The following is a 122,447-nucleotide window of genomic DNA, read 5'->3' on the forward strand; positions in this document are numbered from 1 at the left end:
AATCCTGCCATTGACAATATACTCCAATTTCAAGTTTGATCTTCCAAGGTGCTTATAGCTAGGGGATCCAGAGATGATGAGCCACAGAATGAGGTTATATCAAGGTCCAAGAGCTACTGCTGCTGATGAACCCCCACTCTCTAAAACAATTCAGGTTCAAGTTCAGTTGGTCAATCAACCGTACACAGTCATGCTGTGAAACAAACCAACGTTCCTCCAGGCTTAGGTGCACAAACCAGTACATATAACTCATACACGCAACACATAAAGTAATATTACCACAAATAAATTAACAAAGAATAAGGCTTATTCACGACACAAGTTAAAAAATAAACAGTGTAATGCTATTGGCACTTCATATGTCATACAACTCAAAATCCTTGATTGTTAGAAATTCTTTGCATGTTCTCAGAAGTGAACAATCAGTGGATCCATCAAGAACTGCTGGTTTGTGGTAGATGCATGACTGCTCTTTGTGAATGTCTACTTTAACTCCTGAGGTGCACTGGTAGTTGATGAGTCTTTTCATAATTGCTTAACACTAGCCATTGTTGGTGCATCTGTGCAGCCCTTTCACTGGGTTTGCCAGCTTTCATTGAAAATATTTTTGTTTAATATATTTACAATAGTTTCATGTGTTTTTAAATAAACTTATGTTTTTTTTCATTTTTAAGAATTGTTTTTTTCAGATACTTCCCAGTTTTTGATCACCAGAGAAATTTGCAATGAAAAGGTTTTCTGATAATGCTAGCTATCAGTCTCAAAACGCTCCATTGGTGAAGCCTTAATTCCCACTCAGAACTTGCTCAGAGATGCAGTGGCAAAGTTAGCAGTACCTTAGGGCTGGAATCATCACAGCCACAAAATCATAGCACAGTCACAGGGCCAGCACAAGTACACCCGCAACGTGCAGGCTGGAATCTATCCAATCGTACCTGATGTAATTATTCAAAGTTTCAAAGGTACATTTAATGTCAGAGAAATATATACAATATACATCCTGAAATGTGTTTCTCTTCGCAACCATCCATGAAAACAGAGGTGCCCCAAAGAATGAATGACAGTTAAATGTTAGAATCCCAAAGTCCCGCCTCCAGCTTCCCTCCCTCCCGCGTGTAAGCGGCAGTGAGCAAGGATACCCCTCACCCCACTGGCAAAAAAAAGCATCAGCACCCGCCACCAAGCACTCAAGCATGAGCAAAGCAACAGCAAAGACACAGACTTGCAGTACTTCAAAGAATACTTGTTCACCCGGTATTCGACATACCACAAGCTCTCTCCCTCCCTAATAATGGTGAAAGAGGTGTCTCCATTTCACAGCAAGAGGGGAGACACAACAAACAACTCATCGGTTTACAATGTTAAATGTCTGTTGCGTCACTTTTTCCAAGATCTGTGCACGAAGATCTCGGGTCTCTGAGCACACAGCCTTAGATCTTCCATCTCCCACGACACACTGGTCTTCTGCCCGAAACCGACCTCTGATCCTCCCGACTCCAGAGCCACGAAATCTCGGTCCTCCGAAGATGAGCGAAGCTCTTAGGCCAAGCCCTTGGCGTGCCGAATAATGGCCATTTGTGAAACCCCGAAAGTGGGTCCCATTCCCACAAAGAACTGTAGTCAGCGTGTAACTTCAGGGTCAGGGTCTTCAAAAGAACCCTGAAAGGGAAAAATAGAGATATTAAAGATAGAAATAGAGCTGTTTCCGAAGATGCAAGCAAAGGAGTTACTGTTAGGCTCTATTAATCCTCCCAAGCTCCTCCATTCATTCAGACATCTTGCCAAAGTCAACTGAGTGATCCACCATACACTCAGTGTACAGGGTAAGGTGCATCAACTCTAGAACGTCATGTTATTTATCATTATGTATGTACCTTGATTTTCCCTTTTGCACCAATTCCAGTAGTTCTGTCATTTTTCTTCAACTTAGTGTAAAGTTTAGGATTAATCTTTGACTCTACCTTGTGTAAAACTCCATTCTTGTTCACAATATTTCAACACTGAAATCTAAGTTTCTTCCATTGTTCCTTTCAACTGAGTTCTCCACCTCTAGCCTCATAGCTCTTAACTAGTTCACAGAAGCATCTAGTGGGTTTAAACTACTTGGTATCAGAAACAGACTGAAACCCATCAATGAAACTGGCAAAATATAAACATTTCTTCTTTAAAAAAACAAATCACAGATAACGAACTGTTGGCTAGCATTGCGTAACGTCAAAGCATAAAAGTTACATCATAGGTCACACTTTATCCAAGATTTTATTTCCCAATTTGAATTCCAAAATGTCATTTTTGTCTTTTAGTTTATTCTGTATCTGAGAAAAGTGCACACTCACATTTATTTCCAACATTTTACAGAGAAAGATTAATCATGCCTACCAAAAAAGTTGGCGATCTAAGGAGCATGTCGATTCATTTTATATCCTTTGATGCAGCGTCCAACATCCCAATGCATCAATCCAAATATCGGATCCATGTATTTCCTTTGTAATGGAAAATAAATGGAAAAATGCGTAACTGTAGTCTTGAATTTGGCTTAGTGTAACCCAAGGTTTAAGATTAAAAAAGTAAACTCAGTTTTTGAAACAAATTGTCATTCTCTGGTGTAACGGATAAATGCTGCACACATTGGAAATCTGCATTAAAGATAGGATGGTACACAGGTGCAGTGCTCAGCAGGACTGGCAAAATCTGTGGAGGGAGAACATTTAAAATCTCAGATCAAGATATCAGAAATTTTAAGCAATACAGGTGAAGAGCAGTAAGGAATTCAACGATAGGGTTGAAGGCAAGAACAACTAAATTGCAGAAGTGTTGAGTGTGCAGCAAACAGTAAAGGGACATTAGAAATACAAAAGCTGCCAAGAGGAATTGTAACTTCTGGTCATGATCCAGCGCGAGGACACCTTCCAACAGATAAGAGCTCTGATCTTGAATTCACAACTGAAATATCATTTGATTGGCCATTCTCCATGGTTTCAACATCTATTTACATCACTAGCTTTCAGATGAGCCCCTTTAAGCAAATGCAACCCAATTATAAGCTCCAGAGTCTGCTGAGCAGCATTTTAAAGAGTGGAGATGGGAACCCATTGTTTAGCATCCTGTGACTCTATCAAGGCCCGTGCCTTCCAACCTGAAAAGTAATTGGTTCAAAGTTCAAGTTCAAAGTAAATTTATTAACAAAGTACCCGTACGTCACCATATACTACCTTGAGATTAAATTCCTTTTGGGCATTCACAGCAAATACAAAGAAACACAATAGAACCAATGAAAATCTGCACAAAACAAAGACAGACAAACAACCAATGTGCAAAAAACAACAAACTGCACAAATATAAAAAGAGAGAAAAAACAAAATAATAAAAATGAATAAATACGCAATAAATATAAAGAACATGACTTGTAGAGTCCTTGAATGCGAGTCCATGGGTTGTGGAATCAGTCCAGTGTTGGGGTAAGTGAAGTTATCCCCTCTGCTTCAAGAGCCTGATGGTTGATGGGAAATAACTGTTCCTGAACCTAGTAATGGGAGATGTAAGGCTCCAGTGCCTCCTTCCTGATGGCAAGAAAAGAGCATGGCCTGGATGGTGGGGTTCCTTGATGATGGATGCTGCTTTCCTGCAACAGTGCTCCTTGCAGATGTGCTTAATGGTGGCGAGGGCTCCAGCTGTGGTGCTCTGAGCTGTATCCATTACTTTTAGTAGGCTATTAAATTCAAGTGTGTTGGTGTTCCCATACCAGTATGTGATGGAAGCACTCATAGGTAGGCACCAATCAGCATGAGAGGCCATGCTTTGGTGATGCAATGCAAGGTTTAAAAAAAGTTTGGGTACTTTTTGGCTTTTTCTCAGCAGGTGACAAATCAGCGCAAGGCCAATGAGAAGAAAGGTGTGGTAGAGCAGCCATTGTTGGAGTGGGGCACTGATAGAGTGGCCCAGCTTTGGGTCAGCATACTGAGATGGGAACAGGCTCGGGCAAGCACAGGTGGAGGTTCAAAATAAGAAAGAAGTTACAAGTAAGTTTTTTTTTCTGTTAGTTCATAACTTGTGCACTAAGGATGGATCTGAATTTAGTGGTATGTTCATTGTTTGAAATGTGGGAAATTTGGGAGACTTCCATCTGCACAAAATGCATCAAGCTGAAGGTCCTTAGGAACTGGAACTTCAGCTCAATGATTTTTGGCTCATACAGGAGAATGAGGAGGTGATAGGAGTTAGAGCGAGATGGTCACTCCCTACGTTGCAGGAGGCAGGTCCTTGCATGACTGAGGAAAGGGAAAGAGAACAGGTAGCCGGTGCAGAGGACCCCTGTGGCCATTCCCCTCAATAATAATTATACTGCTTTGGATAACATTGGGGGGGGGGTGGGAATGACCTACCAGGAAGAAGCTGCAGCGACTGGGTCTCTGGCACTGAGTTTGGCTCTGGGCTCAAAAGGGAAGTGGGGAGAAGAGGAGTGCAGAGGATTCCATAATTAGAGGAGCAGATTCTGTGAACGTGAAAGAGACACCCAAATGGTTTGTTGCCTCCCAGGTGCCAGGGTCAGGGATGTCTCCGATCAGGTCCACAGATTCTTAAGGGGAAGAGTGAACGTGTGAGTCATGGTACTTATTGGTACTAACGAGATACAGTAGGTAGGAAAAGGGAGGAGGTCCTGAAAAGAAAATATAGGGAGTGAGGCAGAAAGCAGAAAAGCAGGACATCTGGGATAGTCATTTCTAGATTGCTGCCTGTGCCACGTGCCAGTGAGGATAAGAAGAGGATGATTTGACAGATAAAGGCATGACTGAAGACTCAGTGCAGGGGGCAGGAATTCAGATTCCTGGATTATAAGAATCTATTCCAGGGAAAATATGGTCTGTATAAAAAGGGTGAGTTACACCTGAAGCCGAGAAGAACCAATATACTTGTGGGCAGGTTTGTTCAGGCTGTTGTGGAGGGTTTAAAATATTTTGGCAGAGGGACGGGAATCAGAGTGATAGGGCTGAATGGGGCAGTTGATATAGAAGTAGAAGCAGTGTGTAGTGAGATTGTGGGAAAGGACAGGCAGATTATAGGGCAAAACTGCAGTCACCAAGATGAGTTAAAGTGTGATCAAAAAGGGTGATGAATACACCACTGCAGATCTTATGTTTGAATGCACGGAAGGCAGAAGGGTTGCGGTGGCTTTATTTGTAAAAAAAAATTAAACCAAATTATGAGAAAATCACATCAAAGTTGCTGGTGAACGCAGCAGGCCAGGCAGCATCTCTATGAAGAGGTGCAGTCGACATTTCAGGCCGAGACCCTTCGTCAGGACTAACTGAAGGAAGAGTGAGTAAGGGATTTGAAAGTTGGAGGGGGAGGGGGAGATCCAAAATGATAGGAGAAGACAGGAGGGGGAGGGATGGAGCCAAGAGCTGGACAGGTGATAGGCAAAAGGGATACGAGAGGATCATGGGACAGGAGGTCCAGGAAGAAAGACAAGGGGGGGGAACCAGAGGATGGGCAAGGGGTATATTCAGAGGGACAGAGGGAGAAAAAGGAGAGTGAGAGAAAGAATGTGTGTATAAAAATAAATAACAGATGGGGTACGAGGGGGAGGTGGGGCATCAGCGGAAGTTAGAGAAGTCGATGTTCATGCCATCAGGTTGGAGGCTACCCAGACGGAATATAAGGTGTTGTTCCTCCAACCTGAGTGTGGCTTCATCTTTACAGTAGAGGAGGCTGTGGATAGACATGTCAGAATGGGAATGGGATGTGGAATTAAAGACGCTGCCTGGCCTGCTGCGTTCACCAGCAACTTTGATGTGTGTTGCTTGAATTTCCAGTATCTGCAGAATTCCTGTTGTTTTTATTAGAAAGTCGTTGCTTAGGATTGGAAAATGTGTCATCCTTGTGGGTAGAGTTAAGAAACTGCAAGGGTAAAAAGACACAGATGGGGGTCATATACAGGCCTCTGAACAGTAGCGGGATGTGGGCTACAAAATAGAATGGGAGATAGAAAATGCATGTAAAAATGGCAATATTATACTTTATACTTCATTGTCACCAAACAATTGATACTAGAGCGTACAATCATCACAGTGATATTTGATTCTGCGCTTTGCGCTCCCTTGAGTACAAATCAATAGTAAATATTAAAAATTTAAATTATAAATCATAAATAGAAAATAGAAAAGGGAAAGTAAGGTAGCTCAAAAAAAAACGAGAGGCAGGTCCGGATATTTGGAGGGTATGGCCCAGATCTGGGTCAGGATCCGTTCAGCAGTCTTATCACAGTTGGAAAGAAGCTGTTCCCAAACCTGGCCGTATGAGTCTTCAAGCTCCTGAACCTTCTCCCGGAGGGAAGAGGGCCGAAAAGTGTGTTGGCTGGGTGGGTCGTGTCCTTGATTATCCTGGCAGCACTGCTCCAACAGCGTGCAGGGTAAAGTGAGTCGAAGGACAGAAGATTGATTTGTGTGATGTGCTGCGCTGTGTTCATGATCTTCTGCAGTTTCTTCCGATCTTGGACAGGACAACTTCCATACCAGGTTGTGATGCACCCTAGAAGAATGCTTTCTACGGTGCATCTATAAAAATTAGTGAGGGTTTTAGGGGACAGGCCAGATTTCTTTAGTTTTCTCAGGAAGTAAAGGCACTGGTTAGCCTTCTTGGCAGTGGACTCTGCTTGGTTGGACCAAGTCAGGCCATTTGTGATATTGACCCTGAGGAACCTAAAGCTTTTGACCTGTTCCACTTGCACACCACCGATGTAAATGGGGTCGTGCGGTCCGCTACTCCTTCTGAAGTCAACAACCAATTCCTTCGTCTTGCTGACGTTGAGGGATAGGTTATTGTCTTCACACCATGCCACCAGGTTCTTAATTTCTCCTCTGTACTCAAACTCATCATTACACGAGATACGGCCTACAATTGTGGTGTCATCAGCAAACTTTGCATCAGCAAATGTTGCAATAATCATGGGAGATTTCAATATGCAGATAGATTGGGAAAATCCGATTTGAGTTAGATACCAAGAGAGGAAATTTGTTGAATGCGAGGTGGCTTTTAGAGCAGCTTGTGGTTGAGCCCACTAGGGGAAAGGCAATTCCTGGATTGGGTGTTATGTAACAACCCAGATTTGATTAGGAATCTTAAAGTAAAAGAATCCTTAGAAACAGTGGTCATTTTTGGGTATTTAATATTTCAGTTATAATTGAGTAATATTGCAAATATATTACTTGATTGACCATTTTTGTTGATTTAAATAGTCCACTATGGGTTATGTGAATGTCATATGTCAACACACCACCACGTCGTATGTACATGCTTCGTTAGAAGTAAAATGAAACTAAGACACTTGTCTCTCAGGCTCCCTTGATTTCCTTTCAATTAGATTTATGTTTTGGAGTTACAAAACTTAACAGCAATGATGAGGATGTTTTAAATGAACCTCAGACGCCTACCAACCTGTTGAAGCACAGTGAGATGATTGAGTTTAAAAAAAGGCAGAAACTGACAAATTCACGGGTTCGTAAACAGTGCGTACTAGGTGATAATAATTACAAATAACAACTAACAAAAATGGCTGGCAAAATCAGAACAAAAAGTAACTGGAATATGCATACTGATCGAATTTACAGTATTTTAAAGTGAATGGAATAGCCAACGAGAAGCTGGTGCTAGTTTTACTGAGTGCTGGTTTTATTGGGTTTAAAGGCATAAAGTTTGCTTAGAAGTTTGACTGTTCCAATCAAGTCAGCTGAAATTAGCTTTGCTAATATCGTGAAAGTAATGCAGGAACATTTAGAACTGATGCAGAATGCATTTAATTTCATAAGCAGAATCAAAAGGAAGGGGTGTCCATTTCAACATATGTGGTTGATTTGAAAACATTGTCTGAGCACTGTCAGTTCAGTGATAGGCTTAATGATGCACTAAGCGATTGTTTAGTTTGCGAAATCTTACAAGAAAGCATTCAAAAATGCTCCCTAAGTGAAGCACAACATAATTTAAAGGAACAGTTGAAATAGCTGTATAAATGGAAACAGCAGAAAGAGATGCAACTAGTTGTAGCCAAGATGGAAAGTGAATGTGAATGAAATTGCATCGTTTTAATGGAAACTGGGCTGACTGAACAAATTGTGTTACCATTTTGATAGGGGGTCACATACATCAGACCAATGCAGATTCAAAGGAGAAACTTGCATAAAATGCAACAATATAGGACACAGACAAAAATAAATGGATTGCACAGGGAAGAAAAAAAGATAGATAGTCAAGTTGCAGTTTCAAAAAGAGCACTAATCTGCATGCTGTTGATAAAAAAATATGATGGGGTAAGAATGACACAGTATGAGGTAACTTTGAGATTTACAGTGTGAAAACTAACAAGAGACAAGCAATATGGCTTACACTAGAAGCAATGGCAAATTAATTAAAATGGACATCCACTGCAGTAAAGTCAACCGAAAGGGAATAAAGAAAAGTACTGGATGATGGCACAGCAGTGTTCAAGGATGGCACTGGAAAACTCAAACATATCAAAGGTAAAAGAGTGTTAAAAGAAAATGCCACATGCAAGTTTTAAAAAGTCTTTCTGGTTCCTTATACCATCTGTGATAATGTAGCCAGTAAGCACATGGAAGCTGAAGGAATTCTTTCCAAAGTTAAGTGGAGCCAATGGGCAACACCAGTGGTCCCAGAAGAATGAGTCTGTCGGGATCTGTGGTGATTTGAAGGTCACCATTAACCCAGTACTGAAAGTGGATCAATACCCTCTGCCCAGGAGAGAGGACATCTTTGCAAACCTTTCTGGAGGGAAATGCTTCAGCAAAGTGGACATAGCTGCAGCCTACCTACAGATGGAGGTGGAAGAAGAGTCCAAAGTGTTTCTCACCATAAACACTCAGAAAGGGTTTTATCATTATAATAAGCTTATTTCTGGAGTAGCATCTGCGATTGCACTCTGGCAGAAAGCTATGGACCAGGTCATGCAAGGCTGCCCAGGCACTCAGTGTTACCTGGATGACATCATTATACTGGCAAGGATGACAAGGAACATCTCCAAAAGCTCAGGACACTACTAAAAAGATTAGAAGATTATGGGCTCAGAGCCTGAAGTAACAAGTGTGAATTATTTAAACCAAACATCACTTACTGTGGTCACACTATTGATGCACAAAGATTACTTAAGTGTGTTGAGAAAATTCAAGCAGTGGTGGATGCCCCAAGGTCAAAAGATTTGTCACTGTTGTGGTCCTTTTTAGGATTTGTCAATTACTAAAACAGGTTCCTGCCAAACCTGACTACTGTGCTCCACCCTTTGAACTCATTACCACAGATCAGGAAGAAATGGCAATGGGCAAAGCAGTGTGAGGCGGCTTTCAAGAAGGTAAAGAAATGATGACGTCAGACATTGTACTCAAACATTATGATCCATATTGTCCAATGAAGCTCACCGTGCACTGTTTGGGATGTCAACGTGTCCAAACGAAAGGTGTCCAGAGCTGTCAGAACAACTTAAGACCATAAGATATAGAAGCAGAATTAAGCCATTTGGCCTATCAAGTCTACTTCACCATTTTATCATGGCCGATCCATTTTCTCTCTCAGCCCCAACCTCCTGCCTTCTCCCCATATCCTTTCCTGCCCTGACAGATCAAGAATCTATCAACCGCTGCCTTAAAAATACCCAACGACTTAGTTTCCACAGCTTCCTGTGGCAACAGATTCCACAGATCCGCCACTGTCTCGTTCATTTAAATAATTTATCATGGTTTATATATATAAAAGTGTGTCAATGTCATATGTCATCATGCCAACATGTCAAACATGCATGCCTCGCTTGAATTGAGATGAAACTAAGACATGCATTTCTCAGGCTCCCTTGATGTCTTTTCAATTCTTTTTATATTTGAGTTACAAATCATAACAATCATATCATCATCATGAATTGCCATGTCATATGATGTAAGCAATCCTGGTCTCATGATCTTTACAAGATGGGTGACCACAGCCATTATCAATACTCTTCAAAGATTGTCTGCCTAGCATCAGTGGTCACATAACCAGGACTTGTGATATGCACCAGCTGCTCATACGACCATCCATTACCTGTTCCCATGGTTTCCTGTGATCCCGATCGGAGATGGCGGGGGGGGGGGGCTAAGCAGGTGCTACACTTTGCCCAAGGGTGACCTGCACGCTGGCGGCAGGAAGGAGCGCCTTATGCCTCCTTTGGTAGAGACGTATCTCCACCCCGTCACCCATAACAATCATAATGTGACAGAATTCAGCCTGCAGTTTGAGAAGAAAAACAAAAATTGGATGTATCAGTATTAGATTATTCTTTAGATTATGAAGACACGTAGTCCTCTTTTATTGTTAATTTAGTAATGCATGCATTAAGAAATGATACATTATTTCCTCTGGTGTGATATCACAAAACACAGGACAGACCAAGACTGAAAAAACTGACAAAAACACATAATTATAACATATAGTTATAAACAGTGCAACAATACCATAACTTGAGGAAGAAGTCCATGAGCACAGTGAAGTTCAAAGTTTCTCAAATGTCCCACATCTCACGCAGACGGGAGAGGGAAGAAAAACTCTCCCTGCCATGCCGACCACAATCCGACTCTGAGTCATCCGAAAACTTAGCTCTGATCAGCTCTCCAACACCAAGTACTGAGCGCCATCTCTGTCCGAACGATTTGACCTCCTTCTCGGTCACCAAAAGCAGGCAAGGCCAGGGATTTTGAGACCTACCCTCTGAAAGATTCCTGACCACACAGTAACGACAGCAGTGAACGGACGTTTCAGAAATTTCTCCAGATGTTCCTCTGTGCTTTCACGTCCATTCTCCATCAAATCAGAATTGTCCACGGCCCCTATTTAACAGATACGACATCATTTTTCACCGGAGGGCTGCGCACACACAGGCACGCCACCATCTTCTCCTCCCGCTTCATTATAGTGGAGTAAAGGGAATTACAGAGGCATGAAAGAGGAGTTGGTCAAAGTTAATTGGAAGGGGACACTAGATAGGATGATAGCTGAACAGCAGTGGCTGGTGTTTCTGGGGGCAATTTTGAAGGCACGAGAAAGATGCATCCCGAAGATGAAGTAGCATTCGAAATGGAGAATGAAGTAATCATGGCTGACAAGGGAAGTCAAAGATAGCGGAAAAGCAAAAAGAGAGAGAGAGCATATAATAAAACAAAAACTAGTGGGAAGGTAGAGGTTTGGGAAGCTTTCAAAAACCAACAGAAAGAAAGGTAAAAAGCCATAAGGAGAAAGAAGATGAACCATGAAGGTAAGCTAGCCAATAATATAAAAGAGGATACAAGAAGTATTTTCAGATATATAAGGAGTAAAAGAGAGATGAGAGTGGATATTGGATTGCTGGAAAATGATGCTTGAGCGTTAGTTATGGGGAAAAGAGAAGTGGTGGACAAACTTATAAAGTGCTTTGCATCAGTCTTCACTGTGGAAGACACTAAAAATATGCCAGAAATGTGAGGCCTCTGGGGGCAGAAGTGTGTGCTGTTGCTATCACTAAGAAGAAGGCTCTTGGGAAGCTGAAAAGTCTGAAGGTAGATAAGTCACCTGGAGCAGGTTTCTCAAAGAGGTAGCTGAAGAGATTGTAGAGGTATTAGTGATGATCTGTCAAGAATCACTAGATTCTAGAATGGTTACTGAGGACTGGAAAATTGCAAATGTTACTCACTCTTTGAGAAGGGAGGTAGGCAGAAGAAAGGAAATGATATGCCAGTCAGCCTGACTTCAGCGGCTGGAAAGATGTTGAAGTCTATTATTAAGGATGAGGTTTCGTGGTATTTGGAGGCACGTGATAAAGTAGGCCAAAGCCAGCATACTTTTCTAAATGGGAAATCTTGCCTCACAAATCTGTTGAAATTCCTTGAGGAAATAACAGGCAGGATAGACAAAGGTGAGTCAGTGGATGTTGCTTATTTGGATTTTCAGAAGGCCTTTGACAAGGGCCACACATGAGGCTGCTTAACAAATCAAGAGCCCACAGTATTATGGGAAAGGTACTAGAATGGATAGAAGATTAGCTGTCTGGCAGGAGGCAAAGAGTGGGAATAAAGGGGGCCTTTTCTGGTTGGGTGCCAGTGACCATTGGTGTGCTGCTGGGGCCTTTGTTGGGATCACTTCTTTTTAAGTTGTATTTCAATGATTTGGATGATGGAACTGATGGCTTTGTGGCTAAGTTTGTGGACAATACGAAAATAGGTGGAAGGGCAATTAATGTTGAGGAAGCACGGTGACTGCAGAAGAACTTAGAGAGGGGAATGGGCAAAGAAGTGGCAGAGGAATATGATATAGGGAAGTGCATGATCATCCACTTTGGCAGAGGGAATAAAGGAGTGGAATATTTTTCTGAATGGAAAGAAAATTCAAAAATCAGCGATGCAGAGGGACTACAGAGTCTTCATGCTGGATTCCCTAAAGCTTAACCTTCAGGTTGAGCTGGTGGTAAGGAGGGCTAACGCAATTTTAACATGCAGTTCAAGAGGACTAGTATACAAAGGCTAGGATGTAATGCTGAGGCTTTAAAAGGCATTCGTCAGACCACACTTGGTGTATTATGAGGAGTTTTGGACCCCTTATCCGAGAAAGATGTGCTGCATTGGAGAGAGTTCATAGAAAGTTCATAAGAATAATTCCAGGAATGAAAGGTTCATATGAGGCCAGTGATGTTGTGGGGATGGAACTGGACTCTCTGACGGTGGTGTCTGAAAAGAGGATGCTGTCCAAGTTGCATGCCATCTTGGACAAATGTCTCCCATCCACTACATAATGTATTGGTTGGGCACAGGAGTACATTCAGCCAGAGACTCATTCCACCGAGATGCAGCACAAAGCGTCATAGGAAGTCATTCCTGCCTGTGACCATCAAACTTTACAACTCCTCCCTTGGAGGGTCAGACACCCTGAGCCAATAGGCTGGTCCTGGACTTATTTCCTGGCATAATTTACATATTACTATTCAACTATTTATGGTTTTATTACTATTTAATTATTTATGATGCAACTGTAAGGAAAACCAGTTTCCCCCGGGATCAATAAAGTATGACTATGACTATGACTATTGATTGCTCTGTGTCTGTACTCACTGGAGTGTAGAAGTATGAGAGGGGATCACATTGAAATCTATCAAATATTGAAAGGTTTAGATAATGTGGATATGAAGAGGATGTTTCATAGAGTGTGGGGAGTGGTCTGTGACCACAGTACATAGCCTCATAATGGAGGGGCGTCTGTTCAGAACAGAGATGAGGAGAAATTTCTTTGGCCAGAAGTTGGTGAATCTGTGGAATTTGTTGCCACAGATGGTAGTGCCGGCCAGGTCACCGGGTGCATTTAAGGCAGAGGTTGATAGGTACTTGATTAGTCAGGGTGAGAAAGGTTATGGGGAGGATGCAGGAGAATGGGATTGAGAGAAATGGAACAGACATGATGGAATGGCAGGGCAGACTCAATGGGCTGAATAGCCTAATTCTGCTCCTAAGTCTTATGGTCTAACATTTTCTGGTTTTGATTAAAACCTATGTTTACATTATATTACCTTAACATTTTACAGCAACTTAATCTTGCACTGTAGATCCTGATCAACAATTAGATCTAAAAGGGGTTGGCCAAGATTTTTCAGGAATCAACCCAGACAGAGACAGATCTGTACAGTACAGAAATGGGCTCCTCGGCCCAACTCATCCATGCCTAGCAAAGTGCCTGCTTGAGTTCAAAGTTCAAAATTCAAAATAAATTTATTATCAAAGTACATACGCATATGTCACATACACAACCCTGAGATTCATTTTCTTACAGGCATATTCCACAAGTCTATAGAATAATAACCATAACAAAATCAATGAAAGATCACACCAACTTGGGCATTCAAGCAATGTGCAAAAGACAACAAACTCTGGAAATACAAAAGAAAGAAATCATAATAATAAATAAGCAATAAATATCGAGAACATGAGACGAAGGGTCCTTGAATGTGAGTCCATTGGTTGTGGGAACACTTCAATGGTGGGCCAAGTGAAGTTGTGTGAAGTTTTCCCCTTTAGTTTAAGAGCCTGATGGTCGATGGGTAATAACTGCTCCTGAACCTGGTGGTGTGAGTTCTGAGACTCCTGTACTTACTTCCTGATGGCAGCAGTGAGATTAGAGCTGGGGGGTGGGGGTGGTGGATGCTGCTTTCCTGCAACAACATTTCATGTAGATGTGCTCAATGCTGGGGAGGGCTTTCGACATAATGCACTGGGCCATTATGCTCTGGTGAGGACTTGCTCATGGACCTCTGATTTCCTTTTCAAGAAGTCAATAATCAGCTCATTGGTCTTGTTGACATTGAGTAAGAGATTGTTGTTCTGGCAACACTCAGCCAGATTTTCAATCTCCCTCCTATATGCTGACTCATCACCACCTTTGATTCAACCTCTGCCTGCAAACTTGAATGTAGCAATAGAACTGTGCTTAGCCATACAGTCATAAGTGTAAAGTGGGTAGAGCAGTGAGCTAAGCACACAGCCTATGGTGCACCTGTGCTGATGGAAATTGTGGAGGTAATGTTATTGCCAATCCGATCTCACTGGGGTCAGCAAGTGAGGAAATTGAGGATCCAATTGCACAAAGAGGTATTGAGGTCAAGGTATAGGAGCTTATTGATTTGTTTTAAGGGGATGACGGTATTGAATGCTAAGCTGTAGTTGATAAAGAGCATCCTGATGTTTGCATCTTTGCTGTCCAGGTGTTCCAGGGTTGAATGAAGAGCCAATGAGATGGCATCTGATGTGGACCCGTTGCTCCGGTAGGCAAACTGGAGTGGATCTAAGTCGTTTCCTAGACTGGAGTTGATAAGAACATAAGAAATAGGAGCAGGGGTTGGCCATCTGGCCCGTTGAGCCTGCTCCACCATTCAATAAGATCATGGCTGACCTGGCCATGGACTCATCTTGATATGTTTCATCATGATCCTCTCAAAACACTTCATCACTGTGGCTGTAAATGTTACTGGACCATAGGTCTCCATGTTGTTCTTGGGCACTGGTATAATTGAAGACTGCTTAAAGCGGGTAGGTACCTCAGGGTGCCAAAGTGAGAGGTTAAAGATCTGTGAACACTCCAGCCGGTTGATCAGTACAGGTCTGTAGTACTTTGACGGGTAGATCATCTGAGTTGGATGCTTTTCATGGGTTCACCCTCCTGAAGGCTGCTCAAACATCGGCCTCAGGGACTGAAACCATAGGGTTATTGGAGGCTGTGGGAGATCATGGTGGTTCCTCCAAGTTTTGATTGTCAAAGTGAGCAAAGGCAGCATTGAGCTCACCTGGAAGTGAAGCCATGTAGTCACCTATGTCACTAGATTTAACTTTATAAGAGGTGACAGTATTCAAGCCCTACCATAACTGTCGACCATTCTTCATTGAATTGCCACTTAGCCCATGAGATGGCTTTTCAGACATCATACTTGGACCTCGTGTAACGTTCTTAATCAGCAGACTTGAATGCCTCTGATCTGGCTCTCAGAAGATTGCAGATCTCATGGTTCATCCAGAGCTTCTGATTGGGGAATATTCTGAGTGATTTAGTGGAGACACATTTATCTACAGCTGATTTAGTAAGGTCCATTTTAACCATGCTGTATTAATTCAGATCCCTAGATGAGTGCTTGAACACAGCCTAGTCCACTGACTCGGAGCAATCCCAAAGCTGCTTCTCTGCCTCCCCCATGACCACCTCTTTGTTGTCCTAATCCGGAGTTCTGCTCTTTAGCCTCTGCCTGTATGGAGGTAGGGGGACAGGCTCGTGATCCGATTTACCGAAATGCGGTCTGGGCATGAAACGGTAGACATTCCTTATCTCTATATAACAGTTGTCTAGTGTGTTAGGACCTCTGGTGCTACAAGTATATGCTAATGGTAATTGGCCAGGATTTTCTTCAAACTAGCCTGACTGAAGTCACTGACTGTTATTTGAAATGTGTCAGGATGGACTGTTTCTTGTTTGGAGATGGCATCATGCAGAATCTCAAGCTCTTGATTATAGTCGGCCATTGGCAGTACATAAACAGTGGTCAGAATTATGGAGGTAAACTCCCCTGGTAAATAGAATGGATGACATTTGACCATTAAGTGTTCAAGGTTGGGGAAACACAAATTTGACAAAACTACCACATCGGAGAACCACCAAGAGTTCATCATGAGACATGCACCTCCACCTTTTGCCCTTCCCAAATTAGCAGCTCAGTCCATACAAAAAATTGAGAAGCCTTCCAGTTTGACAACTATATCGGGCATGCTAGGAGACAGCAAAGTCTTGCTCAGTCATAGCATACAACAGTCCCTCAGTTCCTCCTGATACAGCAGTCTTGCCATCAGGTCCTCAATTTTGCTCTCCAGCAACTGCACATTTGCTAACAAGATTCTGAGTGGAGAGGGGCCTCATCCCTCTGCATTTCAGCCTGGCTTGGAGTAAGAGGGCCCCCCCGACTTCCTGCCATGGCAATGAACCTTCGTCTGCTTAAAGGTGCAGTACCTGCCCGGTCCACCAAGCCTTTCACACAATTGTGAAACCTGTGGATCATTAAGCTGATTTAAAAGTACTTTGCTTATAGAGAAATTATATGCTGCAGATTGCAGTGAGAGTAATTTGAAAGATGTATATTTAAAACTATATTTAGAAGTATCTTCGACAGCCCACAAAATAACACCGTGGATCACCGGTGCCATTGTGACGTCATCATAAGCTGGTCTCATTTGCCAGCATTTGGACTATGTCTATACATCTTTTAAAAGTAATTATTTCCCTCCTATCACTTCCTCTGGAAGCTCATTCCATATTCACATTAGCCTCCTGTGTGAACTATTTGTCCCTCAGATCCAATTTAAATCTTTCCCCCCTCTCCTTACACCTACGCCCTTTAGTTTTAAACTCCCCTATGCTGGGGAGAAAAAAACTATAACCATTCGTCTTATCTGAGCTCCTGATCATATTATATACCTCTATAATTCACCCCTTAGTCTCCTACACTCCAAGGAAAAGAGCCCTAGCCTATCCACTCTCTCCGTATACTTGAAGTCATCCAGTCTGGGTAACTTCTTTATGACTCTTTCCTGCATCCTTTCCAGCTTCATGACATCCTTCCTACAAGTGGTGATCAGAATTGCACAGAGGTGCAGTCTCTCCAAGGTCTCGCCCAGCTGTAACATGACATCCCTCTTGTACTCTTGCCTTGGCCATTGAGGGCAAGCACCTTCTTCACCACTATTTATCTGAGTCACTACTTTTATGGAGCCAAGTAATTCTATCCCTAGATTTCTCTGCTCTGTAACACTCTCCTTTTATTCTGTAGGTCGTGCCCCGGTCACACCAGTCCATGTTAAATTCCAGCTGCCATCCTTGGCCAGTTTTAGGTAATATTAACATCGCCTCAACATCCTTGGAATGCATACTTTACCTAGTGGATAAAATGAACTTGTGGCAATAACAAAGCAAGTCACAGTCATGAACAATTGTTTATTAATCATATACAGCAGCACACACAGTATAAAGCTATTGGAGAAAATAAAATGGTCAGTAAAATAAAAGCAGTTATTTCTTTCCAAAGCAACATAATGACTTACAAATTTACAGTGAAAATCCTACTCTGTAATTAATGGAATTAGCTTCTCAGCCTTTTCAGTGTATTACAATACTCTGTTTGTTCAATGAAAAGTTTTGAGCAGAAATGAGGGTCACAAATTGCAAGAGGTGTGCATAGGCGCAGTGAGTGAATTTTATTGTCTCCCAAATGTTTGGTTCCATTGTTGTCAACATGGCACAACACACTAAAACCACAAACCATTTCCGTGGCTTCCACTGTTGGATATAGGGGGTGATTGATAAGTTCATGGCCTAAGATAGAAGGAGTCAATTTTATAAAACTTAGCACATTTATTTTTCAACATAGTCCCCTCCTACATTTACACACTTAGTTTAGCGGTCGTGGAGCATATGGCTCTTGCACCTCCAGAAAGCGTCCACAGCAGGGGTGATTGATAAGTTTGTGGCCTGGGGTAGAAGGAGATGAGTTATACGGCTCTCGTTACATGCACATGCAGTTCAGCTCTTTGAGTGATTATGCAGAAATTTTGAAGTTAATAACTCACCTCCTTCTACCTTAGGCCACAAACTTGTCAATCAGCCCTGATGAGTTATTAACTGATGAGTTTAAAAAAGGAGGGAGAGAGAAACCAGGGAATTATAGACCGGTTAGCCTAACATCGGTGGTGGGGAAACTGCTGGAGTCAGTTATCAAAGATGTGATAACAGCACATTTGGAAAGCGGTGAAATGATCGGACAAAGTCAGCATGGATTTGTGAAAGGAAAATCATGTCTGACGAATCTCATAGAATTTTTTGAGGATGTAACCAGTAGAGTGGATAGGGGAGAACCAGTGGATGTGGTATATTTGGATTTTCAAAAGGCTTTTGACAAGGTCCCACACAGGAGATTAGTGTGCAAACTTAAAGCACACGGTATTGGGGGTAAGCTATTGATGTGGATGGAGAATTGGTTAGCAGACAGGAAGCAAAGAGTGGGAATAAACGGGACCTTTTCAGAATGGGGCGGTGACTAGTGGGGTACCGCAAGGCTCAGTGCTGGGACCCCAGTTGTTTACAATATATATTAATGACTTGGATGAGGGAATTAAATGCAGCATCTCCAAGTTTGCGGATGACACGAAGCTGGGTGGCAGTGTTAGCTGTGAGGAGGATACTAAGAGGATGCAGAGTGACTTGGATAGGTTGGGTGAGTGGGCAAATTCATGGCAGATGCAATTTAATGTGGATAAATGTGAAGTTATCCACTTTGGTGGCAAAAATAGGAAAACAGATTATTATCTGAATGGTGGCCGATTAGGAAAAGGGGAGGTGCAACGAGACCTGGGTGTCATTGTACACCAGTCATTGAAAGTGGGCATGCAGGTACAGCAGGCGGTGAAAAAGGCGAATGGTATGCTGGCATTTATAGCGAGAGAATTCGAGTACAGGAGCAGGGAGGTACTACTGCAGTTGTACAAGGCCTTGGTGAGACCACACCTGGAGTATTGTGTGCAGTTTTGGTCCCCTAATCTGAGGAAAGACATCCTTGCCATAGAGGGAGTACAAAGAAGGTTCACCAGATTGATTCCTGGGATGGCAGGACTTTCATATGAAGAAAGACTGGATGAACTGGGCTTGTACTCGTTGGAATTTAGAAGATTGAGGGGGGATCTGATTGAAACGTATAAAATCCTAAAGGGATTGGACAGGCTAGATGCAGGAAGATTGTTCCCGATGTTGGGGAAGTCCAGAACAAGGGGTCACAGTTTGAGGATAAAGGGAAAGCCTTTTAGGAACGAGATTAGGAAAAACTTCTTCACACAGAGAGTGGTGAATCTGTGGAATTCTCTGCCACAGGAAACAGTTGAGGCCAGTTCATTGGCTATATTTAAGAGGGAGTTAGATATGGCCCTTGTGGCTACGGGGATCAGGGGGTATGGAGGGAAGGCTGGGGCGGAGTTCTGAGTTGGATGATCAGCCATGATCATAATAAATGGCGGTGCAGGCTCGAAGGGCCGAATGGCCTACTCCTGCACCTATTCTCTATGTTTCTATGTTTCTATATCCTACTTAATGCCTGTATTGGCAGTTTTCCAGAACACTCATCATTTTATCCAGCCCAAATGGAATTGCTTGTTTTACCTTCCTTGGGAGGATCAATTTGAGGCATAAACACAAAATAATCTGCAGACGCTGGGGTCAAAGCAACACTCACAACACGCTGGAGGAACTCAGCAGGTCAGGCAGCATCCGTGGAAAAGATCGGTCGACGTTTCGGTCCTGACGAAGGGTTCCGGCCTGAAACGTCGACCGATCTTTTCCACGGATGCTGCCCAACTTGCTGAGTTCCTCCAGCGTGTTGTGAGTATCAATTTGAGGCAGACTTATGAACCTCAGGAGACACCAGTTCAGGTCCACCTGCATCCACTTCTACACTGGTAGCTTTACCTTAAATCTGACATTCCAGAATCTGGTTCAGATACACAGTATATGCCAAATATTAGGGTTGCTTAGACAAACATTGTTTTGTTACCTTTCTCTCTGGTTATCAAGTTTTGTATTTCAGTGATAATTTTGAAATACAAAATACTAACAGCACAATGTAAATTATAAAAAGAATCTAACATAAACCAGTAAAAGCCTTTTGTACCTCAAAAACTGGCGTTTTGCCATTAATTTCAAAAATATCTATTGACCAATTCCAAATTAACTGTGCATTGGAAACCAATAAGCTTGCCCAGCCATATCCCTGAGAACTCAATAAACTATCTGCACTTCTTGACCATCCTTTATCTCTTCATAACGTTACCAACAAAGGACCACAAATAAGGACATCTAATATCACAATTAACAAAGTGTAAAGTCTGTGATCTTAATTTCTTGTTGTGTATCCCTGGTGAGGATTTTTTTTACATTAAACTGCGATTTAGTTAGAATCAAGTCTTTCCTATCTGACATTCAATCTGATTACACGTTAAAGAATCAGTAAAGGCAATTTTTAAGAAATCCTGTTTCTAACTATTATTCACAGCTTATTTCAGAATTCAATGGTCAGCACTTGTGTGTTTGCAATTTGTTACATCCTTGTAAGGAAAAACATCTTTTGTCATCCCTCGAGCAGGAAAAAAATTGACACATTTATATTCAAGTTGAAATTAAATAAGTCAGAAAGATGTGAATACAAAAATGTGTTTCATCAGCTGAGGCAGTTACCTGTATTTTTGTTTCAGAACAAAAAGAAAGTATATTAAACAGATTCATGTTTATGAGATACCATGCTGATACCATGTGGTGTGAAATGAATTGGTTTTGCCAGTTTCACATTTTAAGGTATTAACAAACTTGCAATTACAAAGCAGGGATTGCCCTAATTTATGATAAAATAATGCGCAAATGTACTACCTGTCGCCATGGTAGAAATAATTAATTGCACTGACCATTGAGAAAGCATCCTTTGCTTTTTGGTATCTTTGGCAGTCCCTGAAATTGGCACAGGAACTTCCTAACATATTATACCCAGGCAACCGGAATGAAGGATAACAAAATAATTCTACAAAGATTTAGTTTAAACACCACTGGAAATATTTCTTCAAAATCCAAATCTTTTTCCTGCTTTGAAAACAATTGGGCATTAACTCACATACTGTGGTGTTGGTATTGTGGTGTGTTTTCGACCTATTAACTTATTTGCAGATTACAATCAGCTTGGTCTGGAAAAAAAATCTTAATTGAGTATCAAGTAGCAGATTTTTTTGGGGGTTTTAAACTCTCTTTGGGAATGTTCTAAACAAATAAAAATCTATCTAGCTTTCAACAAACCTGCAGTTATCAGGTTATTTTAAGTTTCCTTTGAAAATATCTGTGGCAGTCAAAATATTCTTCAAAGCTAAAACACACAACTTCACCACCTACTGCTACTGAGTCAAAGAACATCCATAAGCTGCAGATATCATTTACATGACGACAATTCCTATTTCAGCAATCCCAAACTTTCCTCTCATACAAGATCAATCACTTAAACAAACAGACGTGAACACAATCCAGAGGTTAACGAGAAAGCCACTTAATATATGAACTAGAATAAGAATTGTTTTCTAATCCTTTTCATTTTGTCTTCTTTTTCTCCAAATGGTATTAGCTTCTTAAAAACTTAGCTTCTGATCAAAAAGCCAAGGCCTGCACCGGAACAGGCAAAGTTGCACAGTCTTGGTCTCCAGCTTCTTTTGCTGCTCACTAAAGGAGCTGGCAGTAGGGTAATGTCATGGCTTCGCACCAAGATGAATATTCGCACCAAGATTTGCCATCAAATTGCAGTTATTAAACCCCTGGGCATTGCTTTAAAGAACAAGATGCATTGATACTGATCGTCCAGCTGCATTTTTCATAAGTTGTCACTCATACCCAGCTGAATCTTTAACATTTATAGATACTCTTCTATTTAGGATTTTGCGTATAAATTTGCTCATATTACAAAAATAGAATGAAGACATTCAATCAACCCAAGTGACGTGAAGATGTAAACCATGACCCTGAGAAGGGATGTCTGGACAAGCATTTCATTTCTCTTCACTGCTTTTTTTCCGAACAATTGTCTTGCTGTAGTATTTCTGTTGCTGTTCTTTAAAACTGGCTTTAACTTTCGCTCTTTTCAGGCCTCCGTCCCTAGACAAAAGAACAAATTTAATAGACTGAGTCTTTGACCACTTTTCACACCTGCCTTCATTCCCTCCTCCGGGACAGGACAAGAACAGAGTTTCCTCCTGGGTCCTTACCTTCCATGCCACCAGCCTCAACTTTCAGAGGCCATCCTTCATCAGCACCAGACATAGACCCTTCACCTTTCAGGGATCATTACTCCCTGGAGCACTCATTCATCTCCAGCTACCTCTCCCCATCTCATGACATTTTTCCATGCAACTACAGGAACTTCTGCACCCATTTGTTCACTTCTTCCTTTCCACCATCCTGAGACTCATAGTCATAGTCATACTTTATTGATCCCGGGGGAAATTGCTTTTCATTACAGTTGCACCATAAATAATTTAATAGTAATAAAACCATAAATAATTAAATAGTAATATGTAAATTATGCCAGGAAATAAGTCCAGGATCACCCTATTGGCACAGGGTGTCTGACCCTCCAAGGGAGGAGTTGTAAAGTTTGATGGCCACAGGCAGGAATGACTTCCTATGACGCTCTGTGTTGCATCTCGGTGGAATAAGTCTCTGGCTAAATGTACTCCTATGCCCAACCAGTACATTATGTAGCCAAACAGTACTACCAGGTGAAAAAACAATTCATGTGCAGTCCTTCCAATCGGAGTGTATTGCATTCAGTGTTGACTCTTCTACATTACAGAAACCAAATACTCTGTAGATTGGGTAATTGCTTTACAGGTAACCTATATTCAGTGCAAAAGAATGAATAATTCCAGTAGCATGTCATTTCAGTTCACTATTACAGTGTGAATTTCTGCTTGCAACTTCTAGCAGTGTTACAACAAGACACAACACAAGCTTGACAAGCAAAGCTCCATTTTCCTTCAGGACCTCTTGCAGCTTTCCCTGCTCAATATTGAATTCCCCATCTTCAATCTTTCTTCCTGCCATAGAGTCGCGCAGCATAAAAGCAGACCTTTCATCCAAACTTGTCATTGCTGACCAAGGCACCTACCAAGCAAGTCCATTTTGCCTCTGCCTGGTCCACATCCCACTTCCCATCTATGTACCTGTTCAAATTTCTTTTAAATGCTGTAATTGCACCTGCCTCTACCGCTCCTTCTAGCAGCTTGCTCCATACACACTCCCCCCTTCTTATGAAAAGCTTATCCCTCAGGTCCCCTTTAAATCATTCTGCTCTCACCTTAAGCCTATTCCTACTAGTTTGAGACTTCCTTGCATTGGGTAAACTATTGCAACCATTTGCATTACCTATGCCCCTTGTAATTTATAAATTTCTACCTATAAAGTTACCCCTCAGCCTCTTTTGCTCCAAGAAAAACAGTCTGGTCTATCCAGTAACTCCTTATAACTCAAGCCCTCCAGTCCCAGCAACATTGTTACAAGCAACACACATTAAAGTTGCTGGTGAACGCAGCAGGCCACGCAGCATCTCTAGGAAGAGGTGCAGTCGACGTTTCAGGCCGAGACCCTTCCTCTAGTCCTGACGAAGTGTCTCGGCCTGAAACATCGACTGCACCTCTTCCTAGAGATGCTGCCTGGCCTGCTGCGTTCACCAGCAACTTTGATGTGTGTTGCTTGAATTTCCAGCATCTGCAGAATTCCTGTTGTTAACATTGTTACAAATCTCTTTTGCATCTTCTTAAGATTAATCACATCCTTGCTTTAGTATAGGGACCAGTTCAGTACACATTATTCCAGGCGCAGTCACACCAACATCTTGTACAGCTGTAACATGACATCCCAAGTCTTGCACTTAATGCCCAGTTGATAAAAGCAAGCATGCCATGGACTGCCTCTACCCTGTCTATCAATGTCGAGCTTGTGCCCATAGGTCTCTCTGCTCTACAACATTTTCCAAGACCCTATAATTCACAGTGTATGCACTGCCTTGGTTTAAGTTCCTTTTGCATTTTTTTCTCTCACACTGCCCATTAATTATCTCCAATTTTCCCATCAGCCACCCACACTAGAGAAGATTTGCAAAAGCCATTTGCTGGTCCAGCAGCAAGGTCCAACCAATGACTAAAGGGATTTGCTGCCCTTCTCCTCTATTATTCAATTGGGCAGATTAAATAAAATTTGAACATTATAAAAGAGAAATCTTCAAAATAACTTAGTTCTTTTTTCTTTTTTTAATCACCCTCCATATGATTAGGTTTAAATACCAGGAAAGATCCACGAGGCCTCCTTGCTGTGCTATGGCTGCTTTTACTCGATTGGCAAACTGCACGGCATCTTCCCCTTCCTGTAGGGTGACAATAGAGAAAACCATTACAGAGGAACCAATTAAAACTTAATGGAACAAATTAAAATCTCACCTTTTAATAAAAGAAGAATGTCAACAAATAACAGCCTCTGAGAGGATTTTTATCCAGTGAAATCAATGGTAATTTTGGAATAGCACATGGGTACACCTTGCTCACATAAAGTGAACCATGGTACACACATACTTGTGTTTTGAAATTATCTGTATGGACGGCATGCAAAAGGTGTTGCAATGCATCTCGGTATATGCGACTATAGTAAGTAAATTGGCATTCTGACAATGCAATAACTACATCCATTTTTGATACATGATTTCCAACCACATTAACTTAGGCATTAACTTGCCAAACTCTTTGACTTACATCACAAAATTTACACAATGGAAGCGAGATCTTTGGTCCCAAAAGGTTTATGTTTAATGTGATAAAACAGAAAATGCTGGAGGAACTCACTGTGGAAGTACCTCTGAAAAGAAAAGCCAGTCAAAGTTTTAGGTCATTAAGGGAGAGGGTGGAGGGTCTACAGTGTTCAAAGCAGACCAGGGCAGTTAGTGAGGTGTAGGACAAAGGACCATGTAAAAATAAGTTAAGACAGATCAGTCAAGGTCAATAAACCAAGTCAAATTTGTTGTCATATCAATATGTGCAATGGAAAACTTATTTACAGCAGTACCACAGGCACATAGCATTACTGTATCTGTATGAAAACAGCATTCACAAGAAAAGGACAAATGCATCCAGACGGTATCTGGCCTCCCAGGTGCCAAGTTTGTCTCGGATTGGGTCGATAGCATTCTAAAGGGGGAGGGTGAACAGCTGGAAGTCATTATACATATTAATACCAATGGCATAGGTAGGAAAAGGGATGAGGTCCTGAAGACAGAATATAGGGAGTTCGGCAGAAAGCTGGAAAGCAGGACCTCCAGGGTAGTAATCTCTGGATTTCTGCCCGTGCCACATGCCAGTGAAGGTAAGAATAGGATGTCTTGGCAGGTGAATGTGTGCCTGAAGAATTGGTGTAGGGGGCCAGGTTTCAGATTTCTGGGGAAGGTATGACCTTTACAAAAAGGACAGGTTACACCTGAAGCTGAGGGGGATCAATATCCTTGCAGGCAGGTTTGCTATGGCTGTTGGAGAGGGTTTAAGTTTACTTGGCAGGGGTATGGGAACCGGAGTGATAAGACAGAAGATGGGGCATTTGGTGCACAACTAGATGCAATGTGTAATTGTGTAATGAGACTCTGAGAAAGGACAAGCAGATAATAGAGCAAAATTGCAATCAGTGGGATGAGTTAAAGTGTAACATAGGGCCAACATCCAAAAGGGTGATGAATACAGGACTGAAGGTGTTATATTCCAATGCACACAGTTTATAGAATAAGGTAGATGATCTTGTGGTGCAGTTAGAGATTGGCAGGTATGATGTTGTGGGCATCTCTTGAGTCATGGCTGAAAGAAGCTCAAAGTCGGGAGCTTATCATCTAGATACATATTGCATCGAAAGAACAGGCAGGTAGGCAGAGGTGGCATCTCTTGGTAAAAAAATGAAACCAAATCCTTGGAAAGAGTTGATATAGGATCGGAAGATTTAAAATCCTTGTAGGTAGAGTTAAGAAACTGCAAGGGTAAGGAGATCCTGATGGGAGTTATATACCAGCCTCTGAACAGTAGCCAGGATGTGGGCTAAAAATTACAACAGGAGATAGAAAAGGCGTGTCAAAAGGGCAATGTAGTGATAATCATGAGGGATTTCAATATGCAGGTAGGTTGGGAAAATCTGTTTGGATCCCAAGAGAGAGAATTTGTAGAATACCTATGAGATGATTCAAGCCTGAGGCACTTGCTTCAAGCACAGTTACACCGGTGCCCAAGAAGAAAGCAGTAATCTGCCTCAACGACTATCGTCCAGTAATACTTAGATCCACCGTTATAAATTGTTTTGAGAGGTGGGTGATGAGACATATCAACCCCTGCCCAAGAAGCAACTTGGATCCGCTCTAATTTGCCTACTGGTAAAATAGGTCCACAGCAAATGCCATTTCCTTGCCTCTTCACTCAACTCTGGAACATCTGGACAGCAAATATGTATACATCAGGATGCTCTTTATTAACTACAGCGTGGCATTCAATACTATCATCCCCTCAAAACTGATTAGTTTAATAAACTTCAAGACTTTGGCCTCAGTACCTCCCTGTGCAATTCGATTCTTGATTTGCAGACCCCAGTCAATTCAGATTAGCAACAACATCTCTTCTAGAATCTCCATCAGCACTGGTGCACCACAAGGCTGTGAGCTTAGCTCCCTGCTCTATTCACTTTACACTTGTGACTGTGCGGCTAAGCACAGCTCCAATGTTGTATTTAGCTGTATTGAGTCCTGACGAAGGGTCTCGGCCTGAAACGTCGACTGCACCTCTTCCTAGAGATGCTGCCTGGCCTGCTGTGTTCACCAGCAACTTTTATGTGTGTTGCTTGAATTTCCAGCATCTGCAGAATTCCTGTTGTCTGTATTTAGGTTTGTTGACAACGCTGCTGTTGTAGGCTGAATCAACAATGGTGGTGATAAATCAGAATTTAGGAGGCAGATGGAATATCTGGCTGAGTGGTGCCACAGCAACCTCTCACTCAGTGTCAACAAGACTAAGGAGCTGATTATTGAGCTCAGAAGGAGAAAACTGAAGGTCCATTTGCCAGTCCTCGTCGGGAAATCAGAGGTGGAGCGGGTCAGCATATTTAAATTCCTAGCAGTAATCATTTCAGAGGATCCATCACCACCCAATATACAAGTACAATTACAAAGAAAGTACAGCTGTGCCGCTACTTTTTTTTTAGGAGTTTGTGAAAATTTGGCATGACATCTAAAACTTTGACAAACTTCTATGGATGTGCGGTGGAGAGTATATTGACTGGCTCCATCACAGCCTGGTATGGGAACACCAATGCCCATGAACAGTAAATCCTACAAAAAGTGGTGAATATGGCCCAGTCCATCACGTCTTTGGCAAGGTGCTGCATTTGTGGCTGCTTAACAAAATAAGAGCCCATGGTATTACAAGAAAGGTACTAGCATGGATAGAAGACAGGACAGGCTAAATGTCAGGAAGCAAAGAGTGGGAATAAAGGTTCCTTTTCCGGTTGGCTGCAGGGGTCAGTGTTGGGACCAGACTGCTTCTTTTCACGTTGTATGTCAATGATCTGGATGAAGGAACTGATGGCTTTGTTATCAAGATTGTGGATGATATGAAGAAAGGTGGAGGGGCAAGTAGTGTTGAGGAAGCAGGGTGTCTGCAGAAGGATTTAGACAGATTAAGGGAATGTGCGAAGAAATGGCAAGTGGAATATAATGTAGGGAAGTGCATGGTCATGCACTTTGGCAAAAGGAATAAAAGAGTGACTTATTCCCTAAATAGGAAAAAGTTTAAAATTAGGAGATGCAGAGGTACTTTGGAGTCCTGCAAGATTCCCTGAAGCTTAACTTGCAGGTTGAGTCGGTGGTAAGAAAAACAACTGCAATGTTAGAATTCATTTTGAGTGGACTAGGAAGCAAAAGCAAGGATGTAATGCTGAGGCTTTATAAGGCATTGGTCAGATCACACATGAGAGTATTGTAAGCTTTTTTGGGCCCTTATCTAGGAAAAGATGTGCCGGCATTGGAGAGAGTCTAGAGGAGGTTCACAAGAATGACCCGGTAACAAAAAGGTTATGAGGAGTATTGGAAGGCTCTGGGCCTCTACTCACTGGAGTTTAGAAGGAAGATGATGATTTATTGAAACCTATTTAATATTGAAAAGTACGATTAAAGTGGACATGGAGAGTACGTTTCCTATAGTAGGGGGTCTGGGACCAGATTGCACAGCCTCAGAATTGAGAGACGTCCATTTAGAACAGAGATGAGGAAAAATTTCCTTAGCCAGAGGATGGTGAATCTGTGGAATTCATTGCCAAGACAGTTGTGCGGGCCAAGTCATTGGGTATATTTGATGCAGAGTTGATAGCTTCTTGATTAATCAGGAATTCAAAGGTTACGGTGAGAAGGCAGCAGAATGGGGTCGAGAGGGATAATAAATCAGCAATGATGGAATGGTGGAGCAGACTTGATGGGCTGAATAGCCTAATTCTGCTCCTATGTCTTATGGTCTAATAGTCTGTAAATTAGATACACCTTTTAACAAGGAAGAACACCTTTAGAAAGAAAACAAAGTCCATTTTAACACAATTGATCAAGGTGTCCACAGTGCCATGAAACTGTAGTGATTAGGATTGTGCTGGACATTCGCAAACTGAACTGGTAGAGTTGTACACGGATGGACAGTTCAGAAATGGAGTTGGACAGAGAATTAAAATAGCTTGCAAAATGAAGCTCAGGATCGCACTTGGAGACTGAGTGCAGATGTTTACTCCAATCTAGAGGGGACCACACTGTGAACATTAAATGCAATACACCAGAATGAATAAGATGCAATGAATCATTGCTACATCTGGAATAATTAGTTCGGTCCCGAGGTGATTGGAAAGGAAGAAGTGAATTGATGAGGGCCAAGAGAACACTATCCTTGAACTATACCAGGATCAGTGAGCGAGAGGAGATGAGCAGGAAAATGGGGAAATATGAATGATGTCCAGTATGACTGAGGGGAAGCCATGTTTCAGTAAGGAGGGGGAAACTGAGAAGCTGCAGAGCAAGAGCCTGACTATTGGGACAAATACAATGCAGACAAAGACATTGGGAAAATGGAACGGTGTCCTCACAGGAGGTAGGGTGAGAGGCTACTTGACTGAGCAAGTTCTTCCTGCATTTCTGTTCTTGTTTCAGATTCCAGCACCAGAAGTTTGATTTGTTTTCCTCTGCTTCAAACAAGTCCCTTCTCACCCAATGCATCAAACCACAGAGAAAATCCTCCCATTCTGTTCTCCTTCATGGATATATCTAGCATGGCATCTGTCTCAAATAAGCATTCACATTCTGCCCCAACTAAGCATTCACATTCTGCCCATTTTCATTATAACAAAGTTCCTCTTGAATCTCCTGTTTGATTTATTACATAATATCAATTAAAATCCACAGCAATGTACCTCAATGTTTACCCCATCAAACTTCATAATTCTGGATATTTCTATTGGATTCCCTTCAGTACTCTCTTTTACAAAAGAGAAGTATCATGCCCAATAATTACAGACTTTTTGTGATATTCTTCACAATCTCCAAGCCTTGTTGCTTTTCATGTTTTCTTGGGTTTAGTACAAGTTTGTGCATGAGCAATCCTAGAAGGTTCTTACCTCTGCAGTCCGGAACCAGACATTCTCTTCTCCTCATGAACAAGCTTTATGTGGCCACCCCAACATACAGAGTGAAGGATTTCACCTATCAAATTGTGACACTGGCTTACCTCACACATGGCAAATACCAAACAAGTTAGTTGTATTTCCTTCCCTCTCCTCTCAATTAGATAATGAAAACTACTAGCTCTGGGAAAGCCACACTGGAGCAAAGTCTGGATTTGGTAATTATTTAAGAGTAATGAGTTTTTTTATTATCCTGGTTAGATATTTAAATGCGAAATGTATTGAGCAATGGGTCAAAAAAGTAACTCAGCCGAATTCATGAGGGATTTGTTTTGATTAAACTGCTTTCCAGTAGTTAATGCTTTTAGATTGGTAGAACTTTGACAACTGGCTGGTTTAATGTGAGCAAATAATTTAATTACTGCTACTTGATTGAAGACAGTATCTCCATCTTCTTGACACCGTGCTTTTGAGAGCTGTTTAGATGTTTATGAGCCTTTCATTGCCTGACCACGAAGAACATTTTTTTTTAAATCAACAATGCTCATCAGATACCAAAAGCATCACACATATCTTTATAGCTTCTGGACCTGTGTATTCCACCATCTCAGACCAGCCTTTTACTCTGCGAGCTTGAAGTCAAGTAAAACTACTGCGTGTCCCAATTCTCATCCAGTCTCATTCGTCTATCACCTAAATTAATGGTGGTCTGGTTAATTAAAGACCCAGTTTTAAATTTCTTTATAAACATTTAATTCTTTTTTCCAGCTCTCCTATTCCTAGCTCTGTAGTCTCATCTTGCCCTCAGAGACATCTGCTTCTTCCAAGGCTCTCCTCAGTTTTATTCGCTCCTCCATCAGAGGCTATGCCTGAGCTGCCAAAGTCAAAAATCCTAACACATTTTCCCCAAATGCTCCTCTCTCTTAAAACAGTCCATAAAATCTCTCTCTTTGATCAAGCTTTTAGGCATATGTCCTAATATCTCTTGTATGAGGCTCAGAGTTAAGTTTTATTTGATAAAACCATGCGTAAAGTCCCAAGGACACTTTAGCACATGGAAGGAGCACATATAGATCTTAGTCACTGGTGCCATTTTAGCATTAGCACCAAGGTGTTTAATAAATTCCACAATGGGCAGGGTACAGCAGAAAACAGTGGAGATTCCACATTTGTGGAAAACAAATGCCAGCAAGACTCACTCACTGATCAGTGGCAGAACCCATACCAGATTCAAATCACTGCAGCTTCAACTTCTATTTGGAAAACTTAATACAGAAGCGATGGTGACTTTTCAGTGTGAAGTGAAGGAGTTCTGCTCTACTGCAGGTCCATCTTTTCAGATGAGATCTTAATCCAAGGTCCCAGCTACTCTCTTGAGGTGAAGATAAAGAAATCCAGTGGTATTATTTGAAGAGAGATGTACAGAGTTATCCTGTCAGTATTTATTCCCTCAATCAGCATCTACTAAACAACTATCTGATGATTATTGCAAAGTAATTAATGGAAATTTCTGCACAGTAATTGGCTGTCATGGTTCGCATACTACAAAAATAAATAGAAAAACCTGCATTACAGGTGTCCCCCGCTTCTCGAACGTTCGCTTTACGAAACCTCACTGTTACAAAAGACCTACATTTGTTCCCTGTTTTCGCTAACAGAAGGTGGTTTCACTGTTACGAAGAAAGGCAGCGCGCGATAAAATATAGCGCGCAAAATAAAATCAGCACGCACCCCGAGCAGCCGCTCTCCCCCGATTCGGAACGACATTCTAGCCGGCATTGCTTAAACATGTGCCTGTGAGCAGCCGTTAGAAAGATGAGTTCTAAGATACTGGAAAAGCCTGAAAGAGCTCGTAAGGGTGGTACACTTAGCGTAAAACTAGACATAATTAAGCGTTTTGATCGTGGTGAACGAAGTAAGGACAATGTGAGTTTGGCTTGTGGAAGTTGACGAAGATGATGTTGAAGAGGTTTTGGCATCCCATAACCAAGAGCTGATAGATGAAGAGCTGATGTAATTGGAAGAGGAAAGGATAACAATCGAAACCGAGTGAGTAATGATAAAGTACAACTTTAATTTTGAAAGGGTACGTAGCTTTAGGGCATATTTGCAGGATGGTTTGAGTGCTTACAAAGAACTGTATGATAGAAAAATGCGCGAGGCTCAGCAGTCAAGCAAGCCTTCCACATCAGCCACAGCAGATGACAAACCTCGACCTTCGACATCAAGGCAGGCAGAGGTACGAGGAGATGAGCTGCCTGCCCTGATCGATGAGATGACACCCCAGTGTCCTACCACCCCAACCCCCAGGCCGCCGACAGATAGTGATTCGCGGAGAATGCTGCGGTAGCCAGGAGGCCCTCAGCACATCTTTAATAAAAAGCCGAAATAAACATGCTAATTAATTAGGTGCCGCCCGGCACGTAATTGTTGGCCCAGATCAGAGGCGATGCAATCGGCAATTGCCTCTGAGCTGGGCCGACAATTACATGCCGGGCGGCACCTAATTAATTAGCTTGTTTATTTCGGCTTTTTTCTTAAAGATGAGCTGGGTGCCTCCCGGCTACCGCTGTACCCCTGCATGCTTCGCAGATCGGTATCGGTTCGCTGCCTGGAGGGTGGGGGCCACTGCACCACCCAAACTCCGACGACCCTGCCTAACACACCATCATCAGTGTGCTCTGTGCTGTCCCAATTCCGGTAAGTGATACTACACTGTACATACATTATTTCTACTTTATATCGGCTGTGTATTTTTACGTGTTATTTGGTATGATTTGGCAGCTTCATAGCTTAAAGATTACTGGAGAGCGCTTGCGCCGTGTTTTTGACGACGGCGCTTGAGTGCTTGCGTGAGATTTTCACTACGAACAGTACAGTAATGATTGTGGATAAGTATTTCTACTTTATATAGGCAGTGTATTTATCATATCATTCTTGCTTTTACTATACGTTACTGTTATTTTAGGTTTTATGTGTTATTTGGCATGATTTGGTAGGTTATTTTTGGGTCTGTGAACGCTCACAAAATTTTCCCATATAAATAAATGGTAATTGTTTCTTCGCTTTATGACATTCCGGCTTACAAACCATTTCATAGGAACGCTCTACCTTCGGATGGCGGAGAAAGCCTGCATTATAAGTTTGCTAAGACTGCTTCCCAGTGAACACAAGAAGCGGAAGTGGTATTAAACTATTCTGCCCTTCTGGCAGGCTCTACTATCCAATAAGATCATGGTTAATATCTGTACTATTTTCCTGTACCAGCCCCTATGCCTCAATCCTCAGTGACTAAGACTCCAGAGCAATCACAGAGAGAGAATTTCAAAGATTCACCATCCTCTGCCCCAAGTGGCCTTCCTCGGATTTTGAAAATTATCCCCCTGGTTTTAGACACCCCAGCCAGGAGAAACATCTAAGCCTGTCAAGTCTTAATATTTTTGTACACCTCAATGAGATTATCTCTCAATCTTGCAAACTCAGGAGTCTACAAATAAACAAGCAGTAACTCCAGATGAATCACTCACCTTCAAACAACCACATTCAATTTAAACCTGTACACATCTATGTCTGTTTAAAAAAAAAACTATGGGATCTGAAACCAAGGCAATACTCCTACATTCTTAACCTCATCAGCCTCTTGGATCACAACTGAAGTGTCAAAATGTCCTCTGAGAAATTTCAATTCCTCTTTTGCACCGAATATATCTCACAAAGTATTTCTTAATTCTGGTTCAAGACTCGGTCATCCTTAAACAAATCCACCATCTCCTTACCTGGGCAGTCACAACAATACAAAACAATGACACGTTTATCTGTTCCATTTTCCTCAACCTGTCTAAAGCATGGAATCCCTCAAATAAACTATTGTTTAATGTCATTTCCCATGCACAAGTGTAAAGCAGAACGGAATAATTGTTACTCCAGATCCAATGCAGCACAAAAGAAAACTCATTTAGATAATAAATATAAGACAGCTTATTTACATAGATCAATTGTATGTCCATAAAGTGATGCTATGCACAGGAGTGTCTGTACATAAGGTGACTCTGACAGGAACTGATCAAGTAGGGATGGTAGGTTAGTAGATGGAGGTTTTGATCAGCCTTACTACTTCTGGAAAGTAACTGATTTTAAAAACAGGTTTCCCCCGCCATCCGAAGGTAGAGCGTTCCTATGAAACGGTTCGTAAGCCGGAATGTCATAAAGCGAAGAAGCAACTACCATTTATTTATATGGGAAAATTTTGTGAGCGTTCGCAGACCCAAAAATAACCTACTAAATCATGCCAAATAACACATAAAACCTAAAATAACAGTAACATATAGTAAAAGCAGGAATGATATGATAAATACACAGCCTATATAAAGTAGAGATACTTTTCCACAATCATTGCCTGAACTGTTCTCCGTAGCGAAAATCTCACTCAAGCGCCGTCGGCAAAAACACGGCACAAGCGCTCTCCAGTAACCTTTAAGCTATGAAGCTGCCAAATCATACCAAATAATATGTAAAAATATACAGCCGATATAAAGTAGAAATAATGTATGTACAGTGTAGTATCACTTACGGGAATTGGGAAGACAGCGCAGAGCACACTAATGGTGGTGTGTTAGGCTGAGTCGTCGCAGGTTTGGGTGGTGCAGTGGCCCCCACCCTCCAGGCAGCGAACCGATACCGATCCACGAAGGATGCAGGGGTACAGCGGTAGCCGGGATGCACCCAGCACAACTTTAAGAAAAAAAAAGAAAAAAACAAGCTAATTAATTAGGTGCCACCCGGCACGTAAATGTCGGCCCAGATCAGAGGCAATGCAATCAGCAATCGCCTCTGATCTGGGCCGACAATTTTACGTGCTGGGCGGCACCTAATTAATTAGCATATTTATTTCAGCTTTTTTCTTAAAGATGTGTTGTGTGCCTCCCAGCTACCGCTGCATTCTCCGTGAATCGGTATCTGTCCGCGGCCCGGGGGTTGGGGTGGTAGGACACTGGGGTGTCATCTCATCGTCAATCAGGGCAGGCAGGTCACCTTCTGCTATCTCTGCCTGCCTCGATGTCAAAAGTCGGGTTCGTCGTCTGCTGTGGCTGATGTGGGAGGCTTGCTTGACTGCTTAGCCTTGCGCATTTTTCTATCATACAGTTCTTTGTAAGGACTCAAGCCATCTTGCAAATATGCCCAAACCATAACCAAAATGATCGATTGATATTGGATCATGTGGGGATTAATCAAACCTTTTGTGATTTTTATTCTTCTTTATATCAATCAGAGTCTCCTCGAGATTCTAAATATATGAATGATTTTTTAGATAAGTTAGACTTCCCTCAGATTTCACAGGATATGTCTTCTTTATTAGATACTTCCATTACAATGGATGAGATTAAGAATGTTATTTTTTCTATGAATCTGGGGAAAGCTCCTGGCCCTGATGGGTTTACTGTTGAATTTTACGAATGTTTTGCTTCTTTATTGATTCCTTGGCTCTATAAGGTTTTTGAGGCTTCTTTGAAACTTGGTAAACTTCCGGAATCTTTTAATAGAGCATCAATTTCTTTAATACTAAAGAAGGATAAAGACCCCGCTCAATGTGCATCTTATAGACCAATATCTTTATTAAATGTCGATTCTAAAGTTTTTTCTAAGTTATTAGCAAATAGACTAGAAAAAGTACTTCCTTCTATTATTTCGGAAGACCAAACGGGTTTTATTAAAGGTCGTTACTCTTTTTATAATATTCGTACATTGTTAAATATCGTTTATACTCCCTCACAAAATGTTCCTGAGTGTGTTATTTCTTTAGATGCCGAGAAAGCTTTTGATAGAGTAGAATGGCCTTATTTATTTAAGGTGCTTGAAATGTTTAATTTTAGCTTGAAATTTATATCCTGGATTAAACTGTTATATCACTCCCCTCTAGCCTCGGTTCGTACTAACTTTTTAAATTCACCTTTTTTTCCTCTCTTTCGTGGTACTCGACAAGGCTGTCCTCTTAGTCCCCTATTATTTGATATTGCATTAGAACCTCTTGCAATTGCTATTCGAGAATCTTCAAATATTACTGGGATAACTCGGGGATTAAAGTCCCATAAATTATCACTCTATGCTGATGATTTACTTTTATATATTTCTAATCCTGAGAGATCTATTCCTGCTGTTTTAGAGTTATTAGCACAATTTGGTCTTTTCTCAGGTTATAAATTAAATCTTAGTAAGAGTGAACTTTTTCCGATTAATAAACATCTTCCCTTATATTATAAATTTCCATTTAAATTGATTAATAATTACCTTTCATATCTTGGGATTAAAATTACTTGTAAACATAAAGATTTATTTAAGACTAACTTTTTACCATTAATAGACCATATTACTCAACTTTCATCTAAATGGTTTCCCTTATATTTAACTTTGATTGGTCGTATTAATGCAGTTAAGATGTTTTTTTTGCCAAAATTTTTATATGTGTTTCAGGCATTACCAATTTTCGTTCCTAAATCTTTTTTTGATAAAGTTGACTCTAAAATTTCTTCATTTATTTGGCAGAATAAGAATCCGAGACTGGGTAAAATACATTTACAGAAAGCTAAGAGAGATGGAGGTTTAGCATTACCTAACTTTAGATTTTATTATTGGGCTATTAATATTCGACATATGAAATTTTGGTTACTTGACCGGGATATACTATCTATTCCTAAATGGGTAGCATTGGAATTACAATCTGTTCAGGGTTATACACTTGGTTCTATTTTAGGTTCATCTCTTCCTTTTGATTCGAAACGCCTTAAGCAGATCTCTAACCCGATCGTTAAATATGCTTTGCGTATTTGGTTTCAATTCAGAAAATTTTTTGATCTTAATCAATTCGGGTTAGCGATTCCTATTTTAGGTAACATATTTTTTCCTCCCTCTTTTACGGATCGCGCTTTTCAAACTTGGAAGACTAAGGGTATTTTACGGTTTTTGGATTTATTTTTAGATGGTTCCCTTATGTCTTTTGAACAATTATCTAATAAATATAACTTATCAAGAATACATTTGTTTAGATATTTACAAGTTAGAAATTTCCTAAGTACTATACTTTCTTCCTTTCCAATGCTTCCTCCTATATATATTTTAGATTCGATAATTAACCTTAATCCATGTCAGAAAGGTGCATCGGCTATGATTTATAATATTATTATGAAACTTAGGAAAGCTCCATTTGATAAGATTAGGGTAGATTGGGAACAGGAATTGGGGCTTACCATTTCTGTGGATGATTGGGGGCAGATTTTACAATTAGTTAATACTTCTTCTATTTGTGTTAAACATTCCTTAATTCAATTTAAAGTGGTGCATAGAGCACATATGTCCAAAGATAAGTTAGCGCGTTTTTACTCGCATATTAATCCTTTCTGTGATAGATGTTCGGGGCAGATAGCCTCTTTAACTCATATGTTTTGGTCTTGCCCTACTTTGGAAACTTTTTGGAGAGATATTTTCAATATTATTTCTAAGGTATTAAATATAGATATCTCTCCTCACCCTATTACTGCTATCTTTGGACTACCTAAAATTTCTAGTAATCTTTCCCCTTCAGCCCGTAGAATGATTGCATTTCTTACTTTAATGGCGAAAAGATGTATTTTACAACATTGGAAAGAGCTTAATGCTCCAACTACCTTTTTTTGGTTTTCTCAGACGATTTTATGTTTGAATCTGGAGAAAATTAGAAGTAACCTTTATGATTCTTCATTTAAATTTGAACAGATTTGGGGACCTTTTATTCGATATTTTCATTTAATGTAATATTTACCCTTCTTGTTTTTTCTTCACTGTTTTAATGGAGGTCGGGATTGAGGACGTGATTTTAAGTTTAACTCTGTTTGGTTTCAAGTTAGCCCATTGCTTTGCTTTGCTTTTAGTTAGTTGCACGGTGGGTTTTTTTTTGGGGTTTTTTTTTTTTTCTTTTTTTTCCATTGATATATATAAAATCTAGTATACTATTATGTTATCTTGGTTTCTTATGCTTAAATTACATTGTTTGTAGTATTTTCTTTTTGGTATTGTTATCTTTTGGAATTTTATTATACTTTAACATTGTATTAATGTTTATATGGCTTACCTTTTTTGTATACTTACTCAATAAAAAGATTTAAAAAGAAAGCAAATATGCCCAAACCGACGTACCCTTTCAAAATTAAAGTGGTACTTTATCATTACTCATTCGGTTTCGATTGTTACCCTTTTTTCTTCCAATTGCATCAGCTCTTCATCTATCAGTTCTTGGTCATGGGATGCCAAAACCTCTTCAACATCATCTTCGTCAACTTCCACAAGCCAAACTCACATTGTCCTTACTTCGTTCACCACGATCAAAACGCTTAACTATGTCTAGTTTTACACTAAGTGTAACACCCTTACGAGCTCTTTTAGGCTTTTCCAATACCTTAGAACTCATCTTGCAAACAGCTGCTCACAGACACGTGTTTAAGCAACGCCGGTTGGAATGCAGTTCCGAATCCGGGGGAGGAGCGGCTGCTTGGGGCACGCGCTGTTTTTTATTGCACGCTGCTTTTCTTCGTAACAGTGAAAACACCTTCTGTTAGCAAAAACAGGTAACTAATGTAGGTCTTTCGTAACAGTGAGGTTTCGTAAAGCGAACGTTCGGAAAACGGAGGACACCTGTACAGTGGGCCTAGCGTGGATGCTATGTAACCTCCTTCCTGATGGCAGTGGCACAAACAATACCATTGTGATGCGACTGGCCCTTTTCTGTCACCTCACTGTAGAAATGTCTTTGATGACGAGTAGGGTGGTGCCGGGGATTCATCGGAAAGTTTTGTCTGCCTATTGTGGAGTATTCCTGTCCGCTGCAGTGCAGTTTCTGTACCATGCAGTGTTGCAATGTGTTAGAATGCTCTCTAATGTGTATCAGTAGAAGGATATGAGTATAGATGTGCGTAGTCAGCCTCCTCAGAAAGTAGAGGCGTCCTGATTGTGTAGGATGTGCTCCGGGACCATGAAAGGTTGTGCACTCCCAGAAGCTCGAAACTGCCGTGCCGCCAATGTGGGAGGTGCGAGTCTGAAGTCGATAACTGTCTCCTTTGTCTTGTTGACATTGATTACTTGCCAGCTAATTATTGTTGAGGGAATTAAATCCAGATTGGCTGTCACCAAATATGTCAGGAAGGGGAAGGAGGGCAAACGTGCGCCAGACTGCACTAGGGGATTAGCAGTGGAGAGGGAGAGCAGATTTAAACTCTTCGGTGTGAACATATCAGAAAGCCTGCCCTGGATCCAGCACAGAGATGTATTCATAAGGAAGGCATGCCAGCATCTTTACTTTCTTAGAAGGCTGAAGAAGATTGGCTTGTCACTGAACACTACAATAAACCTCTACAGATATACTTTTTGAAAGTGACCTAACTGTTGTGGCATGGTCTGGTGCAAACTGAATTTGCAGGAATGCAAGCGGCTACAGAGAATAGAGAACTCAGCCCAATACATCACTGGTATTATCTCCAACACCATTACTAACCTCATCAACTGTGGAGAACTCCCATACACTGCCACCAAGCTCAGTTCCCTTACCCCCCATTGCTCGTTTCTACCTCCTACCCAAGATCCACAAACCTAACTATTCTGACTGTTTGAACTACTGGGTAACTTTAACAAAGAGAGTGTCACAAAGGGACTGTTAATAAGTGAAGAGGTTATTACTCTGTAATCAACCCAACAAAAGGTTTGAAAGGCCTGGATAGAGTGGATGTGGAAAGGATGTTTCCATTAGTGGGAGAGTCTCAAATCTAAGAGTACAACCTCAGAATAAAGGCACATCCCTTTAGAACTGAGCTGAGGAAGAATTTTGCCAGCTGGAGAGTGGTGAATTTGTGGAACATTGCCACAGAGAGCTATGGAGAACAAGTCACTGGGTACATTTAAAGCAGTGATAGGTTCTTGATTGGTGTGGGGGGGGGGGAGTTTACAGGGAGAAGGTGGGAGAATGGAGTTGGAAAAAAAATCCAAATTTTGTTCCCATATCTTATGGTTTGCAGGTTATCCCCTAGGTTAGAACAAAGTTCTATTTCCGTGGATTGTAACCCAAACAGTTCACGAGTCCAGAATAAAAACCACAAACTGAGTTCCCAGGTGGCAGGAGATGCTACAGCCCTGCAGCTGCCAGCTATGCCAGTCTCCCAGTTGGTCATTAGTTGGGAAGGGCCTGTATATTCCTTGAGCCTCCAACAATGAAAAGTTATAGATAGACCATTGTAATTTTACACTTTATCTATATAACCAAAACATGCCTGAAAGTTATACATACTTTCTTTGGCATTTCTTTTCCCCATTATAAATTTCTTTGTAATAGGAATTAACTACACAAATAGCACATTGTAATTACATCACACTATTAAATGTGGCACTGTGACCTCCAGCCTGTACCACAGAAGAAATTCAACTCTCCAACCAGTTCTACCTTTCTCCTTCATATGACACTCATTACCTAACTGAAGAAAAATCTAAATATAAAGGAAAATATGTGTGGTTTTAAAATAGGCAATGTATTACAATTTTTCTCTGGTTCAACAATCTTTGTTCCCTGGAGTCACAGGATGTTTCAGATGCTGGAATCTGAAGTAACACACAAAAAGCTAGAGGAATTCAGCAGGTCAGGCAGCATCCATGGAGGGAAATGGACAGCTGGTATTTTGAGTCAAGACCCTTCATCTGGATTGGCAGAGGGAGTCTCAGTCCAAATCTCCCTTATATAAAGATTACATTGGATGTTGTTATGCATCTGCAAAGCCTCATAATACAATCAGTTACAAACCAGTCACATACCTGTCTAGTCATTGGAGGCAAGTACCATACATTGCAGACAATTGCCCAACTGCTCATCATTTGCAGCAGGTAGCTCACCATTCCATCTTTACTGCTGTTCCAAAAGGCATCACCAAACTGAGGGTCATACTGCAACAAAATAAACAATAACCCTCAATAAAGGACTTACTAATGCAGTCAATACTCTTACACATTGCCATCAGACTAATTAGCCTGTTTTTGCAAGTAGCCTTTTCTGTTTCTTGTCCAGACATGCTGTAATCTTAGTAACATATGGGAGGGGAAGGGGTGAAAAAGGAAAACAATATAGACCTTAAACACAGAATATTAATTCAATATTTGATAACAAATGAAAATCGTACTTGGTATCACTTCCTAATGAAGAGTCGTTATGGATTAATAAGAAGAAACTGCTAACACAGATAGGAAGGAAAAGTCATTCAACATAAAGGCAGACATCCCACCTCTCCCGGAAGTTCCGGGAGTCTCCCGCATGTTAATAGTAACACCCTGATGCCCACAAGTTATATACAATGTCCCGAAAATCAATTTTTTTGAGAGCGAGCGAGAGAGAGAGCAAGAGAGAGCATGAGAGAGACGACGAGAGCGAGAGAGCAAGCGCGAGAGCAACCATGAGAGAGAAAGAGCGTGAGCGAGACCATGAGAGAGCGTGAGAGTGCCCGAGAGACAGCAATAGAGAGAGCGCACGAGAACAACCACGAGAGCGAGAGCGACAAGAGAGAGCATGAGAGAGAGAGAGCGCGAGAGACAGCAAGTGCACACCATGGAAGAGTGCTCCAAAAAAAGAAAATATAAAATGTACGTCACCCCAGACTACACTAAAGTGTACCCCTGCCTAATAGGGGTCAAAAATAATGACAGTGTTGCTCGCTGCACTGTTTGCAACAGTGACTTTTCTATTGCCCATGGTGGGTTAAGACTGTAAAAGACATGTTGAGGTGAGTTTAACAGGTGTCATTCGTTCATTAGCATAGCTAACGTTATTTAAACTAGCTGGCCAGCTGCTAAGGAGCTACTCTATTGCAGACATCCCACCTCTGCCGGAAGTTCCAGGAGTCTCCCACAAATTGACCATGCTACCTCCCTGAAATGAGTTTTTGCAGGTTGGAATGTCTATAAAGGTAATCGACAAAAGTGCAGTGACATGAAGAGACTTTTCTTAACGTGACACTTGGCTATGATCTACAACTAATACAACTAATGGAAAAACACTCGATACAAATTTAAACAGCAAGGCAATTGGAACTAATTGGTAGTTCCTTCAAAGTTATGATTTTAAAAAAACTATATATTCTATCGTCTGCTTTCTGCTTTGTGGCTCCTAATGTTTCCATTAGGAGCTGTAAATTAAATGATTCAATATAGAAAACAAATGTGAAACAAAAAATAAAATACACATATAACTATTAAGAGTAGATACCCTTTAAAGGATTAAGAGAAGAGAATTAAGGGCAGCAGACATTAGTGCTGCTATTTTGCTTGTTGGGAAACTGAATGTAAAAAACTAAACAAAACTTGCAATAAGGTGCCTTTGTAATGAACAGAGATATTGCACACATCTAGAACATGTCCCATTTTTATTGTACCAGATCTTTCCTCTAGACTTTGGCGCAAAATGCACTCTTAATCATTTAATTAAGATAAAACATATAAAAGATTGAAACAGGTAACAGTCAGACCTGGGAAAACCTTTCTCAATTTACCTTGATTGCAACGGGATAGATAGTAGCTCCTATCTCAAAGCTTCCCTTCTTAAACATCATAACTGAGGTATTGTTTATGCAGGTACCTGAAAGCAAATTTCATATCCCACAATTAGAAGACAAGCTGATATGTGATTACTTCCAGTCACTGTAGCACCTGGATTGGCTCCATTCACATCATGATACAGTGTCCAGCATAAACTCAATCCTATCCTGTTGAATGTACAATGCAATTTTACTCAACTCATCCTTTAGTAGAATCTCGGACCCATCCTATTCAACCTTTGTGCTCAATGTCCAATATCCTCTTGATATTACAAAGTCCCATTTGTTGCAATGCAATTTATTCAACCTAACAGAAGTATTTATTGCAAAAGTATTTTAATAACCTTTAAGTAAAAGTACTAAATGCTAGAATAATCATTGGGTCCGTGGGGAGAGAAAATGGATTTATCTTTCAGGTTTATGGCAAATGTCAGAACAGGGAAAAATTAGAAATCATGAATTCATGTTGAATCCTGAGTGCTATAGTATGCCAAATCAAAAATTGAGATGGTGTTCTTTGAGCTAATACTGAGCTTCAATGTAAGAGTATAGAAAGGAGAATTTTCAATCAACTGCACCATTTATATCACTCAGTCTTTCCTGGGTCTCTAATACATCAGAGATCCTTCCTTTTGTTTTCCTTGTCCCGCTAACCTTTTCTTCACTTAAAACTTGCTTTGTTTTCAACTTTGTCCAGCTGTGATGAAAGGCCTCAACCCAAAACATTAACTCATTTCCTCTTTCCATAGATGCTGCTTGACCTGTTGTGTTTTTCCGGCATATTCTGATTTTATTTTCAATTTCCAGCATCTGCTGTTTTTGCATTTAGACTACTTCATTAACATATTGGTATAGAATTTTTATCTGGATACTGAATCAAGTTCAACACAGAATTACTCAGATAATATTAGATGTTGGGTCCACAAATCCATCAATGATGGGAGGCATTCCAATCCCAGACATCAACAAGCTTCTTATAAAATTTTACTGAGAGTGAAAATCTACCTCTGGAATAGAGACCATTTTTAAATGATAAATTCATATGCCATTTTCTATACTTTTTAGGAAAATTTCTGATCATAAAGAAGCAAATGGTAAAAATGTCCTTACCCTCAGGGAATATTAATATTGGTAGCTTTGTCTTATCTGCAGCATGATCACCTAGTCTGTAAGAAGAGAAGCTTCATCATACATGGGAAGATGACCTTCAATAGTCATTTGAGGAGTCGGAAGTTGAAATTCTGATCAAGTTATTTTACTAATCTGTATTCAGATGTCCTGCTACTTATTGTATGTGAATTTGAATTATTCGTTGCCTCAAAGAAACAAATCTGATTCTACCATGCAAAGTAATTAATTGCCTTATGTAGCAGACATAATTCAACAAAGACTCGACAACCAAATGAAATTGTTGAGATAGACGGAAACAATCTTATGCTTCAAAATGATGCCCTTTTATTAGAATAATTAAATGCTCCAAAATCCATGATGCCAAGGACATTTCAGCAACCCCATCTCATCTTACTCAACCACTATCCTCAATAATAAAGAATTTTATGTACACCGTAATGGTGAAGAACACAAATGTATGGACAACAAATTAACAGAACAGGTACATTGACACAATGTGAAGCATCAGGGAGAGGGTGTGCTCATAAGCACCAAAGGAGTTCTGTCTCAGTAGGGAAGCATAAATAGGAGTGAAGAGTCGTGAAAGCAAGTCCAGGGGAATAATGGCTCTTGACAATCATATTCTGAGTTCTGCGAGTGCCTGGAGAAAGCAACATCAATTTCAAGGTTAAAAGGGTACAAAGAACCATCCACACAGCAACAGGAAGCCCCAATGCTATAGACACAAGAGGAAAAGTAACAGCATAGAATGCCTTGCTGAGTTTCCAGAAAAGGACTCTTCAATGGCTGAGCTAATAAACTTCAATTAGCTGATGAGAGGAGGGTGTAGCAGGACTAAGACTTCTATTCCCTTGAGTATGTGATTTTAAAAAGTGTCTAGCTAAAGTGTTTAATAATGTAGATGGGCAAAATCAAGAATAAATACAAGCTATTCAGGGGTGTTGCCAGGAAGCACCTCTCAAAGGGAATAGCTGAAATCTGCAAAACCCAGCTGAGGCTCACTAAGACGGACATCCTTTTTGATATAGAACCAAATCAGGTTGGAGGACTTGGATTAGTCATGATCTTCATTTACCAGCATATCAGACTTGAGTAACTTTCCCAGGTTCCACTTCTTGAATTCAACTGCAACCATAACCGATGCAAAGCTAATTCAAAGTTGGTTAGTTATAGAACTTACTCATAACCAACCAATAACACCTGTAAAAACCTGCTACATTGCATGTACATTAACTCACCTCTCCACAAATGCTGCTTTGCGTGCTTTTTATTTCAAATTTCCAGCATTTGTGGTATTTTCTCTGGAGAGGGTCCTGAAGCATCGAGCTTCTGATTGAGACAACTCATTGGGCCATAATCAATATCCTCAGTAAAAACCTTATTACGTTAACACACAAGGTACTACACAAAAGCTAGGAAATTAAAGTTGCATCCAACAATTTCAACTGACAAACATTCTGCAACATTAAATCAACATTTAGTGAACACCTTAATCCCTAATTACAAACCAGTTTGTTGACAATTTTTCCAGTTCTTCTCCACTGACATCTTCAGTCACTTCCTGGACTGCTGGACACAGATAGAACATCTGTGGAGATTACTGGAGATAACAGTGACTAAATCTTTGCACGAGGAATTCTGCAGATGCTGGAAATTCAAGCAACACACATCAAAGTTGCTGGAAATCTAACCTTTTTAATACAATTTGGCGATCTTTCATTTCGGAACGTTCAAACCAGATGTGTGGACAAGCTTTGACCATGGATCTCTGAATAATTCCCATCAGTCCTCCATGAACTTGTCCAACCTGTTCAGAAATGGGACATTTTAACCTTGCACAGGTAAATAATCTGTCAATGTTAACATCTTAACAAAGAAAATAAACACCAAAAATTACAAAACTTCATGAGTATGAAAACACAATTAAAATTACCAACATGTCATTATGCCACAAGGTAGTTAAGCTGACTGTGGTTCAGACCTGTCAGACCTGGACCCAGATATGTCTGTGTGGAGCTTGCACATTCCCTCTGTGACTGTGTGCGTTTCCTCCCTCAATCCAGTGATGTGTGAGTTGGTTGGTTAAGTGACCACCGTAAATTGTTCCTGGTGTAAAGGTGGCTGGGTAGAATGTCAGCGGAGTTGATGAGGATATGGGGAGAATATTCAATAGGACTGCCATGGGATGAGTGTAAACAGGTAGTTGATGGGAGGTACGGTATGGACTCAGTAACTGAAGGACCTGTTTCTGTGCAGTGCTCTTTCTCGCTTTCTCTACAACTCCAAGGAGACTCAAAAACTACTTATGGTAAACAGGATCACAAGTTTTAAATCTCACTGCAAATTCACCCAAAGTAGCAATTAAACATCTTCAATCATTAATTCACAAGTGCAAGCATACTTTTAAATAATGGATTAATGGATTCTCCTTGTAGAAGTGGGCTATTTGGATAGCTTACTACACAATTTATTCTTCTCACCATTGCATAACCTCCATCATTGGCCAGTATAACGACATCTATTGGTGATGTGTGGTTTGCTACACAAATACCTCCTCTCTTTGGTTTGTTTTCCCTGCAATTACAAAATATGGATTAAAAAGATCCCATTGTTAACAACTGATACACCCCAGCACTTTCAGCATATCAATTCATGCTTCCCTATCGAGACTAAAGAAATTGCAGATCTGTTCTGAGTTAGACCACCTTGTCTGGAGCATTTCTTACCACCAGCCTTGCTACTACTCACAGCTCAGCTTAAGCTACCTCATGAACTGCAATCTCACTTTACTCTCATGAACAGTGCAAATCATCCCACCTGCCATGCAAGCACAGAACCATTGACATATAATGTGAAATGTGTTGTGGCAGCAATACAATGCAAAGGCAAATGCAATATGGAAGACATATAGATTTTACAAGAATAAATTAATAGTGCGAAAAAGAAAGTAATAACAAGTAATAGAAAGTAATAGTGTAAATGGACAAATCAGAAACCTGATGGCAGAGGAGAAGACGCTGTTCGTAAATCAATGAGTATGGACCTTCAGACTCTTCTCCCTCCTCCTTAAAGAGGAGGCAGGTCCCAGATGGGGAGGGTCCTTAATGATGGATTCAGCTTTCCTGCGGCACTCTCTCCTGAAGATGTCCTCAAAGGATAATCAAGGACATGACCCACCCAGCCAACACACTTCTTGTCCCTCTTCCCTCCGGGAGAAGGCTCAGGAGCTTGAAGACTCGTACGGCCAGATTTGGGAACAGCTTCTTTCCATCTGTGATAAGACTGCGGAACGGATCCTGACTCGGATTTGGGCCGTATCCTCCAAATATCCGGACCTGCCTCTCGGTTTTTTTGCACTACCTTACTTTCCCTTTTCTATTTTCTATTTATGATTTATAATTTAAATTTTTAACTTAAATTCTGGAGGAACAAATTGTATCAGTTCTTAATGCATGCATTACTAAATGACAATAAAAGAGGATTGCGTGTCCTCATAATCTAATCTAATCTAATATTTACTATTAATTTGTACTCCAGGGAGCGCAAATCGCAGAATCAAATATCGCTGTGATGATTGTACGCTCTAGTATCAATTGTTTGGCAACAATAAAGTAAAGTAAAGTAAAGGTGTGGAGGGTTATGCTCATGATGGTGCTGGCTGAGTCTATAATGCTTTGTAGCCTCGTGATCTTCTGCAGCAGGCTGTGAACAACCAGTCAGGGTGCTCTCCACCATACTGTATATCTATATAAATATGCAAGAGTCTTTGATGGCATACCAAATCTCTTCAAAGTCCTAGCGAAGCAGAGCCATGGGCATGACTGCAATGATGTGTCAGGCTCACGACAGATCCTCCATGAATTTGACACCCAAGAACTGGAAACTGCACACTCTGTTCACCGCTGACCCTTCAACGAGCACTGGTTTGTGTCCGCCTGAAGTCTGCAATCAGTTCCTTGGTGTTGCTGATGTTCAATGCCAAGTAATAGTTGCTGCAGCAAAGCAACTCTAAGTTATAATGCATGTGCACAAGTCAACACCTGCACTGTCCATTTATGCACTCGTGAGCACTGAACCTATTCTTTCCATTCACACTGATGCACAACTGGACCCAGTGCTGAACTTGGAACAAAAGCTATTGAAGGGGGTGTACGCTGTGATGATCCCTATTGGTAGAATATGAACCTGTGGTTGGTTCCATTACTCTGTGCCAACTAAAGCACTGAGCAAGATTAAAATCGACGAGGACGAGAGCGGAAAACGAACGGGTATTCGGTGCCGTCTGTCTGAGTTTGACCAGTCTCCCAGTCGCTGCTGCTGGTGGAAGGTGCAGGAGTTTCAGGATTCACGCTGCTAGGTTCAGTCGCCTCGGAGTCTTGTGGCTGTCGACTCACTTTCAGCTGTGGTTAGATGTTTAATATCCTCAGTGCTGAACGCAGTTTACTATTTGCAGGATTTGATTGTGGCACTTCAGCATGGCACTGCTTCTGCGGCTGTGGTCTGAAGCCATCAACACAACGTTGAACTGACTGTCTCGGCGGCTGTGACCATTGGCTCCTGAACTGGCTTTCCTCACCTCGGAAGCTCATACTGTGGACTCACTTTTGGGCACTCTACGGTTTGATGTTTCGTGATTTGTGTTATTTGTTTGCTTTTTGCTGTTTGCATGATTTATTTCACACATCTGATAGTCTTGTTGTGTGGCAGTTCTCTTTAAACGGGTTGTATGGTTTCTCTTTGCTTTGTGGCTGTCTGCAAGAAGATGAATCTCAAGGTTGTATACTGTGATGATAATGTACTTTGAACATATTGAACAGGAAATGTTGCAGTAATTAAAAGTACTGCCACCAGTGCTAATTAAAATCATTAACATTTATGGGGAGAAAAATAATGTGTGCTCAGGAAATTAACAATGATGTCAGAAACTATTACTTTCACTGAGCAGCTAGATAATTCACCCTAACAGGAAGTTTGGAAAGTAAAGTCAAACATATGGAAAGAGCGGACAGAGACAGCCCTGCTGGCCCATCAAACCTCGCCTACATCCAATTTTCCTAAAAATGACACTAATCATTTCCTACCTCATCAAGAGCTCAGATCTTTGTAGAGAGCCAACAAGACAAAAATAAGTGTCCAAGACATGATGAATATGATGAAATTCTTCCAGACTAATCAAAATCTTATGAGTAAATCTTTCAAAATAAAAGCTTATTTTTATTTTAAATGGTAAGTTTTTGTATTTCTGCTGAAACAGAACTCTTAAGGGAGATTTCAAATTAAACCATGAAGAATAAACTAAAGGGTTGGATTGTTAATTTACGATGTGTTACAAGAATTACCTCTACACAAGGCATCCGCCAAACTGAGAAAAAGGTAATGGTGTGACACAGCCGTGCAGCAGGTGGTGCTGCTGTCTCAGAGCTCCAGCAAAACGTTCAAAGTAATTTTTGTGTATCAAAGTACATATACTGAATGTTACCATATATCACTTCAAGATTCATTTTCTTGCAGTCATTTACAGGAAAATACAATAGAATTTTTGAAAACCATACATAATTAATGTGCAAAAGACAAACTGTAAATAGAAATTCTTCTGAGAGCTGAGTTGTAAAGCGACTTGAAAGAGAGTCTGTAGTTCAGAGTAGTAGTGAATGAAACTATCCATGCCAAGGAATTTAAACTTACTGTCTCTCTCCAGCTCCGTTCCCTAATGAGGACTGGCTCATGGACCTTTTGCCTCATCCTTCTGTAGTCAATAATCAGCTCTTTGGTTTTACTGACATTAAGTGAGAGGTTGTAGTTGTTGCACCACTTAATCAGATTTTCAATCTCCCCCCATATGCTGATTAGTGTTGTCAGCAAATTTAAATATGGTTTTGGACCTATACTTGGAGTAGGAAACTAAACACACAGGCCTGTGGTGCACCTGTGCTGATAGTTAAGTGTGGAAGAAATGTCGTTGACAATCCATATAAGGTGAAGTCTGCCACTGAGGAAATCAAGGATCCAGTTGTACAGGGAGTTACTAAGGCCCGGGCCTTACAGCATCATGATGAGTTTCGAGGAGATGACAGTGTTGAACACTGAACAGCAGTCAATGAAGAACATCCCAGCATATGCATTGTTACTATCCAGATCTTCCAGATCTCTGTGAGGAGCCAACAAAATAGCATCTGAAACTGAGCTGTTGTGATGGTGGGCAAATTGGAGCAGATCCAGTCATTTCTCACACAGGAGCTGATATACCTCATGACCAACCAACCTCTCAAAGCTTCATCACAGTGGATGCAAGAGCTACAGGATAATAGTCACTGAGGCAGGTGACCACGTTCTTGGGCACCAGCACTACTGAGCCATCTCATCACCAAGTTCAATCCTCACCTCAGATGCTGCCTTTATCAAGTCTGTATACTCTCTGTCACACGTGCTTCTCTCTCCTCAGAGCTTGTGGCATCATCCCTCATCCTAAAGGTAGATTGACTACTCCTGTACATCACCTCCAGTGTAGGTGGGTGAGAATTTGACAGGCTTGTGAAGGAGGATAGATTCAGGGAAATAGGGGGGAAGAGTTGGGGGCAACAGGCACTTGCTGCTATAAACTCAATGAACCAAAAGGCCCCCTTCTATATCATGGTATGCAGTAGGAATTAGGCAAGCAGCTGAAGGATGCTAGTATTGGTATTGGTTTATTTTTGCCACCTATATTGAGGTACAAAGGGAAAACTTTTGTTTTCAATGCCATCCAAACAGATCATGCCATATGTAATTTCATCAAGGTAATAACAGAGAAATAGAATGCAGAATATAATGTTGCCATTATGGAGAAAGTGCAGTGCAGGAAGACAAATACATTGCAAGGGCCATGATGAGGGAGATTGTGAGAATCAGAGCTCATTCTATAGCATCTGAGAGTCTAATAATAGTCAGATAAAAGCTGTATTTGTGTATGGTGGTATGTGCTCTGAAAGTTTTGTATCATCAGCCCAATGGAAGAAGGGGGAATAGAGAACGACCAAAATGGGAGGGTTCCTTAATTATGTTGGCTGCTTTTTCAAGGCTGTGGGAAGTGTAGACAATGATTAGTGTAGAGGAGGCTGGTTTGCATGATATAATGGACTGGGCTACATTTACAACTCTCTGCTATTTCTTGCAGTCTTGGATACAGCAGCTGCCAAATTAAACTGTGATATATCTGGATAAGATGTTTTCTCTCCTAACATTGATTAAAATGGCCAAGAGTCATTAGGGTCATGCCTAATTTCTTAGGCTGAGGATGTGGAGTAGATGCTTAATTCTTCTCCATTCCTTGTCTATCTGGTACGTGACTGCACCACAAACTGGATAAAGAAACTTCTGCTACTAGTTATTGTCCTGGTGGAATGAATTTATTGAAATCCATTCTAGAAACAGTCTGATGTCTTTACAGTTCAAGTCACTAAATGCAAGTCAAAATAGCTCACCATGTCTCCATACATACAAGAGGTAGCGCAGATGCTGAAATACAGAGCAATGAACACAATGTGCTGGAGGAGCTCAGCAGGTCAGGCAGCATCCCGGCAGGGGTGCAGCGAACGACTCAGTGGGAAGCATTCAGGCAAGAGCTGGGCGGGATTTCCCCTAGACATATACCAGCCAATATAACTGAGCGTTACATACAGTTGGGAATAAACAATTGACATTTTGGGCCCAGACCCTTCATGAAACGTCAACTGCTTATTCCCATTCATAGGTACTGCCTGACCTACTGGGCTCTTATCATATTTCCAAGTCTGTTTTTGCCTTCGCCATGCCAGAAAACATGGTTTACAAAGATCTTGTTAAGAATAGAAAAGTGTAGCTACGAGGAAAGATCAGATGTATGAGATTTTTTGCTTTATAAAAAAGTCAGCTAAGGAGAGACTTATTCAAAGAATTAGAAAGAAATACAAAGAAAATAGTTCCATGAGCAGAGAAACCAAAAACATAAGAGGCATAAGTTTGAAGTGAATGATGGAAACCTATTAGCAGGGAGAAGGAGAGAACATTTTCCCCCCACCAGGGGTCTGTAACAGTCTGAAAGGATGGTAGATACAGAAACCCAATCACATTAGTAAAACTGATATGTACTTGAAAGGCTACAACATGCAGGGACTATGGAATTGGTACATGAAGATGGGATTAAGTTAAAGAGTTCCTTTTCAACTGCCTTGAAAATAATAAGCTGAATGGTCTCCCATGATGGAACATCTCAATAACTCTAAACTCTATTGTCTTTCTGGCTGGCTTGATCAATTCTGTGGACAAACTAGCCGGAGCAGGAAAGCTGTCGCAACTATGCAAAACTGCTCATCGCTCTTGCAATCTTTCAAAGTCACTAGCTCTTCCAAATAATTAAGGAGGGAATTGAAACTCAGATTAAGCTGACACATTTCGCAATCTGCACTATTTGCTTTGGAATAGTTTTGTACTGTTAAATCATGATTGAATAAAATGGCTCTTGTTCTTCTGTAATTAAGTTAGAGAAAAAGCTTAAGTAAACCGAGAAGGAAAACAGAAAGACCATTCAAAGACTGCCAAAGACCTTAAGCCTAGTTAGCCTAAATAACCATATCTGAAATCCAATTGAGTAAATAGCACACATACGTTTTTATAACTTCACTAGCTGCTACTTTCTGTTATAATTTCATTTCCTTCCAAATTATATTCAATATTTGTAGGACGTAAGAGTTTTCACCTATCCTCCACCACTCAGCCTCCTCACCATCCCAATCCACCCTCCCCCCACAAAAGGTGTGACAGCACCAATACAACATAAAGTTGTGAAAAATAAGCAGTGTCAAACAAACACACCTGATTAATTATTAAATTCTGGATCGCTATAACAAGAAAAATGCAAAACTGTTTAAAACATTTTCTAATTGAAACCATTTATGAAGGCAAATTATTTGTTAATGAATATAACGCAATGTATTACAGGGACTTCATAATGCATTACCCCAGAAGTTATACTGATGTTCATGAAATCAGGAATTCCCTTTATGTAGCATGCAGCAGAAATCATGCTCATCGCATATATACAGAGAAGGTAGGTGTCAACATTCTTTGCCCATAATTATATACAGTAATGGAACACTAAGAAATCAGAGAGTTAAAAGCATAATCATTTAATTTCAAAGACAAGCTCCAGGAAGGGCTGACAAATCTACTACATGTGGCTACAACAGATTAAGTTTCACAATTGCTTAATAGTTATTGGAGGGGTGGGATAGTCATAAATATTTTTGGAACAATTTCATTGCAGATGAAAAGAAATGTCATACGGGTCAAAATAGGTAGTGTTGGAAAGAAAGAATTAAAATTGAATGGGGGCGGGGCTGGGTAATATATATAATTTAGCGGCTTTGTTTTAATATTGTGACAATTGCTGGAATCCAAGCTGCACCATTATTGCAACGTTGCTAATTACTTCACCACCAAATTAGAAGTATTATGATATCATGTTATTTAAAAAAATATTTGGGATTGTTTCATTTCCGAGTCAATGCATGATCATCTGCAGTTATTTAATATTGCCAATGATGTTATTACTAGCAATTAATGAGATATAAAACACTATGGTAAATAACAAACAAGAGAACATCTGCAGATGCTGGAAATTCGAGCAACACACACAAAATGCTGGAGAAACTCAGCAGGCCAGGCAGCATCTAGGAAAATAGTAAACAGTCGACATTTCACGCTGAAACCCTTCGGCAGGACTGAGGGTTTCAGCCCAAAACACCAACTGTACTCGTTTCCTAGATGCTGCCTAGCCTGCTGAGTTCCTCCAGCATTTTGTGTGTGTTACTCTGGTAACAGAAATTTCCTTCTGTAGCGATGTGCTACACACAGAGCTAGAAATAATGACACGCAGTCTGTAAGTCGCACTCGAGACTCGGTTATTCAAACTTCGCGGCACTGGCTTTTAAGCAGTTCCCCTCCAGCCCTCTCCGGGCGGAAATGACGTCAGAGGTGCGTTACAGAAGTCCCTCCCCACGCGCAGGCTATTTTGTGAGCCGCTTCACTTGTGTAGAAAGTGGGTCGCCACACTTCCACCAACATTGGAATCACTTTCTTTTTCTCAGATGAGCTGAAAGCACCTATTGCTCAGGAATTCCCTTACAGCAAACTAAGAGCGAAATAGCTTCCACTATACCAATTATTCACTTTCACACCTTCCACAACTGCGCCAACATCAGGAGTTGAACAGGGTTATATTAGAGAACCCAATACAATCCAAAATACACACAAAAAGTGCTGGTGGAACGCAGCAGGCCAGGCAGCATCTATAGGAAGAGGTACAGTTGACGTTTCAGGCCAGGACCCTTCGTCCAGCATTTTTTGTATGTGTTGCTTGAATTTCCAGCATCTGCAGATTTCCTCCTGTCTACGTTTTACAATCCAAAATAGGTATGTAACCTCATAAAATAACACATTGTTTCAAAGAACATAGAATACTGCAGCACAGTACAGACCCTTTTGCCCACAATGTTGTGCCAATCTTATAACTTACTCTAAGCTCAATCTAACCCTTCCCTCCTATATAGCCCTCCATTTTTTCTATCATCCACACTGAAAATAAAGTACAAACATACTGTATAATCTGGCTATTGCATAAACATGTGCTTTAACTTCAAACTGCCCAAGCTTCCTCAGAAAATTATCTCTCAATATACAATAAATGCGCAATTTTTAAAAATACCCTTAATCTTGTTTTCATATCTGTCAATAAGTTCACCATATCTGCCTCCTACAACCACCTTCAACTTTATAATTTTACCCCAACCCACAAGGATCTCTAAATCCAGTCTCTTTATTTTAATTTAGCAGACACATTTTCACGTGTACCCTAAACTCTTGAATTCATTCCGTAATTAGAGGAATAGAGACGAGTTTCTATGTGTGCGATAGAGACACCTGGATGGTATGCTGCCTCCCGGGTGACAGGGTCAGGAATATATCAGATTGGATCCATGGCATTCTAAATGGGGAGGGTGAGCAGCCAGAAGTCTTGATATGCAGTGGCACTGATGACATAGATAAGGAAGATGAGGGAGTCCTGAAGAGAGATATCAGGGAGCTAGGTAGAAAGTTGAAAAACAGGACCTCCAGGGTAGTCATCTCTGTGTCCAGTGCCAGTGAGGTTAAGAACAGGATGATTTAGCAGATGGATATGTGGCTGAGGGACAGGACTTGGGGGGCAATGGTTCAGATTTATGGATCATTGGGATCTCTTCTGGGGAAGGTATGACCTGTAAAAAGGGATGGGTTACACCTGAACCCGAGTGGGACCAATATCCTTGCAGGCAAGTTTGCTAGAGGTATTCGGGAGGGTTTAAACTAATTTGGCGGGGGGATGGGAACTGGAGTGATAGTGCTGAAGATGAGGTAGTTGGTTTGTAAACAGAGACAGTGTGTAGTGAGACTGCTAGCAAGGACAGTCTGATGATAGGTCAAAATTGCAGCCAACAGGATAAGTTGCAATGTAAAAGTCAGAGAAAAATCGCAAAGGGTCAGCACAGTACTGAAGGTGTTTCATTTGAATGCGCAAAGTAAATGGAATAAGGCAGTTGAACTTGTAGCACAGTTACAGATTGACATGTATGATGTTGTGGGCATCACTGAATCATGGCTGAAAGAAGATTACATCTGGGAGCTTGACATTCAAAGATACACATTAAACCAAAGGGACAGGTAGATAGGCAGAGGGGGTGGCGTGGCTTTGTTGGTAAAAAATCAACTCATTAGAAAGAGGGGACATAGGTTCAGAAGGTGTTGAATCGTCATGGGTAGAGCTAAGGAATTACAAAAGGTAAAAAGACCATTATATGCAGACCCCCCAACAGTGGTAGAGGTGTGGTCTACAAATTACAACAGGAGATAGAAAGCACACTTCAAAAGGACAATGTTACGATGATCCTGGGGGATTTCAATATGTAGGTAGATTAGGAAAACCAGGTTGGTGCTCGATCCTGAGGGGATTTCAATATGTAGGTAGATTAAGAAAACCAGGTTGGTGCTCGATCCTGAGGGGAATGCCTATGAGATGGCTTCTTTGAGCAGCTCGTGGTTGAACCCACTGGGGAATCAGCTACTCTGGAGTGGATGTTGTGCAATGAACCAGAACTGAAAAGAGCTTAGGGTGAAGAAATCTTTAAGGGCCCATGATAGAATTCACTCTGCTTTTTGAGAGGGAGAAGCTAATGTCAGATATATCTGTATTACAGTGGAGTAAAGGGAATTACAGAGCCATGAGAGAGAAGTTGGCCAAAATTGACCGGAAAGGAACACTGGCAGGAATGATGGCAGAGCAGCAATGGCTGGAATTTTTGGAAGCAGTTTGAAAAGTGCTGGATATACAAGACCATAGACCACAAAACCATAAGTCATAGGAGCAGAATAAGGCCATTTGGCCCATCGAGTCTGCTCCACAATTCAATCATGGCTGATCCTTTATTTTCTCCTCCTCAACCCCATTTCCCAGCCTTCTCCCCATAACCTTTGATGCCATGTCCAATCAAGAACCTATCAATCTCCGCCTTAAATATACCCAATGGCCTGGCCCCCACAGCCACACATGGCAACAAATCCCACAAATTCACCACCCTCTGGCTAAAGAAATTTCTCCACATCTCTGTTTTGAATGGACGCCCCTCTACGCTAAGGCTGTGTCCTCTTGTCCTAGACTCTCCCATCACGCGAAACATCCTTTCCACATCTACTCTGTTTAGGCCTTTCAACACACAAAGTTAAGTTAGCCAGTAATACTAAAGAGTTACCAAAAGTTTCTTCAGATATATATATATATATAGTAATAGAGAGGCGAGAGGAGATATTGGGCCACTGGAAAATGACGCTGGAGAGATAGTAATGGGGAAAAAGAAAATGGTGGATGAACTGAATATGTATTTTGCATCAGTCTTCACTGTGGAAGACACTAGCAGTATGTCAGAAATTCGAGAGTGTCCGGTGGCCGAAATGTGTGAAGTTGCCATTACTAGGGAGAAGGTTTCTGGTAAACGGTAAGGTCTTAAATGTAGATAAATCATCTGGACCAGATGGACTACACCCCAGGGTTCTGAAAGAGGTAGCTGAAGAGCTTGTGGAGGAATTAGTATTGATCTTTCAAGAATCAGTTGATTCCGTCATAGCTCCAGAGTACTAGAAAATTGCAAATGTCACTCCATTCTTCCGGAAGGGAGAGAGGCAGAAGAAAGGAAATTATAGGCCAGTTAGTCTGACCTCAGTGGTTGGAAAGATGTTGGGGGTCGATTGTTGTGGTTGTGGTTTTGGGGTACTTGGAAGCACATGATAAAATAGGCCATGGTTTCCTCAAGAGAAAATCTTACCTGATAAATTTTTTGGAATTCTTTCAAGAAATAACGAACAGGATAGACAAAGGAGAATTGGTGGATGTTGTATACTTGGGTTTTCAGAAAGCCTTTGACAAGATGTCACACATGAGGCTGCCCATGGCGTTACAGGAAAGATACTAACAAGGACTGAACTTTGGCTGAATGGCAGGAGGAAAAGAGCAGGAATAAAGGGAGCTTTTTCTGGCTGGCTGCTAGTGATTAGTGATGTTCCACAGGGGCCTATGTTAGGACGGCTTCTTTTTACTTTATATGTCAATGATCTGGATGACAGAATTGATGAATTTGTGGCCAAGTTTGCAGACAATACAAAGATAGGTGGAGTGGCAGGAATATGTGGAGGAAGTAGAGAGGCTACAGAAGGACTGAAACAGATTAGGAGAATGGGCAAAGAGATGGCAGATGGAATACAGTGTCGGGAAGTGCGTGGTCATGCACTTTGGTAGAAGAAATAAAAGCACAGAATATTTTCTAAATGGAGAGAAAATTCAAAAATCTGAGGTGCCAAGTGACTTGGGAGTCCTTGTTCAGGATTCACTAATGTTTCATTTGCAGGGTGAGCTGGTGGTATAGAAGGCTAATGTGATGCTAGCATTCATAAAAACAAAGATGTAATGTTGAGGCTTTATAAAGCACTGGTGAGGCCTCACTTGGAATATTGTGAGCAGTTTTGGGCCCCTTATGCAAGAAAGGATGTGCTGACTTTGGAGAGAGTTTGAAAGAGGTTCACGAAACTGATTCCAGGATTGAAAGGCTTGTCATATGAAGAACATTTGATGGCTCTGGGCCTGTATTCACTGGAATTTAGAATATTGAATTATGAAAGACCTTGATAAAGTGGATGTGGAGAGGATGTTTCCTCTGCTGGGAGAGTCTAAGACCAGAGGACATGGCCTCAGAATAGAGGGGCATCCTTTTAGAACAGAGATGAGGAGGAATTTATTGATGAATCCGTAGGTGGCTGTGGGGGCCAAGTTATTGGGTATATTTAAGGCAGAGGTCGATAGATTCTTAATTAGTCATGACATGAAGGGATACGGGAAGAAGGCAGGAGACTGGGGCTGAGAGGGAAAATGGATCAGCCATGATGAAATGGTAGAGCAGACTCAATGGACCAAATAGCCTAATTCCATTCCTATATCTTATGTACTCCTTAAAACCTACCTCTGACCAGGCTTAGGTCATCCCTCCCAATATCTCCCAATGTGACTCAGTGCTAAACTCCTGTAAAACTCCTTGAGCCAATTCATTACGTGAATGGTACTATAATATTTGAGGATGTAAATACATCAAAAATTGTTGGAAGCACTCAGTAGATCAAGCAGCATCCGTGGAATGAAGTAGTATTAGTGTTTCAGGTCAAGGACTCTTCTGACAAAAGGGTCTTTCCCTTTGCACAGATGCTGCCTGATCTCCAGAGTGGTGCATTATTTAGTTTTTATTACAGACATCCAGCATCTGCAGTTTTTTAAGTGCAAGTTGTTGTTGATTAAGTGCAGAGAATTGTTAGCAATATAGCAAACAGAAGAGATTTTGCAGGTTTATCAGGATTTATGAAGGGTCTCGGCCCAAAACATCCATTGTTTAGTCCTCTGCATAGATGACCCCTGTCCTGTTGAGTTCCCCCAGTATTTTGTGCGTGTTACTATTAGCAAAATATGGCATTGGGCTCCCTTGTGTGAAGCTGACACATACTTCGAGCAATTAATTGCTCCAATATGTTTCACTCTCTTTTTGGAATGCTCAGCATATTATTTTCCATGCTGCTGTTGCACAAAAATCCCCTTAAAGTTGTTTTCATTAAGGATCTTTGGAAATGACAATGTTCTCTTGAAACATTTATAAAACAAACAAGTAGTATATTGAATACGCCTACAATGATGAATCATCAAATGTCAGTACATCATCCTGCACAATCTGAATAAGCCCACACACCATACTGAGAAACAAGAATGCTATTGTGCCTATCCAATATAGGTACAGCTCAGGGCATTCCAGAGATCAATTCCAGCACCATTCTCTAAGGAGTCTGTATGTTCTCCCCATGGAATGCGTGGTTTTCCCCGGGTGCTCTGGTTTCCTCCCACAGTCCAAAGATATACAGGGTAGGTTAACTAGTCATTAAATTTTCCCATGATTAAGTTAAGGTTAATCAGATTTTTTGGGAGTTGTGGGGGTGGTGTGGCTTGAAAGGTCAGAAGAGCTTTCTCCCTGCTGTATCACTAAATAAATGAATAATACTTAGTCTCCTTGCCTGTATTGGGCATCAAGTTAAATTTCAAAAAGTCTTAATTTGATACGTTATACTTTGGCAAATTTTACACTTTACAACTCCATAAAGTATCAAATAAAAATTAGTTCATTACAAGATTAACCTTGCCAAGTACCTTGAATTTATTGCATTACTATTCTCTTGAAGTTTCAAAAAGCATCAATGTTATAAATTTGTGAAATAAAAACAGAAAATGCTGGAAGTACTAGGCAGGTTAGATGAGATCCATGGGAAGAAAACAGAGTTAACATTCAGGTTGAAGACCTTTCATCAGAACTGAGAGACAGATAAAAGAAGCTTGTTAAGCTGCAGGAAATGTGTCATCTTTAGGATCAGCAAACTGATGCTGGCCAGTAAAACTGGAGTGGTAAAGGGGAGAAACAGTTAACAATGTTTTCTTATCAATATGTGAATGGAAGTGTGGAAGTTATGGCAAGGCAAGGGTTAAGATAATCTGTAGGCAAGGATAGTTTACAGATAATGTACAGTCAACCCAGGCAAGAAAGATCTTTGAAGAACATATCTCCCCTTTGCACAGCAGGGGACTGGAGGCATTTGGCATATCATGACAAGGATGCAACTGAATGATTCTAGGGTGACACTATTGAGCAGTTATCTTACCAAATGTGAATTATTATTGGCCTTTAATGCACAGATTCTATTGGCACATGTATCATAGTGTGATTGGTAACTGAATAAGGAAATTGAACATAAACAAGGTTAGCGATTGGTCTATATCAGTATCCAACTAGTCAACTTCAATATAAAAATAGCATTTCTTTGTTCAGACTTCAGAATAGTTTGGTGACAGAGGCCGAGCTGTTCTCCTTGCACAATTAAAATGTTTGAGAAACAAGTGCAAATGTTCAAAGTCCTGTTAATCACTGATGAAAGAAGCAGTTCAAGAATGGGAACACAGGCAAAAGAACATACAAATTGCAAAACATAGAGCAGGAAGCCACGCTCGGCAGATATGCTGGCCACGTCCTCCATTTCCAAAGATAAAGGAAGTGGGGATGGGGGTGGGGCAGGGGAAGCAACCAACATCACAGAAGGGTGAACGATGCATACAATTACATTAAGTTATAGAATTCATCATGGAACCCAGGAAGCTGTAACATGCCCAGCTGGAACATGAAGTGTTGTTTCTTAAGCTTGCCATTAACCTGAGGAGGTCACAGACAGTTAAGTCAGAGTGGGAGTGAGATAAAGAATTAAAGAAGCAGCTAATTAAATTTGCTGATGACATGACACGGATTGGCCTAATCTCAAATAATAAGGAGACAGCCTACAGAGAAGAAGTCATCTCTCTGACACAGAGGTGTCAAGAAAACAACCTCTCCCTCACTGTTACAGAAACAAATAAGCTGGTTGTGGACTATGGGAGCAATGGAGACAGGCTAACCTCTATTGACATCAATGGATCTGGGGTTGAGAGGGTGAACAGCTTTAAGTTCCTTGGCATACACATCATCAAGTATCTCACGTGGTCTGTACATATTGGCTGTGTGGTGAAAAAGGCACAATAGTGCCTCTTTCACCTCAGACGGTTGAAGAAGTTTGGTATGGGCCCCCAAATCCTAAGAACTTTCATATAAGGGCACAATTGAGAGCATCCTGACTGGCTGCATCACTGTCTGGTTTGGGAATTGTACTTCACTCAATCGTAGGACTTGGCAGAGAGTGATGCGGACAGCCCAGCGATTCTGTTGATGTGAACTTCCCATTATTCGGGACATTTACAAAGACAGGTGTGTAAAAAGGGCCCGAAAGATCACTGGGGACCTGAGTCACCCCAACCACAAACTGTTCCAGCTACTACGATCCGGGAAACAGTACTGCAGCATTAAAGCCAGGATCAACAGGCTCCAGGACAACTTCTTCCACTAGGCAATCAGACTGATTAATTCACACTGATACAATTGTATTTCTATGTTATATTGACTGCCCTGTTGTACATACTATTTATTATAAGTTACTATAAATTGCACATTTAGATGGAGATGTAACGTAAGGAATTTACTCATGTATATGACGGATATAAGAAATAAAGTCAGAGTCAATTCAATTCAATTCAATAACAGGAAGCTGCAGACTGAATACAAGTACTCTGCAAAGTGGCCATCCAATATGTTTTTGGGTTCTCCTGTGCAGAACAAACCAGATGATGAACGCCATATGCAGTACATAGATTGGAAGAAGTACAAGTGAATGCTGCTACACTGTTTCCGTCCCTGGACGATGGAAAACAAAGGGGTGAAAGGTTGCTTTATTCATGAGTGCATGGGAAAGTACCACAAGGGGGTTGGTGGGGGTGGGGTCTGTTGAAAGGGTTATGAGGACCAAAGGTGAACCGGGGGTCTTAAAGGAAATGGCCTTGGTGTTTGAAAGGGAATGAAAGGGAACAATGTGTTTGGTAGTGGGATCTCTTTAAATGCAACAGCAATTAAATTTCTAAATGACATCAATACACTTTCAACCACACATCAATAGAAGTTTATCAAAGTTTTTGATGTTGTGCTGAATTGCCGCAGACTCCTAAGGAAGTAGTGGTGGTGTTGTGCTTTCTTCGCAATTACATTTTTATGATGGGCTGTTTTCATGGGAGACTTTGACTTCCCTAATTGATTGGCAGTTCCTTAGTGCAAAAGGTTTTGGTGGGCAGAATTTGTTAGGCTTCCCTGGGAAGGACTCCTGACACAGTGTGTAGACGGCCAACTAGAGGAGAGACCCTACTGGACCTGGTACCAGGCAATGAACCTGGTCAGGGAACAGATCTCTCTGTGGATGGGCATCTTGAAGACAATGACCACAACTACCTGACTTTTACCACGTCCTTAGACAGGGAGAGGAGCAGACAATATGGAAATGTATTCAATTGGGGGAGGGATTGCTATTAGGCAAGCATTTGGCAGCATGAATTAGGAACAGATGTACTCAGGGAAATGCACAATGGAAGTCTGGAGATTGTGTATGGAGCACTTGCATGGAGTTCTGGATAAGCAGAACTGAGGCAGGGAGAGGATGGTAGGGTGAAGGACAAAAGATGTGGAACAGCTAGTCAGGAGAAAGAAAGACGCATACTTAAGGTTTGAGAAGCAAGGACCAGAACTTCTAAGAGTTATAAGGTCACAAGGAAGGAGCTTAAGAAGAGATTTAGTGGAGCTAGAAGGGGACATGAGAAGGCCTTGGCGAGAAGGATTAGGGAAAATCCCAAGGCGTTCTACACATATATGAAGAACAGTGGGATGACTAGAGTGAGGGTAGGACCGATCAGTGATAAAGGGGAAACATGTATGGATGTTGGAGGCCCAATATCAGCAAGTCTAGGCCAGAAACTCTAGGTTGGGGTCCTGGAAGGGGCCTGTCCTGCAGTTGGAGGCATGCGTGTGAGAGCGTGTGAGTGGGAGGGAGGAAGGGGGGGTTGTTGTTGTTGTTGTCATTTTTGTTTTGTTGGTGGTGCTGCTGCTGCTGCTGGTGTTGGTCTGCTGACCATGGTGGGCATACTATGTTGACGCTGGAATGCACTTACAGCTGCTCCAGTACATCGTTAGGTTGTGCCAGTTGTTAAGACAAATGTTTCAATAGGGAAAAATAAATAAATCTGAATCTGAATCTGGAGTCACAGGAAGTAGGAGAGATCCTTAATGAATACTTGACTTCAGTATTCACAAGTGAGTACAAGGGGAAGACCCTGTCAAAAGGTGCAGTCTAAAAGGTGAGGACAGCTTAGAACAGGTTAATATGCTGGAACATGCCAACGTCAAAGAAAATAACGTGCTGGAACTTTTGAAAAACATTGGAATAGATAAGTCTCCAAAGCTGGAGGGGAATATACCCCAGATTACTACAGGAAGTACAGCATTACACTTTGGAATGCAGCATTAATGATAGGATTCTTACTAGTGTGAGGGAACTGGGGTCCATGTCCACAGACCACTCAAAGTTGCCACTCAGGTTGATAGGTTTGTTTGGAAGGCATAAGGCATGTTGTCCTTCATTAGTCGGGAAATTGTGTTCATGAACTGCAAGGTAATGTTGCAGCTCTATAAAACTCTGGTTAGGAGGGCTATGTGGGAGATAAGCATTAGAATTACCTTGAAGTAGGTTAAAAAGTCAGCACAAGATTGTGAGCCGAAATGCCTGCACTGTGCTGTGCAGTTCCATGTTCCATGTCACAATCCTGACGCCAAACGTTTACAGACCACCACTTCCCAATTTTTAGACACCATTTCTCTGCATCTAGGTTTCTGGCCATCTTTGAGTAAATATCCACATAAGGTGAAGAAAAATGTCTCCATTTCTGGTTTTGTTTCTTGTAACTTAGCTTGTACCCAGAACAGCAGTGAATCTGGATGATGTAGTTGGCTTATAAGGCAAGTATTTCATGGTTTAAAGGTGAATTCTCCACTCCAATTTCTGCTCAGTATGTTACAATAGTACAATATAAGATGACTCATACTTTGCGTTATCTATCCTCATGGAGTTAGTTTGCTAAGAGTTGGTCATGTCAATAAGACTGTTGCTCATGACTCCAGCATTATAATTGTTTCATTCAGTATTATCTCCTGCATCTCTTCTTTCCTCAAGATCTAGTGTCCAGTAGTATTAGTACCCAACCCAGTAATGACCCGAACCTGGTCTCTCTTACTGCCACATCATAACTCCATGGTTACTTGCACGTTCCCCTCGATGTTATTTTCTACACAAATGTATTGAAACTTTCTTCTGGATCCTTGCACTTCCCCTCAATCTGTTTCCATGCGATATTATACAACTTCATATGTTATATTCCAAGGAAACAAGCCCTTTGGCCCAACTTATCCCTGCTGTCCAAGATGCCCATCAAGCTAGTCCCTTTACTTTCTAAACATTTCCTATCCATACTCACATCCTGCTGTCTTTTAAAAGTTGTTATTGTACCTGCCTCAACTACTTCTGGCAGTTCACAGAAACATAGAGAACTTACAGCACAATACAGGCCCTTTGGCCCACAAAGTTGTGCCAAACATGTCCCTACCTTAAAATTACTAGGGTTACCCATGGCCTGCTATTTTACTGAGCTCATTCCATACACATACCACCCTGTGTGTGGGGGAAAAAAGTTGCCCCTCAAAACTCCTGGTAAATCTTTCCCCTCTCATCTTAAACTTATGTGCCAGCCCTGGGAAAAAGACTGAGTGCATTCGCCCCATGTGATTTTGTATACTGCCATAAGATTACCTCCCTGTCTCCGAGGATCCAAGAAAAAAGATCTTTGCCTGTCCAAGTTCTCCCTACAAATCAGTCTCTCAAGTCCTGACAATATTTTTGTAAATCTTTTTTGCACTCTCTTCAGTTTAATAACATCTTTCCTATAACCAGATGAACTTACATTAATGCAGTCCGTATTTCCCAGTCTACATTGATTCTCCCATTTAATTCCACATCCCTCTTCAGGATTAGTTTAACTTCCTCCAGTGACACCAACAAACCTGCCCACATGACACTGCTGAGGCCCAGTCAATCCAGCTTGTACAGGGCGACACTCAAATTGTTTCAAGAATTTAAAACACCCCCTCCTGTAATTTAAAAACGCAAACACGAGGAATTCTGCAGATGCTGGAAATTGAAGCAACACACATCAAAGTTGCTGGTGAACGCAGCAGGCCAGGCAGCATCTCTAGGAAGATGTACAGTCGACGTTTCAGGCCGAGACCCTTCATCAGGAGGGTCTACAGATGCTACCCGCTCTGCGAAGTTCCTCCAGCTCCTGTTTGTTGCTGCAGATTCCAGCATCTCAAATCTCCTCCTTGATACTAACTTGCTCCCAGTTCAGAACATGCAGTAGAGGCATGCTTATCTAAAACTATTAAACTTTACTTCTCAAGCACAGTTTAACAAATGTGATGATATTCTCACACATTTGCTTTCTTAAAATTGCCTTGAAATTCAGAAAGTTCACAAAAAGCATGATGTCTTGTTAAATATTTCTATAAATCAGGGAATTTTAGACCACTTTCATATTTAATTCGTTAAAGGATTAATTCAGAGAAACACCTCCCTCCATCATAGAGTATACAGCAGCAGAAATCCAAATTATCTATGCCTTTTTCGCCTGCGTGACATCTCTACTTCATAACTCTAATCAGAGCTGATACTTTGATGTTGTTCCAAATTCAGAGCATGTTAGGAACTAGAAGGTAAAATCTGTCTAAATCTTATTTCTGAGACTAAACCTGTTGCTGGAGGAAGAGCCATTATAATGGTGTGGCTTCAAAGTCATGTTATAGATCTAAAGAAAAAAACTTTGTTCTTATTCAACTATTCCATATTTCCCTGGGATAAGGTCATTTTGTATTGAAATTCCCCTGTGGATTTAATAACAGAGCAGAATGATTATTGTCTATTTTTTCTCAGATAGAACTGCTCTGCCCTAAATCATTACAAAAAAAAACTTAAATCATTTTTTGATTATTATAGACTTACTTGTTGTGGTAACGGATTGATGCAGACAGTCCCCTTGCACATATCCTATAGCACATCAAGTGAACAAGCTCACTGAGCCACATCTTCACACTGCAAGAAACAAAAGACTTCAAGAAATCACTTTATTTTTAATTCTCAAACAAAATGAATTGTATTATCATGAACAAAATGATTCCCAATACAGTAGCACACTCAAAAAAATGCTGGTGAACGCATCTACAGGAAGAGGTACCGTCGACGTTTCGGGCCGGGACCCTTCGTCAGGACTAACTGAAGGAAGAGATAGTAAGAGATTTGAAAGTGTGAGGGGGAGGAGGAAATCCGAAATGATAGGAGAAGACAGGAGGGGGGGGGGTGGATCTAAGAGCTGGAAAGTTGATTGTCAAAAAGGATACCAGGCTGGAGAAGGGAGAGGATCATGGGACGGGAATCCCGAGGAGAAAGAGAAGTGGGGAGGGGAGCCCAGAGGGTGGAGAGCAGGCAAGGAGTTATAGTGAAAGGGACAGATGGAGAAAAAAAAGAGAAAAAAAAGGGAATATATTAAAAATATATTAAATAAATAAATAAGGGATGGGGTGTGAAGGGGAGGAGGGGCATTAACAGAAGTTAGAGAAGTCAATATTCATGCCATCAGGTTGCAGGCTACCCAGATGGAATATAAGGTGTTGTTCCTCCAACCTGAGTGTGGCTTCATCTTGACAGTAGAGGAGGCCGTGGATAGACATATCAGAATAGGAATGGGGCGTGGAATTCAAATGTGTGACCACTGGGAAATCTTGCTTTCTCTGGTGGACAGAGCATAGCTGTTCAGCGAAACAGTCTCCCAGTCTGCGTCGGGTCTCGCCAATATATAGAAGGCCGCACCAGGAGCACCGGATGCAGTATATCACCCCAGCCGACTCACAGGTGAAATGTCGCCTCACCTGGAAGGACTGTCTGGGGCCCTGAATGGTGGTAAGGGAGGAAGTGTAAGGGCACGTGTAGCACTTGTTCCGCTTACAAGGATAAGTGCTGGGAGGGAGATCAGTGGGAAAGGATGGGGGGAACAAATGGACAAGGGAGTCGGTAGGGAGCGACCCCTGTGGAAAGCAGAAAGGGGGCGGGGAGGGAAAGATGTGCTTGGTGGTAAGATCCCGCTGGAGGTGGCGGAAGTTACGAAGAATTATATGTTGGACCCGGAGGCTGGTGTGGTGGTAGGTTAGGACAAGGGGAACCCTATTCCTAGTGGGGTGGTGGGAGGATGGAGTGAGAGCAGATGTGCGTGAAATGGGGAAGATACGTTTAAGAGCAGAGTTGATGGTGGAGGAAGGGAAGCCTCTTTCTTTAAAAAAGGAAGATATCTCCTTCGTCCTGGAATGAAAAGCCTCATCCTGAGAGCAGATGCGGCAGAGACGAAGGAATTGCGAGAAGGGGATGGCATTTTTGCAAGAGACAGGGTGAGAACAGGGATAGTCCAAGCAGCTGTGAGAGTCCGTAGGCTTATAGTAGACATCAGTAGATAAGCTGTCTCCAGAGATAGAGACAGAAAGATCAAGAAAGGGGAGGGAGGTGTCGGAAATGGACCAGGTAAACTTGAGGGCAGGGTGAAAGCTGGAAGCAAAGTTAATGAAGTCAATGAGCTCAGCATGCGTGCAGGAAGCAGCAGCAATGCAGTCGTCAATGTAGCAAAGGAAAAGAGGCAGAGAGATACCAGTATAGGCTTGGAACATGGATTGTTCCGCAAAGCCAACAAAAAGGCAGGCATAGCTGGGACCCATACGGGTGCCCATGGCTACACCTTTAGTTTGGAGGAAGTGGGAGGAGCCAAAGGAGAAATTATTAAGAGTAAGGACTAATTCCGCTAGACGGAGCAGAGTGGTGGTAGAGGGGAACTGGTTAGGTCTGGAATCCAAAAAGAAGCAGAGAGTTTTGAGACCTTCCTGGTGGGGGATGGAAGTATATAGGGACTGGACATCCATGGTGAAAATAAAGCTGTGGGGGCCAGGGAACTTAAAATCATTGAAAAGTTTAAGAGCGTGAGAAGTGTCACGGACATAGGTGGGAAGGGATTGAACAAGGGGGGATAAAACCGTGTCAAGGTATGCAGAAATGAGTTCGGTGGGGCAGGAGCAAGCTGAGACAATGGGTCGACCTGGGTAGGCAGGTTTGTGGATCTTGGGTAGGAGGTAGAAATGGGAAGTGCGGGCTGTGGGAACTATAAGGTTGGTAGCAGTGGATGGGAGATCCCCTGAGCTGATAAAGCTAGCGATGGTGTGGGAGACAATGGCCTGGTGCTCCTTAGTGTGGCCATGATCGAGGGGTAAATAAGAGGAGGCATTCGCAAGTTGACGCTGTGCCTCGGCAAGGTAGGGGTCAGTATGCCAGACTACAACAGCACCCCTGCTTATCGGCGGGTTTTATAGTAAGGTTAGGATTATAGTACAGTACAGTAGATCACTTTTTTTTTTGCGTGTCGCACCAGACAGTCAGCCATTCTTGTCTGGCGCGTGGTGTCAGGATTAGTCTCCTTTCAGACTAACCAGGTCACGACATGAACGTTCCTGACTCGACCCCTTTCTTTTTTCACAAGGCCGAGTGGCTAGTTCGACACTCAACCCAGCATGGATGGAAAGCATGCTCGGGGGAGGGGGGGGCCGATTTGTTTTCGAACTCGGGAGCCTTCACTCCAGAGTCCGGCGCTGATACCACTGCGTCACAGTCATCAGATCACTGAAAACATGGTTTATTGTATTTGCTTAAGACAATGAAAGAGGATATTCTGCTCATTGAATTTCTGACTGATTTCCAATTATTCCATCAATCCCAACCTTCCACTTACCTCCCTGCAATTTATTCCCTCTCACAGACACATCAATTGTTCTGAATTCTCCAACCATCCACCTGCACAAGGGAGCATTTATTGTAGCTATTTAAGCTAACAGAACATCTCTGGGATATGGGAGGAAATTGGAGCACTATAGCTCAATGCGCATTATTTTATCCATTACCTCAACTAAGGTGCTTATCTGTACTCTTAAGAAGAAGTACCCAAGATTGAAACTCTCTTGGCTATCACCCTTGGGGCCTGACCAGTGCTGGACCACAGAAAATGCCCTGTTATCATCTTCTTAGAACTGTTTTTTTTCTGAACACTGATATGATAGAAACTAAAGCATATAATTAATGGCAGGATTACAATATTGATCCACAGAGTAATCTAGGGCTCGAAGTCCATAGCTTCATGAAAGTTGGTGCACAAGGCGCATAGCATGCTTCCTTGTATTAGTCAGGACACTATAATCAGGAAGTCATGTTGCAGCTTTATATATACCTGATTACGCCATGGCTGGAGTATTCGATTCAATTCTGTTTGCCTCATTACAGGAAAAATGTGGAGGCTTTAGAGAGGGTGCAAATGAGGTTTACAAGCTGGATTAGAGGGCATGTGCTCTTAACAGATGTTGGGGAAACTAGGGTTGCTTTCTCTGGAGTAGTGGAGGCTGTGCAAACACCTGATAGAAGTTTATGGAATTATGAGAGACATAGAGTAGACAGCTGGTATATTTTTATCCAGCGTCAAAATGTCTACTGCTAGAGGGTATACATTTAAGGAGAGAAGGGGAAAGTTCACAAGAGAAGTGGGGCAAGTTTTTTTTTTAAAAAACAGAGTGGTGGGTGGTGGGAACGTACACTAGGGAGGTGGTGGAGGCAGATAGAGTAGAGGTAGCACATGAATATGTAGAAAATGGAAAGATATGAACCATATTCAGAGAGAAGGGATCACGTAATTAGGCATAAGCTTTATTAGTTCAGCACAACATCATGAACTAAGCGCCTGTTCCTGTGCTGTACCATTCTAAATCTCTGTTCACGCCCCAGACATTCCAAGAAATAACCATACCTAAAGTTTGCATCAATCAGAAACGCTGGCAGATGAGATCACAAAGGTTGATTAGCTATAATACTGGTTCTTAGTTAAATTTATTCTTAATTAGGTCTTACTGTGTCAAGATTTCAGCAGTAAGCCAAATCAAGGGGCACATAAAAATAGCAAATGTACTAAAGATCCTTCAATAAGTTAAAAATACAGCATAGCAGCTGGGAAATTTAACGATGATTTGATAAAGGTAGAAATATTTGGGTTTCCATAACAAAGTCTAATTGGAAAGAAAACCTGCTGTGCAATCTAAACTGACACAAGGTTGATATCTCCTGTCTTTTGGAACAGCCTGGCAAAGAACTGATCTTTGGGAAGGTCATTGGGGTAGGCAATGGGATCGGGCCTGGTCTATTTTGTCTATGCCCCTACATATGAATGAGTCATGTGTAGACTCGGTAACTTAGAGCAATTCATGGCAATCAAAGCCAAACTAGAGCCAGTTTCCATTACTCCTTCCCAAATAAATGCATTAAAAATGGCCTGATGGCTACAATCTGAACTACTTGCCGAGTTTATCCCACTCTATAGTTTGCCCTCAATTTCCTTAAACCAATTTGCACCCATCTCCTATAGTAAACCACAAGATTACCTCTGATCCTTAGCTTTAGCATTTAAAGGACCCAAGATTAATGGTAAGCAATCTTATGATTAACACTATATGACATGGCAAACATTCAGTGCTGAACTTTAACCAGACTTGTCCTAAAATCTCTGTGTTGTTTCTCTTCTCTGGTTGTGGAAATTGCAATGTTTCTCTTACAGAGAGTGACTGAGATACTAAGAACAAATCACCTAATCCTTCAGAGACAAGCATCATATAGCTCATACACAGAAGTTTCAGGTTCAATAAATTCTTAATTGTTTTTGCACTGAGGATCGTGGATAAGGAATAGGTAAAGGAGAAAGATGCAGAAATTCTATCAGAGACCACTGATGAAACTGCATGCAACTGTACAACATACATTTTTTTACCTGCTGTTTGGTAGCTGTCCTACTAAAGTGGTTCCAATCACCAACCAGCTAATACCAATCACACCCAAAGTGATCCTGCAGGAGAGAAGAGGTTAGAAGGTCTTGTTGAACTCGATCCAATGAAGGTAGCACAAAATCAAATTCACTCACTTTAGAGCAGCATTAAATCACATCAAAAATAAAAAAAATAGAAACACAACCTGTGCAAATGATCTTTTCTTTGCAAATTCTAGAAATGGAACATGATTTGACCATTGCTGCTACAAATTTAGTTTTGGAGTAACAACACCTTTAAGGGTATTGTGAACTTTCAGAACACAGTTAGAATGCTGGCCTTCACACTACTTTTAACGAGGTTAAGGAGAAACATCAGACAAATATTGTGCTGCGTAAATCAGCTCAAACCTCAGAGGATTCAAATTCCCTTCAGTCACTTATATTAAAGTTCGACTTTCACTGATTCCAGTTCTGACAGTTGTACACATACAATTTATAGTAAAATGATTGGCCACTGTGATAGAACATAGAACATAGAATAGTACAGCACAGTACAGGCCCTTCGGCCCACAATGTTGTGCCGACCCTCAAACCCTGCCTGCCATATAAGCCCCCACCTTAGATTCCTCCATATACCTGTCTAGTAGTCTCTAAAACTTCACTAGTGTACCTGCCTCCACCACTGACTCAGGCAGTGCATTCCACACACCAACCACTCTCTGGGTAAAAAACCTTCCTCTAATATCCCCCTTGAACTTCCCACCCCTTACCTTAAAGCCATGTCCTCTTGTATTGAGCAGTGGTGCCCTGGGGAAGAGGCACTGGCTATCCACTCTATCGATTCCTCTTATTATCTTGTACACCTCTATCATGTCTCCTCTCATCCTCCTTCTCTCCAAAGAGTAAAGCCCTAGCTCCCTTAATCTCTGATCATAATGCATACTTTCTAAACAAGGCAGCATCCTGGTAAATCTCCTCTGTACCCTTTCCAATGCTTCCACATCCTTCCTATAGTGAGGTGACCAGAACTGGACAAAATACTCCAAGTGTGGCCTAACCAGAGTTTTATAGAGCTGCATCATTACATCGCGACTCTTAAACTCTATCCCTCGACTTATGAAAGCTAACACCCCATAAGCTTTCTTAACTACCCTATCCACCTGTGAGGCAACTTTCAGGGATCTGTGGACATGTACCCCGAGATCCCTCTGCTCCTCCACACTACCAAGTATCCTGCCATTTGCTTTGTACTCTGCCTTGGAGTTTGTCCTTCCAAAGTGTACCACCTCACACTTCTCCGGGTTGAACTCCATCTGCCACTTCTCAGCCCACTTCTGCATCCTATCAATGTCTCTCTGCAATCTTTGACAATCCTCTACACTATCTACAACACCACCAACCTTTGTGTCATCTGCAAACTTGCCAGCCCACCCTTCTATCCCCACATCCAGGTCGTTAATAAAAATCACGAAAAGTAGACGTCTCAGAATAGATCCTTGTGGGACACCACTAGTCACAATCCTCCAATCTGAATGTACTCCCTCCACCACCACCCTCTGCCTTCTGCAGGCAAGCCAATTCTGAATCTACCTGGCCAAACTTCCCTGGATCCCATGCCTTCTAACTTTCTGAATAAGCCTACCGCGTGGAACCTTGTCAAATGCCTTACTAAAATCCATATAGATCACATCCACTGCACTACCCTCATTTATATGCCTGGTCACCTCCTCAAAGAACTCTATCAGGCTTGTTAGACACAATCCGCCCTTCACAAAGCCATGCTGACTGTCTCTGATCAGACCATGATTCTCTAAATGCCTATAGATCCTATCTCTAAGAATCTTTTCCAACAGCTTTCCCACCACAGACGTAAGGCTCACTGGTCTATAATTACTTGGACTATCCCTACTACCTTTTTTGAACAAGGGGACAACATTCGCCTCCCTCCAATCCTCCGGTACCGTTCCTGTGGACAACGAGGACATAAAGATCCTAGCCAGAGGCTCAGCAATCTCTTCTCTCGCCTCGTGGAGCAGCCGGGGGAATATTCCGTCAGGCCCCGGGGACTTATCTGTCCTAATGTATTTTAACAACTCCAACACCTCCTCTCCCTTAATATCAGCATGCTCCAGAACATCAACCTCACTCATATTGTCCTCACCATCATCAAGTTCCCTCTCATTGGTGAATACCAAAGAGAAGTATTCATTGAGGACCTCGCTCACTTCCACAGCCTCCAGGCACATCTTCCCACCTTTATCTCTAATCTGTCCTACCTTCACTCCTGTCATCCTTTTGTTCTTCACATAATTGAAGAATGCCTTGGGGTTTTCCTTTACTCTACTTGCCAAGGCCTTCTCATGCCCCCTTCTTGCTCTTCTCAGCCCCTTCTTAAGCTCCTTTCTTGCTTCCCTATATTCCTCAATAGACCCATCTGATCCTTGCTTCCTAAACCTCATGTATGCTGCCTTCTTCCTCCTGACTAGATTTTCCACCTCACTTGTCACCCATGGCTCCTTCACCCTACCATTCTTTATCTTCCTCACCGGGACAAATTTATCCCTTACATCCCGCAAGAGATCTCTAAACATCGACCACATGTCCATAGTACATTTCCCTGCAAAAACATCATCCCAATTCACACCCGCAAGTTCTAGCCTTATAGCCTCATAATTTGCCTTTCCCCAATTAAAAATTTTCCTGTCCTCTTTGATTCTATCCTTTTCCATGATAATTATAAAGGCCAGGGAGCGGTGGTCACTGTCCCCCAGATGCTCACCCACTAGTTCATTATAATAAACTATTTCAGCTTTTCATCTGTACAGCCTTGGCAACTACACATTGAAAACATATCCAAGTGCCAATTAGTTTTTGAGGCCTGCAGAAGTCAAGGACAATGAGTTTGAGACACCGATCAAAATTGACAGGGGACGTTTGAGCAGAAAAGCAAGCAGTGATGCCAAAACAAGCAAAATAACATCTACATGCTATAAATATGGTCAGATTTTACAACAGGTTTACAACTAGTTAAGGTGTTTATTTTTTTATTAAGTGCAATTGTGAACAATAGCCACATCAGAAATGCTGATCAAGTCAACTAGTTTCCAAAGAGAACTCTGACAGGCAGTCAGATGGTTCACTGCTGCTCAGCGAACCATCTGAAAGGCACGTTGTTGTTGGTCATTAAAATTGTGTCAAATTTCACTAGTCTGACACCTGGCAACTACTGGAACATAGCAGTAAGAACATCATAACACAAGGTGCCAACTCTACACACACAGGTCTATGGAAATGAATAAACAGTCAATGTTTCAGGCTGAGACCCTTCATCGGGATGGGAAAGGAAGGGGGAAGAAGCCAGAATAAGAAGGTGGGGCGAGGGGAAGGAGGTGATAGGTGAAGCCAGGTGGATGGGAAAGGGGTGTGTAAAGTAAGAAGCTGTGAGGTGATAGGTGTCTAGAGAAGAGGGAATCTGATAGGAGAGGAGAGTGGAGCATGGAAGAAAGGGAATAAGGAGGTGCACCAGGGAGGATTGATAGAAAAGAGGTAAGAGGAAGAAGGGAAAAATTAGCAGAAGTTGGAGAAATCATTGTTCATGCCATCAGCTTGGAAGCAGCCCAGATATGAGGTGTTGCTTCTCCAACCTGGGACAGTGTCCTCATCATGGCAGCAGAGGAGGCCACGGACTAACATCAGAATGGGAATGGGGATTGGAATTAAAATGGTTGACCACTGGGAAAAGCTGCTTTTTGCAGATAGATCAAAGGTGCTCAACAAAGAGGTCTGGTGCTGAAACCTGAAAGACGGAAGATGTGTCAGCTGTAATTACCATTCTGTGATCAGATCATGCTTAAGAGCATTGAAGGAAATGGAACAAAGCTGGCTACATAGAGGTTGTGTTATGGATCAACTTAAAATGGTAGGAAGACATCAAGAGGCTGCATGGTCTTTTCCTATTCCTTTTTTGCCAGCTTGTAAAAAACTTCCTTCATTGAATAGCCAGTGGAATAATTATTTTTCAAAATGTCTGTTAATCTATGCCTGCTTTCCTTTCCCACTCTGTAAACTATTTGAAGATATTGATTCATTTGAAAAAACTTAGAACCTCTCATTGCATCCTAACAAATATTGGCTGCTGTACAAACTTTAGTCATTTTATAACTCTGATAGATGCAACAGCATCATGCAGTTCTGTAATAAACATGAAAGGTATTTCCAAATATTTTGATAATTCTGGAATTCTATGGTGAAATAGAAACTGATAACAGCATGGACTCTGACCGCGTGTTTGATTCACAGTATACCAATCCTCTACCAACACACACAAAACGCTGGAGGAACTCAGCAGGTTAGGCAGTGTCTATGAAAAAGAGTACAATTGATGTTTTGGGCTGAGACCCTTCAGCAGGACTGGAGAAAAAAAGATAAGGAGTAGATCTAAAAGGTGGAGGGAGGGGAGGGAGAAACACAAGGTGATAACCTGGAGAGGGAGGGGTGAAGTAAAGAGCTGGGATAGATTGGTGAAAAGAGATAAAGGGCTGGAGAAGACGGAAGCCAATAGGAGAGGACAGAAGGCCATGGAAGAAAGAAAAGGGGGGAGGAGCACCAGAGGGAAGCAATAGGCAGACAAGGAGATAAGGTGAGGGGGGAAAAAGGGGATGGGGAATGGTGAAGGGGATGGGCCATTACCGTTCGAGAAATCGATGTTCATGGCATCAGGTTGGAGGCTACTCAGACAGAATTCAGGATGTTGTTCTTCCAACCTGAGTGTGGCCTCACCTCAACAGTAAAGGAGGCCATAGAATGTCATATCGGAATGGGAATGGAAAGTGGAATTAAAATGGGTGGCCACTGGGAGATCCCGCATCTGCTGGCGGACAGAGCGTGGGTGCTCGACAAAGCGGTCTTCCAATCTATGTTGGGTCTCACCGAAATACTGGAGGCCACACCGGAAGCACCGGATACAGATTATGCTCTCAATCTACAGCGGGTCTCACTGATATAGAAGAGGCTACACCAGGTGTCTTGCCAAGCACCCAGGCTCCATCCACCAGAAGATTAGATTATTAGATTAGATTATGAGGACACACAGTCCTCTTTTATTGTAATTTAGTAATGCATGCATTAAGAAATGATACAATATTTCCTCCGGTGTGATATCACGGAAACACAGGACAGACCAAGACTGAAAAACTAACAAAAACCACATAATTATAACATTTAGTTACAACAGTGCAACAAGACCATAACTTGATGAAGAACAGGCCATGGTCACAGTAAAAAAGTTCAAAGTCTCTCAAAAGTCCCACATCTCACGCAGATAGGAGAAGGAAGAAAACTCCCCCTGCCATGCCCGGCCACCGTCCGACTCTGAGTCATCCAAAAACTTCGAGCTCCGATCAGCCCTCCGACACTGAGTACCGAGCACCATCCCTGCCGAATGCTTCGACCCCAGCCTCGGTCGCCAGCAGCAGGTAAAGCTGGGGATTTTGGGGCCTACTCTCCAGAAATTCTCGATTGCACAGTAGCAGCAGCAGCGAACCGGGCATTTCAGAAATTTCTCCAGATGTTCCTCCGTGCCTTCTCACGTCTGTCTCCATCAAATCAGAATTGTGCACGGCAATCTACTTACAAATACGATATCATTTCACCTGAGAGCTGCACACGCTGCGTTGCGCCGCCATCTTCTCCTCCCGCCTTATTTGGGAGAAGCGGGATCTCCCAATGGCCACCCATTTTAATTCCATTTCCCAGTCCCATTCCAATATGTCCATCCATGGCCTCCTCTACTGTCGCAATGAGGCCACACTCAGGTTGGAGGAGCACCTTGTATTCCATCTAGGTAGCCTCCAGCCTGATAGTAGCCCTGTATCTCTTTCACCAATCTACTTCCCAGCTCTCCTACTCCCAGTTTCACCTATCACCTTATGTTTCTCCCTCCCCACCTACCACCTTTTAAATCTACTCATCTTTTTTTCTCCAGTCCTACTGAAGGGTCTCGGCCCGAAACATCGACTGTAGTCTTTTCCATAGATGCTGCCTGGACTGCTAAGTTCCTACAGCATTTCATGTGTGTTGCTTGGATTTCCTGCATCCGCAGGTCTTTTCTTGTTTACCAATCCTGTTTTTTTTTCTGTTTTGGGCCTTTCTGTACCTAGGACATCCAGATTTGTTTTTATCCTTCCCAAAAATATGATCATCCATCTGTCTTGTCATTTTCAGAAAAATACAGGCAGTTCCAGAAGCACTGTTCTCAGGAGACATTATTCTCAGCACCATAGACAAGACTGAAACTGTGGAAACAAACCACAGTGTGGTATCAGACCATGTCATACAGGAATGATGGGCAGGCAGTTGTCAAACATCCCCACACACACACACACACACAAATGAAGCAGAGGAGAACTGTTATCAGTCATATCTGGGACAACAAATTTACAGGCAACAAATAATAGATGGGCAACTCAGGAGAAACTGCAAGAGATTGAATGATGCGCTCAGAATCATCTCGAAATTAAAATCAGAATCAGGTTTATTATCACCAGCATGTGACGTGAAATTTGTTAATTTAGCAACAGCAGTTCAATGCTATACATAATATAGAAGAGAAAAAAAAATAAAAATAATAATAATAAATAAATCAATTACAGTATACATATATTGAATAGATTTTAAAAACATGCAAAAAACAGAAATACTGTATATTAAAAAAAAGTGAGGTAGTGTCCAAGGGTTCAATATCCATTTAGGAATTGGATGGCAGAGGGGAAGGAGCTGTTCCTGAATCGCTGAGTGTGTGCCTTTAGGCTTCTGTACCTCCTACCTGATGGTAACAGTGAGAAAAGGGCATGCCCTGGGTGCTGGAGGTCCTTAATAATGGACCACTGCCTTTCTGAGACACCGCTCCCTGAAGATGTCCTGGGTGCTTTGTAGGCTAGTACCCAAGATGGAGCTGACTAGATTTATAACCTTCTGCATCTTCTTTTGGTGCTGTGCAGTAGCTGCCCCATACCAGACAGTGATGCAGCCTGTCAGAATGCTCTCCACAGTACATCTACAGAAGTTTTTGAGTGTATTCATTGACAAGCCAAATCTCTTCAAACTCCTAATGAAGTACAGCCACTGTCTTGCCTTCTTTATGACTGCATCAGTTTGCTGGGACCAGGTTAGATCCTCAGAGATCTTGACACCCAGGAACTTAAACTGCTCACTCTCTCCACTTCTGATCCCTCTGTGAGGATTGGTATGTGTTCCTTCGTCTTACCCTTCCTGAAGTCCACAATCAACTCTTTCATCTTACTGACGTTGAGTGCCAGGTTGTTGCTGTGGCACTCCACTACGTAATTGGCCTATCTCACTCCTGTACACCCTCTCATCACCACCTGAGATTCTACCAACAATGGTTGTACTGTCAGCAAATTTGTACAAACTTTTGTAGATGGTATTTGAGCTATGCCTAACCACATAGTCATGTGTATATAGAGAGTAGAGCAGTGGGCTAAGCACACACCCCTGAGGTGCGTCAGTGTTGATCGTCAGCGAGGAGGATATGTTATCATCAATCCGCACAGATTGTGGTCTTCTGGTTACGAAGACAAGGATCCATTTGCAGAGGGAGGTACAGAGGCCCATGCTCTGCAACTTCTCAATCAGGATAAATAGACCCATAACATTAACAATTCCTGTCCTCCCCCAGCACCCTCCCAATGGATGCCGCTCAAACCGCTGAGTGCCTCCGGAAGATTGTTGCTCTGAATGGAACTGTTTCAGCTTTATGGGAGTCACCTTTGACAGTCCACATAGTTGCTCCCTTTTTAAAAGACTGATAATACTATGGGTTGAAGCCCCGCAGCAAGACTGAAGATAGAGTCAGGAGGGTAGAGATGGAAACAACTCCTGGAGGGAGATAAGCAGGGACACAAAGGACTACTGGTGCTGGAACCCAAGAAGAAAGGAAGATGATACTGGGAACCATTCAGAGTGAAGTGAAAGGTAGATGGAACTAGAACTAGATGGAGGAGTGGGGAAGAGCCAGTGGGTGAAATGGGTGCATAGGAGGTGGATGGAATCAGACAGGGTGTGTGGGAAAGGGAATGGGAATGGGAATTAAAGTAGTAGAGAGGGCAGAGGAAGAACAAAAGCATGGGGGTGTGGGTTCCTGAAGGTGGAAAATCCAGTATATAAGTTTTTTTTTCAGAAACATACAACTCATTAACACACTATGTCCTATCACGCTGCTTACATGACTATTCCATTGCACTCCAGTCTGGACTCCCTCATTCTACTACTCTATGGCACTTGGGTTGTTCTTGCCAAATTGATATTGCGATTGAAATAGAAGGTGTTGATGCCACTGAACAGCATTCACAAACTGGCTCCTTTACTATGGAGGACCGAACAGAACCACTGGGCACCGTGTCTCTTTTCTTTTGCACTTACCGCAGGGGTAGAAGGACCCCATATCGAATGGCAACTCCCAGACCCCAGAGGATGGTCAGTCGAACACTGATATACTGGAAGTTTCTGTTGGTTCTCGTTAACAGGTTCCACAAGACCAACTCTTCTGAGCTGAACCGAGTAGTCACTTCATCCTCGACAATGGCCTCAAATCCTTTCTTTGAGAAGTAGAACACATCAGAGAGGTCAAAGTTGCCCTCAGGAACAGCCTTGCTTCTGCTTGAATACCGCCTCAGTTCCGTGAACTCTTCTTCCAGGGAGGCTTTACCACGCTTCTCAATAATTTCTGTAAGACAACAATGAACATTTTTGTATTCTAATAAAATGCAAGTTACAAAGCAGAAAGTCCAAGATAAAAAATGCTTGCATTACTAACAATAGGTGAGAGGGAAGACGACAAAGGGAACAAGTGTGAGAAAGCAAAACACGTCACGAGAAGTACTGCAACAGAGATAAATTTGCATGGTGAAAATGCATTTATCTAAACACTGGAGAAGGACAAGGGAATGCGAATCTGAAATATTAGCCTATATTGTATACTCTTTGAATTCAAGGACAGTGCAGGGTTATCAGAAGGTTTTAGTAAACATGTGCCAAAAGCAACTGAGGGTATTTGTGCATCGAGCAATACCGGAATAAAACTTAATCACAAAGATCAGACACTGCATGGCTTTCATAGCTCAGTTATGTTGAAACTTTCCTGAAACTTGAAGCAACTTAATATTTAGATCAATTATCGCTCAAGAATCCACTTGTCAAAAAACAGTCAACTCTACAAATGTCCATCAGTGATCTATCCCCAACTGCCTGCAGGTGAGGTGCAACTAACTGACTTTAATCTGCCATTTCAAAAGACTCAAAGCATAGGATTGATAAAGTGGATAAGCTGGAGCACATGTAGGCTGGACCAGACCAGAATGGTAGGTTTCCCTTCCTGAAGCACAGTAGCAAATCAATTGGAATTGTCTGATGGCCTCATAGCAACCTTTCACTTCTTTTCCAATTGAAATTATTTAAATCCTTGACAAAATCCAAGCTTACATTCTTCTATAATTTGTCCAGTTATATAATCACATGGTATAGAGTACTTCATAATCAACAGGGAGGAAAACAACCAACCAATCAAAACCGCAGTTTGCACCAATTTAACTCAATCGCAAGCTCATTCCTCTACACTTCAGCTATCCTTCTCTTGTGAAGCTCTCTGAACCTGCTGCTCTTCTACACTGCAACAACTTCCCAGGAAAATATGAACAAGCCTCAGAAATGTAAAGGCACCAATATGCAACACATGTCTGCAAATACTTTAAAAAAAAATAGAAGGTTACATCTTGCTAATAAAACACAAAGCGGCAAAGAAGGCAGATACTTTTTTTTACATTAAACTGTGCAGTGTTGGTGGCAGGTTAACCAGCAAATGATTGGCTTATACAACAAGACAAAATTGATGTCACTTTATCATTCTACTACTACTTAAGAAGAACAAGTCAGAGAAATTAGGTACAATGATTACATTAGGAAACAGTAGTAGAATTAACTCTACTTTCTTATAATTAGTCTGTTTTTGAAAATACATGATGTGTGACAGTTGTAGCGGAAACCAGTACATTAACCCATGTTCTGGAAAATGGCTTACATTGGAACTTCTGTATAATTGCCTGGTCTGCATGGTTCCAATGTGAAATGTACAGGATAATGTAATAATATTAATAGCCATCTAGAACAAAACCATACAAACTTATCTAGTCACAGCTGCCAATGCAGTTCAAGGTTCAACTTAAAGTTGACACTTGGGAGTTTCGTCATTTGCCGTTGAAGCTAATAATGCACCACTAAAATGATTAACGTCAGTATTGCTTTATTGTGCCTTCTGTGATAGTGTTGATTTACAAGTAAGATGAACTAAGTGACCAAAAATGCACCAAAAGCAACTTGGCAAGAGCTCAAGAGGTGAACTTAATAATATGTAACACACACAAAATGTTGGAGGAACTCAGCAGGCCAGGCAGCATCTACGAAAAAGAGTATAATTGATGTTTCGGGCTGAGATCCTTAATAATATGCTGGGTCCTACCATATCCATCACTACAAGTGTGGACTACACTTTCCTAACCTGTATGTTACTGTACAAACACACTTATGCAGCGTTTATTTCAATGCCCCCAGCAGTTGTCTAAATCAGGGGTCCCCAACCGTTTTTTTGCACCGCGGACCAGTTTAATATTTACAATATTCTTGCGGACCAGCTGGCCGTGGGGAGGGTGGGGTGTTCAAGTAGGGTTAAACTCACCTCAACATGTCTTTTACAGTTAGGGTTGCCAACTTTCTCACTCCAAATAAGGGACAAAAGTAGCAGTCAAATACGGGACACTTGTGTTTACCCCAAGAAAGACTATCATGACCATGAAGCCTTGCGCGGGCACCTGTGTGCGCATGCGTGGCGTGTGCATGCGCCTACGTGCCGATTTTTTCCCCACAAATCAGTTTTGGCTTAATCTTCTCGACTATACTGTACATACATTATTTCTACTTTATATAGGCTGTGTATTTATCATATCATTCCTGCTTTTACTATATGTTAGTGTTATTTTAGGTTTTATGTGTTATTTGGTATGATTTGGTAGGTTATTTTTTGGGTCTGGGAACACTCAAAAATTTTTCCCATATAATGATAATTGCTTCTTCGCTTTACGCCATTTTGGCATGGAAGGTTTCATAGGAACGCTCTACCTTAACAGGGGAAGTACAGGACAAGGGCGGTCCCGTATGGGCCAAACCAATTTAGCCCAATATACGGGATGTCCCGGCAAATACGGGACAGTTGGCAACCCTATGTTCAAGTTCAATAGTGCATGACAGGGAATGAGGAAAGGTGCAGCTGACTCAAATCGTTTCCTTGCGGTCCGGTAGCACATGCTTGGTGGACTGGTAGTTGGGGACCACTGGTCTAAATTACACATATGTAGTACAGGAAAGTATGGTTTTATATTTCCTATTCACAAGATTTATCTCCAATATGGTAAAGTAAATAACTTTGCAATAATGTGCAACAAATTGTGTCTCCCTTTCTTGAAAACATTGTAACGGCAAAACGCTGATAAGGTTCCCTATAAATTCACGCAGGATATTAGACTTTCTTTTTAGAACCAGCACTACTGCCCTCTGATGTCTATGCTTTACAGGGACATTTGATAATAACAATTCTGCCATTTTCACTAGGTAACTGCCAATTTTATGATAGTAGACCCAAGATATTCAAGATGATGTCTTATGAACTAACTATTGTGTCCTTCCTTGTGAAAGGATATATGGTGGTCCTTAATAAATTTTGAATAATTGTGCTAAACAAAAGACATCTACTCCAGTTTTAAATAAATGTTAACCTAAAACACTTCTTTTTTACCAACACACTACCAGAGGCTTAGAAGAAGGAAATTAAACCTCACCGTTGGAGGGTGAATAGGATTGGCCAGGCTTCTCCTGGGCTGTCTTCTTTATTTTCCGAGTGGCCCACTAAAAAACGCAAACAGCACTTTGATCAGTTACAGGTCCATGTGACCCTCAGATTTCAATTATACGTGACCATTCCACAGATTACTGCTCTTGTGTTATTCACATGCAGTAGTGAAAATACCAACCAGGTCTTTACATTGTAAAACTAATCAGCTACATACTTTCTTCCATAAAATAGTGTGACTGAGAATATTGATGGGACGAAGTAATGGCAAGAGAGTGCAAAGTGGATTGGTGCGCGACATAGGAGTTGAACTGTGACCAATCGCTGACCAGGACAAAGTGAAGACAGCTACCATTTCAATCAGGTCCACACTCAAGATTCAAAAGGCAAAACTTGCTAACAATTTTTCCGGAGTTGAACAGTGACCAATTGCTGAGCAGAAATCATTAAAAATGCCGAATAAAAATAATGCAAGCACAAGTGGAGCTGCCAGTGCAGAGTAGCCCTGTAGCCATACCCCTCAATAATAACTATTACACTTTAGATACTGTTGAGGGGAGTGACCTACTTGGGGGGGGGAGGGGAGCCACAGCAACCTGGTCACTGGCACTGAGTCTGGTGCTGTGGTTCAGAAAAGAGGAGAGGTGAAGAGGACTGCAGTGGTGTTAGGAGATTCCATAGTCAGAGGAAAAGAGATGAGATTCTGTGGGTGCAACAGAGACACCTGAATGGCATGTTACCTCCCAGGTGCCAGGGTCCGGGATATCTTGGATCGGGTCCATGGCATTCTCATGGAGGAAGGTGAGCAGCCAGAAGTCCTGGTACAAATTGAAACCAATGACATAGGTAGAAAAAGTGACGAGAGATTTTAGGGAGCTAGGTAGAAAGCTGAAAAACAGGACCTCCAGGTTAGTAATCTCTGGATTGCTGCCCGTACCACATGCCAGTGAGGGTAAGAATAGGACAACTTGGCAGGTAAATATGTGGCTGAGGAACCAGTGCAGCGGGCAGGTGTTCAGATTTATATATCATTGGGATCTCTTCTGTATACAAAGGGGACGGGTTACAGCTGAACCCAAGGGCGACCAATATCCTTGAAGGCAGGTTTGCTAGCATTGTTCAGCAGGGTTTAATTTAATTTGGCGGGATGATAGGAAGTGGAATGATTGTGCTGAGGATGGGGTAGTTGATTTACAAAGAGTGGCAGTATGTAGTGAGGCTGCTAGCAAGGAAAGGCTGATGAAAGGGAAAAATTTCAGTCAACAGGATGAGTTACAATATAAAAGGTAGACAAAATTGAAAAGGGTGAACACAAGATTGAAGGTGTTACATTTGAATGCACACAGTATATGGAATAAGGTAGATGAACTTGTAGCACAGTTACAGACGGGCATGTATGATGTTGTGGGCATCACTGAATCAAGGTTGAAAGAAGATCACAGCTGGGAATTTAACGTCCAAGGATACAAATTGTATTGAAAGGACAAGCAGGTAGGCAGAGGGGGTGGTGTGGCTCTGATGGTAAAAAAAAAATAAAATAATTAGAAAGAAGTGACATAGGGTTGGAAGATGTTGAATCATTGTGGGTAGAGCTAGGAAACTGCAAGGATAAAAATTAGGCTCCCAAAGAGTAATAAGGATGTTGGCTACAAATTGCAAAGGGAAATAGAAAATGCATGCCGAAAGTTATCATAGTCATGGGGGATTTCAATATGGTGGTAGATTGGGAAAATCTGGTTTGTGCTAGGTTCCAAGAGGGAGACTTTCTAGAAAGCCTATGAGATAGCGTTATAGAGCAGATTGTGGTTGAGCACACCAAGAGATCAGCTAATCTAGTGTTGCGCAATGAACCAGAATTGATTAGAGAGCTTAAGGTAAAGAAACCCTTAGGGTCAAGTGATCATGATATGGTAGAATTCACCCTGCAATCTGAGAAGAAGCAGCTAAAGTCAGATGTTTCAGTATTACAATGGAGAAAAGGGAATTACAGAGGCACGAGATAGGAGCTGGCCAAAACTGATGATAGCAGAACAGCAACAGCTGGAATTTTTGGAAGCAATTCAGAAGGCACAGGATATATACATCTCAAAGAGGAAGAACTAGTCTAAAGACAAGATGACACAACCATGACTAACAAAAGGAGTCAAAGCCAACACAAAACCAAAGACAGGGTATATAATACAGCAAAGTTTAGTAGAAAGTTAGAGAATTGGGAAGCTTTTAAAAACCATCAGAAGGCAAGAGTGGATATTGGACCACTGGAAAATGACACAGGGAAGGTAGTAATGGGGGACAAAGAAATGGCAGATGAACTGAATATGTATTTTGCCTTAGTCTTCACTATAGAAAACACTAGCAATATGTCAAAGATTTGCGAGTATCAGGGGTTGGAAGTCTGCAAAGTTGAGGTTACTAGGGAAAAGGTTTTTGGGAAACTGAAAAGTCTGAAGGTAGATTAAGTCACCAGGACCAGCTAGTATACACTCCAGAATTCTGAAAGAGGTGGCTGAAGGGATAGTGGAGGCATTAGTTATTTTCTTTCCAGAATCAACTGATTCTGGTATGGTTCCAGAGGAATGAAAAATTGCAAATGTCACTCCACTCTTCAGGAAGGGAGAGAGGCAGAAGAAAGGAAATTAAAAGTCAGTTAATCTAACTTCAGTGGTTGGGAAGATGTTGGAGTCGATTGGTAAGGATATGGCTTCAGGGTACTTTGAGGCACATGATAAAATAGGCCATTGTCAGCATGGTCTCCTTAAGGAAAAATATTGCCTGACAAATCTGTTGGAATTCTTCGAAGAAATAACAGGAAGAATAGACAAAGGAGAATCAGTGGATGTTGTATACTTGGATTTTCACAAGGCCTTTGACAAAGCGCCACACATAAGACTGCTTAAAAAGTTAAGAGCCTACGATATTACAGGAAAGGTACTAGGATGGATAAAGCAATGGCTGATTGGCAGGAGGCAAAGACTGGGAATAAAGGGAGCCTTTTCTGGTTGGCTTCCAGCGACTAGTAGTGTTCCACAGGGGTCTGTGTTGGGACTGATTCTTTTTATGTTATGTATCAATGATTTGGATGACAGACTTGATGGTTTTGTGGCAAAATTTGTGCATGATACATAGGTGGAGGGACAGGTAGTTCTGAGGAATTTGGGAGACTACAGAAGGACTTAGACAGATTAGGAGAAGAGGTAGATAGATTACAGTGTCGGGAAATGTATAGTTATGCACTTTGGTAGAAGAAATAAAAGGGTAGACCAGTTTCTAAATGGAGAGAGTATTAAAACAATCAGAGGTGCAAAGGGATTTGGGATTCCCTAAAGATAATTTGCAGGTTGAATCGGTGGTGAGGTAGGTAAATGCAATGTTGGCATTCATTTCAAGAAGACTAGAATATAAAAGCAAGGATGTAATGCTGAGACTTTATAAAGCGCAGGGGAGGCCTCACTTGGAATATTATGAGCAGTTTTGAGCCCCTTACCTAAGAATGGATGTGCTGACATTGGAGAGGGTTCAAAGGAGGTTCACAAAAAATGATACCGGGATTTAAAGGCTTGTCATATAAAAAGTATTTGATAGCTCTGGGCCTCTACTCACTGGAATTCAAATGAATGAGGGGTGACTTTATTGAAACCTAACAAATTTTGAAAGGCCTCGAAAAAGGGGATGTTTCCTATGGTGAGGGAGTCCAAGACCAGAGAATCATCTCAGAATAGAGGGTCATCATGTTAGAACGGTGATGAGCAGGAATTTCTTCAGCCAGAGAGTCATGAATCTGTGGAATTTGTTGCCACAGGCAGCTGTGGAGGCCAAGTCATTGGGTATATTTAGGCAGAGGTGGACAGATTCTTGATTAGTCAGAGCAGCATGGGATATGGGGAGATGGCTGGAGATTGGGGCTGAGAGGGAAAATGGATCAACCATGATGAAATAGTCGAGAAGACCCAATGGGCCAAATAGCTTAATTCTGCTCTTGTATCTTATGGCCATGGTCTTATACTAGTTTAGGTTGTGTATGGTGGTATCGGGAGAGGTGTTGCTTTCACTTGTAGGGGCTTGCTGTTGCAAATAGCATATTGTGCCTGTGTTAACTAATCTATACACTCTCCAACTTTCTCTTTCATCTTCACTTTATTTAGAAACATAGAAAACCTATAGCACAACACAGGCCCTTCGGCCCACAAAGTTGTGCCGAACATGTCCCTTCCTGAGAAATTACTAGGCTTACCTACAGCCCTCTATTTTCCTAAGCTCCATGCACCTATCCAAAAGTCTCTTAAAAGACCCTATCAGAGCCCTGCTGGCAGCCAATGGGGTAACACCTTTTTGAACTTGCTCCTACCTTATCTATCTTTATGTTTCCTACCAGTTTTCTGAAACCTTATTATAAATCTCAATATTGCTCTATTATGTCTTTGAGAAAGACTAAAGCCTCTGCAAACGAAAAACATGATTCTCCAACCACTTTGGAATCAATTGGAGATTTCCTTAACAAGCAAAGGACAGAAATCTCTGAGGAATTTCAACATCTTAATGTCAAGTTGGACACTATTCAACAAACTCTAATCAAACATGAAAAGCGAATTACGGAGAATAAAGAAACTTTGTCGATACTGGAAGCAGACTTAGAAGACATGAGTAAGCTCTGCAAAAAATTATCATTGTCTAATGAAAATTTATCGAAGAAGATTTCCAACCTGGAAAGCAGAAGCAGAAGGAACAATCTACGTATTCCGGGTCTTGAAGAATCAATTGAAGATGCCCACCCATGGAGTTCTTTGCAAACTTTCTGAAGCAGCTATTCCCTGATTTATTGCCGTCTGAGCCTAAGTTGGACTGCGCCCACCGGTAACTGGCCCCCAAACCAAAGTTGGGGGAGCGACCTAGGTCAGTTATTTTATGTTTTCATGAATTTCATACTAAGGAGCTTTTAATCCATCATACCCATCGAGGAGGAATGATCGATTACAACGGGAAGATGATCAGATTCATGGAAGATTATACACCAGAGGTTATGGCTGAACGTGCTAAGTATAAAGAGGTCATGTCGCTGCTTTGTAATAAAGGGTTTAACCCTCTCTTCACTTCCCGGGACATCTTAGAATCATTCTGAAAAATGGTGTGCAGAAATGGCTGGGATCGGTTGAACACGCACAGAAGTTTTTGAAAGCAGAAGATTAATTGCATTATATCTCTTACAAGAGCAATTATCTTTTTAATGTTGGATAGAATAAGGTTTTAATAAACTTACATTTTGACCGTTTATATATCTTGTTTTTTGATATTGTCTTTGATATTTTTTACTACTTTATTCTTTTTTTGAGGTTTTTCTATTTTTTTTGAAATTGTTAAAATGAATCCTCTTACATTTTGGATTTCTGATCTAAGTTTTTTTTTGTCTGTTTTGTCTTGGTAGGAACATAATAACCTTGAATGATTGGAGTTTTGCCAGCAGGATTTCTTTGGGAGGGTTGTCTTTAGGATTTAGCATGCCGACTGTCTTTTGGCTGGCTTTTTGGCTTTGGGAGGGGAAGGGGAGGGGTTTCTATTTTCTCTGGAAGCTGGGTTGGGCTACCATCCAAATTTTCTGTTTGAGTACCTTATTTTATGGTTCGTTCTCTGGTTCTAGTAATTTATGGTCAGATCTTTTAACTCTTCTATTAATTAGTATTTAAAATGGATCGAAATATTAATTTACTTAGTTTTAATGTGAAAGGGTTAAATCATCCTGTGAAACAGAATAAGATTTTTGCTTATATTAAAAAGTTAAGGGCTCCATTATTTTTCTACAAGAAACACATGACGTAGTTGTGACAACGCATGCCTTTTTAATCAGAGGAGGGGTCTACAATTTCATTCTTCATTTAGAGCAAAATCTCGAGGGGTCTCCATTTTTATAGACAATACAATTTCTTTTGTTCAACATAAAATTGTCTCTGACCCTAGTGGGTGATTTGTCATAATATCAAGGAAACTAGATAATAAATTAATTGTAATTGCTAATGTGTACGCCCTCAATGTGGATGACACAGGATTTGAGTGTTTCTTTTCTTTCCTGCCAGATTTGAGTCTTTATTCTTTAGTGATGGGAAGAGATTTCAATTGTTGTCTAGACCCAGTATTAGATCGTTCTTCTCTTAAATCAGCCACACGTAATAAATCAGCTTTATTTATTCAATCTTTTCTAACGAAATGTGATATTGTTGATGTCTGGCGCTTTTTTCACCCAGCAGAAAGGCAGTATTCATTCTTCTCTCATGTCCATCATTCCTATACCACTATTGATTTTTTTTTATTGATAATCAAATGATTCCATTAGTTCACTCCATTGAATATAAAGAAATAGCTGTATCCGACTATTCTCCTGTATTTCTATCTTTAAATCTTCCTGGTTTCACTCATATGAACAGACCCTGGCGTCTTAATTAAACTTGGTTATCTGATAAGGACTTTTTAAAATTTCTGGAGAATCAAATACTCTTTTCTTTTGAAGAAAATGCATTGGAAGAGACTTCTAGTCTTATCATTTGGGACGCTTTTAAGGCATATATTAGAGGACAAATTATCTCCTATACTGCATATATTAAGAAAAAAGCTAATAAACAGAGAACTGATTTAGTTAATCAATTAAAACAATTAGACCAGAAATATGCTTTGGCACCAGACCCTGAACTATACAAAAGACGTATTGAAATTAAAACTAAATATGATCTTCTTATAACGTATCCAATTGAAAGCCAACTTTTAAAAGATAGATGCCAATTCTATATACATGGAGAAAAAGCTGGTAAACTATTGGCTAATCAGTTGAAGACCTTTATAGCTAAATGTCAAATTAAAGAAATTCGCAAAATCAATGGTGATATGACAACTGACCATTTTGAAATAAATGACACTTTTAGAGAATTTTATTCTAAACTGTATAGTTCTGATTTTGTTAAAGACAATACTGCGATGAACAATTTTTTAGATCAATTAAATATTCCTGGACTTTCAGTTGATAATCGAAAGCAGTTGGATCAACCTATTTCTCAGGAGGAAATCACTGAGGCTATATGTTCATTGCATTCTGGGAAATCTCCAGGACCTGATGGATTCTCTGGAGAATTTCATAAGGCTTTTTCTTCATTGCTTATACCTCATTTATGTTCTACCTTTACTGATTCTTTCAAGGTGGGTAGGTTGCCACAGTCTTTTTATGAAGCTTCCATTTCACTTATTCTTAAAAAGAAAAAGAATTCCACTGAATGCTCTTCATATAGACCAATCCCAATCTCTTTACTCAATGTTGATGCTAAGATCCTATCTAAAGTTTTGGCCCATAGACTCGAAAATATTATACCTTCTATAATATCTGATGATCAGACAGGATTTCAAACAAAATCGATATTCCCATTTTAATATATGGCGACTGTTAAATGTTATGTATTCTCCATCCAAGGAAATATTGGAATGTGTGATTTCTCTGGATGCGGAGAAGGCTTTTGACCAAGTTGAATGGAATTACCTATTTAAAACCTTAGAAAAATTAAATTTTGTCCCAATTTTATTCATTGGATTAAATAACTTTACTTATCTCCCTCTGCTCAGGTCCTTACTGACTTTCAGAATTCTAAACCAATTAAACTCCAACGTGGAACCAGACAAGGATGTCTGTTGAGCCCTTCGTTTTTTGATTTGGTATTAGAACCTTTAGCAATTGCCTTTCGAGAGTCTAAAGATATCACCGGTTTCTTAAGGAAAGGTACTATTCATAAAGTCTCACTTTACACTGATGACCTATTGCTTTTTATATCTAATGTTACAACTTCTTCACCCTCTATGTTTCTTTTACTGACTAATTTTAGTCAGTTTTCGGATATAAATTGACTTTATATAAGAGTGAATTGTTTCCTTTAAATAATTTGATACCAACCAACCGATATTAACCTACCTTTTGAAATTGTAAGAAAACAATTTACATATTTGGGTGTAACAATCACTAAGAATTATAAAGATCTATTTAAAGAAAATTTTCTAACCTTAATGAATTATGTGAAAAAGACACTTTCTAATTGGTCGCCTCTCTCTTTATCATTGATTGGTCCAATTAATTTTATTAAAATGAATATTTTACCTAAACTTATATACCTTTTTCAAGCCATATCTGTTTTTATTCCTAAGTCTTTTTTTGATTCTTTTGATTCGATTCTTTCTTCCTATATATGGAAGAACAAAAAAACCCAATTAAATAAAGCCCACCATCAAAAAATTAAAAAGAATGGAGGCCTTGCTCTACCCAATTTTAGGCTATATTGTTGGGCAATTAACATACAAAATCTTACGTTCTGGTTATATTATATTAATCGTGAGGATTGTCCAATATGGGTCTTTTTGGAAGCCAACGCTGTTACGAAATTTTCTATTATTTCTCTTCTCTGATCCTCTCTTCCTTTATCTTTAAATAAATTAACTGACAGTTTGGTGGTTAAACACACTTTGAGGACCTGGCTACAGTTTAGAAAACATTTCAGTTTATTGGGATTTTCCCTTTCTAGTCCTAATTTTTCTAATTTTTTTAAAACCATCTACAACCGATCTGTTTTTTAGAGAACGGGATAGATTAGGCATTAAACAATTTCAGGATCTGTTTGTTGGAGAGATTCTTTATTCTTTAGAGCAGCTCTCAGTGAAATATAACCTATCAAATACCCACTTTTTTCAATATCTACAGATTAGAGATTTTTTGAGATCTAAACTACATATATTTCCTACCAGCCCGGATAAGAATAGATGTAATTTTTTAATTTGAAAGCTTTTGATAATGGCTCATTATCTTATATTTGTGGTCTGTTGTTGGGACTGAGAATGGCTTCTTTAGACGAAATTAAAAAAGATTGGGAAAAGGATTTACAGACTTCATTATCTGATGAGACCTGGAGGCCTATTTTCAAAATGGTTAATTCTTCATCGTTATGTGCTCGTCATTCCCTCCTACAATTTAAAGTGGTACATAGGGCTCATATGTCTAAAGACAAGCTCTCTCGTTTTTTTGCAGATATATCTCCTTATTGTGACAGATGTAATAATGAAGAGGCTTCATTAATTCATATGTTTTGGTCATGTTCGAGCCTTGAAAAATATTGGAAAGAAGTATTCCAAACTTTTTCTGTACTTTTTAAAGTTAATTTTAAGCCCAATCCTTTGACTGCCTTATTTGGTATTGTTGAGGAAAGAGCTATGATTTTGGAGCCTTCTCATTTGCGGGTACTGGATTTTATTTCACTTATGGCTAGGAGGGCGATCTTGCTTAAATGGAAGAAGGTTGCCCCCCCACACACACGCTCAATGGTTATGTGATGTTATGTCATGTTTAAATTTAGAGAAGATTCGTTGATCGATTTCTGATTCTAACCAAGATTTTCAAATGCTATGGGGACCCTTTCTGAACTATTTAAAAATTCTTTGAATTGTTATTGTTATTAAAATATAGATCTGGGATATTATAAAATACTATATGGTAAAGTACTCTTTTTTTCTCTTGTTTTTTTAACAACCAGCTTTGTCTTGGTAGTGGGTGTAGATTTTTTTATATAATATAATTAACCATATTATTGTATTTCATAATTCAATTCATTTTATTTGATTGATCATGAATATGGGATACCGTGATTGTATCAGTGTGATTTATATACAGTGCATTTTGTGCCATCTTATTTTGATTTCTAATAAGTATCCTTATGAATTCTGTATTTGTGTACAGTATATGAAATTTAATAAAAATATTGGAAAAAGAAAGAAAAGACCCTATCATTACCGCCTCCACCACGGTTGCCAGCAGCCCATTCCACACACTCACCACTCTCTGCGTAAAAAACTTACACCTGACATCTCCTCTGTACCTAGCCCCCAGCACCTTCAACCTGTGTCCTCTTGTGGCAACCATTTCAGCCCTGAGAAAAGCCTCTGACACACAATCAATGCCTCTCATCATCTTATACACCTCAATCAGGTCACCTCTCATCCTCCGTCACTCTAAGGAGAAAAGGCCAAGTTCAGTCAACCTGTTTTAAAAGGCACGCTCCCCAATCCAGGCAACATCCTCGTAAATCTCCTCTGCACCCTTTCTATGGTTTCCAGAGCCTTCCTGTAGTGAGGCGACCAGAAATGAGCACAGTACTCCATGTGGGGTCTGACCAGGGTCCTATATAGCTGCAACATTACCTCTTGGCTCTTAAACTCTATCCCACGATTGATGAAGGCCAGTGCACCGTATGCCTTCTTAACCACAAAGTCAACCTGTGCAGCTGCTTTGAGCGTCCTATGGACTCGGACCCCAAGATCCCTCTGATGCTCCACACTGCCAAGAATCTTACCATTAATACTATATTCTACTATCATATTTGACCTACCAAATTGAAGCACTTCAATTTATTTGGGTTGAACTCCATCTGCCAATTCTCAGCCCAGTTTTGCATCCTATCAATGTCCCGCTGTAACCTCTGACAGCCCTCCACACTATCCACAACACCCCCAACCTTTGTGTCATCAGCAAACTTACTAACCCATCCCTCACCTCATCCAGGTCATTTATAAAAATCACAAAGAGTAAGGGTCCCAGAACAGATCCCTGTGGCACACCACACAGGTCACCAACCTCCATACAGAATATGACCTGTCTATAACCACTCTTTGCCTTCTGTAGGCAAGCCAGTTCTGGATCCACAAAGCAATTTCCCCTTGGATCCCATGCCTCTTTACTTTCTCAATAAGCCTTGCATGGGGTACCTTATCAAATGCCTTGCTTTAGTCCTGCTTTAAAAAATATTTACTCTCCTAAAATCAAAAAGAATAAAAGAAATCAAAGACACTAATCTGTGCCACGTTATGAACTATACTGCAACCTCACTGGGTTATTGGACTTGTACACAGACCAATCTCAAGTTTATTTCAATCTGAATTGTGGCATTATCAAATGTCAATCACAACATTACATCCCACTCCCCTGCTGCTCTCCCACAACATAAAGGGCTGAAATATTTAATAGGATAGCCATTAAAGGCTTTGATTCACAGCCCTGATGTCTGTTCCTGCCAATATGTCAAGAGAAAAATGCAGCAAGATTTTCCAAGTTATTTTCCCTTTTCAGAGTTATCAAAGCATTTGAAAGATTGAAATGTAATTTTGTAATAAACACTACACAAGGCTAAAACTGTATCTCGGTGGCAATCACTGTTCTAGAAGGGTTTATAAGAAATGTCTGGAAAGAAATTTCTTTTACCCAATTGAAATGTGAAAAACTAAATAGAAAGAACACCATGTTGCAACAAGAAGAGACAAGTGTAAAATTAATTCCACCTGCTTGTTACACCATGCTTCCCCAGTACTTTTTTTGTTTTTATTCGCTCTACTTACTTCAATGATATCACAAGGATACAGTGGGAGAGGGGAGGTTAGAGAGGAAGGATGAAATGGGGGTTGGAAAATGTGGGAGATGGGGGTTAATGTGGAGCTATGAAGAAATAAAAACAAGGAACAGCTTGAATGCAGGGCAGCATAATATCATAGCAAGGATCTCTTCTCAGTCAACATCCACTCACATTGCCTGGTGCCTAACTCAAGGTATCTAAGAGAGCTTGGCAGCCAACCATCCTCCACCCTTTGAAATCTGCAAATGCAACAAGGGATGCCCATCAGACTAGAGTTACAAACAGTTCAGTTCCACACCACACAAACCTAATAACCTACATGAACAATATCAGTTTACTGCAAGTAATTAAATCTTTTTAAATATCATAAAGTAAAAAAATTAAGTTCTTTCCTACAAAAAGGGGCTGCACAAATCTGAAATGTACCAAGAGAGAAACAGAAGGTGAAATGAACAATGAACGTACAACAGTCTCTAACTGAGAAACGTCATGTTTCTATTGGTACCACTGTAAGTTCAAATAAACTTACCAATTAAGAAATATCTGTCAACAATATTTTCATCCAAAATCAGTTCCATTAAAAAAAACTTCCCATTATCTGCAACACACATAGAGGTTGCTGATGAGCCAGGCAGCATCTATAGGAAGAGGTACAGTTGGCGTTTCAGGCCGAGACCCTTCGTCAGGACTAACTGAAAGAAGAGCTAGTAAGGGATTTGAAAGTGGGAGGGGGAGGAGGAGATCCACAATGATAGGAGAAGACAGGAGGGGGAGGGATGGAGCCAAGAGCTGGACAGTTGATTGGCAAAAGGGATATGAGAGGATCATGGGACGGGAGGTCTAGGGAGAAAGAAAGGGGGAGGGGGGAAGCCCAGAGGATGGGCAATAACGGATGGGGTACGAGGGGGAGGTGGGGCATTAACGGAAGTTAGAGAAGTCAATGTTCATCCAATTGGCGAGACCTGACGCAGACTGGGAGACTGTTTCGCTGAATACTTACGCTCTGTCCGCCAGAGAAAGCAGGATCTCCCAGTGGCCACACATTTTAATTCCACGTCCCATTCCCATTCTGATACGTCTATCCATGGCCTCATCTACTGTCAAGATGAAGCCACACTCAGGTTGGAGGAACACCTTATATTCCATCTGGGTAGCCTCCAACCTGATGGCATGAACATTGACTTCTCTAACTTCCATTAATGCCCCACCTCCCCCTTGTACCCCATCCGTTATTGCCCATCCTCTGGACTTCCCCCTTCCCCTTTCTTTCTCCCTAGGCCTCCTGTCCCATGATCCTCTCATATCCCTTTTGCCAATCGACTGTCCAGCTCTTGGCTCCATCCCTCCCCCTCCTGTCTTCTCCTATCATTGTGGATCTCCCCCTCCCCCTGCCACTTTCAAATCTCTTACTAGCTCTTCTTTCAGTTAGTCCTGACGAAGGGTCTCGGCCCGAAACGTCAACTGTACCTCTTCCTAGAGATGCTGCCCGGCCTGCTGCGTTCACCAGCAACTTTGATGTGTGTTGCTTGAAATTCCAGCATCTGCAGATTTCCTCGTGTTTGCGTCCCATTATGACCACAACTATCTACTTCGATATAAATGCACTGGATCATCAGACAGAAAGGTATGTATCCAACCTGCCTAATGACATTAAGATAGGGACACTAGATCTAAACAGATTGAGGACATCATGCAAACACATCATTACAATATCATAAATAGATGCAGAAAATAAACTGATACGTTAGTTTATTATTGTCACACATACTACCCAGACACATAATTTCATCACATCAGTACATTGAGGTAGTATAAGTGAAAAGCAGTAACAGAATGCAGAATAGAGTTCAAAGTAAATTTATTATCAAAAGTACACATATGTCACCATATACAATCCTGAGATTCATTTTCTGTGTATCAGTACCTACACCAGGCTGCAGTTTATTGACTACAGCTCAGCATTCAACACAATCATGCTTCAGTTCTAATCAACAAGCTCCAAAATCTGGGCCTCTCTACCTCCCTCTGCAACTGGACTTCCTCACCAGGAGACCACAGTCTGTACAGATCGGAAATAACATCTCCTCTGGGCTGACAACCAACACTGGCTCACCTCAAGGGTGCATGCCGAGCCCACTGCTATACTCCTTCTACACTCACGACTGTGTGGCTAGGCACAGCTCAAATGCCGACTATAAATTTGCCGATGACACAACTGTGTTGGCAGAATTTCAGATGGTGACGAGGAGGAGTTCAGGAGCGAGACCAATTAACTGGTTGAGTGGTGTTGCAACACCAACCTTGCCCTCAAAGTCAGTAAGATCTTGGAATTGATTGTGGTCGTCAGGAAGGGGAAGTCAAAGAAACACGCACCAGTCCTCACAGAGGGATCAGAAGTGGAAAGGTTGAGCAGTTTCAAGTTCCTGGGTGTCAACATGTCTGAAGATCTATCCTGAGCCGAATATATTAATGCAATTACAAAGAAGGCACAACAGTAGCTATATTTTATTAGGTGTTTGGGGATACTTGATATGTCACCAAGGACTCCAGCAAATTTTTACAGATGTACAATGGACAGCTTTCTAACTGGTTGTATGGCGTGTGGTATGGAGGGGGGGTCACTGCACAGGAACAGAAAAAGCTGCAGGAATTTGTAAGCTCAGTCAGTTCTATCACAGGCACTAGCCTCCCCAGCTTTGAGGACACCTTCTAAAAGCAATGCCTCAAAAAGATGGTATCCATCATTAAGGACCCACATCACCCAGGACTTTCCCTTTTCACATTGCTACCATCCAGGAGGAGGTACAGGAGCCTGAAGACAAACACAATGTTTCAGGACCAGCTTTGTCCCCGCCACCTTCAGGTTTCTGAATGGCCAGTGAACCCATGAACACTGCCTCACTATTTTTGCTCTCTCTTTGCACCATTTAGTTTCTTTAGGTGTACTTCTTATTGTAATTTATGTATTGCAATGTACTGTTGCTTCAGAACAACAAACTGTGTGACATATGGCAGTGACAGTAAACCTGATTCTGATTATATTTTCTCTGATTCTTTATACGAATGTCATAGCTGTATAATACCTTTATTAAAACACATCTGTACCAGGGCATTCTATTCCAGACAACACAGAAAGGATAAATTAGACTTGGGAGGAATGCACTGTAAATTTACCATTGGTTAAATTGTGAGCAATTATACAACCTGGCACTTAAATAACTGGAAATTAAATAAGGAATAATTTGATTGAATACGTTCAAGGGAACTGAAACCATACAGAGCAATCATGTTGTAAGGAGTTCAGAATTAGGGAATTCTGTCCAGGAATTACAGACAGGTGTAAACATTAGAAGGAGCTTCAAACAGAAAAAGGTGATAGAATTCCAATTTTCTATTCTATAAATAGCTTGGTCAATTGTAAATATTAATGGTTGTCAATTAAAATTCCATTAAGGTAATATGAAAAAAATGAGTCTGTAGTTAAATCATTGATCAGCAGGCTTTATGGATAAAATCACCATTGACATTTTTAAGAACTGATCTTCAAATTAAACATGTTTTGTTTAACATATTAAACAAAAGCACTTACCTCAAGTGTCTTGACCAGAATCTTCATGTAAAGTTCTGTAATTCCCAGTGAAACACCAAACATGGCAGGCAACATAATGAGAGTAATCCCCAGGATCAGCCATATTGATAGCACCTTCAACACAAGTCCCCCAAATCCCTCCATCGACAGGTGCTCTCAGCGGCCAAGATGTCTGTGTCCTGCCCCGAAGATCGCACAAGTTAAAAGCAAGTTGAAGACCTTCAGGAATGGGTCACATTCCTGCACACACAAATGCTATGAGTTTAATATCTCAGACAGCTCTGTACAAAAAAACTTACGGCACACTTCACCAAAAACATCCCAAATGCTTCACATCGTGAACATTAGACCAAATCTAGCACTGAGCCACTTACACTTGGATTTGATCTAAATCTGGGCGAAAGATTTTAAGGAGCTGCTCAAAGAAATAAAACGAAACTTCTGAGGATGCTGTAGTAGTTTAAGCATAAAAAGTTGAAGAAAAAACCAGTGACAGTGAGGTGAAAATAAAGGCTATACAACAGATGAGAAAAGGAGAAACGTCTCATATAATTAGTTACCACACAGCAGGAAGCCGTTCAGCCTATCAAGTTGATGCTAGCTCAGAGTAATCCTATGCCTTCACTAATTTACCCGTAATCCATTTGGCCACAATGGTATCAACTTCCTCCAGCTTCTACTGCCCACTTACACCGAAGGCAATTTACAGTCGCTGCTTACAAAGCTGCACATCTTTGGGATGTGGAACGAAACTGAACCCTTCGAATAAAACCCACATGGACAGCGCCACAGGTCAGGGCTGAACCCCAATCACTGATGCTGCGGGGTAGCAGAACTTGGAACATTCGTTTTAAAGCAGGTTACGTTAACAAGCTGAAGTCAAGCCCCAATACTATGCAAGAGAAAGCACTGAAACTTGACAAAACACCACTATTTACCGTAGACATCGGGACTCGTATTCTTACCAACATACTGCACACTGGAATGAACCTCAATACTGTTTAGAGGGAACCTACAACACCTCTGCTTCCCAATAAGGCAGGAGCGGAAAGCCACACAGTAAACCACCCTAGTGGAAAGTGGATTATAAAATGGATGTGCACCCTAAAGATCACTGGAGACCTGGGGGGAACCTATCCCAAACCAAAACGGACTCGCCCATCGCGGTGGAAGTCATATACTGGGGGGGGGGGTATGCCAGCCCATTGTGCATTTCTGACACAAACAAGAGAAAATCTGCAGATGCTGGAAATCCGAGCAACACACAAAATGCTGGAGGAACTCAGCAGGTCAGACAGCATCTACGGTAAAGAGTATAGTCGACGTTTCGGGCTGAAGCCCTTCGGCTGTCAGGTCCGCTGAGTTCCTCCAGCATTTTGTGAGGATTCCTGACAGCCCACTTATCGTCATTGGGAGAAAAGGGACGTACCACCCATCAACACACCGACTGCACCGTATTTTGGAACCAGCTCCCCTCCCCGATGGCAAGTGACAGCGCTCTCTGACAAGCGGTTGCCGCGGGTAAAGGCTAAAACTATCCAATTTTGCCAATTAAAAGGAGCCTCGCTACAGAACGAATGGATCACAGGCAGGCTCAGGCTCCGGCTCTTGGCATTCTTGCTCCGGTTTTGCTCCCTATTCCTATCTCTCACTCCGGACCCAGACTAGGTCTTGCACCTCACTATGGGCACGGTCCTAGAACTAGTCCGACTACCGACCCTCCAATACACTCCTTTCGCTCGCTCCAAAACCGGGTTGGTTTCTTACTCCGGGTTTACTCGAGTCCAGCGTTCATCGGCTTCTTACCCCGCCCATCCGGAACTCCCAACTCGTTTGTTTCCCGTCACTCCCAGACTTACCAAGGCTCAGCAAAAGAGTAGAGTTCGAGAGCCTGGGAGTGGGTGACTGTGCTGCGAGCGGAACATACCAGTGATCCTGTCGCTAACCCCCGTTTGATTTTCTCAGTAATTTAAACTCCTCCATTCTGTTTGTTTACGTTTTCTACGAACACATTATCACTCCGTCTTGCGGTTCTCAGGATGTTCCCTCTCACACACACACCCACCAACCAACCAACCTCAACACACCCCTTCCCCCCCCTCCCGCGGTGGTGTAGTGGCATCAGCACTGGACTTCGAAGCCAATGATCCCGCGTTCGAATCCGGCCGGCTCCCTGTTGGGTTCCGCTAGCAATTTGGCCTCGTAAAAAATAGACCATGTTAAAATGTCAAAAATGGAAGCAACATAATATATATTTACAGTATATAATACAGTAAAGTAAGTTGACCCAATGTAAAGTAAAATCAGAATGGGGGAACCGTGGTTTAGATACTGGCTAGATGGCTTGGCCAATATTTTCTTTGTCTATCCAACACCACCAAACATATAGTTATATATTCCCTTGTACATAATGTACCCATCACATTTCCATTTCTCAGAATAATTGGCAGGTATGATCCAATGCGATACCATATAAAGACAAATTCCTTCTTTAACTAGACCTTAAATATCACCACGTACAGATTAGTTTTACTCCCAATGCGAAAAAGATACAGAGATGTTTGCAATTCATTATAAAATGTCAACTCCTTTTATATATTGCCGGAAGATCATCATTTAATGCCAGTTCATAATTTATCTTGCAAGTATAGATCTCCAGCACCAAAGTACATCAATCCCTATAGCAAAAGATACTCCCTGTAGGGTAAGGAGTTCTGGTGTTTTACTCAGACTGATGTGCCATGTAGATGATGTTATTCACTTGACCCCTTTGAGTCTATACTCCAAGGTGGTGAACACTGCATGTTTCAAAAAGTGTGTCAGATAAGCCTTGGTGAGTTGACACTGTGTATTTTGTACATAATGCATATTGCAATCACAGTAGTGGTGAGAGCAAGTTTTCGTAGGTGGGATGTCAATCAATCTAGATACTATTTTTCCTGTATGGTGTTCAGCTCCTTGAGTGTTGTTATATTAATTCAGTGAAGTGGAAAGTAAGAATTCATACTCCCAAACTATATCCTCTCATTGACAGAAACCCTCTGTCAAGTCAGAAGCTGAGGATCAGAGTGTAGAATACCCAAAAGCTGACTTGGTCTTGCAGCAACAATAACTATGTGGTTAGTCCGGATTGGTTCCTAGTCAACTGTGATGTCAGATTGTTAAAGCTGGATGCTCAGTTATAGCAACACCATTGAGTGACACAAATCTTACATCACTTATCAGTCCATGCCTCAGTGTTGTTCGTGCCATCTGATTGGGTCATTCAAAAGGAAGGAATCAAATTCATCAGAGCAAACCCATCAGCTTAATTATACACTCCCTCCACCACCAACTCAGCAATCTCCATAATAGACATCATCGGCACCTTGCAAAGCAGCAAACTCTGCCACCTAGAAATTCAATGCACCAGACAAATAGGAACAAAACTATCTGCAGCATTACTCCAAATCACAAACCATTCCACTTGGAAATATATCATTGTTTCTTCATCAATGTTGCTTTAAAATCAATATTGGTTTAAAATCCTGGGGCATCACCACATGAGATCTTTAACACAGAGATTGCAATGGTAAAGATTATAACTTACCACTATCCACATATGGTTAAGCAGGACAACTAATACCAGCCTTAACACTACCTGATGCATCCTATGAATCAATCTACCGAGATTATTCTCAAAAAGATTGTTTGAACTATTAAAGTTAAGACTATTACTTAAAATCAGAACAGGCAAAACATATAACTATCAATTTGAGAATAATGAGAGAACGAGCAGTTTCTCTCGCTCAGTAGCAGTTTCACTGTGGATACATGCACATACCTGAACCTTCACCTGAAATTTCATTGTTAGTTATTTCTTTGGTGTTTATCTTGATGGTAATTAATATAAATAAAAATGTAAATAATAGATTTGCTGTATAATTTATACAGGTCACCGGGATAAATACAAATCAGTTTACTGTGTATTCGATAGATCAGGAGACAGTGACTGAAACTATATGTCATTGTTACTGTAAATGACAATGCTTTCTCTATCACAGAGCCCAATGTAACACCAAAGGCTACTTGAATTTGCAACATGCCAGCTATCTAAATATTTCTCAATGTTTAGCAACCTGTTATCTACAGTGGCTCTAAGATGTTTCCCCAGTTCTAATATTTGTGTATTACTGCAGAATTTTTACTGAACATGGTTATAGCATTTCACTTGCAAACTCTTTTTTAATCCCAGTTGGTTACAGTGTAGATTTTTTTTCCCCTAGCTATCCTTCTGTGTCTGAGATATTTGTATATAATTGACATGTTTTCCCTTCCTCCCTCACCTCCCCCCCCCACACTTCTTTTTCCTTTTCTTGGTTAATTACACAATTCTGAACTAAATGTTGTTCCCCTTTCATTAACATTGTGCATTTACAGAGCTAAATAACGCAATTATTGGCATGGAATGGCCCATTGCAAGGCAAACAATGGCTGACACCTGAATATGGTTCGGACTTGCCTGACTCTTGCAACAGTAAGCAATGTCAGCACATCAGTGAATCCTGTAGAATTTATCACACCAGTGGACAAAGGATTAGTTAGCTTTGAATGTTTATAAAGGCCTAAATGCTAAAGTGCTATGAAAATGCCTGTTCCATATGTTGCCCTTCACAGTTGATATTTCTCATTAATCAATTGCAGTGAGTGTGGAACCTCAGATGGGGCGGGAGATGCTTGATCTAGAAGGGTAGTTTGAGTGTGATGTTCCCCTTCCACTGTTTACACTGGGCTTCTTTGTCCTTCCCACAGATTAACTTGAGACTCTCGTTGCCATCCTAAATGTTGCTTTTTTTCCTTTGAGCTATCATGGCCAGGGCCTCCTATGACTCTAAGAGAAAATATACTTTCTAAAGGAAGCTTTCAAATTATCCTTAAATTGTTCCCCTGTCCTGTGGTGACAAAGCTTGGATTACAGTGTCTGGTCCAAGGGTCTACCATTGGGCAAATGAGGAATGCAATCCATTTATTGGAGCCAACTGCAATGAGGACCTTAATACTGGGATATCAGTCTGTGAGAGGATGCTGATAATGGTTCATGAATTCTGGCAGCGCACTTGGAGGATTTTGTGGCAGCCTTATTGTTGGCATCTCTCCAGTGCTTTGAGGTCCATGATATAGGTAGCCCATGACTGAGAAGTATACAGGGTTAACTGTAGACAGGAGCTTTGCAAGCATTGCTCGTTTTCTTTGTGCATTTTTTTCCTTCAGACAGCACAAGGTTATGTTGGCAGACTCAGATCAAAGGTAAATTTTAATATTGCCCGCTTTTTTTTAATGGGTGCTCCCTAGATATGGAAGACAGTGAGTGTAAATTTTCCAGGATCTCATGGCGGAACTTCATGTGGGAGGGTGGTGTTAAACAATAGGGTGGATTGGTACGGGATATTGATTTTGTAGATTTTAGGTGTAAGACCTATTTGTTGCTGCATGAACAAAGTCACCAGAGAGAAGTACTGGTACATATGAAGCAGTCTCTTCATTTGACAAAATGAAACACAGGAGGCATCGTATTGAGACCCCCTCGGAGGGAGAGGCCTGCTCAACCCGACACTATATGACATTTTATATTCTGAAGATCAAATGACAATTCTATATTTACAAATATCTACAATGCTTTCTTTGACCCACACGTAACTCCCACACACCCCCCTTCGTACTCACACTCAAGACAATGCTGATCAACACTATTTGGTCCTTCAATCAACCACTGTTTTCACAGTTCTAGGATCCCATCATCCAGAGCTGCATTTTTTAATTTACTCTACAGTCCATATCAGATCTGAAGATTGGTCACTGAAAACATATACGTGCTATATGCCCTAACCCCATTTCTCAAACACGTCAGTAAACAAACTGATGACCAATTGGATCAAGTCCTCCAAAGGTGTACACACACAAGCATTATCTTTGTCTTGCAACTTGATGACTGAAATTGAAGGGCATCGAGGCAATGCGGGTTCTCCACTTGTCCTGTCAGTCGGTTCCTGTGGTTCAATTCTCTCCAATAGTAAGCTAATTGGAGGTAAAGTGGAGATTTGTGGCAAGAAAAATCTAGCTTCAGTATAGGAGCAATGACGAAACCTTACTTAGCACCAGTCCACATTGAGATGCCTTGAGAACTCAATGTTTAAGATGATAGCTCCATACCATCACATAGCAGAACTAAGATGAAGACAAATTTTTGCAGGCAATCTGACTTGAGAAAAAGGATCCACAGTTCCTTTTGACTGACAGAGGCTCAGTGGTGAACCTAATATATCTGCTTCCTCACTGCACTAGAAACCCAGGCTCATTCTTTACCTCCTATGCTGTCTATGTGGAGTTTGCACATTCTCTCTGTGGCTGCTTAGCTTTTCTCATGTGCTCTGGTTTTCTCCCACATCCCAAACATGCCACTTTAAATTGACTGTAATTGCCTAAGTGAGAGATAGAATCTGGGAGAACTGTGTGTCAAGTAAAATATGCTATTAATGAAGAATTAGTGTAAATGGGCGATTGATGCCAGCATGGATTTGGTGAGCTAAAGAGGCTGTTTCTGTACTGTGCAGTTCTGTGACTCTATGATTCTGTGACAGGCTTTTATGAAGTCAAGGAGGCCATGTTTCATGGTTGAGGAGCACAACCTCAGGCTCTAGGAGGAGATAATAGAGAAGGAGAGTACTAAAGTGGGACCCTTGAAAATATGCTTCTAATATCCCCTGGCAAGTCCTTCTTCCCAGCTGTCTGAGATGAAGTAGTGAATTGTGACAGAAGATCACTTACAATGTCAACTTTGAGTTTATTGTCATATACACATATATATTTGCATAGGTACAACGAAAAACTTTACTTGCAGCAGTGTCACAGATACCATCATCATTTAGGGAACATTCACGAGCAAAACAAAAGTTAAACATAAACTATACATAATTTTACAAGATGGAATCCAATTAAAACAAAAAAAAATACGAAGTCTAGTTTGGTACAAAGTGGTCATAGTATTGCTAAACTGCAGTGATTTAGGTTGTGCCAGTTGATTCGAGATAGAACAAACTTGTCAGTAAAGGTACACTATGATTCTGAGGTTATGTTATTTTTCAGATTCCCTTTTAGCTGGTCCAAGCCGGTGTTACAGCCAGCCATTTGCTCTGCTTTGGAGTCAAGGCTGTTCACGTCAATGACAAATTCAGGGTTGAGGAGTTCCTCAAGGTTTTCCTTCCACAAATGGCCGACTGCCTTAATAAAATTCCCTCCATTTTTTGCACAACAGTGTGCGCCGTGAGATTTTGATTGCAGTGGGGATCCATGTTGGAGGTCAAAATTAAAGAAGAATTAGAGAAAAATTTACAGAAAAATTATTCAGTTGCTGAATCTCCTGGTAATTCTCATTAAGTAGTTCTGATAATGAATCCAAACCACACACGTTAATTGTAGAGAATTTCCAGGGCAGTTAGCCACTGTGAGCACTTCTTTGTTTGGAGCTGTGAGTTGCACTCTGAGAAGAAATGTCTTTAGAGATCCTTTAAATCTTCACTGTTGATTTCCTTGCACTGTTATTTTGGGGCAGATTGACTGAAATAACAGAATGGACTAGTCAAAGCTCAGTACAACAGTAAGCAGCACCTGCCATGGCTAATCCAACAGGTGCCAGTACCTGGGTGTTGCCAGAAGGTCTTGAGTTTTCACTTTAATGAAACATGGTGTTAGTTCTGAGAGGAGTGCATTCCATGTGTCTTGTCAGGAGAAGGACTTCCAAGCAGATTGCTCTTATAACTGCAATAAAATTGAACATCTGTCAGCAGTTTTCAGAAGCTGATAGCAAGAATTGCAGTCCATGGTTTGCTCAGAGACAAGAAAATGTGACAACCCAGAGATGTGGGGCAGACGCTGTCACTCAAGTTGTGGTGCTGCCACACAGCTCTGATGGTCCAGTTCAATGCTGACATCTGGTGTTGTGTTGAGTTTGTACCTTTTCCCTGTGACTGTATGGGTTTCTTCAGTTTCTTCATAGATCACAAAGACAAATGAGGTTGCAGATTAATTTGCCCTTTTGTGTGTTGGTAGGTGGTTATTGGGAATATGAGGACAGGTGGGGGGGGGAATTAATGTAGCTCAAGGGAAAATGCAGGGTTGATGGTCAATGGACAGTTGGAGGGCTAGAGGGGCAGCTATTTGACTCCAGGTGCTTTGATATTTAGGAATGCACAATGAATGAAACTCATAACAGAAAAACATGGCAAGATGCTGAGAATGTAAAAAAGCTAACTTAATAATGGTCAAAGTAACACACAAAATGCTGGAAGAACTCAGCCCAGGTCAGGCAGCATCAATGGAAATAAATAAACAAGTGATTGTTTATTCACTTCCATAGATGCTGCCCCTGTTGAGTTCTGTTATATTTTGTAACTTCAGGATATTAAACTAATTTAAAGGAAGACACGGGAGTCCAAGATGTGAGTCTAACTTCCTTTCTGTAAGTAAGATGGCGTATGCAATTCATGTATTAATACATATAACCCATAATGAATTACTAAAATGAACAAGAATGATTAATCATTCAATACATATACAAGATTACTCAGATACTGAGCTCTGATCAGAGACCAATCCAGACATCAGAAGTTTGAGAGAAGGGGATTTCATTCAGGTTCATTGCCTGAGTAGAAAAAGGCAGCTGCGGATCGCAGCAGCGTAATTGAGCTCTGACCTGCGACCAAGTGGTGTTTGGGGTTGATTAGCAAGAGAAAATTAAAGGAAGGCAGGGGCAAGCACTATGAGCATCGTCTGAGTGGTGATCTTGCGTCTTTAGCTCTTCGAGGTTTCAACGAGAAGAAGCTTCAGTTTCAGAAAGCAAAAAAAAAAGAAAAGCTCCAGGTAAAGTCTTTTCTCTTCCCTTCTTTACATCTGCTCAGTTAGGACAGTAGAGATGCCAGGCAGGATAGTTGAATGCTCCTCTTGCGGGATGTGGGAAGGCAGGGTGATGTCCAGTGTCCATAACAACTACATCTGTGAGAAGTGCATCCCCAGCTGCAGCTTCTAACAATCTGCGTTAAGGAGTTGGACCTGAAACTGGATGAACTCTGGATCATTTGGGAGGCTGAGGGGGTGATAGATAGGATATATAGAGAGGTAGTTACACCCAAGGTGCAGGACACAGGAAATTGGGTGACAGTCAGGAAGGGGAAAGGGGTTAAGGAGCCAGTGCAAAGTGGCCCTGTGACCATCCCTCTCAACAACAGGTATACCACTTTGGATATGGTTGGTGGGGGTGGAGGAGGGGGGCTGACCTAACAGAGGAAAGTCATAGTGGTCGAGGCTCTGGCTCTGAGTCTGCCTCTGTAACTCAGAAGGGAAGTGGGGTAGAAGAGGCACACTGTGCTGACAGCAGATTTGTTTGTTGGGGGAATGGACAGGAGCTTCTGTGGGTGAGAATGAGATTCTCAGATGGCATGCTGTCTCCCAGGCACCTGGATCCAGAATATCTTGGATCACGTCCTCAGCATTCTTGAGTGGGAGGGTGAACAACCAGAGGTCGTGGTCCATGTAGGTACCAATGACATGAGTAGGACGAATGACAAGGTTCTGCATAGGGAGTTCAAGCATTCATTTTGTTATCAAAGTCTGAGAACTGTCTTCTTCAGATAGCCGCAAAATACAGAAAAATCATAATAAAGTCGTTGAATGAAAAGACATCAATTCCTTCAGCACAAAAAAGAAAAAGAAGTAAAACTAGCAAACCTCAAATTCCCCAACCCCTCCCTCTCACAAAAACTAACAGATCGCCCACCTGGACATGGCAGCTAAAATATCAAACCCCTAATCACCCCCCCAAGCCACACCCACAGAAAAACAAACAGTGACAATAATATCAAGCATCAGAAACAAGACAGAATACTGAAGGAGACCATATATACAACAGTCCACAACAATAACACACCTCAGAGTTTTGAAAACATGCTCCATCAGCATCGAGGGGAGTGACAGCTTGAACTCAGTCCTTCTGTGGGGAGCAATGCCCGATCTGCGGCCTCTTGACCTCCATCCAGTCCGTGAAAAGCAACTGCCAACCCAGCCTCTTCTGTATTCTCCTTGATGTGTCAATCTTCCCCGACATTTTGATCGGTGAGAAATGGGGTCGATCATGGCCCTGCGCCCTGTTTGGGACAGCCCGTGCTCACAGTCCTCTCTTGGAACTTTCCTGGGGACAGCAGAGTGCTAGATCACTCGAATGAACTTCAAACTGTAAGTCACAGGCTCCAACAGTTTTGAAACACTATTAAGATAACAAGAATAAGTAGAAGATGTAGGAAAAATGAAATAATTGACTACCTGGAAGATGTTGCCAGAGGAATCATTGTTTGCTGGTGCCATCTTGAATGGAAGTTGGGTTCTAAGTTAAAGGGCAAGACCTCCAGGGTTGTGATCTCAGGATTGCTACCCGTGCCACGTGCTAGTGAGGCCAGAACTAGGAAGATTATACAGTTTAACACGTGGCTAAGGAGATGGTGCAGGAGAGAGGGCATAACATTTTTGAATCATTGGGTTCTCTTCCAAGGAAGGTGGGACTTCTATAGAAGAGATAGTTTGTATCTGATCTGGAGGGGGACTGATATACTAGTGGGCGGGTTTGTTAATGCTGCACGATGGGGTTTAAAGTTGCAGGGGGATGGGAACCAGAGTGCCAAAACTGTTAGTGGAGAGGTTGTGGAGGCAGATGTTGGTAAAACCTCAGATAAGGTCAGGAATCAAAAGGTTGAGCATGGTATGACTAGTGTCCTGAGCTGCATATATTTCAATGCAAGAAGTATCGTTGGAAAGGCGATAAGCTCAGGTCATGGATCAACATCTGGAATTCTGACGTTGTGGCCATTAGCGAGACTTGGTTGCGGGGGGGGGGGCAGGACTGGCAACTCAGCATTCTGGAGTTCCATTGCTTTAAACATGACAGAGCAAGATGGATTAAAGGAGGAGGGGTGGTGTTACTAGTCAGGAAAAATATCATGGCAGGACAGACTGAAGGAGTTGACTATGGGTGTTACGGGTGGAACGGAGAAATAAGAAAGGTATGACTATGTTAATGGGGCTATATTACAGACCACTCAACAGTCCAAGGGATTTATAGGAATGAATTTCTAAAGAGATCGCAGACAGTTGCAAGAAACATAAGGTGTTATAGTAAACAACAGGAATTCTGCAGATACTGGAAATTCAAGCAACACACATCAAAGTTGCTGGTGAACGCAGCAGGCCAGGCAGCATCTCTAGGAAGAGGTACAGTCAACGTTTCAGGCCGAGACCCTTCGTCAGGACTAACTGAAGGAAGAGTTAGTAAGAGATTTGAAAGTGGGAGGGGGAGGGGGAGATCCAAAATGATAGGAGAAGATAGGAGGGGGAGGGATGGAGCCAAGAGCTGGACAGGTGATTGGCAAAGGGGATATGAGAGGATCATAGGACAGGAGGTCCGGGGAGAAAGACAAGGGGTGGGGGGGAAACCCAGAAGATGGATAAGGGGTATAGTCAGAGGAACAGAAGGAGAAAAAGGAGAGTGAGAGAAAGAATGTGTGTATAAAAATAAATAACGGATGGGGTACGAGGGGAAGGTGGGGCATTAGCAGAAGTTAGAGAAGTCGATGTTCATGCCATCAGGTTGGAGGCTACCCAGATGGAATATAAGGTGTTGTTCCTCCAACCTGAGTGTGGCTTCATCTTTACAGTAGAGGAGGCCATGGATAGACATGTCAGAATGGGAATGGGATGTGGAATTAAAATGTGTGGCCACTGGGAGGTCCTGCTTTCTCTGGCGGACAGAGCATAGGTGTTCAGCAAAGCGGTCTCAGAGTCTGTGTCGGGTATAGTAGGTGGTTTTAACTTTCCACATATTGACTGGGAATCCCATAATGTAAAAGGACTAGATGGAATAGCGTGTGTTCAGGATAATTTCCTTCATCAGTATGTAAAAATCCCAATGAGACAGCACATGCAATAGTGTATCTGCTATTAGGGAATGAGTAAGGGCAGGTGACAGAAGATTGTGTAGGGGAACACTTAGCATCCAGTGACCACAATGCCATTAGTTTCAAAGTAAGTAGGTTGAGATTCTAAATTGGAGAAAGGCCAATTTTGATGGTGTCAGAAATGATCTGGCAAAGGTGTACTTAGAAAGTGGGAGGTGTCAAAAACAAAATTTTGAGAGTATGAAACTTGTATGGGCCTGTCAGAATAAAAGGTAAGGATAACAAGTGTAGAGAACCTTGGGTTTCAGGAGATATTGAGGCCCTGGTCAAGAGAAAAAAGGAGGTGCATAACAGGTATAGGCAAGTAGGAACAAATGAGGTGCTTATAGAGTATAAGAAATGCAAGAGAACACTTAAGAAAGAAATCAGGAAGGCTAAAACTGTGAGGTTATGTACTTCAATAGGACCAACCAATGTAGGTCTTACATCGTGAATGGAAGGACACTGAGGAGTGTGGTAGAATAAAGGGAACTGGGAATACAGGTTCAAAATTCATTGAAAGTGGCAAGACAGGTAGATAGGGTCATAAAGAAAGCTTTTGGCACATTCACCTTCATAAATCAATGCATTGAGTGCAGGAGACGGGATATTATGTTGAAGTTGTCTTCAAGATGTTGGTGAGGCCTAATTTGGAGTATTGTATGCAGTTTTGGGCACCTGCCAACAGGAAGGATGTAAACAAGGTTAAGAGAGTACAAAAAAGATTAACAAGGATGTTTCTGGGTCTGGAGGACCTGAGTTATAAGGAAAGATTAAATAGATTAGGACAATATTCTTTAGAACACGGAAGATTAAGAGGAGATTTGATAGACGCATACAAAATTATGAAGGATATAGATAGGATAAATGCAAGCAAGCTTTTCCCTCTGAGGTTGGGTGGGACTACCACTAGAGGTCATGGTTAACGATGAAAGGTAAGAAATTTAAAGGGAACATGTGGGGAAATTCTTCACTCAGAGGATTGTGAGCATGTAGAACGAGCTCCCAGCACAAGTGATGCATGCAAGCTCAATTTCAGTGTTTAAGTGTGGATAGGTACATGGATAATAGGGGTATGGAGGGCTATGGTTCCTTAAGACCATAAGATATAGGAGCATAATTATGCTATCTGGCCTATTGCATCTGCTCTGCCATTTCATCATGGTTGATATAATTTTCCTCTCAGCCACAATTTCCTGCCTCCTCTCTGTATACCTCCATGCTGGGACTAATCAAGAATCTATCAACATCTGACTTAAGTAAACATAAAGACTAGGCCTTCACAGCTGCCTGAAGCAAATAATTCATCACTCTCTGGCTAAAGAAATTCCTCCTCATCTCTGATCTAAAAGTTCGCCCCTCTATTCTGAGGCTGCATCCTCTGGTCTTACACTCTCTCACCGTATGAAACATCCTCCCCACATCCAATCTATCAAAGCCTTTTACTATTCATTGGGTTTCAGTGAGGCCACTCCTCATTCTTCTGAATTCTAGTGTACAGGCCCGGAGTCATCAAATGCTCTTCATATGACAAGCCATTCAATCCTGGAATCATTTTTGTGAACCTCCTTTGAACCCTTAGCACATCCTTTCTAAGATAAGGAGCCCAAACCTGCTCACAATACACCAGGTGGGGCTTCACCAGTGCTTTATGTAGTCTCAACATTACATTGTTGCTTTTATATTCTAGTCCTCTTGAAATGAATGCCAACATTGCATTTGCCTCCCTCACCACTGACACAATCTGCAAATTAACCTTTACAGAATCCTGCACAAGGACTCCCAAATCCCTTTGCACTTCAGTTTTTTTGTATTCTCTCTCCATTTAGGAAATAGTCATCCCTTTCATTTCCTCTAAGAAAGTGCATGACCATACACTTCCCAGCACTGTATTCCATAAGCCATTTCTTTGCCCTTTCTCCAAATCTGTTTGTCCTTCTGTAGCCTCTCTACTTCCTCCAAAACTACCTGCCCCTCCACCTATCTTCATATCGTCCGCAAACTTTGTAATAAAACCATCAATTCCATCATCCAAATCATTAACATATAACGTTAAAAGAATCAGTCCCAACACAGACCCCTGTGGAACACCACTAGTCACTGGCAGCCAGCCAGAAAAGTTCCCTTTATTCTCACTCTTTTCCTCCTGCCAATCAGCCACTGCTTTATCCATGCTAGAATCTTTCCTATACTTTAATGCCATGGGCTCGTAGCTTTTTAAGCAGCCTCGTGTGTGGCACTTCGTCAAAGGTCTTCTGAAAATCCAAGTACATCCTGCTTGTTAGTTCTTCAAAGAACTCCAACACATTTTCCAGGCAAGATTTTCCCTTAAGGAAACCATGCTGACCATGGCCCAAGTTATCATGTGCCTCCAAGTACCGAGACCTTATCCTTAACAATCAACTCCAACATCTTCCCAAGCACTGAAGTCAGACGAACTGGGCTATAGTTTCCTTTCTTCTGCCTCTGTCCTTTCTTGAAGAACAGAGTGACATTTGCAATTTTCCAGTCTTCCAGAACCATTCCAAGATCTATTAAGTCTTGAAAGGTCATTACTAATACCTTCTCAATCGCTTCAGCCACCTCTTTCTGGCTCTTTCCGACTCTTTCCGAATTCTGGGGTGTACACCATCTGGTCCTGGTGACTTATCTACCTTCCAACCTTTCAGTTTCCCTCTAGTTATGGTATCTTCACACACTTCATGCCCCTTTCACCATACTGCTGGTGTCTTCCACAGTGAAGATTGATGCAAAATACTTACAGTAATCAACTTCCCTGCTCTTTAGTTCACCTCTCCACTTCCCAGTTTCACCTATCACCTTGTGTTCTCCCTCCTGTCCGCCCCCACCTTTTAACTTTACTCCTCATCTTATTTTCTCCCGTCCTGCTGAAGTGTCTCGGCCCGAAACATTGACTATACTCTTTTCCATAGATGCTGCCTGGCCTGCTGTGTGTTATTTGGGTCATCTGCCATTTCATTGTCCCCCATTATTACCTCTCCAACATCATTTTCCAGCAGTCCAATACCCACTCTTGCCTCCCTTTTGCATTTTATGTACCTGAAGAAGCTTTTGGTGTCTTCTTTAATATTATTGACTAGCTTACTTTTGTATTCCATCTTTATCTTTTTAATGACTATTTTAGTTGCCTTCTGTTGGTTTTTAAAAGCATCCCAATTCTCTAACTTCCCACTAATCTTTGCTCTATTATATGCCCTCTGTTTGGCTTTTATGTTGGCTTTGACTTCTCTTGTTAGCCACAGTTGTGTCCTCTTTCCTTCAGAATACTTCTTCCTGTTTGGGATGTATATATCCTGTGCCTTCCAAATTTCATCCAGAAATTCCAGCCATTGCTGCTCTGCCATCATCCCTGCTGGTGTTCTTTTCCAATCAATTCTGGCCAACTCCTCACTCATGTCTCTGTAATTCCCTTTACTCCACTGTAATACTAATACACCTGACCTTAACTTCTCCTTCTCAAATTTCAGGGTGAATTTGATCATACAATGATCATGATGCAAAAGGTTCTTTTACCTTAAGCTCTCTAATCAATTTTGGTTCATTGCACAACACCCAATCCAGAATAGGTGATCCTCTAGTGGGCTCAACCACGAGCTGCTCTAAAAAGCCATCTCATTGGCAGTCTAGAAATTCCCCTTCCTGGAATGCAGCACCAATCTAATTTTCCCAATCAACCTGCATATTGAAGTCCCCCATGACGATTGTAGCATTGCCCTTTTGACATGCATTTTCTACCTTCTGTTGTAATTTGTAGGCTGTACCCTGACTGCTGTTTAGGGATCTGCATACAACTCCCATCCGGCTCTTCTTACCCTTGCAGCTCCTTAGCTCTATCCACAATAATTCAACTCCTTCCAACCCTGTGCCAGCTCTTTCTGATGATTTGACTTCATTTTTTACCTAGAGCAATGCCACCCCCTCTGCCTTCCTGCCTATCCTTTCAATAAAATATGTATCCTTGGATATTAAGCTCCCAGCTATAACCTTTCAACCATGATTCAATGATGCCCACAACACCATACCTGCCAATCTGCAACTGTGCTGCAAGTTCATCTCCCTTATTCCATATACTGCACATATTCAGGTACAACACCTTCAGTCCTGTATTCACCTTTTTCAATTTTGTAGCACTATGCTCTACCTTTTGATTCCTAACTATGCCTGAGGTCTTACTAACACCTGCCTCTACAATCTCTCCACTAACTGTTCTGGTATTCTAGTTCCCATCCCCCGCAACTCTAGTTTAAACCCCACCATGCACCATGAAATCTTCCCACAAGGATATTAGTCCCCTTCCAGTTCAGGTGCTAACTGTCCCTTTTTACAGGTCCCACCCGGCCTGGAAGAGAGCCCAATGATCCAAAAATCTTATGCCCTCCCTTCTGCACTAACTCCTTAGCCACGTATTAAACTCTATAACTTTCCTAGTTCTGGCATCACTAGCACATGGCATGGGTAGCAATCTTGAGATCACAACCCTGGAGGTCCTGCCCTCTAACTTAGCACCTAACTCCCTGAACTGCCTATGCAGCACCTCATCATTCTTCCTACCCACATCTTTGGTAGCTACATAGGCCATGACTTCTGGCTGTTCACCCCACTACACACCTAAGAATGCCGATGACTCCATCTGAGATATCCCAGACCCTGGCACCCGGGAGGCAACATACTATCTGAGATTCTTGTTCTCATCCACAAAACCTCTTGATTGTTCCCCTAACTAACAAATCCCCCATCACCGTAGCGAGCTTCTTCTTCTCTTTTCCCTTCTGAGTCACAGAGGCAGACTCAGTGCCAGAGACCCAACTACTGTGACTTTCCTCTGTTAGGTCATCTCCCCCACCACCACCCCTCCCGACAGTATCCAAAGTGATATTCCTGTTGTTGAGGGGAGTGACCACAGGGGTACTCTGCACTGGCTCCTTAACACTTTTCCCCTTACTGAACATCACCCAGTTTCCTGTGTCCTGCACCCTTGGGTCTAACTACCTCTCTATATGTCCTTTCTATCACCTCTTCAGCCTCCTAAATGATCTGGAGTTCATCCAGTTTCAGGTCCAACTCCTTAACGCAGATTGTTAGAAGCTGCAGCTGGATGCACTTCTCGCAGCTGGAGTGGTCAGGGATACTAGGGGTCTCCTCGCCTTCCCACATCCCAGAAGAGGAGCATTGCACTATGCTGTCTCTATTGTCCTAGATGAGCATATATAAAGAAGAGAAGGAAAAAAACTTGAGCTTTTATTTCTTCTGCTTTCTCTGAGTGAAGCCTGAAAGAGCTAAATACTTAAGATCACCACTCTGTGTCCACTCAGACGATGGCCACTGTGTTTGTCCCTGCCTTCCTTTAATTTGCTCTCACTAATCAATCCCAAACATTGATTGGCCACTGGTCAAAGCTCTATTACGCTAATGCTAACTGCTCCTGCTTTTTATCCTTGGTCAGTGAAGTCCCCTCCTCTCCAATCTTCCGATGTCCAGATTGACCACTGGTCAAAGCTCTTTTACACTGCTGTGAACAACTCCTGCCTTTTATCCTTGGGCCGTGAAGCTGATTGGTCCTCTCCTCTCCAATCTTCCGATGTCTGGGTTGGCTCTTGGTCAAAGCTCTACTGCAGGGTGATGGGAGTAGGCAGTTTAAATGGTTTTCAACATGGACTAGATGGGCCTTAGAGCCTTTTTCTGTGTTGTACTTCTCTATGACTCTATATTACTAAGATGTGGTATATGGGGTGTCAGGGAGGGGTAGTACCTCTGGTGGGGGAACATGTCGCGTCCTTTTCAGGGTGGCTTGTCCACCTCTGGTCCCCACCTGGCACTCAGTTCTCACCTGTGGCTCCCCGTAGCTGTTTGCTTGCGACAGCGGCCACACCCCGGGCAACAGCTTCAACAAGCCGGCTAAACCAGGTGAGGGTTGCTGACAGGTCTCAAACCCTCGGTGAGATAGTCTATCCCAGCATGTGAAGACAGACCCCGGCGGACTGAGTGGACGAGACCAACGGTAGGTCCAACGGTCAAGAAGGCGGTCTCTGCAAGCGTCATGGAACGTGTAGAGCAGAACAAGACACAGAAGACGTCCTGGTCATCCACTGCGCCTAGTCCCATCTCCAGCCGTCTCGACTCTTGTCTTGCCGCCGGATCCAGATGGGAATTGGGAAGAGAGAGTGAGGCTGACGCTGCGCAACTCTCCCTCACTTAAATCCAAATCAAGCGCTGGTCTCGACACCATCATAATGGTGTCGAGGTCTTCATCGACGACAACGATGGACAAACAACATATTACTAAGATATTAAATACACAAGTTCCTCCAGCATTTTGGTGTGCGTTGCTTTAGATTTCCAGCATCCGTTGAATTTCTTTGTTAATAATAATGGTCAAGGTGGTCGAAGTCAAAGCAGAATTTATTCAAAGTTCAAAGGAAATTTATTATCAAAATACATATATGTCACCATATACAACTCTGAGATTCATTTTCTTGTGAGCATTCGCAGTAAACACAAAGAAATGATAGAATCAATGAAAGATACACACAAGATGGACAAACAACCAATGTGCAAAAGACAACAAACTGCGCAAATAACAAATAAATAAATAAGCAATAAATATTGAGAACATGAGATGAACATTTCTTGAAGGTGAGTCTATAGGTTGTGTTCAGTTTAGTGTTGGGATAAATGAAATTGAGTGAAGTTATCCCCTCTGGTTCAAGAGCCTGATGGTTGAGGGGTAATGACTGTTCCCGAACCTGTTGGCATGCACAGGTACGATGGAAAACTTGCAGCAACATCACGGGCTCATTATATCATAAAGGCAGTATTCACAAAAACCTGAACAATTGTACACAATTTCTGCAAGAAAACTCAATTAGAACAAGTAAAAACAATATCCATTTTAGTGCAAAGTGGTCAAAGTTAGTAAACTGTAGTGATTAGGGTTTTGCCAATTGGAGATCAAGAAATGAATAAGTGTGGATATTGGAGCAGACTGCTCAGTAACTAATGATGCCCACAGGTGTCACCGGACAAGTCTATTGTAAGTTCTAAAGGTTCTGCAATGTCCAAAAGCTGGAAGGGTGCTACATATACTGAGAAAAGAGGGACACAGTTCTCAAAGGTAATGAGAAAGCAGCACTGCTAATAATTTCAGCAGATTATACCCAGAGATCAACAGTGCTAAACTAGATTATATTTGGAAACTCAGATTTATAATTTATGTCTTCACCCAAATTTGAATGGAGGCAGACCATTATCCTCTCCCTCAATGGTTACTGGCTCTTCATTTTACTTCTCCCAATTAGAAGGGAAGAAAAGACAACAAGCAATTTTGCACAACCAGAATTAGCAGCAAGAACAGGCCAATGACTAAGAAGCACAATTCTCTGACCAAGTACAGCAAGATGGAGGTTGTGTTTGTAGAGATTCACAGAAGTTGGAAATTTGGCTGACAATTGAGAAACTGAACTTTTAGTCATGTGTTCAGGATGAGATTGACGCAATAGGAAATTTTGCAGCAGCCAAGAATGGAAAGCAATAAGGAAAGAATGGGGAAATTGTGGTAAATGTACATAGTTGGCAACGAAAATAGCCAAATTATGGTGATGAGATTTATAGACACAGTGCACGCCAAGCAACCAGATGTTAGTTCTTTCCTCATACATTACATTGTGAGCTTAGAAAGGATTTGAATACAATACATACAGAAAACTTGGTGCAAGAAATTGCAAAGAAGCATCAAGCTGTACAGATCCACAATGAGAGTAGTTAATGTGATCAAGATGTATGGATTGACAATTTTGAAGAAAACATAAAAAGTATTCTTTGACTGCAATTATTTACAGTTCAGGCTGTCAGAATTGTGAGCAACATACTGTAGTTATGTTTAGAAACACTAGAAATCCGCAGATGCTGGAAATCCAAACAACAAACACAAAACGCTGGAGGAACTCAGCAAATCAGGCAACATCTATGTTAAAGAGTAAACAGTCAACACTTCGGGTCAAGACCCTTCATCATGACTGGAAAGGAAAGGGAAAGGAGTCAGACTAGGAAGGTAGGGAGACAGGTGGAAGAAGAACAAGGTGGCAGGTGAAAGGTGGAGCAAGGAGAAGGGGAGGGATGAAGTAAAGAGCTGGGAAGTTGATTGGTGAAAGAGGTAAAGGGCTGGAGAAGGGGGAATCTGATAGGAGAGGGTAGAAGGCCATAGAAGAAATGGAAGGGGGAGGAGCACCAGAGGGAAGTGATGGGTAGATAAGGAGAGAAGGTGCGAGAGGGAAACAAGAATGGGGGAATAGTGAAGGGGGGTGGTGGTAGTCAATTACCAGAAGTTCGAGAAATTGATGTTCATGCCATCAGGTTGGAGACAACCCATTCCCATTCTGACATGTCAGTCCATGGCCTTCTCTACTGCCACGATGTGGCCACACTCAGGTTGGAGGAAGAACACCTTCCATCTGGGTAGCCTCCAACCTCATGGCATGAATATTGATTTCTCTTGGTAAAAAAAAATTCCCACCCACCCCCTTTTCTATTCCCCACTCTGGCCCCTTCTCACCTGCCGATCACCTCCCCTGTGTCCCCTCCTTCTTCCCTTTCTCCTATGGTCCACTCTCTTCTCCTATCAGATTCCTTCCCTCTCCAGCCCTTTATCTTTCCCATCCACCTGGCTTCACCTATCACCTAACTAGCTCCTTCTCCTCCAACCATCTTTTTATTCTTTCGTCTTCCCCTTCTTTTCCAGACCCGAAGAAGGAACTCAGCCCGAAATGCTGTTTATACATTTCCATAGATGCTGCTGATCTGCTGAGTTTCTCCAGCATTTTATATGTGTTCCTTTAGTTTCCAGTATCTGCCGAATTTCTTGTTTGTGTGACTGATCCATTTTGGCTTTCCTCTGAGATCCCTGTCACTACAGAAATTAACCTTCAGATAATATGCTTCGTATCATATGACATCAAGAAGCAGCTGAGAGCATTAAATATAGCAAAGTCCATGTGGCTAGACAACATCCTAACTGTTGTACTACAGCTCTGTCAACAGACTGCACATGCAACAGGTTTATTTCTAGCGAGCCTGTTCCAATACAGTCACATCAATGGCAGTTAATCAATAATATGGAAATAGCTAAATCACACAAATCTAACTGGGTTAAGTGTTGATTACAAGCAAAATGGTGAAAGGTATCACTGATGGTGCTATCAAGTGGTACTTACAGAAGTCCAATTTGAGTTTTGCTGGTATCACCCTGAAGTAGTCTTCACCATAGTCTTGATTCATTCAAGGACCAAAGAGCTGAATATACACTGTAAGTGGTGAGGTGATATTAAAGGCCCGTGATACAAAAAATGCATTGAAGAGATGTTAAAAGTGAAATTGATAGCATCAAGAGGAAAACACTTGTATGGTTGGAACCATACCTCACACAAAGGAAGATGGTTGCTGATGCTGGTCAATCATCGCAGTCTGAGGCCATCACTGCGGGGACTCTTCAGGGCAGTGTTTGAGATCCAGTCATTTTCAACTGCTTTATCAGTGAGCTTCCTTCCATCATAAAGTCAGAAATGGGAATTTTTGCTGGACTAGTCTACAATGTTCAGTTCCGTTTGCAACTGCTCAGCAAGTAAAGACATCCACTACAATGAAGAAATTGAATCAAACTCTCAATAAAAGTGCAAGTAATAACCACCTCGCAATGAGAACATCTAATCGCTTACTCCTGACAGCCAATTTCAATGCCATTGTTGAGTGCCCCGCCAACAACATCCTGAGATGATTGTAAACCAGACATAAAAGAGGTCTAGCCACATAAATATTTCAGCTGCAATAGCAGATCAAAGGCTGGATATCTTCTGGGGAGCAAATTCCCAATCACCCAAAGCCTATTCATCATACCAGGAATTTCAACTTGCCAGGAGAAATACTGTTCCAACATTCAATGCCATCTAGGACAAAATAGCTCACTTGAGTGGTATCCCACCTTCACTCTGGGCATCCATTTCCTCTTGTAACATACATCAAAGTTGCTGGTGAACGCAGCAGGCCAAGCAGCATCTATAGGAAGAGGCGCAGTCGACGTTTCAGGCCGAGACCCTTCGTTAGTCCTGACGAAGGGTCTCGGCCTGAAACGTCGACTGCGCCTCTTCCTATAGATGCTGCTTGGCCTGCTGCGTTCACCAGCAACTTTGATGTATGTTGCTTGAATTTCCAGCATCTGCAGAATTCCTGTTGTTTGCATTTCCTCTTGTGTTTGTTCAATGAAGTGTGTACCAGCTACATATCACTCTGCTATTAATCATCTGGGCTTCTCCAGCAGTACTCCATAACTCAAGTTACAAGATCTTCACACACATGGGAATACTCTAGTTGCATAATATTCTGTTTAGAAATACATTGTTGTTCCTTCCTCATCACTAGATTTAAATCCTGGAACTTCCTCCTTGACAGCAACATGGGCTGTCACCAGAAGGAATGCAGTAGTTTAAGAAGCTAACTCATCACCACCACCTTCAGGGCAATTGGGAAATGCAATAAATGCTGGCTTTAGCTGCAATTTCCAGATCTCCAAAGAATGAAAATTTAAAAGCAAGTTCTTTATTTTCATTATTGTGAATAAATTTCTGTGCCAATGTTTCTTTAACATTTAGTTTAATTATTGTACTTCACTTTGCAGGCCAATGACAGACTATATAAATATTTGAATTAATAAGCAAATGTACTTAACCTTGGTTCTCTTTATTATTGAGAAATTTAAAACACCCCATCAGCAATTAAAAGAAAAGTTTGTAAATTGCAATCATATTCATACACTGTACTGTATGTACTACTGATAATAAAGGAATGTCAATATTTGTGCATTGCACAACTTCTTGTGGCATTTATTTTCTTCATGGGGATTTTAACTGGGTTTAATCTTTGCACATCATGCCATGGGAATGTGTTCCATATCAAGCTATTTTATTTGGTTGCATAATTGGAGAACTAGTGCTAGATCGTGATGTCACTGCCAACAAATCTCACTATTACTAAACCAGATATTTTAGAATGCATATTTTGACCTGGGATTTCTCGTATATGTTATGTAAACCACAGTCTTTGTTAGCTTTCCATTGAAGAACTGGAAACAGGTCAGCTGATTCAACATTTCTGAGGTTATATCTAATTATAAGCAATAATAACTAGAATTAAAGGAAATCATGTTAAATAAAAAGTCAAAAGAAATTCAGGAAAAATTTGTTGATATAGATCCCATTGGATCAATTTTTCTATAGTACAATTCCATATCACATCTAAAAATATGAAAATTAGTAGTTGTAGTCTAAATATCAGAAAATACTTTAAGCACACATCCAATCAAACTCCACATTTGGCTTGAGAGACCAAGTCATAGTTTCAGGTCATTTCAGAACTGGAAGGTTCTTAGATGTGAACTGCTTACAAGCAAGTAAAATTTCAGAACCAAGAAAATGGAAGTGGTGGGTGAAAGCGGCCAGAGGGCAATGAAGGATGGAGGGGATATGAAAGAAGTATTGGATACAGTTACACAGAGAACTGGCATGATTTAATAGCAATAGAAATTCTGGCTCAAAAGTCAAAAGAAAATGAGACTAGTGTGAGACAGAGGAAGTATAATAGCTTGCAGCAGAACAGCAATTAGCGAGGGAATTATTATCAGCCACAATGACAGTGTGGGAATTGGATGGAGTGACTGATCCTTTGCTGAGACCGAAAGTCTTCTCAGAACCTACCTTATCAAAGGTAGTATAATTGGAACAGAAATGACAGATACAAGAAACTGAGGTTAAAATAGCCCTAAACTTGAAGTATTATAAGAAGAAATATAATTATGAGATGCATAACTTATGCCAGATGCTGGTGAAATTGAATTAGAAGAATTGTAAATAAACCATGTAAAAGTTAGCATTGTTTAAAAAACATATTGACTGAATAAGTAATTACAGTAATATAGACAACTTGAATTTATACAAAATCCTTAATGTATGAAATTAAAAATATAATGTATAATTGTTTTATATAATTTATTGATATGAATTTGAAATTATTTTTCCAGAACTTAAAAACACACACAAAATGCTGGAGGAACACAGTAGATCAGGCAGCATCCATGCAAATGAACAAACAGTTGACGTTTTGGTCCGAGACCCTTCTTCAGGACTCAATATATACTGATGTACAAAAGAACATCAAAATATTAGATTATTGGAAATCTGAAAATAAAGAGTTGATACTACACTTGCTTCAGGGGAGTAAGACTGTAGGTTCAATTCCTGCTCCAGGGACTTTACGCACAAAATCTAGGCTAGTAGTTAGAAAGCAGTTTACCAAGGTGAGATATCCTCCCACTTGAATGTCAAAGATACCTATTGTGTTATTCTTTCTTGTTCAATATTTATTTATTAAACAAAATAATAACCTGGATATCACAGTGTTGTCCGTGGTTTCTGGAACATACTAAGGAGCGACAGGAATACAAGTATGTAGTCAGTTCCTTGCTAGCTGCCTTGAAACTCCAGCCATATAACTTATTGTTTACAAGTCCTGTATGATTTGGTAAACATTTACAACTTTTGCACTCTGTATTGGAGAAAAAATTCACACATGATTCACTGACATTTTCTGGATTCAATTATCCGTGGATATGTTGAGAACTTTCCTGTTCCTACCACAGCAAGGACTCCTTAAATTTGAATGTTTAATGTGCGGAAAACCAGCATATCATCTTCAGGTTAGAATTACACAGCTATGCTTTGCAAACAGGCAGATGCCTTGGGTTCCCTCTTGGATTAGATCAGATTATTCTCTTACTTTGAGTTGCTGTGAAATTCCTTGTTCACATGAGCTCAGCATAAGTAGTTACAGTACGAAGTAATACAATGAAGAACAATAATAAATAAAGCAATAAATACAACGAGTGCAAAGAGCAGAAT

General features: G+C 41.4%; 1 protein-coding gene across 9 annotated transcripts; it reads right to left on the reverse strand.

Moving 5' to 3' along the window:
• Window positions 1-17,506: 17,506 nt before the first annotated feature.
• Window positions 17,507-99,526, reverse strand: gpat3 (glycerol-3-phosphate acyltransferase 3). 9 transcript variants are annotated; one of them, XM_063046740.1, is made up of 13 exons: window positions 99,402-99,526; window positions 97,475-97,653; window positions 82,464-82,530; window positions 79,000-79,303; window positions 70,564-70,638; window positions 65,673-65,762; window positions 46,022-46,115; window positions 45,233-45,348; window positions 43,521-43,576; window positions 42,366-42,451; window positions 40,642-40,770; window positions 24,438-24,517; window positions 17,507-22,251 (listed from the first exon to the last, which is right to left on the reverse strand). In XM_063046740.1, exons 2-13 carry the CDS (start codon window positions 97,616-97,618, stop codon window positions 22,146-22,148), a joined length of 1,347 nt encoding a protein of 448 aa, XP_062902810.1. In that variant the 5' UTR covers window positions 97,619-97,653; window positions 99,402-99,526; the 3' UTR covers window positions 17,507-22,145. The 9 variants fall into 9 exon arrangements, with proteins under 9 accessions (XP_062902810.1, XP_062902808.1, XP_062902807.1 ...); XM_063046738.1 differs by having other exon boundaries at window positions 99,334-99,468; XM_063046737.1 differs by lacking the exon at window positions 99,402-99,526 and adding an exon at window positions 99,242-99,294.
• Window positions 99,527-122,447: the final 22,921 nt, after the last annotated feature.

Source organism: Mobula hypostoma, chromosome 4 (assembly GCF_963921235.1).
Source record: "Mobula hypostoma chromosome 4, sMobHyp1.1, whole genome shotgun sequence".
Classification (NCBI taxonomy): Eukaryota; Metazoa; Chordata; class Chondrichthyes; order Myliobatiformes; family Myliobatidae; genus Mobula; species Mobula hypostoma.

Coding starts and splice junctions, on each gene's coding strand:
- gpat3 (XM_063046740.1), bottom strand. CDS start 97,618: ATGGAGGGATTTGGGGGACTTGTGTTGAAGGTGCTATCAATATGGCTG. Junction 82,531..97,474: donor TTCTGGTCAAGACACTTGAG/GTAAGTGCTTTT, acceptor TGCGTTTTTTAG/TGGGCCACTCGGAAAATAAA. Junction 43,577..45,232: donor CGCCAAATTGTATTAAAAAG/GTTAGATTTCCA, acceptor CTCTTCTTACAG/ACTAGGTGATCATGCTGCAG.